Raw genomic sequence first — 144,179 nt, forward strand, 5'->3', positions numbered from 1 at the left:
GTGGGACCATTGCAAACATCACCAGACACAAAACTTTTGCACCTACATTACGAGTTTGAAATGAATAGGGTGCTAAAATATATAAAGATGGTATGGATCATTACTGTGTGAAAATAGAAGAGAGACCTAGTGAGCTTAAGCTATGGGCACTATGAGCTTAAGCTCATAGTGCCCATAGACTATAGTGGCGATTGATACTTTGATGAGGAAGGACGTATGAGCTTAAGCTTATAGTGCCTATAGACTATAGTGGCGATCAATACTTTGATGAGGAAGGAAACATGTATTTAGTTGTGCACAATCCCTTTATTGTGGACAAGTGGGGATTGACAGGCACAAAGGAAAAGATTGACGTCGAGCCTGAGGAAAAGCCGCCGAAGCTGGGATAATCCTAGTGCAAAGCTTGGACGAGTGAATGTGGCTACTATAGTCAACACTGACAACATGCATGTAAGTTTGTATAAGTACAATAATATGGGGCAAATGCTCTATTACAGGTGTGATGAACCCAATGCAAGAGAGTTGGCAGAGCAGAAATGCTTGTATGTGTTCACATACAAAGTGGAGAGAGATACTGAGGTGATCATGCTAGACAACTATGGTTGGATATACTCCGCAATAAACCGCAAAGAGCTTTAGCAATATACGTGCTTCAAAGAGGGTTGTCTACATAAGAATTAGAATATCTACATGTAACCTCTCTTTTAAAAAATGTAACCTTTTCATATAATATCAATGACTCCATTTCTACCATTTGGTGCAAATATAAATTTAGTTCTTTAAATTGTGTTTTATTTGTAATTATAAATCTCAAGTTGTTTAATTTAAGTGTCGACCATGATTACGTAGTTCGGATGGACGGGGGTGACCGTTAGGAAAATTTTTGCCAAAACAGGGTCAAGATGGGACTTGAAGAAGGGTGCGAATGGCCCACGGCGTGCCACCTCCACCCGACTGGGCTGAGGAACCAAAAAAATCATGTCTACCATGGTGTGCATGGGGCCTTTTTGATCTATTATTTTAGAAATTACATCATGGATTTTTTGTCTTCCTGCAAATTACATCGTTGGTATTGAATGAATGGCGGACCTCATGCCAAGATTTTTCATAAAATCTTCAGGGTTTGTCACCCCTTAACCTAAGCTTAAGGCATAGTGGGATAGGTCTGACCCAAGGTGCTTGCCTACAAAGGCATACAAGGCGGCCTCTTGATCCACTAGTATACACTTATTCGCATTAAGGGTAAGGGAATATTAAGTAAGGATGGCACTCAATGCCTTGCACTTGAGTAGCTCTGCACATCCATGCTTTGAGATTCTATGTGAGCAACTCAAAGAATGGATAATTGTAGGTTGCTCAGGTAGCACCACAAGGAGCTACCCCTACTAAGAGGCACATTGGGAGAACCTTCAATTTGCACTAAAACTTATCCACGTGGTATGTAGCCTGCAAAACATTTGAAAGGATATTACAGCTAATTGTAAGAAAACGTAGAATGTTTACCTCAATATCCTCGTCCATTTCTTCAAGAGACTTTCTTGTAAGATAGATGCTAGAGCGATTATTTCTAGCCATTGGAATCAGTGGTTTGTGTGGGTGGAAAGTGCTTTTTAGAACAACTTTATAAAAGGAAGCACATGATTTTATTTGCATTAGGGTGCGTGCAAACGGTGCCTGCCACCGTTTGCACCAAATTTTTCTCATTTTCATTGGGGACATAGGAGAGTCTTGTCAAGAGACTTTGGTCTTCAAAGTCAATTTGTTATATACTTCCTTTCCACTTGGATCCTTCATGCACATAAATATAGCAAGCACGAAAGCGACTCCTCTTCTTTGGGTCCAAGGGTCTTATCAATTCTGTTGAGGAACAAAAATTAATGACACTCCATCACCTCTGCATGCAAAGTGAGTAATTAGAGGTCGGGAACTTCCCATACTTCATCTTGCTCTATCATCCAATCTTCCTCCTCGGTCGAGCTGGGCTCTTGGAAGAGGATGAGCAACATGGATGCTTCCATCTGCTCATCCACCTCTTTGAAATCTTCATTTGACTTCTCCACAATGGTTACAGGGGGTTTCTTGCTAGCCTTTTTTGTTGATTTTCCCTTGTCCATATCCTCAAGCACAAGTAAAGCCAGAACCATGTCCCAAGCTATGAATTGGGTGCCTATACACCCCATACCCAAGTCTATGAGGTTATTCATCCTCTCTCTTGTAGTTTTGCTCGATGAGCCCTTTGACAAACCTCAAAAGCCAAAAGCAAAATTTCTCGTCGACTGGATAGAGGTGTTTGAGGAAATCCACTGGCAACCACACCATGTCGAATCCCTTAAACACAATGCATGTTTGGCCATATGCCGCTCCTTTCCATATAATTGAGAAAGCTTTGGAAGGCCTCTGCATATAAGTTGGCACTCACTTGGTCATGTGCTCGATTTGCAAGGCCAACATTTTCCAGCGCTGCGAGAAGTGCATCACACGACGTTGCCATGGATTCGTTCGTGAGGAAGATGCCAAGAGAGCTCAGACCTAGAGGTTTATGAAAGTGAGAAATGAACTTAAATTTTTTTTTAAAAGTGACTTATATACACAAAGTCTTTCTTATAACCTTTAAAAAAGCATTTAAACAAAACAAAAAAACTTAAGTGAAAAAAATTTCACCCGATAGAACAATACAAAACACTAGTCAAAGGGTTATCATTCTCAATCAATCAAGTTGAATATTTTTGACTTGAAACCTTGTTAGAAAATAAAATGCTCAATAAATACCTGGAAATTAACAAATATGCAGAGAGTTGAGATACAAAACACTGTTGTTATTTATTAAGAGCAAATTTGCATCAATTATAAGCCTTTATAGTAATACATCATGGGTATGCAATGTCCTCACAAAGAAAGGCTTTTTCTTTTCTAGACCGAATAACTTTGTCATTGACAACAAAGAGTTACAACTTGGGTGATGTATATCTCAAATTGAGATACTCGTAAAGATGGCGAGGTGCCAGTCATTATTCACAGAGATGTCGTGCACCGTATCATCATGGACACATATTTGAAAGTCAACGATATCTTGAGGATAAATATTAGAGTTGAGTGCCTCTTATAATTCCATAGTTTGTTTCCACCTTCTGCAAGGGAGAAGACCATCGACAAGGTTTGATTTGCAATATTGTATCTGAACACCGACTTCTCCCTAATTACACATCACTTAATGTTATCTCCCTCGCTCTTGACCACCTTAGTCCAACGGAAAGGAAGACATCCATCGCGCCATCCCCTTTGTAAATCCACATTGTTGGTGTTCTGTGGACACTCTACAATCGAAAGATACACAGAGAGACATGAAGAGCGTAGTCACAGATACTATAATTAACAGACTAAGATAGGTCTCAATTAATATAATGCCACACACACTAAAGAATCCTTCCCTTAAACATGAAAGACAGAAGACCATCCATATCTACAATACATCAAAAAACTCGCAATAGTAATCAGGAGTGGTACAAACATGAAGATGATTCTCCTCCTCTTGATCTTTGTCTTTGTCTTCTTCCTCTGTAAGCTTGACTTTGCCTTGTTTTTTTTTAAAACGTTGTTTCTGTTAATAAGACATTTTGTTGGTGGATAACCTTTGATGCTGCATTTGCTAAAGAATTTATTGTTGTAGGAATCTTTAAACAAATGCCCTAATGTTTCACACTAATAGCACTTTTTGTTATTCATCCTAGTTGATGAAGATGTGTTCTTAGATGATGATGTGATAAAAGCCCCTCCATTGGCTTAGGTTTTCCTTGTTTGCTTCTTTCCTCTTTAATTAATGCATTGATCACATGTTTGCAAAGTGGATGTACGGTCCTTCTATTCTAGCATTGTGACAATATTGTCAAATTTTTTGGGAACGGCACTTAAGAGCACAATAACCTTATCTTCCTTAAAAGTTTGACACTTGATGTAAGTTAATTGAGTAATATACTTAGTAACCCATTTACAAGGCTTGAAATATCCATCCCTTGATTCATTGCTAGTTTATAAAGGTTCCTTTTAAGGCTTATCTTGCTCATTTTTTGATGGGCACCAAAATTTTCCTCTAAACTGGTCCACACTTCGATGACCGTGGTGCAATTATCACCGAAGTTCACATAATTATCGTGCAGTGAAGTGATAATTATGCCAAGAGACTATTTTGTCTTTGGCTCTAGTGAGTGTGCTTTCACCTGCTTGTGGATGGTTGAGTTGTCCATGGTTTGTTGACTACATGCCATCATTGTTTGTGCATAACATAATTTTTTTTTTTTCTGACACACCATAGGGCCCACAGGGGGAGGTGCTTAACATAATCTTGCATAACATAATCATTGTTTGTGCATAACATAATCTTGCAGCTTGGATTGTGGAAACCCTTGCCATTATATTTTTCAAATTTCTTTTCTTCCATAATGTTGGTAGAGGGGTCTAAACACTTGACACTGTGCCAAGGTTAACGTCTGCCTCTTTACAAGAGATTGTGTGAATGTGGGTACACAAATACGGGTGGCAATTTAAATTTCACCCTGAACAATTTGACAATCAGTCACAATTTCAAGCTCTAAAGAGTTTTATCTTTTACAAGCCTCAAAATCTCATCTTGAAATTTACATACTTTTGAAAAGGGACAAATGGAAGTGAAATATCAAAAAGCACAAAAACGGCACAAGGAGAATATGACAGGCACACACACACACACACACACACACACACACAGAGAGAGAGAGAGAGAGAGAGAGAGAGAGAGAGAGAGAGAGAGAGAGAGAGAGAGAGAGAGAGAGAGAGAGAGAGAAGTTGTCGTTCACTAAGTCGAGTAGCTGATTTGCAGCTTCTTCACAATCTGGGAGTGCAAGACAAATCGCCCTGGCCATGCAATTGCATGTACGAAGTTCGATCGGCATGAGCTTGAAGCTGGGAAGAGATGCTCCTTGAAACAACAAAAGTCATTCAATTTGAGGGCGATTATGATCTTGAGCTACAACGTGCACAAAGCATGGGAGAGTGGCTGTCCTAGTGTGGAAAGAGAATCCATAAGGGCTGATTGAAGCAAGTCAAAGCAGAGCGTGCTATTTTTCTCAATTATGTGAGGCAATTAGTGCTCTTAATTAGCTTTGTGTAATAAAAAAAACTTGTGCCAAGAGGGGGTTATTTGTGATGCTTATAGGGTTGCTACGCTAGCAGTGCTATCAATTGGCTCTAATACCATATTTTTAGGAATTGTGTGAGTGTGTGCACGTGCGCCTGCACGTACAAGGAGACTTAAAGTTGTAGGCAACCATATCTTGTATAGTTAGAGAGAGAGAGAGAGAGAGAGAGAGAGAGAGAGAGAGAGAGAGAGAGAGAGAGAGAGAGAGAGAGAGTACACAACTTTGAATAAATTGGACTATCAAAATGCAAGAAATAATACATTATCATATGATATGTACAATCTAGGCTTTATTTATTATAAAACTGGAGTAGATATCCGACTGAAATCTCTCCACGTAGCCATACTAAGCAGCTTACAATTCATATGACAAATATCAAATACAAAACTATACATCTTTAGAGGTGTTTCCCATAAACACTGGATGAAGGACATGCCTATTCCAATAGAGGCATGAACCATGTTACTGTTGCTTTGTGTGACCCATAGGTGCACTCCATGGCTGCATGCATACCCACCTCCATTCTCCTTTGAGTTGCTAATATCAATGCGTTGTATGGTGCAATCCATTCCAAACTATCCAGGTTTAGAGAGTGAATGGGAGATAGATTACTATAGCCATTTTGCTCAAGTGTGAGATAAGTATGGTTGGAAAAAAGTTGTCCCCTGAGGCAAGCTCAAAGGATAAACAACGAGCATAGAGTGATTTTCCAAGATCTACATGGATGGCTTCAAAGGTCCTTGTGAAGGGTTCTACCGGCTACCACTCTACAAAATCAAATGAAAAACAAACTGAAAGAATAAACAAATAATATATATCATGCACACATCGGAAGCAACCTATGAGGTTAAAGCAAAAAATAGACAATCCTAAGTTTCCATAGGGAAGGGAACATAGAGTTTGCAGGAAACCTTGGTTGACTTAATGTTGTCCTTAGCTTCAAGTTGAGAAGCTATGTGACAAATGTTGCACCTTTGCCATCCGCTTACCATCTTGTGTTTGCTTGAACTCCATGATTCGTCCCTTCCAGTGGTGTACGTTAGAAGCTATGCATCTCTTTGCCACCTTGTGTGCGCCTCTTGAACTTGGTTGCATCGTCATCCACATTTATCGTTTGTAGTCAATGATAACCCAACGCCCTTCCAGTGGTGTACTTTAGAAGCTATGCATCTCCTTGCCACCTTGTGTGCACCTCTTGAACTTGGTTGCATCGTCATCCACATTTATCGTTTGTAGTCAATGATAACCCAACGACCACAATCATTTTATACATTGATACAAGAAATTTAGTCAATAACACTCCTAGGTTCTCGAGCACATGGGCATGCCATGGAAGCAAGTAGCACCATCTACACTAAAAGATATACGACTAGTCCATGTACACTCATGTTCTTAGTTGCATGTAGAGAAGGCTTAAAAGATATACTAAAACAATCATTGTCACCGATATGAACCTCCACCTGCAAGTTGGCTCATTAGTAATATGGTAAACATAGCTATGAACAAATAGGAAATAGGACGCTTATTACCACACCCAAGTAAGCTTCATTGTCTTACCAAACGTTCTCCGATGCATAAGAAGAGATTAAATGTTCAAAAAGAAATTGTGCTTCAAAGGAATACCGTTTGAGAGCTAAATTGGGAAGGAGGAGCATAGAAGTTGTTGAGAAAAGTAAATTCACACAAGAGAAGCCTTAGGAGTAGGATATGGTTTAGATCTACAGCTTTAGAGAGAGGTATGAAATGAAGTTCACAGAGCAATGGAGAGCTTTTGGGAGGGAAAAGTGACACTGAAGAAGGAGATGCAACTTGTAAGGTGCAGTGGAGAGAGGATAGAGATGGTACAATAGAGATAGAGGGAGGGAATGACCAACACATTTTTTTGAGGGACCCCCTTTTAGGAGAGAGAGAGAATGGGGGGGGGGGGGGGGATTGGCAACCACTAGATAGAGAAAAGATTGGTGTTTACCCCAAACATTTAGAAAAGAGTTTCTTTTTAATTTTATAAGATAATTTCTCATTATATTACAAAAAGATTTATTTCTCACTACCTTTAAGCCTACAAGTTTGACTGCTCACTTTTAGGTCTTGCCATACCCACCATTTCAGTCCACATAGCATCTACCCATTTGTCTATTTCATAATCCCATATTTAATCACATAAAAAGTAAAGATACCCTCTTATGCCCCATTCCCTTCCTAATGTGTAACTCATGCACTCGCTTGCTACATGTAAAGACGATGATGGGGGCACATTAAGAAAGAATGGGAGCATGCAATAAATGTAGCTCACCAAGTACTTTCACCTTTTCTCGTCTTAAAACATGATGATTGTAATGGACCCGTTACCTCTTAAATGTCCACTCTTCTTTCATGTATAATTTGATGGGATACCCCCTCACCTCTATTCAGCTATATGGCACTATAGTTGTATACATGATTTTAAAATTGGACTTTCCACCTTGCTATAAACTTAGGCCATATAATCTACCCTTTCACCCTGGTGGAGATCCAAAGAGCAAGGGTAGGGTGTCGTCTTGATTTGCACTACCAACATGCCTTGCTCCCTTCTTTTGCATGTGTCCCCCATCCACACAACAGAAGGGCCAAAAATCTCAAGTGAGCGAGTACTATGATTCACAAAGTGCGATATTGGACCTCACAATGCAAAACACAGATGATAGGCAAAGCATGACAAAGTAGCTTGCAACAACACCATCCTCCATGCCAACTTTTCTCTGCAATATGCATCTCAAGTTACATCTTAAGCCCATTCGTTGCATGTCATCTTTGCTATGTGCACCGACTAGACAACCCCTCTACTAGTCCCACCACATTGCCCAATTGTCGACCTATGTAGCCGCTAGACCTTTGTCAACGTCACCCCTCTAATACTCAACAAACCTGCAAATGCACCCCTCCTCAAGCTTCCTATTGTGATGGTGTCGTTCAAGAGCAACAAGTGATCCTAGATCACCAAATACATCATGGAGGAGAAACATAAGCTACATGCACGAAACTCTCTCTGTTTCTCTCTCACGCTTCTCAGACCCTATTACTATCACCATTGGTGTGAACACACTCTCCCTGATTCTCTTCACCATGCTCGGGGACTCTTCACTGCCTATCTTATATGCATGACATAATACACCCCTTTTTATACAGTGGAGCTAGTTAGTTGCTTGGATATCATAGTTGTACACCCTTGTGCATATAGCTTCTCACTCCATCCCCTCATCCCTCATACACATCGTCTCCCTACCGCATGATAGCCTATTTTATTTTCTAGCATGTTTATTTTTGTCCTCTTTTTTGGACGCCCAATGAAGATACAAAGAAACACCATTATGTCACATAGGCATCTCATAGGCCAAGTTCGACCTCTAGAAGAGATTGATAAGAGCTCTCTCTCTCTTACAAAGACTCAACAGAAAGCAGATGAGACTGAGAAATGGATTGAGGTTGCCAAGAAAGGAAAAATTAAGGAAACAACATCCACACCCACCATTATCAACCTGACACTAGAAGAGGAGCAAAGAAGACGTGTACGCTCTCTACATGTGAGAATTTGGGGCCTTAAAGGCAAAGAAGATGTAGATGAAGAGGTAAAAGAACTCATGGCGTTGATGGGGGTTCATGAGCCGATGCACTCAAGAGCCTAGAGAGTGGGCAACAAGAAGAGTGGGAGCAAGGGGGCAACCTCGAAAGAAAGGGCACTCATCCTTTTTTTCCTCTCCATGGAAGCGAAGAAGGACTTTTTGACGAAGATACCAACTCTTAAGAAGGCGGGCATCTTTCTTGAGGATGACCTTACCCTTTCACGGGTCACCCATATGCAGGAGGTAATGCCAGAGATTAGAGCGGCAATGGAAAAAGGTAAGATTGCTTTTTACCGAGATGGAAGAGTGGTGATATTGGAGCCACGCTCCACATGACGGTGTGAGGCATATGTGGGACCACACTTAAAGTTGCTACCTAGAATTGTAATGGATTTGCATCTTGATGTGGGTGCTTTTGAGGAGAGTTTTAACGGGAGAGACATCATCTTCTACTCTAAGACACATCAGGCCCCTGGGAAGTCTATGCCTCACATTAGTGGATATAGATGGGAGACAGCCTATAGATAGGAGACACAATCAGAGCACAGAGGGCGGGGCTCAGGAGGAGTGGCAGTGTTATTCAAGGAGGAGTTGCATCCATTGATACATATAGCTCGCAGGGATGAGCAAGCTAGGTACATGTGGGTGAGATTGAGAGCAGAGACTGGCAGATATCTTTACATTGCTATTTGCTACTTTCCCCCGAGTACGTCAATATATGCACCACCTAGAGGACAATTCCCCTTCTCTATTTTGGATGATGACATATGGAAATTCTCTAGAGATGGTGACATTATCATTCGAGGGGACTTCAATGCTAGGACTGCCCATTGTACAGACAGTGATGTTGAGAGAGTTGGATGTTGCAGAGACGGGACTATCCAGAATATCCCAGGATGGGGAACATGCTGAGTATGGACGACACTTGATAGACATGGGGACTGCACATGGATTGGCCATCTTGAATGGCCTACAGAGATTTCCTGCTGTGGGAGGTTTCGCATGCTTTCCACACAGACATGGAGCCAGCACAATGAATTATGGCATGGCACAACCGAGCCTCATCTCTAGTATCCAGGATCTCATTGTTGGGCCCAGACCTGTTGGGGTGGCAACGGATCATGCTATTGTGTTGTTGACCATCTCTTTTCAGTCTAGTGTAGCACACAGTCCATAGGTAACAACCCCTACTCGCTACACCTTCACGCAGGAGACATATTCTGTATACATAGACGGGATCTACATACGCCTATGCACTAAGGAGCCAGGGTGATCTCTGGAGAAGCTTACTACTATAGTTACACATACATTACATGATGCAATAGTAGAGGCATACCCGCACACCTAGCCTGGGCAGAGACACCGTTTTGGGAGCATGCCTCAGAACAACTGGTATGATGAGGAATGCCGCCAAAACTAGAGCTAGACATCAGAGGGAAAATCATTTGGGGGACATCACTCACAGATAGTCACAGATTGACTTCCGACGCCTAGTGCGACGAAAGAAGAGGGCATTTTTGGCTTGACTAGAGCAGGATCTTTACCAGCTATTCTTGAGTCAGGACTCGTGTGAGGCATGGCGGCTCTTTCATGAGCTATCTGCCCCCCCTGCCATTACCTCTATAGAGATTTGGGGTGAGTATGCATCATCTTTGTACACAGTTTCTGGACAGCCACCCCTACTAGCAAAGCTTCTAGCAGTCATGTTTAACCGTGCCATGTGTGAGGGCTTTCCTGATACTCGGAGCATATCTATGATTGTACCTATCTTCAAATCAGGAGACCCTATGGAGCATGGGAATTATCGCACTATCATGATTGGACACACATTGGCACGATTGTACGCATCCATTCTTGAGCAACAGAAGCTGAGTAGATGGACATAGAGAGAGAGAGAGAGAGAGAGAGAGAGAGAGAGAGAGAGAGAGAGAGAGAGAGAGAGAGAGAGAGAGAGAGAGAGAGAGAGAGAGAGAGAGAGGAATGCGTGCAGCTGGGTAGGCAGGGTTCTGGAGAGGTTTTTCTACTCAACCATATCTTGACACTCAGGGCCATCATCGAGGAGGGCGGATCCCGTGGGAGATGGATCTATTGTAGCTTTGTGGACTTCCGCAAAGCATTTGACATAGATAGAGCTAGATTGATGCGCAGTTTACAGGACATGGGAATACCCATAGAGCTCATTTAGGGGATCATGGCATTGTACAGATCCGTAGTAGGGCATGTACGCACCTCAAAGGGTCTATCTACATAGGTTCACTCCACTATTGGGGTGAAGCAGTGCTACTCGCTCTCCTACTCTATTTGGTATGTATGTGGATGAGGTTTCTGACTACATTGAGAGAGATGGTGATAGAGGTGCATCGCTAGCAGGGACATGGATTCCGCTATTGTTATATATGCTGATGATATTGTGTTGATCTCCGACTCTTCGGAGGGGATGCAACGTCACTTGGATGCTTTGCATAGGTTTGCCCATGAAAGTGGTTTGTATGTCAACCTTGGTAAAACCAAGGTCATGGTATTTAATACCACCCCACAGTTGATCAGGAGGTCAACGTCACATATGGCCAGGAGACAGTGGAGCATACAGATGCTTCCACTTACCTTGGAGTAGTTTTTAGTGGACCAACATTTTCATTGAGGAGAGCAGCAGAAACTAGATTGACTAGAGCCCACTCGGCATTGGGTAGATTGGAGAGGATGTGTTCATAGGTTTAGTTTCAGGAGCCTCGGACAAAGCTCTGGCTCTTTGACACTTTGGTGGCTTTTGCATTGCTCTATGGAGCTGACATACGGGGGCCTTCATTGGATCATCACGGGAGAACAAGTCACACTGATGGATGGAGGGACATGGAGAAGCCCCTGGTCTCTATGATCTCGCGGCTCATTAGAGCCAAGGCTTCAGTACCACGTGCCATTATCCAAGCAGAGTTAGCTGCCCCCCCACTAGTCGGTGAGGCGCTCACCCGATATGTCCCCTTCATACACCGCATGTGGGAACTTTCGTGCACTTGAGTCCTCTCGCAGTTAGCCATGTAGAGAGACACAACATGTTGATATGGGGAGATGACATCATGGTTCCAGGCGCATGGGTTCAATATAGACACATTGCCCCCCTTCCAGTACTCACTGGATGCACCCTTCCTGACTCTTGCACAGTCCGAGATCACCAGGCTCATCGACTAGGACCTGACTCAACTAGACACCAGGAGGACATGGATACATCCATCACAGGAGCTGGACACGAAGATGGCTTTCTACAGAGAGCATCTTCTTCGGCTTACGGCGAACAGTTTTGTGACGAGGCCTAGATACATGGACACCTACTTGTCTCATGGGATACGGTGTGCTATTGGCAGATATGCACATCTTCACACCAACTGCGGATTGAGACTGGGAGATGCAGTGGAGTACCAGTAGAGGCCAAGACATGCCCCCCTATGTGACACGGAGCCTGAGACAGAGTTACACTACACATGCCACTACCCCGTCTACTACGAGATATGAGGCCGCTCCCACTGCTTGTTCAGAGAGGGTTTTGGACCAGTCTCCAAAGTAATGAGGTACGAGGATCAAAGATGCCTGGGTTTGTTTCTGCTCGAGCTGCACAGACACAGAGAGAGCATGATGAGAGGAGAAGCCAACCAGTCTCAGAGGCACATCACAGACTTCTTTAGAGCAGACACTGGACACCCTAAGGAGCTACTATCACATCAGATCTTGTCGCATCACACCAGAGGCACACTAATCGATTGAGCGACCGAGTTGGGGAGATACAGACGCCCACGACTGTGAAGGACTATACAGCATCGACAAAGGCTACATTAGAGGATTCGGATCACTTTGACCCAACATGCTGACCCCCGATCAAACTGCTGACCATGGAGGAGATTGATGATATCTGCCAACGACCAATGTTGAATCTCTTGTGACATGATTTAGCTATCCCGACTAGCTGCTTAGTTCACACCTACCAATTTAGGATTTCATATTATTTATATTTTATCATTTTGTCATTTCATTTTGTTACTCTTACTTTGTATCAGATCCACCACATTGTAACGCTATGGTCTCATAGGTCATTTTGGCCTTTTGAAGACGTTAATATAACATTTCATCTCTCTCTCTCTCTCTCTCTCTCTCTCTCTCTCTCTCTCTCTCTCTAATGGCTTGTACAATATCCTCAAAAGTCCTAGACTTCACACTACACCTTTAGAAAGCATCGTCATATTGGTAAAATCGAGACCATATTATATCACAATATCACAGGAATGAGCGTTGATGTACAAGCATTACGATGTGGTTTCAATGCTACCTATAATCAACACTTAGTGAGCTTAAAATGTTGGTTAGTTTTTTAGTATACACGATAAATAATTCACCTATTTGACGTCGACACATACCAGGACTCCCAATATCCATGTTGTAGGTCAGCAAGCTAGAGAATTACTCTCCCCATATGCATAAGAATTATCTTTTAGGTTGGATGATGGATCAGTTTTCCACTTGCATGCCCACATCCCCACGAGGGTACTTACATCTCTGGAAATATTGAACACATCACGCCATCTTATTCAACAAAGCTAGAGGGGATTTCACTGATAATTTGCATATGTGAAAAACTGAGAGACGGGAGTAACCTTTCAAGTTATTTGATCTTTCCAGTTCAAGACCACGTCTTCAGGATTGGCATTCAAGCATCACAAAAGCCAAATGGGTTTGTCTTAGAAGTGCCCTATGATTCCTCCTCAAATTTAACCATACATGACAAATGACATTGACATAGCAAGACCAGCTTTTTCTAAGCTTTGAATATTTTTTTCGAGTGTCGGTTTTTGTGGGATTTCTTCTTCTGGCAGATTTTCCACATTGCGGCCCACTACTACATGGTGACTCCACCGGGGCCAACAGTTTTCAGTAAATACCCTATTGCCCATGTTGTAAGCTAATACTGACAGTTTAGCAGTGCCTTTACCATGCCTACTGTGACATGCAAACCACCAAGTTAGAGCTTTTGTTCAGTGCTCTAACATGACAATCCCACACATATCTCAACTTGAAAAACAAGAACAACCTCGCGTGCCTTGCTACCTTCTTAATTTTGAATGCTATCATGATTCCGATTGCATTGGAAAAGGAGTTAAAACTTCGTTCACCATCGCCTTTTTGATTTCTTGGATCAATTTTAGTCATTAAATTTGAACTATGACATCAAAGAAAAATTCCTACTGGGGGTTGTTTCAACAAAATGCCATGCACAACGTGGACTGCCAGTGCTGCATGCATTTTTAACAAGTGGAAGCACCTACTTTAAAATCTCCCAAGATTCCACCGAAATTTGCATTTGCCAAAATTGGTATCACCTACTAACTCAGGAAGCTGTTCAACAGCTCAAATGCTAAACACACTCCTGCACAACAGAATAGGAAGCATATGAAACCAAGCCATCATATCTTCATCACAATGACACCATGCAAAACTCGGTCATAAGGAGATTTCTACGCATCCAATTCTGGAAGGGTAATTTTGCGAATGGTGTTTAGTTTCAGAATGTCTATTTCAGATGACAAAAGAATAAGAAAAATGGTATTCAAGCTCATATCATACCTACATCAAGGCACTCTTCGCCAGAAATTGACAGCATCAACATTCATACATATCAAAGCAAGTAAAATTTGTGACTTTCTTCTTTTCTACGTAGGGCTTTGAATTGGTTTGTTACATGGAGAGGGCTGCTTTGCCCACATAATTGAATCAATAATAAATAGCGAATCAAGTGTAGACAAGTTCAATTGCCATTTACCAATAGGGCATAAATTTATACCATCCCTGCCTTTCAGATGGCACACTCTATTGAAATGCAGCCTACCTTGAAAATTTACTCAACAATCACCATACATACATGCAGGCTTATCTGCTCAATATTTGGGTGGCAAACTTCTCGGCTGCATCCATTGCCGCCTCAACTCCAGCTCCATTACTCCCCTGAAGAGAATTCTGGTCAATATTAGCTCATGATATAAATATTGGAGAGCCCTTCTCATCAAAATAAGATGCATATTACCTGCCCCTGGGCAAGACCACCCTTGCCACCACCACCTTTCCCATTAATAGGTTGCAAAGCCTTTGCTAACCATTCCTTAAGGACGAGTCCTCTACTTGCAATGGTTTCCGGTACTCCAGCATACACAAGGGCCTTATTGGTTACCTCATCCACACTGAAAATCATAACAGCTAATTCCTGGAAAAACCCCAGGAGATTCAGAACCTTTTGTGATCCGGAGTTCTACAGAACCTCTCTGAGAGAACATGCAGACAAAAAGACATTCACAAGATTGAGAACATTGTGTGCAGTAAGCAGCAGGCCTATGTTCAAGAAAACGCTAATTTGTTCAACTGCCATACTTATAGTGACCGTTACAAACGCAGCCATTGAGTGAAAATAGTACATAACTGGGTCAACAGAATGAGAAAAACAAGGCTTTTTTATTCTATGTTTAGGAAATAAAATGTTGGGTTGAGATAACCATACCAAGTGATCGACAACTCATTGAAGTTGATGCAAAAAATAGTTTTATGGCTTAAAAAATCCCTAGCATTCTTACTATGCGATTGATCCCAAGAAATAGTTGTTTTGAGTCAAATGCGACATCATCCGATCCACATCAAACCAGAGAATGTTCCAAATACTACTGCTTTTCGTACGACTTTTGATCTCTTAAGAGTTCTTAGGCATGCCTTGGATTCACCAATGCACCTACTACCTTCAACCTGAGGATGGAACCAACTTTTTGCAAATATTGAGACTTTCGTTGGTACCTTCTTTGATGATTTGACTCTTTCCTCTCCGAGGAGAGGAAGAGAATCGATGTCATTTAGCCTTGCTCTTCCAGGAATTTTGCACGCCCTTGTTATCAATGGCAAGAAGAGAGTTCTTTACAGGTTGCACACGTTATCTCCAAAAATGGCATTCGCATGTGCCATGGATCCAGCCAAAGTGAAAGCAAATCAAGAGTGGCCCCATTTGACACGATTGATGAAGTTCGTAGTTTTATTGGTCCAGCTTCCTATTTTTGGCAGTTCAGTGCACATTTTTCAGCTACTGCTTCATGTCTTTATGATTGACAAAGAAACAAGCAATTTCCATGGACTACCGAAGAGATCATACTTTCAAATCTTTTGCACACAAGTTATCATGTGCTTACTCTTCCCATTAGAAGTTTTTTGTGGTCAAGCCTGATGCTTATAGCACTAATTTGGGAGCAGTATTTGAGTGGGATGGACATGTGGTAGCAAATGAGAGTAGACGACTACAACCCCAGAAGCTGTCTGGTTAATTTTAGAGATTGATGTCCGCATCAGACTACTATCATTAGCTCGAAAAACCATAGTTATATGTAACAGACTTGGGCACCCCAAGTCCAGAATCCAGCACGACACATGAGAGAATCAGTTAAAAATACTTCACACTTTAATCACAGTTCAATTGAGTCGACATGGCCCGGCGTAGTTCCGTGCCCAGAGAGATTGGCCCCAAAGACTGGCGCCCCTTTCGGTATTTATGTTTATATTAATGCTTGAGCAAAGTTACAATGCCTGTGGTAGAGAGTGGCCCTGGGGTCATCTTTAAAGGCCCTGAGGACTCTCAAAAGCAATTGCATGAAAATCTTCATACTCAAAAGCTTCTAGTTCCACCCAGCGCAAAATGCGAAAGTTCGTACGATGTGCACGCCAGACTACGACCACAAGCATCACAATAAAATTCGAATGTCTTTTGCAAGTTTGGCAAGGCCAACACTGGTCCGGTAGTCAATTTCTCTTTTGAGAGTCTGAAAAGCGGTAATCTTTGTCGGTCCCCACGTGAAAGGGACTCCTTTCTAAGTCAATAAATGCAAAGGAGAGGCTATCTCTGCAAATTTTCGAATAAACCGCCAATAATAAGAGCACAAGCCCAGAAAACTTCAAACTTCATGAACATTTCAAGTCAAGCCAATCACGAATGGTGTCTACTTTGGCTGGGTCCATCATTACACCTTTCGTTGAGACAATGTGTTCCAAAAAGTGTATCTTTGGTAAGAAAAACTCGCTCTTTACATTGATAACCAATCTATGTGTCACGTGACACATCCAACCCTATGTGTCCGTGGACAAGCTACAGCATGACCAAGGTTTAGTTCAATCAAGTCAGTTTAGATTTAGAAGTGATATGGCACTTTTGTGAGTCTATTCGTAGACCGTGCATGCCCAGTCACTTAGTGTAGATGCATATCCTCTGGTTGCACACAGCATGATCGTCAGTATTCCCACCAAAATCCATCACATTCCATCAGGGGAATTTTCCAATGCATTTAGCCTATTTTACCTATTTTTTGCATTTTTCACTTATTAATTTAAGTGACTTTCCAACAAAAGTAGGTAGGGCAATTTGGGTAAGAAAATATATAAGCAAACCAAAGCTAGCACTAAATGGCAGAAGAGGCAATAGAAGCAGGCAACTTCTCAGCAAGACCAAGCCTTGGTGGATTCCCTCCAAGCAGCAGAACCCCCATGCTAGCGTTTTTCCATCAAGCACCTTGCCTTAGCGTTTTTGCATCAGCAGATCCTCGCCGCAAGCAAGTCCCAAGCATAGCGTTTTTGCGTCATCATCATCGCCATCAAAGCACAACTCCTAGTGTCTTTGACAAGACAGCAAGCTAGCCTTTTTGGAAACTTCAACCCTAGCGTTTTCTGAAGATCCAGTGTTTAGCAGATTCAGCCCGGAAAGACCATCAGTTTTCAGCCTAAAGACACCTCAGTTTTCAGCCCTAAACCTGCAGATTTTCAGCCACAAGGACCCACAGAAAACAGCCCCCTAATCAGCGTTTTTGGACTAGTCGCAGATTTGAGCCCATAGCGTTTTTGGACAGCAGTAGAAAGATTGCAGATTTCAGCCCTTAGGTCGGTCTCGTCATCACCATTGCCCTCGCCGACATAGCCTAGACTTGCATCAGTCTCATACATACCGTTTGTACCAGTTTGTGCAATCATAAGTAGACCACTCTCGCCGACGAGAGTGGGGCCTTCGAAGGAGGGTTTTACAACGTCTCTGGTGTCGTATCTCTCTTCTCTCTCTATCTCTCAGTCTCATACACTTGCACGCACACTGTCCATTCACTTTGTGATCATAGCATTCTCTCATTAAGAACGGAAGGCTCTCCCTTCCAAGAACAAAAGGAACCTTGAGCACACTTCGGAGCACTCATCTTGAGCAAAGCGCAAACATTCATTCCGTTGCACCTAACACTATGTGATCGTAGTGCTTGGAAAACCTGTATCAGATGTCGTCGATGTTCTACCTCATTCTTGGAGCAAACTATAATGTTGTCAAAGAAAGTGCCCACAAAAGATCGATACTCTCTGAAAATCCTTTCCATCATTCGGTTGAATGTTGCTAGAGCATTCGTAAGTCCAAAAGGCATAACCAAATATTCGTACAAACCAAAGGTTGTCCGGAAAGCTATCTTGTAGACATCCCCCAGAGCAATTCGGATCTGATGATATCCACTCTTCAGATCAATTCTCCTAAAACAAGAGGATCCATGTAGTCTGTCAAGTATACCATCGATCCTTGGAATAGGGAATCTATTCTTGATTCTGATTTTATTGAGAGCTCTATAGTCAATGCACATCCTCCAAGATTCGTCTTTCTTTAATACTAGCAATACCGGAGAACAAAAAGGTGAAGTGCTAGGTTGGATAAGACCCTTTTCCAGAAGTTCTTTTACCGGGTTCATTATTTCTTAATTTTGGGCTCGGCTAACTCGATAAGGTGGCTGGTTTGGTGGTGTACTTCCGGGAATCGAATCAATCGTATGATTCTCAGGACGAGAAGGAGATAACTCGCCTGGTAGACCTTCAGAGAAACAACCAACCTGTGTGTGTAGAAATTCTTGTCGTTCCTTTTCCAATTCAGACATATTTCATCGTTGTTCATCATTCAGTTCTTTCAAGAGGATCAAGTAAACAAAAAGACTGGATTTCATTAATTTGGAAATGGCTGAAGCCGATACAAGTGGGACGGACTCCCCCTTCGATTTTACATCAAGTTCAATTTCTCTGCCCTTCTCATTTTTCAAAGTCGCTTTCCTCGCCCTATAATTAACCACAGCACCGTTCTTGTGGAGCCAAGTGATTCCTAGGAGGACGTCACGCCCTTCCAAAGGCATGATGTAAAAGTCCTCGTGCCCTAGATACCCCTGACAATGCAAACGAAGTTTGCCAATGACAAGTGTAATGGCAACATCCCGTCCGGTGCCGCTAGTACAGCTTCTACGGGTGGTCCCATTCAGTATGGCGTGATTCCAAGTCAAGCTGCCAATTCAGGTGAAAAAAAGTTGGCCTTGGCTCCTCCGTCAAAGAAGATGAGGGCTTCTTGATCTCGTACTTTGCCCCATGCGCGGCAAAGTTCTCCTCGCCCATAGGCGTTTCATCATTTCCTGCTTGTGGTGGCTCCGATATCTCCAAGGAGTAGATTCTAGGGAGTGAGGGCTATTTTGTGGCTGTGTCCCCCCTCAACCCTCAAGTGAGGAATACGTCACTTTCCCTGCTTGTGATGTCATGTATTGCCCTATCCGTTAGGCTGGCAGTAGGGATGAATCCCTAGATGCTAGGTAGTTTTTGGGATCAATGCCCTAAATGAGAGTGTTTTGCATTCTATTGAGGTTTCCCCCTATTTATTATGTCATGGCTTCTATTTGTGTGAGTCAGCAGCCTAGAGGGGACCCGTATACATGGGACCCCACCACCCCCTCTTAGAATGCATTCCAGCAGATAACATTGCCAGCTTTTTTGGGTGCTGCCCTCATTCTCCTCATTCACACTCCGTATACTCTCCTGAAGCCATCTCTACCTTCACCTCTCCCCCATACTGTGGGGGTCTCTTGACTGCCCTGATCTCAACTTTCTTCATCTCCCTTGGGTCCTTGAAGGTGCCCCAGATGGAGATCTAGTCAGAGCGAGGGCTGTCAATCTGTTTGTGGATGATCTGAAGGAAGATCTGCGTCGAGTTGTTGGAGCTCAGGTGGCAGTCCACACTTGAAAAGAGATGTTATGACACTGGTGGCTGTTCGTCATCCAAAACATTGTTCGACTGCCACTTTGGCATGATCTGTGTGAGCAAAGATCCTGAGAAAATTAACTACAAGATTTTTGCTTTTCTCGTGCTTAGGAACCATCATTGAAGCAGCAAGTAGCAACATTAAAGGAGCTGCTTGCTGGGCTGAGAACCTCGCTAACACTGCTTCAACTCTTGTAGTGTATCCCTACAAGGTTTTGTTTCTATTGGGCTTAAGCACCACCTATGAGATACCAACACGCAGAAGCCCAACGTTGCTTTTGTTTACATCTCCAAGAAAGGAAATGATTGCTAGGCATGACAATCTTGCTAATACATGCAGGTTAAACTTTCTTAAGACTGCCTCAACTCTATTTGGATGCAACAGCCGAACTTGCCATGGTGATGTACAGGTATGTCTGACCAAGAGCACCACAACAAACACCATTGATGACTCAAATTTTATGTACAAAATTTTGCCCCTCGTCTCACAGCTTCATATATTAAAAAATTGGACACTGAAGCCCGAGATTAGGTATTGCTGCCAATTTATCGTAGGGCATCATCCAACCGTGTATTTGTTGAAACTTGGTATGGACAGGCACATCCAAATTTCAGCAGCAATCATGGCATTTCCAGCCTTCTCTACCAATCGTGTGATACTTTTTCAGGTCATGGGGATTTTCAGAGGGGTTCAGGGAGTCGGAGCATCGTGTGGTGATCAACACCATAGCTTCTTTGTACCAGCCTGATTCCGATTAATTCAGAAATGGAAGTGGATAATGATGGAGATTATTCGAATCCAAGTATTAATGTTGTTGCTTTCACTGATTAGATAACTTTAAGAAGCACTCCTTTGCCACAGCTCACATTTTCTGCATGCATATCAAAGTTATTGCCAGACTAATTGATGAAGGCACACTGTCAGTAAAGTGGTGGCAACGATGCCTTTCTGTATCTAAATTGAGAAATTCCAACTCTCAGAAATATGTTAAAACAAACAAAAAGTGAGACCACCCACAGTGGCATGCATGAAGAGGCACAAAGAACTACAAATATAGGAGACTAGTAGAAATACAATCGTGTCTGTGGCTGTTACCTTCTGTGAGTTCAACACTTTGGTTATAGCTTCACGTATTGCGTTTGTATCAAGGCCAACAGAGATCCGTAAAATGCAGAACTGCTGACAATTCAAAACACATTCCTCCGCCATTTCAGTGGCAACTTTGATGGCTTTCTGAAGATTTTTTTCTGCTTCAGCCTTCTGAGCTTTTCTTATTATTTCCTGCATTGAGGAAGAGCGTCTCGAAGATCAAAAAACAACGGCCATAATAGTTTCATATAGAATCATTGGGTTTGTTAATCTCTCAAGCCCTCATTATTATTACCTGCAAGGATGCAAGCTGCCCACGAAACTCTGCTTTTTTTACTGCAGGAATGATGGCTGCATCTACAAAACTTTTCAGTGACGATACTTCCTGTACAAAATGCAACTTCACCCAGGGTTAGCAACCATCTATTTCCAATAATTTAACCTCTCACTATGCTTTGAACTTATACCTTCTCCAGAGCAACACCTTCAAGGTTTGAGGCAGCTGCAATCCGATCAGCACAAGCATCTGCTTCTTTTATTGCTTCTGCTGCTTTGTCATAAGTAAATGCAGTAATACGGCGAATCCCCTTTGCAATTCCCTCTTCTGAAATCAATACAAAATCTCTGGCTTCTTTTGTGTTTGAAAGATGGGTTCCTGCCCGTAGCAAACGGTATAAAATTAAACTGTGTTCATCCCTTTTGAGTTCATAAACCATGCACAGGAAACGTAGATGTAAGACCCTACCACCACAAAACTCAGTTGAAAGCGAAGCCCACATCGGGTTTTCTGGGTCCTTAAGTAAATCCTCCACTGGGTGTCCCACAGCAATCACTCTCACAGGATCAGGGTAAACCTGTGTCATTTACGAGCATGCAATAAACCCTGTCAACATTAGTAGCTTTCAACTTCATTCAGCTCTTGAAATAGTTATAAGGACTCTGCTAAATGTAATTGCCCCATTCCTCATTGAAACCCTTCACTAAAAGCATCAACATACAAGCCATCTCAAATAACTTCATTCAGCTCTTGAAATAGTTATCAAGACTCTGCTAAATTTAATTGGCCCATTCCTCATCAAAACCCTTCACTAAAACCATCAACATACAAGCCATCTCAAATAGCAAATCAACCAAAGGTTCATCCTTCAGTAATAGCATAGAAAGTGTAAGCAGGCCAAGAGTGGCACCGGACCTCCTAGAAACATCATCCCACTTCACAATTCCAGAACATGATGGACTGACGGGGAAAAAAGATTCATCAGATACTTGCCTCACCAAAGACCGCACGCAGCCCCAGAATCCGCTTGGCTTCCACTAAACTTGCCTCTTTCGCATAAACAGGTAGCTCATCCTTAATTCGCTGGACAACTATAGACTCAATTTTTTGTAGGTCCCTGGAATCAACTGGTTTCCCTGATACATGGAAAAAAACATGTTGCATTCGTCTGTCTTTACACATGGATTTGCCAAGGTTCACAAATCCAGTCCCAAAAGAACATTCTTCAATAACAAATGGCAGTGCACAAACATGTATCACTTTATACAACGCACCATGAGAAAAGTCAAATCGCAGTTTGTCATCCGCAACCAAAGAGCCTTTTTGATCAATGTGATCACCCAGTACCGTCTACAGCAGCCATAAAATAAGCCACAATGTCAATGATGTTTAATATTTGCAACATACAACCATCTTAACTTTAAAAGAGTTAAAAAAGCAAACCTTCAAGGCATAATTTAGCAAGTGTGTGCAGGTGTGATTAGGTGCAATTTGAGAACGACGCTCGTAATCAACCTTTAGAACAACCTCATCTCCAAGAGAAATTTCGCAGCCATGTTTCTTCAAGGAACCAACATGAAGCACATACCCACCATACACTTGAACATTCCTCACTTCCAAACTTCCCCTGCTGCTCTCTATTAATCCTGTATCATAGATCTGCAAGGAGAACAATCAGCATAAAACTGGTCCATCAAGAGAGAGCTCCATATAGTGAATGAATACCTGTCCGCCCTGCTCTGCATAAAAGCTTGTACTCTCAAGAACCAGCCCAACAGCTTCTGTTGTACAAACACGATCGACAAAACCTGACTCTGTAAGTATTGCCTTAACCTTGGTTGTATGATCCTGTTCATTGGCAAAAATTGTCCGGTGTTATTAACCCCCTATTCTCAGCTGGAAATCACTATCTTAACAGTCATCTGCAATTGCAGATGTCCATCACAAGAGCCCATACTAATATTGTAGACATGTCTTCAAGAACGGTATGCACGCATCTGCACAAACGCAGCAACACACATGTACAGAGAAATTACACTGCAGTTTGGAGTGACATTGTCTGGTAAACATGCAAAAGCTCATTTTGAGGCTTAAGAGGGCATGCACCGACACGAATGTATGAACACTTGCTAAAAACTATACATGCAAATTCAGAACGACTAACAATACACTGGTTAAAATTTGCTACAATGATCATGAATGAACCTTGTGCCATATGTATTTGAATTTGTCATCAGTAGGTAGAATGTCCTTTTTCTGCAACTCTGCTGTTGCCTCTGCTTCCATTACCAATGATCTGTCTCCCACCTGTATATTGTAAAAAGGAAGAGAAAAATTACTTGATGCATCGTGAGAGCTTTTGCTACAAACCAGGAGAAGTTTCAGCTTTGAAGCTAAGCCTGTATCTCTCAAGAAAGGCTTAAATCATGACTCGCAAAAGAACCGATTCTGTGCCAAGTCAGGCACAGCATGACAAGATTGCAAACATGCAATTAAAGCATGCAGCACTTGAGACAATAGAGGTCCTAAACTTTTAGATTTTCACTATTCTCTACCCGTTTTTTATGCCGTCTTGTGATAAAGAAAGAATCTAAACATGTATTCAAACAGCTTCATCATCAAAAAAGTATGCTCAGACTGTACAGTCCTGGCAAGATGAGGAAAAGGTCAAGTTTTTCCTTGAGAGCTAAAAAGAACTTTACTCGGGTGACATAGCAAATATCAAACAGAAACAAAAACACATTGTATAGGGACCAAAATTGCCTACCTTTCCCCTGGCACTGCGTGCTCTCTCCCGTGCCTCTTCCATGGCCTCATTAAACCCTGTCACATCCACAACTAAACCTTGTTCCTCAGCCATCAACTGCAGAAAACAATAGTTCAGAACAGCTTCTTCATAAAAGCCACCCAAAACCATGCAAAATGTTGTAGAAAATGGACCTGAGTCAAATCCATTGGAAAGCCATAAGTATCCCAGAGGATAAATGCATCCTGTAAACATCAGTCACATATCGTCAGAAATAACAATAGCAGAACATCTTGAAGAAAATTTATGATTGCAAACCACAAACCGTTTAAAAATGGTGATTCTCAATAAAGTTGACACTTTTTGTGGTGTTCAGGGTCGACCAGTACTTTCTTGAACATTTTGATGTTGTATTTAATAACGGTCATTATATAAAAAACTCCAAGCTTTCTAGAGTTGCAAGATTCTTAAATAAAATGCTTTACAATGATAGAATGCCCTTATAGCCGAACCTTTTGTTCCCAAGACTTGGTCATGGTTCAACAGTGCTTTTGCAAAACCTACCTCAACCCTGTGTTCGAGTAAAAAAATCTCATTGCTTGGCACCAATTGATAGTATAGAAATCCTTATGACTGCAATCAAAAGTTTTGGGATGCCTATCTTCCTCCTATCTTTAACGATTGCAATTTTGCAAATTAGTGCAAGAAATATTGTTTTGGCCTCTGTTATCCATTACAGGAGTACCCTCTTAACATCAAGGTTTCTACCATGCAAGAGCTTAGGGATCATGCGGCAATTCTCTACAAAATAACTATTGAAAAGCTTAATTTCACAGCTCATCAACCTACTTATGGCAATGCACCCCTTGTAACAAACTTGGACACTCCAAGTCAAGATTCTACGACACAACAAAGATTCACTTCAAAACAATTCACAGTTCACAATTGATTTGACACCACCCAGTGGAGTTCCGTGCCTAAAGATATTGGCCCCAAAGACTGGCGCCCCTTTCGGTATTTCTTTTTGTATTAATCTGTGTTCAAAGTACAAGAGAGTGGGAGGGTTCTCACTCTCAGACTCTGCGTCTAGATGCTCTGAGAAGTGAGCACCCTACCCACATATTTAAAGGTTACAAGGGATGCCCAAAAGCAGAGCCCCAAAAGCATTCTCTTTTAAAAACTCTTTTAAAATAAAGCAACTGAACCAAAAGCTTCAAAAGCTGCCAAATTCAGCCCACGCAAATTCAGGCTGCTTTTCCGTACGCACTGCCACGCCAGCAGCTCAGCGCAAAAAGCGGAATTTCCGTACAACACTGCCTCGTCAGCACTTTCAACGTGAATCCCGAAAATCTTCCACCTCGGCCTGCTGCCGCGTTTTTCGGGCCTACACCCTGCTGGGAATGTATGCGGGCATGCCACGTCACCAGTTTGTGACATACCCGCCTCTTGAAAGCATTGTAATCGCCCTCGATTATGCCTGCAAAACAGGCATAGGCCATAAGCTGTCTTAGTAGACACTGATTGTTAGTACCGACGCACTAGGAACAACACATCTAGCACATGTACCAATCGACAGTCACATCACAGGACATCACGTGACAAATCACATTAAAAAATCATTCCAATCTCAGACCATGATTAATCAGCAACGTATTTAGCAATCGCATCTAGATCCAATCGAGACCTCTCAGATGCCCAATTAACTAATCCTTATTGCAATCATGTCTATAGAGATTTATCAGACCGAAATGCTGCAGTCATTTCGTCTATCAGTTCCTGCACTGAAACAAGTCGAGTACAAAGCAACATCATATTATCAAGAATTCCAAATCTTAAAGTCATTACAGCAGAATTCTGTCATCTCACAGTATCCCTAAAACCCAATAGGGACATCAGTGACTCTATTATCAATATCGGGGCAATCTGTTGACAAAGGAGCGGAGTGACTCTGCCCTTGTGCAAGCCCGCTGCACCAAATTCTGCCCATGCTGAAATCGTGTTCTATCGAAGTAGATTATGCTAAACTGAAAGCTTCAAGGTAAAGGTTCACAATCTGAGGAGTATCTGCCACGTCCTCCTCCTCCATCCACTTCACATCCAATGCGGAATAGTTCTTGAATTTAACTAAGAACCGCCTTATCGCTTTACCTTTTATCTTTCTATCTTTATGTGCCAATATCTCTTCTGGAACGAGTATCTCCTCGTTTTCCTCCACTTCGGGAGGCTCATCTGGCTCCCCATCATCGGGCACATTGCCTTTAAAAGGCTTCAAGAGACTCACATGAAAAGCATTGTGAATTCTCCAAGTATCGGGCAGCTTCAATCTAAAGGAGACATCATTTATCTTTTCTTTTATCTGGAAAGGTCCATTGTATCTCATGCTAAGCTTTGGAAAAAGCCCCTCCTTTCCCTTTTTCGTTCTCGGGCGTGCCTTCTCAAAACGTAAATTGTTCTCCTTTAATTTCAAATTGCGACCATGCCGATCTACTGCCTTCTTATGTCTTTCTTGAGATTTCTTCTAAAGCCTCCTAGACCAAGTCCAAGTCCCTCGTGAACTGGTCAGCTTCAAAAATCTTATCTTTCATTCTAAGGAAGGGTGGAACCTTCGTAGCACCTTCTCAAATGGCGCCTTGCCCATCAAAGAGTGGATCGTGTTATTGTAGGCAAATTCCACCAAGGGCAAAATACTTTTCTCATGTAGTTTCTGATCTAGAGAAGAAGACTTCAACAAATCCAGTACAGCTGAATTTGCAATCTCAGATGACCCATCTGTCGGCGGGTGGAAAGATGACGAGAACTGGAACCGTGTGCCAATGTTCTCCCAAATAGCCTTCCAAAACAAACTCGTGAATCAGGGATCTCTGTCAGAGACTACTGTCTTAGGCATGCCATGTCATCTGAATATCTCGACATTGAACAGCCTTGCTAAATGATCCGGCTTGACTGTTTTCTTCACTGGAATGAAATGAGCTTGCTTGCTAAATCTGTCAATAACAGTCCAGATACCATCGTGCCCACTCTGTGTCTTCGGGAAATCAAAAATGAAATCCATTGCAATAGTTTCCCAGGGGCGGGTGGGGATGGGTAAAGGTTGTAACAATCCTTGTGCATTATGCTTGTCAAACTTGACCTTCTGGCATACGAAGCAACTACATACAAAATCGTCCACGTCCTTCTTGAGTCTCGGCCAAAAGAAGTATCTCTCCACACCTTTCAAGGTGGTATCAATGCCGCGGTGACCCGTAAATGGTGGACAATGGCATTCAGTTAGAACCTATTCCCTCAACGACTGTGTAGCGCACAACATCGTTTTCTTCATCAAGTAGCCATCCCGAATGGAATATCGCACTACTGCCTCCCCATTCTGTATTCGATTGAATACGGAAGCAAAGTCTGGATCTGTGGCGTACTGGTCGACCATGTCCTCGAAGCTTCTACGGTGTATCGCGGAAATAGCCAAAACCAACTGCTTCCGAGACAAAGCATCTGCCACCAAGTTCTTATGTCCCTACACATGGACAATCTGGAAGTGAAACTGTGACAAGATGTTTGCCCACCATATCTGCTTTTCCGGTAGCTGCTTCTGTGACAAGAAAGTAGCGTAAACTCTGGTGATCTGTGAAGACCGTAAAATCGGCTCTGAGTAGGTAATGTCGCCACTGAGTAATAGCATGGATAACTGCCAAAAGCTCTTTCTCATATCTGTGCTGTCAATTCAGCCTTGAAAACTCTAGCGACTAAATGATAACACTGCTCACTGCTGCTGCACGCTCCCCCCCCCCTTGCGCCATCGCTGCCCCTTACCCCCCCTCTCTCTCTCGCCCTTGCATTGCCCCCAGCCCCCCCCCCACCCTGCTCCCCCTCGCCCTCGCGCTGCCTCCCCCTGCCCCCTCTCGCCCTCGCGCTGTTTCCCTCACCCAGCCCAGCCCGCCACCACTGCCCCCTGCTGCCCGCCGCCCACACCCCTAGCCCCCCACCCCCCCCCCCCGCAGCCTTTGTACCCTCGCTCGCCTCTTTATCCTTCCCTCCATTCCCCCCCCCCCCCCCGTTCCTCATTGTCCCCGAAGGTTTTCTGCACCTGGCTCTACAACATTTTTTTCTTCGAACAAGTGTTCGGCGTACTCGATTGCAGTTTTTCTTCACCGTCCGCTTCTTCAACTCAGCAGTAGACACAAATGGAGGCTCCAGCTCCGCCACAGAGGGACTCGCCTTAAGCCCCCTCGCCCAACCCCGCCGAGCCCACCATTCGACTTGCTCTTTTGCCGACAGAGCAAGCGAGCCTTGCCGCAGAGGTAGAGCGCTTGCAGGCGACTTCTGTCGTCTGTAAGGTTCTCGGCACCCGTCCTAGCAGAGGAGAGCTGCGAGGCCTTCTCCAGGCCCGCCTTCTCGCAGAGGTGGGCAAGATTTTGGATGTCCACATCCTCCGACGGGGGTACTACCAGATCGAGTTCGAGACTTCCGAGATGGCCTCGAAGGTCATAGCTATGAGTCCACTGGCCATCCGAGCATCACGCGCCCACTTTCGACAGTGGCGACATGGTTTCGACCCGACTTCGGATGTGCTAGTAGAGGAGGCAGACATCCCCATCTCAGTCTGCTTTCCGGGTTTACGGAGGGAGTACCTTCCACTTCTCTCCAGGATTGGCTCCGCCATCGGGACTGTCCTGGAGACACCTCGTACGGCAGCATCAGTAGCTGCCAAGGCGGCTGGCATCCCTTCAGTTCGAGTTTTGGTCAGAGATACCCACACACTCCCGAAGGTCATCCTTCTGCCTCGGGTGAGTGGGGGTTGGTTTAGAGAGAGTGTGGAGTACTCGGGTCTCCCGAACAAGTGTTTCATTTGCAGACAGATGGGCCACCTAGCAAAGGCCTGTCCACGGAGGAGGCCTCGACCTGCACCTCAGCCTCAGCCTCAGCCCCAGCCTGCCAAGGCAGGGCCGTAGCCACAGCCAGCGGCACAGCGCACAGATTCTAAGCCACCCTCCGAGCCTGGGGCTCTAGCGGAGGAGGGGTGGCAGCAGGCCCATGGCCGTCAACGCCAGGGGCCACAGCGACAGCCTGGCACTCAGAGTGGCCCTCAGGTGCCTACTCAGCAGCAGTGGGTTCCCACGGGGAACCGCTTTGGTCCTCTTGAGCAAGAGGAGCCCCCTACGCCAGCCTCCACTTCCGCTTCACCCTCGCCAGCCACCCCACCTCCAAATTTCCCCTCTTCCTCCTCATCCCCTCCCCCGCCCTCTGCTCCCGCCCACTCCCCACCTCGCCCCCCTGTCTCTGTCTCCCCACCCCGCTTCTCTTCTCCTCCGCCCCCCCCATGCTCCTTCTCCCCCTCCTCCTGCTTCAGTACCACCGTCGACTCAGGAGACTGGTCCCTCGCCGGCGGCTAGGAGATCTCTTGGCAGCGCCTTTGCCACGAGTCGCCTAGCGAGAGAGGGTCAACCATTCTTGCAGCCCCCTCTACAGATTCAGACATCTTCCCTTGCAGCTATCCCTCGTGGTCTGACGAGCATTGACCTCCAACGCCGCTGGGATTTCTTCGATTACGGATTCACTTGCTTTCTCGGCGATTCCGCAGCAGACCACAAGGCAGCCTGCTTCAAGGTCCACGCTCTGTTCCTCGCCGCTAGGGGGACGGAGACCTTGGACTCAGCAGTTGGTTTCTCCTTTCCCCTCTGTGGTAGGACCGAGACAAAGTGGTCCCTCGACTCAATGGTGGGATGGTTGCATACACAGGTTCTCGAGTTCTCTCACCACATGGGAGAACTTGGAGTTACAGATTTGCCGCAGACTTTGTGGCCACTGGCCAAGTTTGCGGTGACACCCCCAGACTCAGCAGGATGTAGGCACATTGTGGTGTACTTTTTTGCTGATACGCAGTGTTTGCCTTGCTATGTATACATTCATGAGGACTCCTGGTCAGAGGAGGTTGCTTTACGCACGGCTCGCTCTGCTTGGGCTTGGGCCAGGCACTCACTACAAGCTCGCCTATCTAGAGGACACTCGGATGCAGATTACTCCCCATCCAAGCCTGCCTCGAAGATAGCCCGTCTTGCTGCTGCGGCAGCATCTGTTCTCTCTCGCTCGTCTCGTGGAACATGCAGGGATTAGGTGGGCCCCAGTTTCAGCGACAGCGGGGCCGATTGCGTCAGGAGCTTCAACGTTGCCTTGTGGGAGGAGAGATTGATATCCTTATGCTTCAGGAGCACCATTTGTCTGAGAGCCGCATTCGGCGATGTGGTCAGATTTTGCGTGGACGTTATGATACCTTTTGGTCAGCTGCTTTTGGGCCTGGAGGCATCCAGGGTGGGGTATGTATGACTATTGCGGACTCATTGCAGCAGGCCATTGTGGGCAGAGGGATTATTGTGCCAGGCAGGGCTCAATGGATTACTTTGCAGGTTCAGGGTGGCCTTGTGGGCTTCCTGAACATCTATGCGCCCAATGTGGCGAGTGCTCGTGCAGAGTTTTGGTCACAGATTGTTGAGTCTTTGCCACAGGTTGACCATTGGTGTGTAGGAGGGGACTTCAACATGTTGGAGGACCCTTCTGACAGGATCGGAGGCAGCCATGCTACTCTGCATGGAGTCGAGTTAGCAGCTTGGGAGAGGTTGTGTATGACTCTGAGGGTCTCGGATACATGGCAGCATTCTGGCTTTGTGATGCCTCCAGAGAGTCTTGCCTTCTCTAGATCGGACCGTAGAGTGGGAGGAGTGAATCTATCGCGGATAGATCGCTTCTACACTAGTGACCACTTCAGTGACTTGGGGGGATCAATAGGCATCCTGGCAGGGACATCCTTCTCGGACCATGCACCAGTGATCCTCACAGTGGCAAACAGGCAGAGGAGTGCGAGCACGATGCTTCGCATCCCAGAGCGGGTCTTGTTGGACTCAGCACTCAGAGAGAGGGTAGAGGCTCTCTGGACAAAGGGCATGGACAGCCAGGCTCTACCTGCAGACAGAGTGGCCTTGGGCCTAGCTCAGCTTAGCCACTTTTTTCTTCAGGAGTCTCTGGCTCGATGGGCTGCAGCGAGAGAGGAGGAGCAGCGTCTCAGACGAGGCATTGCCTCACTACAGAGGATGCAGGAGCAGCATCCAGACAGTCCCTGGTTCGAGGAGCAGTTACAGCAGGCTCGACAGGAGCTTGCTTGCACAGAGGAGAGGCGCCATGAGTTTGCCTTTCACCGACAGGCATCTCAGTGGACTCAGGTGGGTGACAGAGTGACAGGTGCCTTTTTTGAGGCAGTGGGACCTCGGCACTCGCATGCCAAGGTCAATCAACTGAGGAGACCTGATGGGTCAGTTGTTTGTGAGCCTGAGGATATGCGTGCAGTTGCTACTGACTTTTACCGTGAGCTACTGTCGGCTGAGCCCCAGTCAGAGAGACAGGATGCATGCAGGGAGCAGGTTTGGGCGAAGATGCCTTGTCTTGTGACTGAGGAGATGCGCCAGAGGCTAGAGATACCTCTTCAGCTTGAGGAGCTGCACACGGCTCTTAGGGCCCTCCTGCATGGTAGCTGTTGAGGTGAGGATGGGCTAACTCCCAGCTTTTTCTTGGAGTACTGGGACCTGCTTGGCCCAGATCTGTGTAGTGCCTTTCAGTACATTCTACACACAGGAGTGATGCCGGATAGCATGAGTGAGGGCCTAATTTACCTCATCCCAAAGGAGGGTGGCTCCTTGGATGAGATTCAACAGTGGCGCCCCATCACCATCCTCAACTCAGCCTACAAAATTCTTGCCAAGGCTCTGAGTTTGAGGATTCAGCCACTTTTGGAGAGCCTTATACATGGGACTCAGACAGGTTTTGTCAAGGAACGCAATATCCTTTACAACATCTTCACTTCCTGGGAGGCTTCTGCCCTGGCACGCCTCCGTGGGGAGGACCTTGTGATTCTTCTTCTCGATTTTGAGAAGGCATACGACAGAGTTGCCTCGGACTTTCTAGAGGGCACGCTTCGCAGGATGGGCTTCTCAGATGCTTGGATCAGAGGGGTGTCAGCTTTGTACAGACAGGCTCACAGTCAGGTGCTTTTGGCAGGAGGTAGAGGTGAGCGCTTCATGCTCACACGATCGGTCAGACAGGGTTGTCCTCTTGCCCCCTTTCTCTTTCTGTTCTATGCGGAGGCGATGAGCAGATTTTTGGTGTCACAGCAGGTTGGTTTGAGGGGCTTAGCACTCCCTATACGGGAAGAGGAGCTTCTGGACGCTGAGTTTTCCGACGACTCAGCCTTGTACTTAGAGGGCCAGGAGGCCAATTTACACACATGTGGGCAGGCTTTGGAGACCTTCTGTTGTGCATCGGGCGCACTGATCAACTGGAGAAAGACATTGGCTTTCTCGGTTGGCAGTGCTCCTGTGCCAGATTGGATGCCAGGAGAGGGTTTCAGGTGGATTCCTCTAGGGACTGCAGTTCGGTACTTGGGTTGTCAGGTTGGTTTGGATTTGTCCCCCGAGCAGTAGATTGCTCCTCTTCTCCTGTCCATCAGGAGAAAGCTGTTACATTGGAGCTCAGCACGACTTTCGCTGGCTAGTAGAGTAGTAGTTGCCAACCAGGTAATGTTGGCAACTATGTGGTACATCACTTCTTGCTGGATCTTCTCGAGTTCTTGTATCAGCCAGGTAGAGAGGCTGATCAAGAACTTCCTTTGGTCAAGTCGCGACACTCAGATTGCCCGAGCCAAGGTGGCATGGTCGGTCATCACACTTCCTTGTTCTCAGGGAGGGCTTGGGATCATTGATCCAGCACAGCAGAGCAGAGCCCTTCTTGGGAAGTTCGTCATCAGAGGACTTCTTCCAGGCGAGGAGCTCTGGAAGGAGTTCTTGCTGCAGAGGCTTCGTGCCAGGGTGCCTCAGTCAGGAGGCCCTTGGCAACCTTTGACCAGATGGATCTTTACAGAGCTGCGCCGAGTTGGTTTGAGCAGGAGACTGGAGGACCGATTCGCTGTGAGTTTGCTTCGTTCTTGGGAGCTCTTACGGCGTGGCCTAGAGCAGAGACAGCCGACGTGCACGGAGGAGCGCCTACGGCAGCCCCTCGTCTGGAACCCCATGGTTAGCACTCAGAGAGGCCACTTGGTTGGGAGTAGGCCTCATGTTTCTTGGGGTCCCATGGCAGCAGGTCCAGCGCGCTCTCTAGGTGACTAGCTAGAGTTCACAGGTTTGTCAGAGGAGGTGCAGGCTGTCCAGCTACAGGGCATGAGAGGGGTTCAGAGCATGTGTCAGGACATCTCAGAGTCAGTTCCAGCTGAGTGGCTCACGCCTCTCAAGCCAGTAGCACCCCGGTGGATGGGAGCCTTCACACGACTGGAGGTTCTCATTTCAGTCAAGGCTTGCTCAGAGACTCTCCCAGCCCTGTTCTTCGAGCCTCAGGGTGGGGGACGATTACAGCGAGTTGCAGTAGAGGCCCCGCAGGTAGCAGAGTGCTGTTTCCAGAGGATCCGAGTTGTGGGCATCTGTGGGAGGACTTGCGTCATAGACCCTGACCCAGCAGCTCTTGAGACAGGACACTGGAGGCTATGGGCTTGGAAGTGTTGTCCATTGGCATGAGTATAGTGGGATCCTGGTGAGTGGCTATGGAGGGACCCCTTCTCTTCTGCAGACCGCCCAGGAGTCCCTTTCTTTCAGTACACTGTTCGGCTTGGACGTCATATACTTGCAACACAGAGAGAGGCCCGCCCCGCTGCAGCACGTCATTGGCAGGAGGAGGGCCTCACAGTCGAGTTCTTGGCAGCTTTTTGGCAGAGGCTGTGGGACTCCAGACAGCCGAGGTGCGTCACTTTGTTCCAGTGGTTGGTTGCACACAGAGCCACAGCAGTAGGGAGCTGGCTTGTGCATAGTGGTCTCTCGGCCGCATGTACAGCCTGTGACCAGTTGGTGGAGAGTCAGCGTCACTGTCTTTGGGACTGTCCCTCGGCCCAGCAGGTGTGGCTACGAGTTCTTCGGCTGATGCCTGCCCTCTCCACGGCTCGACAGTACACTTGGGGAGCAACGGCTTGGTCCACCCTCACGGGCCCGGCACTTCAGTTTGAGCTATCTTCCACCAGCAGGATGATAGTGATACAGGGGGGGGCGACCTACACTCCAGCCGGCTACAGATCTTACTCCACAGGAGTGGTGCAGTGAGAGAGAGGAGTGTTGGGAGCTCATCAGCGGCCTAGCTCTCTGGTTCATCTCGCGGGCCCGCTGTTTCCGCATCTTTGAGGCTCGCCCTGTGCCACCAGCAGAGACTGTTTGTGACTTTTGGCTAGAGTTGATCCATACTCTCAAAGGACAGCTTGAGGGACTACAGGGCAGCTCCGACCGCATGCGGGAGCACCGCGAGGCTTTCCTTCGACTCTGGCGCCCTCGGCCTTTCTACACCATGGTCCAGGGGGTGCTCAGATGGCACTACTGTCCACCTGTGTGGCTCTTCCCACCTCCCATCTCTTGATTTAGCCCCATTGTATAATGCTTGTTGTAGCCCTCTCCTACAGAGGTGGATGTAGCCCTATGGGCAGTTTTCATTAACTAATAGAAGGATCTTTTTAAAAATTCAGCCTTGAAAACAATCGACTCTCATAGGCAATGACATGGCCTTCTTGCATTAAGACCGCACCCAGACTACGACCACAAGCATCACAATATACTTCGAATGACTTCTGCAAATCCGGCAAAGTCAAAACTGGTCCTGTAGTCAATTTCTCTTTCAAAGTCTGAAAGGCGGTCACCCCTGTGGGTCCCCACAAGAAAGGGACTCCTTTCTGTGTCAAGATATGCAAAGGGGAAGCAACCTCTGCAAACTTTCTAATGAACCGCCGGTAGTAAAAACATAATCCCAAGAAGCTTCTAACTTCATAGACATTCTTCAAATCGGGCCAATCACGTATAGTGTCAATCTTGCCCGGGTCCATCTGCACTCATGCTGCCGAGATGATGTGTCTGAAAAAATGTATCTCTAGTAGGAAAAATTCACTCTTCTTTGCATTAATCACCAACTTGTGATCTTGCAATGCCTGAAAGACCTCTGTTCCACCTCATCCTTGGAAAAGACAATAATGTCATCCCCACAAAAGATCTGTACTCTCTGAAAATCATGTACATCATTCGGTTAAAGGTCGCTAGAGCATTGGTAAGGCCAAAAGGCATCACCAAAAATTCAAATAAACCGAAGGTCGTCCCGAAAGCTGTCTTATAGACATCTCCCGAGGCGATTCGGACCAAAAATTTCGAAGCGGCAAAAGCCGATACAATAGGGACAGACTTGCGTTTCACATCAAGTACAATGGTTCGGCCCTTTTCAGTAGTCAATGTCGCTTTCTTTGTGTCACGTGACACATCCCAACCCTATGTGTCCGTGGACAAGCTACACCACAGACGGGTTCAGTCAGTTCAATCAAGTCTAGATTAGCACTGATCTGGCACTTTTGTGAGTCTATTCGTAGACCGTGCATGCCCAGTCACTTAGCATAGATGGATATCCTCCGGTTGCACACAACATGATCATCGGAATTCCCATCAGAATCCATTAGCATCAATTAGGGGAATTTTCCAGTGCATTTAGCCTATTTTCCTATTTATTGATTATTTTCACTTATTATTTTTAAGTGACTTTCCAACAAAAGTAGGTAGGGCAATTTTGCTAAGTTAATATATAAGCAAACCCAAGTTAGCACTTTCTTGCAGAAAAGGCAGCAGGAGCTTCCCGCTCAACAGGCAACTTCTCAACAGTACCCCCTCAAACCATCCCTGGCGTTTTTGCATCTTCTCCCCTTGGCGTTTTTGCATCAACTCAGCAGCCCTGGCGTTTTCTTCTCTTGCAGTCATCGCCATCAACCACAGTGCCCTAGCGTTAGCAGATGCTTGCAGATCAGCCCCATCCTCTGTGTTTCCTACGACAGAATCGCTTCAGCCCTTAGCGTTTTTGCAGCCAATTACTAACGCGAGGATCTTAGCCACAAAGCCCAGCGTTTTTGGTTTTCTCACCCCAAACTGCCTGGCGTTTTTGGCAAGAACAGGACAGCATCAGCGTTTTTAATTCTCAGCCCAAAACAACAGCAGATCCTCGCAGTTTTCAGTCTATGGCTCAGTAGCAGAACCATCCCAAGTTGGTTGCAGATGTTCCCCCATTTTCAGCCATAAAAACGCAGCCAAAACAGTCATTTTCAGCCACCGAAACAGTCCCCGAATTCAGCAATTAGAAGACCTCAGATTTCAACCATCAGGTCGTCATCGTCATCGGCATAGTCCAACTTGCATCAGTCCATTGCATACGCATTGTACACCTTTGTGCAATCAAAGTAGACCACTCTCGCCGACGAGAGTGGGGCCTTCGGAGGAGGGTTTTACAACCTCTCGGTGTCGTATCTCGTCTCTCTCCTTCTCTCAATCTCATTCACTTGCACGCACAATATCCACTCATTTTGTTCATGACCACGGCACTCTACAAGACGGAAAGCTCTCTCTTTCCCTAAGGACTAAAAGGAACCTTGAGCAATAAAGATCACTAATCTTGAGAAATACAACGTTCATTCCGCTGCACCTAACATTGGTATCAGAGCTTTGGAAGTGTTCTGCATTACTCAAGGAAAGAACAACAAGAATTTTTTTGCTTGTTGCAATCGCACGAACCCGAGTTTACTTGGGCATGGCGATTCCTAATCGTGTTTTGTTGAAGAGTGACAGGAATCCCAAGAAAGAAGGGCTTGTCCAGCCTCCCCTTGTGTCTCTTTTCACTCATTGAGAGCGGACAGTGCACTTAGCGGCCGGCCAATCGACGTGAGGTGGGAAAAATCAACCTTGGTGTGAGCGCAAGGCCGCCAAGGGGTGCGCCCGCAGAAAAGGGTAGAACTCGGGTGAAGAGAAGATCCTTCTCCAACGCGATTTGCAAGCAAAAGAACCCCTCAAGAACCCAAGAACTCAAGAACCCAAGAACCAAGAACCCAAGTTCCTCGCGAACTTAAGAACCCAAGACCCCCACAAACCCACAAGAACCCACAACTTCAGAATGATCATCACTCGAAGCAGAATGGATACTTCGCTTGGAGGTGATGAGCATTAGAGAGGCGAAGAAGAATTTTCCCCACCAGGAGGTTTTTCCGACACTTCCCCGTCTACGACAAAGATTGCACTAACTCCTATGGAGGAGTTAGAGCAGATGTTTAAGGAAAGAATGGCAGAAAAGAAACGCAGACACGCAGAAGAAAAAGGAGAAAGAGAAGCCGAAAGAAAGGCAAGCCAAGAACGGCACGACCGACACATGCAAGAGTTCTTGCGACTCTTGTATCCCGTGCCGACACAGATGCAAGACATTCAGGAGACGGAGACTCTCTAAGTCTCTTCTTATCCACACCATGACACACAGGATTTGCATGATTGTGTGAAGCATGTTGATGATTTGATTAACAATGACTTGCATGATGATTTGAAGCACAATGATAAGCATGATGATTTGGATGCCAATGATTTGGATAACAATGACAAGCATGATGATTTGCATGATCAAGATGTGATTTCTCACAAGCATGATGAGTTGCATGAAGAAGATGTGATTGTTCACCAAGATAATGTGTTAGTGGATGCTTTTTCTAGTGAAGCTAACCTCGTTGTAGATTTGATCAATCACCAAGAATCGATCTTGGCTTTCGAGTCCAGGTCCACAGATCCCTCACAAGACGATTCAATAGATCCCGAAGAACCGGTCTTGGCTCTCGAGCCTTGGTCCAAAGAACCATCACAGGAAGTATTATGTGTTCGCATGATTGATACGCACGCATTGTTCGAGTGTTTCATTCGTGACGGTTTCCTGTATTTTAGTCAGCATCGTTATGTGACCCCTTTTCCTAGGCATGACATATTGCATGTTGAGCACGTTTCTCTCATGGATGAGCACGAATATATACGGATTGTTCATGAAAAGCTGAAAAGTTTGTATGTCAGGAAGTCACATTCCATGTCTCTTCCTTGGCATGACACAGTTTCTGAACGAGCACATGATAGTATGAGCACCCAGCATGGGCATTTTCATTGTGATTTGCCACAGTTGATTGTTTTCGATCAAACAGAAAAGATTCGAGCGCATTGTTTGCATGTGTTTGATGAACGGGTTGTCACTCCGTCTCTATGTTCATCTACATTGCATACATAGTCTTTAGCAAAGACAACATTTTTTTCCTTCACTTTACATGGAATGGGTATGTTCATGGTTTTGTGTTGGAGATGGTTTCAGGAATTTTCAGCCATGGAGATTCTTGTAGACGAAAGAAGCAGGACTCTAGACGAAGTTGAATCATCGAAGGAGCCACAGAAGACTTTGAGTCGCTTTCAGCGCGGCCCAAAGAAGCAAGCGTTGCAGACCTTTATGAAGTTCAAGTACCGCACGACCCACACATCAGAGTGGGCCAACGAAGAGTCCCTTCCAGGATTCCGGATGCTGTTGGCGATCTCCCTCAACGCCATACAATTCGGTACCAGTACCTCACTTTGAAAAGGAGGGGATGTCACGTGACACATCCCAACCCTATGTGTCCGTGGACAAGCTACACCACAGCAGGGTTCAGTCAGTTCAATCAAGTCTAGATTAGCAGTGATCTGGCACTTTTGTGAGTCTATTCGTAGACCGTGCATGCCCAGTCACTTAGCATAGATGGATATCCTCCGGTTGCACACAGCATGATCATCGGAATTCCCATCAGAATCCATTAGCATCAGTTAGGGGAATTTTCTAGTGCATTTAGCCTATTTTCCTATTTATTGGTTATTTTCACTTATTATTTTTAAGTGACTTTCCAACAAAAGCAGGTAGGGCAATTTTGCTAAGTTAATATATAAGCAAACCCAAGTTAGCACTTTCTTGCAGAAAAGGCAGCAGGAGCTTCCCGCTCAACAGGCAACTTCTCAGCAGTACCCCCTCAAACCATCCCCGACGTTTTTGCATCTTCTCCCCTTGGCGTTTTTGCATCAACTCAGCAGCCCTGGCGTTTTCTTCTCTTGCAGTCATCGCCATCAACCACAGTGCCCTAGCGTTAGCAGATGCTTGCAGATCAGCCCCATCCTCTGTGTTTCCCGCGATAGAATCACTTCAGCCCTTAGCGTTTTTGCAGCCAATTACTAACGCCAGGATCTCAGCCACAAAGCCCAACGTTTTTGGTTTTCTCACCCCAAACTGCCTGGCGTTTTTGGCAAGAACAGGACAGCATCAGCGTTTTTAATTCTCAGCCCAAAACAACAGCAGATCCTCGCAGTTTTCAGTCTATGACTCAGTAGCAGAACCATCCCAAGTTGGTTGCAGATGTTCCCCCATTTTCAGCCATAAAAACGCAGCCAAAACAGTGATTTTCAGCCACCGAAACAGTCCCCGAATTCAGCGATTAGAAAATCTCAGATTTCAGCCATCAGGTCATCATCGTCATCGGCATAGTCCAACTTGCATCAGTCCATTGCATACGCATTGTACACCTTTGTGCAATCAAAGTAGACCACTCTCACCGACGAGAGTGGGGCCTTCGGAGGAGGGTTTTACAACCTCTCGGTGTCGTATCTCGTCTCTCTCCTTCTCTCAGTCTCATTCACTTGCACGCACAATATCCACTCATTTTGTTCATGACCACAACACTCTACAAGACGGAAAGCTCTCTCTTTCCCTAAGGACTAAAAGGAACCTTGAGCAATAAAGATCACTAATCTTGAGAAAATACAACATTCATTCCGTTGCACCTAAAAATTCGCCCGATAATCGACCACGGCATTGTTCTTATGGTACCAAGGGACTCCCAAGAGAACATCACAACCTTCCAAGGGCATTATGTAGAAGTCCTCGTGCCCCAAATGCCCCTAACAATGCAACCGAAGTTTGCCAATGACAGGTGTAATGGCCACGTCCCTGACGGGTGTCGCTAGAACTGCCTCTGCTTGTGGTCCCATCCGATCGAGTGTAATCTCGAGCCGCGCCGCCAATTCAGGTGAAATGAAGTTGGCCTTGGCTCCTCCATCAAAGAAAATCAGGGCTTGTTGGTTTTTCACTTTGCCCCAAGCTCGGCAAAGTTCTGTACTTTCATCAATCGTGCTTGGGTCTATACCCATGCAATCTGGAACCAGTCCTGCTTTCATTTTGCCTTTTCATCCACGTTCCTAAGCTGCTTTCGAACTCTCTGGCCTTTCTTCATCTTGTTCTTTCTGTGCCCTTTTAGGGCGCTTCTCGGAAATGTGACCATGTTCCCTGCATCCAAAACACTTCCCCTCTTTAAAGTAGTTGGCTCTGTCCCGAAGAGTGAGCCTAGGTCATGCATCCTTATCTTTCTTTTCTTGGAGGCTCTTCTTCTTTCTACTTTCATTATTAGACGTCTGTTCGGTTTTCTGAGTCATGATCTCATTTGTGGAGTAAGTCAGACTGCGTGAATGTATGGCAAAACCCCGTTTCGCATGAACCATCAGTTTTTGAATAGAATCTGACTTTTGTTCTAAGCAGTGATCTCGGATCTCCGTAGGAAGTCCGCAGCAAAACCGCTCAATCTGTTCTTTAAATGATATCTTCTTAAATGAAGAGGCTTTAGAAAAGAGCTCCAAAATCACTCGCAATAGTCGTCCAAAGAATCACTCTTGGTCATCCGAAGATGATTCCAAGCAGTTCGTATATCTCGATCGTACTCGCGAGTTAGCCAAGAAGAAATAAAAAGCCTTTTAAATTTCAGCCATTTAACTGGCGTTTTCTTGTTCAATAGAAGGGTGGACCACCATGTTCGAGCATTTCCCTTGAAGAAAGAGGTAGCCCTACGAATCTTGGAGTGCTCTGAGCAATGCCCTCCAGAGAAAGCTATATCAAACTGCAGTATGAAGGCCAAAGCCCTTGAAGCATCTCGGAATCCAGAAAAAGTGTCAAACTTCATTGATTGTCCTTCTTTAAATTCTCGAACTTTCTTGCTTTTATCAAGTCATACTGGTTGGCTTTATAGAAATGCTTCTTCTTTGCATAAAATCTGTGATCGTCGGAGTCCGAACTATCTGAAGACGAGTCCTCTATAGTAGAATTGTCAGAAACTGGGCGAAACTTAGGCTTCTTTGCCTTTTTCTTGCCCTTTTTGAAGCTTTGCTTTTTGCTTCACTTTTTCCCTTTCCTGTCTTCTTCACTCGAGTCAGAAGAGCTAGAAGAACTATCAGAAGAAGAAGAAGAAGAAGAATTGGATACTCCTTCAAATCGCACATGCTTCTTCTGCTTTCTTGCCGAGGCAAAAGTAGATTGACAACCCAAATGACCCGGGAAGTCGGTTCCTTTCTTCTGCTTTTTGTCGTGCTTTTTGGCTTTGTTGTTCGCGTCAAAAAGCTGAGTAATCCGTGTATCAACCACCTCTTCCAATTCTTGCTCTGTAAACATCCTCGGAGTAGGAGGTTTCTTGAGTGCCGGTTTGAGGGGTGGTTCTCTGGCCTTCTGCCACTGGGTGTGTAGTTTGTCGAAGGATGTCTTGAGTCAAAAATTTTGCAAATTTCGGATCCTTCACAAGGTTGATCATCATCTTTGTCGCATCGTCAACCAATTTTTGACGTTCCATCTCTTCAATCTCCACCTAAGTAGGCCGAGGCGGGCTCTTCTTCGTGATCTCTTCCCGCATCCCCAGATGCAGAGGAAGTCGGATGTTCGTTGTTGGAATCCATAAGTGCCGCAAGAAAAGGATCGGATTTCCCGGTAGACGAGAAATCGATCATGCTCTGATATCACTGTAACAAACTTTGGACACTCCAAGTCAAGATTCTACCGCGACACAACAAAGATTCACTTCAAAACAGTTCACAGTTCACAATTGATTCGACACGGCACGGCGGAGTTCCGTGCCTAGATGCTCTGAGAAGTGAGGGCCTTGCCCACGTATTTAAAGGTTACAAGGGATGCCCAAAAGTAGAGCCCCAAAAGCATTCTCTTTTAAAAATTCTTCTAAAATAAAGCAACTGAACCAAAAGCTTCAAAAGCAGCCAAATTCAGCCAGCTTTTCCGTACGCACTCCCACGTCAGCAGCTCAGTGCAAAAAGCGGAATTTCCGTACAACACTGCCACATCAGCACTTTCAGCGTGAACCCCGGAAATCTGCCATTCAGCCTGCTGCCGCGTTTTCCGGGCATGCACCCTACTGGAAATGTATGCCCGTCACCAGTTTGTGACACCCCTACTTCCTACTCCTACATCATCTCTCTAACCGCACAAATCGATAAGCTCTTCATACTCTAAACTTGAATGTTATGCAAAGTGAAGCTCTAAAAAAAGAACAATCAATGCTACCAATGTATCCAAACAAGGTACACTTTTCATACTTGCCCTGCTTTATGGCAACCTAGCTTGTCTTCTAACCCTCAATCTAGCAAACGTTCTGAGCGCTCTGCTTGCTTCCTTGTCGACATGAAGAGTACCTTGTATGATGATTAGTACCGTTCTAAAGAAATCCTCATCTGTTCGCATCAATGCATAGGTCTCGTCAGGAGGATCAACTAAAAAGCATGCTTTTTGTACTTTTAGACCAAGACGTTCTTCATCTCCTCTTATAATTGTCATAATTTCTTCTTTCAACTCTATTGCTTCCAATTATATACTGCTATAGGACCAATTTGCTTGTCTGAAAACCAAACAACTAACGCTCTAATACCATTGTAACCGGAAGCACCACATACCGACAAAAAATAACAACTGAAACCAACTTTAGCACTCCGCACAATTGAATTGAAGAGAACTTTAAATTTGAGACGAGACATGAAGTAGCCAAGTTCCACTCCCAAATGCACTTGCCCCTAATTAGGCATCCCTTACGGTATTTCTTTATTGTTGCTCTTCACTCATCCAAACTCTACAACTGCACAAGTCTGAGAATCACTCCCCAAGGCCATTTATTATAAGCTCTCGGCCTCTTGCATTTATTTACAAGCGCTCAAAAGAACAAAAGTCAATTGCTTTTAAAACTTATGGCCCAAAAGCTTAAAAAGTCAATGCTTTCCCATTGGCGCCCAAAAGCTTTGCCCGTACCGACGACGGGCCGGGGCCATGCAGCCCACGCTTTGCAACGCAAAATCCAAGTAGCTGCGCCCTTCTTTGGGTCCTTCGACCTTGTGTCTGATTGACTTGGCACTATATCCTCCTTCAATCGAGTATGGTCGTGACACGTCACCACATCATGACATTAACTTTATGATTCTCTTCAATGTGAGCTAGCTATCAGTGCATGACGCCAGTATCTCCCCTAATTAGCTCTCTTTATGTTCAAGTCCAACAGTACTCTCACACGATCGGCTTCCACATCACAAAGCTAGGGAATGCCTTGGTCTACAAGACATTTGTAGTGTTCGACCCCTGGAAGACAGTCATCACTCTACCACCACGAGGACGGACTACATCCCTATAGACTTTTCAGTCTATGTAAGGCAAAATAGAGAATGTGTGTGGGGGCCAAATTTCACAGCTCTCAACACCAGGCTTACCTTAGGACTTTGAACCATGGTCGCCAAGTGAAACATTTTGAGCCTTGAAACGTTTCCTTGAACGAGTAAACAGATGCCATTTTGTTAACAAGTTTTCAAAATCCCTATATGCACGTTTCGGTCCCAAGTTTCACTGTCCTCTGTCATTAGACTGAAACGTTTCGTGGTGAAACACCACCTTTCGAGGGTGAGACGTTTCAACCTTGAAACGTTTCACGGTGACCCTAGGACTTTCCCACTCGCAACTGGTAACTTATCCTTCAGTACCTATCAAATATGGCCATGTGCATGCCCTTAACTCTTGTAAATATCCTTTAACTCACACACCATAATGCTCATTTCAAACAAAGGGAAGACAAAAGACATAAGATCCTACAGACGTCAGTGCAATTGTAAAGACAAATGATTACCTGTCCACTCAATGTACCATTGCTCACATCACTGGCAGCTTTTTTGAATTTCTCTAGACCCTAATTACAATGATACACCAAAATTAGACAAACAGCTGCCCATTAAAAAAAATGAACTTGAGTGCTGAGATACAATAGCTGCACATTGAAATAAATGGAAAGCATCAGCCGTACAATGTACCTTAAGCAAAGTCCGTCCAAAGCTTGCTTCCTCTTCAGCAATTATGTCTATTATCTTTGCTTCACTCTTTTTGAGCTCAGGAAATGTATCACCCATTGTTTGCACCACAACAGGTGCAAGCCTGATGATAAGCTCAGATAATTATCACAGAAAACAGGTAAGACAAGAGTACAACACTTGATGAGCTAGAGAGCACATACTAAAAATATGGATAAAGCTTACCCACTAAAAAATCCTTCTGGTGCCTTTAGGACTTCCCTACCATATCGTACAGCTCGCCTCAGAATGCGTCGGAGTACATACTCACGACCCTCATTACCTGCGTCATTGTTTTGACAGTTAGATAAAAGCAGAAAGAAACACTCTGCAGACTTTGGTATCCAAAACCAGCACCTGGTCGTGAGCCATCTGCAATAGCGAAACTCAGAGTTCGGATATGATCTGCAATTACTCTATAAGCCATGTCAACCTTGTCCTCATCCTCAGAGCCAAGCTTCCCTTGGTAGTGTCTTGCACCTGTTAACTACACAACCAGGTCGTAAAATAAGGCACACCTTCCATACGAGCCCAACAATGCAAATTTCTTTTGTGAACAATGTCTAAAGAAAAGAAAGAATTATGCAAAAAAGAATTACCTTGTGTATTCCATCAAAGATTGGCGAAAACACATCCGTGTCATAATTGCTCATTTTTTGCTGTAAAATAGATGTTAAACGCTCAAAACCCAACCCTGTATCGACATGCTTTGCAGGCAGAGGCCTCAGTGACCCATCTGATTCCCTATTGAACTGTCAATCACAAAGAAGGGGGTTTTAAGTTTCAACTCCACAGGCCAATGACTTGATGAAGGAGGATGCATTATTTTTAAATTTCTACCAAACCAGGTGTTATGTCCTACCCCCACAATTTATTACAAAATAAGAAGGGAAAATTTGGCAAAAAGCAGCCCTTCCCTCTAATCTGTCCTTTGTTACTCCGGCTTCAGTTATCCACCTATTTCACCCTTAACCCATTTCACAGTAATCAATAGCAACACACGAACAAAATCTGCAAATAACTGAACTTGAAGAGAGAGAGAGAGAGAGAGAGAGAGAGAGAGAGAGAGAGAGAGAGAGAAATGAAATGAAATGATATATTAACGTCTACAAGAGGCCAAAATGACCTATGAGACCAACTGATTACAATGATGAGTCTAGTACCAAGTCTGGGTACAAACAAGAAAACTACAAACAAAGAACTGATAGGAGAGAGAGAGAGAGAGAGAGAGAGAGAGAGAGAGAGAGAGAGAGAGCACGGAACGGCGGAGTTCCGTCCCCAGACGTACTGGCCCCAAAGACTGGCACCCCTTTCGGTATTTCTTTATTATTGCTTCACAATGGTACAACTCCCCAAGGGTCCAGCTCTCTCTGAGACACTGCGTCCACATGCTCCCAGAAGACTGTCCCCAAGGGCTCTTATAGACGTACAAGGGATGCCCAAAAGCAAAGCCCCAAAAGCACTTGCTCTGATTTCCAAAAGCATCTGCTCCCAAAAGCTGCCAGAACCAGCCAGCACAAATCGCAGAAATCCGTACAACAGTGCCACGTGGCATGCCAGCATGAATTACGAAATTTCAGCCCCACATCTTACGCTACATTTTAGGGTTTAGGCCCCTCGGCCGGTGCTCTTCAAGTTGGCAGGGGTTAGTTTTTTAAACCCTAACTCCCTAGGCCCCCACGGCCAAGTCTTCACAGTTCTTTCTGGGTTCTCTAACCCCTTGTTCTCTCAGCGATTTCCTCAGTTGGGCAAACTTGTGACACATAGAAGGCTTGAAAAATTAGTCACATGGCAATTTTTTCAAAAACCTATGGTTTTGACAATTCCTCCAAACATCTACGTTCCTTTTGACAACAATTTTTCCTTCCTGAGCTCTTTGATGTACCTCTAATATAGTGTTTTGTCCACTAGGGAAAGAAGTGGTGACGAGCTCTCCATCGTCCAAAAAGAGGGGTTACGAAGATAGCATACAATAAGGATGTTATCTCATGCCCGACTTGCTATTGGCCTCCTTATCCCCGACTACCTCACTGCCCACTCTACACTTCCCACCTCCTACCGACCATCAACTAAATCCTATTGGGGTAAATGCCGGCTACAATAGCTACTAGTGGGGCTATGCATGACAATCTCTAATAGAAAATCAACACATGGAACCGGAGACACTAATCCATGCACACAACTCTTCCGAACTTGACATAATGTGACCATAGTTTCTTTTGGATGGGTATGTCCCACATATGATAAGAGAGTTGGGCAACTAGTGCTCAAATTTTCATATGCTTCACACGGGTTCTTGAACTTTGCACTCTCGAATTATGTTTTGACTGCTACTTAAGAACCATTACTTACTACCTAATCGTTTGCAATCTCGACTCTTAAGTCTATAGTCGAGCTTGGCTCACGCATTGATGACCGAGTGTTGACATCAAATGATTGATTATTGCATCTCCACATGCTACAGGGGGTCATGGAATCTAGTCCATGTTTTGGCTTGCTTCTTCTTGTGCGACTATGAACTTCAGTTTGGTTTGTGCCTATAGGTTATACAACCTATAACATCAGGATGTCATCGAGTTCTGGCATATGCTTGATCATTCATCGAACATTCATGATTAGTTATAGCTTCAATGGCACGTGGCATGATTTTCCTTGAGTTTAGAGTGTCATATTGACATGGAATATCTTGGGGGTGTGAACTGTTGTTATGTCCCCAAACACAGAAGAGGAGACCTAGTCTATGACACCGTCAGATGGGTGCCCAGTGTCCAAGCGGACAATGTGAACCTTGCAAGTGTGGCGGGTCACTTATAAAAGGAGGCCTCAGCCTTATTTGTAGACATCTACCTCCACTGGCAAAGTGACCGTGGTTAGCCAGTCGGGCTAGAGCGCGCGAGGTCACCTCAAGGGGGTGAGGCCAGGTGGTATGGGATGTTACCATATACATGTGGTAGTGATGTGTGTGAACACACTTAGGACCGCCGGAGCATTTTTCCCTCACTAGGAGGTTTTTTCCCCGTGCATTGAATATATGCCCATCACTCTAGGGCTATCTTATCTTTCCATTGCACAATAAGTAATACACTCTGTTGTGTGCCTTGAGCTTCCTTCGTCTTCTCCAAATTGTGTGTCTCTTCTTGCAACCCTAATTCCAACAATTGGTATCAGAGCAGGTTGCGTCCTCCCGGGCTTAGTCGCCAGCAGCTCCAGCACACGCCTGCTCACTTTCTTCGATTTCTGTGAGCTTTGGCGAGCGTTCGCAGGTCGACAAAGATTCTGCTCATATTTTTTATTTAGGCTCCTCCTTTCCACTACAGGCAATATTGCGCAAGCAATTTCGTCATTTTGTGCAAAATTTTTGTCAATGTCGTTTTCTGCATAATAGGTCCCTTACAATCTTCTACGGTTTGTGCTATATAGCATGTTTTCGCCTCGTTTCTCCTCTTTTTGGACAGTTTTCATATCAAGTGCAGCATTCGCCATGGCTGACAACAACATAGATGTAAGATGTTTGCTGTTGAGGACAGATTGAATGGGGACAATTACCCTATGTGGGCTTACATGATGCAACATGTCCTTGTGTCAAAGGGCGTTTGGAATATTGTGCAGGGCATTGATGTGCGTCCTGGTTCTGAGGATGTAGGCAATGTTGAGGATGTTACAGGTTTTGGTGGCAGGATTGTTGCTGCCAGAGTTGTTATGCCTACGACTGAGCAAGCTCGTTGGGATGTAAAGGATGTGCAGGTTCATGCATTGATTGCGTTGTCTGTGAAGCGCACTATTACTCCCCACATTCGTTCAGCAAAATCTGCAAAACATGCTTGGGATATTCTGGTTGGTCTTTATGCAAGTCGCAATGAGGCAAAAATTGCATTGCTGCGTAAAGAGCTGGAGTCGAAGATTATGCATGAGGAAGATGATATGGACACTTTCCTTGCTGGTGTCAAGGATATCAATGAGCAACTTATATCTGCAGGTGAAGTCATTTCAGACAGTTCTCTTATGCAGACTATTCTTGATACCTTGCTAGATTCTTACTAGGCTTTTGCTAGTACTTGGAGACTTATGACCCAAGGAAATCCTGAAGTTGTCAACTTTGATGCATTATGCACATTCCTGTTGCAAAAGTCTCTTCCCATAAAAAACAGGACTAGACAACGTACAGTTGAACAGGCCTTTATTGCTCCTCAAAGAAAAGGTGGTAACAGCAATGTAGCCACTTCTCATGGTTCTTCTGTGAGTGGATCAACTATTTCTAATGCTTCTGCTGGCAACAATTCGTCTGGGAATTCTAGTGACAAGGAAAAAAAGAAGATGCGTTGCCATTATTGTAAAGCTAATGATTACTTGATCGAGCAGTGTCCTAGGCCAAAGAGGCTAAGAAGAAAGAGGCTAGTTCTGCTACTAATGCTGATTCCACTACAAATCAACTATTGTTGAGTCTTCTGTGAAAGGAGACTGTGATGCTGATGTTGATGCAGAATGGACTTTTAGTGCAGAGTGCACTTATGATCCTTCTGTCCATGATGCATGTTTGTCAGTTGCTGCAGATGCTCAAGTGTGGTACTTTGACAGTGGTGCTACAAAGCACATTACCTCTCATCGTGACTTGTTTACATCTCTCGAGGATGTCCCTCATGGGAATTTAGTACTGTGCTAACAACGCCTCTTATCCGGTCAAGGGAGTTAGTAAGATTGTGCTTACTACTGCAAATGGCAGTTCTTTCACACTTGTTGATGCATTGTATGTACCTGGTATCAAAAAGAACCTTTTGTCTGAATTTGCACTTGCTAGACTTTGTCTTGTTGTCAAATTTGTGGATGATAGATGTATAGTTCATGATCTCAGTTTCGGTTGATGAAATTGTTGCATCTGGCATTTTATGTCGTGGACTGTATAAGCTCACTTTGTATGACAAGTGTGGGTGGAATTTTACAAATGCTGTTGTGGATTAAAAGGCTATTTCAAATGCAAAACTTTGACATGCTCGTTTTGGGTATCTGAATTTTGCTACGTTCGCAGAAATCTGATATGGTTGCTTCTCTACCACCTCTTGAAGCACCTGTCAAACATGTTTGTGAAGGATGTATTTTTTCCAAAGGATCGTTCAATTAGGGCCACATGGAGGTTACAATGTGCATACTGATGTTTGTGGGCCCATGCAAACTCCATCCTTGAGCAATTACCTTTACTTCGTGACTCTCATTGATGATTACTCCAAGCATGCATGGGTGTATCCGCTTAAGGCGAACTTCGAAGTATTTTTGTGCTTCAAACAATTTTTAGCTATGGCTGAAAATGTCTCAAAATGTACTATGGACACCCTCTGTTCTGATCAAGGGGGGGAGTATATATCTCATGAATTTAATGCATTTCTGGCTAGTCGTGGGATAAAACACCAATGTACAGTGCCTTATACGGCTCAACAAAATGGTGTTGCTAAGAGGAAAAACAGGTCACTTACCGAAATGGCACGATGTATGTTCAAAAGTCAAGCTTTGCCGCATTCGTTTTGGCTTGAGGCCATCATGTGTGCCACTTATGTGCTTAACAGGTGTCCTACAAAAGCTTTGCAGTCTATGACTCCTTATGAAGCATCGCATGATAGAAAGCCTTCTATTGAGCACGTGTGTTTTTGGCTGTTTGGCATAAGGTTTGGTGCCACATACGCAACGCAAGAAATTGGATGATAAGGCTGTCAAATGTATTTTTATTGGTTATAGTGTTGAAACCAAAGGTTACAGCAGGTTGTATCATCTGTAAACAAAGCGTATGCACCTCAACTGCCAGTTTTTCATGCTCACACAAAACACATCGAGGTGCATTCCACTATGTCAGGGAGAGGCTCTCAACAGGAGAGATCAGCTTGGCTTATGTGCCAACACAGGACAACCTTGACGAAGCTTTGGGCTTACTCCTCTTTGTGGACTGATCATGTCCTTGGGGCATGGCTACTCTTGTGTGCCAACTCTCGTTCATTGCATCACTCCCAGGGGGGAATTGTTACCATATACATGTGGTAGTGATGTGTGTGAACACACTTAGGACCGCCGAGGCATTTTTTCCCTCTTTTACCCCGTGCATTGTATATACACCCATCACTCTAGGGCTATCTTATCTTTCCATTGCACACAAAGTAATGCACTCTTTGTTCTCTGCCTTGACCTTCCTTCATCTTCTCCAAGCTGTGTGTGTTTTCTTGCAACCCTAATTCCAACATGGGATGCTCTGTCCTATGGGTGCACGCCTATGTCCTTAGGCAATGGCCCTAGCTAGGGGGTAGATGGCGGCTATGGTCGGGTGGCTCGTCCAACATGTGTTCCATAGGTGGTTTAGGTAGCAGGAAGATCCTCTCATGAGTTTGTTTCATGGTATCACAGCCGGCTTGGCTACTAGAAGGATTGTGTGCACACCTATGGATGGCTAGTCATTGGATTATTAAAATTTTCATGTGCTAACTGCTGAAAATGCTTCTTTAAATTATGCCTTTTACTTCTTTTCAGCATGTGTGCAAGTGAGATGATTTTAGAATTTGCTGATTTTTTACTAATTCTTGACAAAAATCAGAGCAGCAAACAAACAGAGATTTAAGATAGATTTTACTAATTATGCAGTGAAAACAGCAAATTACACAATTTTATTGCTAATTTTCGACAAAAATCAGAGACACGGTTCTAATTTTGCTGATTTTACTGTGATTTCGCACTCCAAATCAGATATTCTGAACTTACGTTTGATGATTTTCAATAAAAATTTCCTCGATTCTTCGATTAAGGCCAGTCATTGTTTTTAAAGTTGGGCCACATTTCAATGTATGTGAAAATCTCCAACTCTATAGAACTCATTACAGAGAGTTAAACGCTCCCCAAAAGACAGACTCTTAGAGTACTCTTACCTCTTGCAAGCATCCTCTCTCCCATTTGCTCGCGCTCATGCGCTCCCGCCATCACCTGTACTGCTCCGAAAGCACTTGCTGACACGGAGAGCTTTTCAAAAACTCTTAAAGGGACCCTTTATGTGCAGAAATTCAAGTTCTCCGTGGATTTCGCCATGGATCCTTCGAACTCAGATACACAATGTGGAGAGATCCTAGGTATCACTCAAATTCCAGTTCAAGCACGCTCTTTATACATGGATTATAAGAACTTCTCAAAGCCTAGATCAACGTATATTCCTCTTGACAAGTATACTACGACTTTCAAGGAAGCACTCACCTTTTGTAAGGTGGATTCTATGCACGCTGTACATATGTATCTCTTGGGTTTGCATGAGGATAATCAATGGGCCTTAATAAAAGATAAGGCGCCAACTGACGTTGAGGAAGCAACAGCCCGTACATTCCATTTGATAAACGGATCTAATTATGAGAAGAAAAAGATCTTTGATCACCAATCCGGTGAGGGCACTTCAAAAAAGCGGCCTCGACTCTAGCAAAAGGCCAAGTTGCTGTCGAGACCTTCTCTCAACACCACTCCTCGTGGTGCCTAAGAGAAGAAGAAAGCCAGGAATGTTGTCATTGTTGAAGCACTAAAGAAGGGAGCTTGTTTTGGCTGCCGAACGTCGAGAAGCTGTAGCAAGATGCAAAAGCCCATACGTTCCATTTGATAAATGGATCCAATTATGAGAAGATGTCACAAGTTTGTGGCATGGCATGCTCAACTTAAAAGGTTAGCCGAGAGGACCGGGGGGGGGGGGGTAATATAACCGGCCTGTACAACGTAGAGGGCGGTACTATTTCAATTACCTCTTAACTTTACACAGAGCACTGAGAAGGAAAGAGAACAAGATGCATCCAACGACTAATGTCACTGCGCACACGAGACCGACACCCTGTAGGCCCCAAAGAAAAAGCTGTTCAAACCTGGCGAGGGCTGAAAACGCAGGTTCCACGGAAAACAAGTAAAAATAAAAATAAATAAAAATATTTAGTACTTATTTACAGAAGGCAGCAGGAAAAATACACCTCCTGGTGACACACCCACCCTTGAAATACTGCAAGCGACCTCGCTTGCATGCCAATAATACATGCGGTATCTCCTGATATCACATATATTCTATGATGGGAATCCAAGATATACATGCTTCTGGAAATGTAGTGTCACAAAACAGGAGCGTACACGAGCACTTAGAAATCTGAAAAATAATATACTTTGCAAAAGGGAGAGAAGGGAGAAGATCGACACAGTATTGGGGACCAGAAGATGGGCTGGTCCCCCCCCCGTTAAGAGTATTCTTTTATTCAGGGAGAATTCTTATACAAGCATGAGAACCCGAGGAAACCACTCCGTTCTGTAATCTTAGACCCGAGAGTCGTGCTTTCCCGTAAAGGGCTTGGGCACAAGGCCGTCCTTCCTGTAAGGGACTTAGGCGAGAAGCCGTACTTTCCCGTGAGGGACTTAGACGTGAAGCCATACTTTCCCGTGAAGGGCCTTCCGTAAGACGGGAGATTCCTGCAAAACAAACCACATGAAGCAACAATTCTCAATGCGTATCAACACCTTATACCTGTCGCTCCTTGCTCGGAGGATCGACCTTCGTACTCAATCGTCACGCGAACACTTGCAAGTTCCGTCGCCAGCCTCTACTCCAGAATCTCAACGCTAGCTTCCTCTGCTGCTCCCGGCTTCTCTAAACTGAAACGCTGGCTACCCTTTTTATAGGGTCTAACACCCGGCAGGAATAGGGGTCCAAAAGCAGAGCTTGGCGCTCCTAGAGAGAGGAGAGAGAAAATCGCATTTTTTAGAGAGAGGAGAGAGGGAGATCGCAATTCAGCCCCCCTGCGTAGGTTTTAGCACTAGCTTTTTTTTTTAAGGGCCTTGCTTGCTTTTAAGTGACCAGGCTTTTATTAATAAAATAAAAGTGACCAGGCCACTTTAATAAAATAAAGTGTGAACCTGTTCAAACTTTAAAAACTCACTTAGTTAGTGAAAACAATGCCATACGAACACATTCTAGGCGTCCCCGGGTGCAGGACACGACACAGATGCAATGCAGACACAGACTCCTCGCGGGAAAACATCTGTCCTCCCGCAACTGTTCCTGCTTTTCGTAAAAAGCTTCATTGAACCCATCTTTATTCTTATGCTTGCGTTCTTACGCGTATTTTCTTACTCAGTTCGGATTTCCTCCTTAGCCTACGGGATGCCCCCTTACTGGTGCACCCGTCACCCATCATGTGACGCATCAGAGGCACTCGTAACCCGGCCCTTTCCACCGAACTTACGGAAACTCCTTCGCGATGTTTACCGTCACCCATCAAATGACACATCAGAGTTGTCCGTTCCTGATGGCAGTTCCTGTAGCTACAATCTTTTTAACAGTTCTTAGTGCACATAATAAAATATCCTAAAAAAGAGATTTAATCATTAAAAATAAGAAAATAGTCCAATTAGCAACATCCCTCTAGCTTCTAAACAGTTGACCTCAACTGTAGTGCTTGGACATATACCTCCAGTATCTCGGGATAAGCTGCTAATTCCTCCTGTGTCATCCACTGAGCATCTAGATTCGAATAGTTCTTAAACTTAACCAAATACTTCCGTGTTATCTTTCCGGATTTGAGAGACGGCTCCAGATGACTTACTATCTGCTCCGGTTGGAGTATTTCTTTTGTTTCCTCAACCTCAGGAGGTTCCTCAGCGCTAGGCTGGCTCGGAGGCAGTCCCACATACGGCCGGAGTAAACTAACATGGAAAGCATTATGGATCTTCCAATTAGGCGGTAGCTCTAATCGGAAAGCGACATCATTCACTCGCTCAGTAATCTTAAACGGCCCATAATAATGGGTAGAAAGTCTTACCACTTTCCCCTTATGAGACGCTTGTTTCTTAAGTCTTGCCTTCTCAAACTTGAGTAAGACTAACTGTCCGACTGTTAAGTCTAGATTCCTTCTGTGCTTGTCTGCAGCTTTCTTATGCTTTTCTTGAGAGCGTAGAATAGCTCTCCTAACTTGTCCGTAGGCGGTGTCCAAATCCCGGACAAATTCATCTGCTGCAAAGATCTTATCCTTAGTTAAAAGGATGGGTGGAAGCAAAGGCTTACCATAGAGAATCTCAAAAGGTGCTTTCCCTGTCGATGAGTGTATGGTATTGTTATACGCATACTCGACAAGAGGCAAATATTTCTCCCAATCAGATTGCCGGTCTGACACATAAGCTTTTAACATATCCAATACTATGGAATTGGCTATCTCACTTTGCCCGTCCGTTTGAGGATGGTAGGCAGATGAAAAATTCAGCTTTGTACCAAGATTATCCATCAAGGCACGCCAAAAATTTCCTGTCATGCGAGGATCTCGATCACTCACAATTGACTTAGGCATTCCATGATGCTTAAAGATCTGTGTCAGGAAGACCCTAGCCATATGATCTGCTTTGATCGTTTTCTTGACGGGTATAAAGTGTGCTTGCTTGCTAAACCTGTCCACAATGGTCCAAATCGCGTCATTTCCAGTCTGAGTTCTAGGGAGGTCCATGATGAAGTCCATGGCAATACTTTCCCAAGGTTCATTAGGCACAGGCAAAGGTTGTAGCAACCCAGGCGTCTTATGCCGATCATACTTCACTTTTTGGCAAATCAAACATTCCCTGACATACTTATCAATGTCTGCTTTAAGGCTAGGCCAAAAGAAATATCTTTCCATTGCTAAGGTCGTAGGGAGAATACCCTGATGACCCACATAAGGCGAAGCGTGTGCTTCATCCATGATCTTCTTTCTTAATGGTTCCGCCACACATATAGCCTAATGGTGGTAGAGATAACCGTCCCGAATGGAATAGGGAATGTAACAGACTTGGACACTCCAAGTCAAGAATCAACAGCGACATCACCAAATAACCACTTCAAAACAATTCACAGATCACAATAGATTTGCACTGGCCCGGCGGAGTTCCGTGCCTAGAGATATTGGCCCCAAAGACTGGCGCCCCTTTCGGTATTTCTTTTTATATTAATCAGTTCAAAGTACAAGAGAGTGGGTCGGGATTCACTCTCAGACTCTGCGTCCAGATGCTCTGAGAAGTGAAGCCCTCTCCACATATTTAAAGGTACAAGGGATGCCCAAAAGCAGAGCCCCAAAAGCTTTTAAAATCAAAAGCAATAGTCCTCTCTCTCTCTTTAGAGAGTCTTTTCTTTTTTTATATAAAAAAAGCAAAATTCGCGTCGCTCATCATTTCAAAAAAAAAAAAAAAGCCTCCGCGATTTTCGGAAATTAGGGTTTTTGGCAAAAATTAGGGTTTGCAGGAATTTTAGGGTTTTTGTTGTCCGCCATGTCATCACTTTGTGACATACCCCCCTCTTGAAAGCATTGTAATCGACCGCGATTACGCCTGCAAAACCGACAAAAGCCATAAACCGTCTTAGCAGACACTGACTGTTAGTACCTACGTACTAGGAACACACATCTAGCACATGTACAAAATCGACAGTCACATCACACGACATCACAGGACATCACAGGACATTCAACATTCATTCGGATCTTAGACCATGATTTATCGGCAATGTAGCTAGCAATCACATCTAGGTCCAATCGGGACCTCATCGATGTCCGATTGACTAACCCCTATTGCAACCATGTCTATTCGAGATCAATCAAACCAAAATGCTGCAGTCATTTCGTCTATCAGTTCCTGCACTCACAAGAAGTCAAGAACAAATCAGTATCATAATCAGGAATTCCATTTCATAAAGTCATCCAGCAGAATATTGTCAGCTCTCAGTATCCCTGAAGCTCAAAGAGACATCAGTGACTTTAGTATCAAAATCGAGGCATCTGTTGACAAGGGAGCGCAGTGACTCCCCTCTTGTGCATCCCACTGCACCAGATCCGGCCAAGCTGAATTTCTGGGTTCTGTTTGGAGTAGACTATGCTAAACCAAAACATCGAGGTAAAGTTTCACAATCCGAGGAGTATCTGCTAGGTCCTCCTCCATCCACTTCGCATCTGAGGTACACACAACTACAACTGCTACTAACATCGCCAACTACTCCTGCACATGAGACCATTGGCACGGAATCAAGATAGGCAATACCGAACTGCATCTCCTACCAACAACAAGATGGATCTGGAGACAGAGGAAACAAGACTCAAGGCTGTCGTTGTATGGCTACCTTTATATTACTTCAACAAGGTACAACTCAGTGGCTCTGCTCTGCATCTCTCTCGTGTAGACTCCCAGAGAGAGAGCCCATAGCACATATGTAAAGGCCCTTGACCTGTACAAAAGCAGTTACATGAAAAGCAACAATTCTAAAGGCATCTCGTCCAAAAGCAAGCACACACAGGGTTGTCCGTACGTTGATGTTGTTACCGGCTTGGACACTTCAAGCGAGAAATCAATGGCGACAGACGAACAGAAGTTTCAAAATCACTGTACTTTACGCGAGAGAGAGAGAGAGAGTCAACACGGCATGACGGAGTTCCGCGCCCACAACCACTCGCCCCTTTTGGTATTTCTTTATTATTGCTCACGACAAAAGACAACTTCCGAGGGTCCTCTGCTCTCATACTCTGCGTCCAGGTGCTCTGCAGAGTGAGAGTCCCAAGGGCTCGTTTAAACTTACATGGGATGCCTAAAAGCAGAGCCCTGGAAAGCTTCAATTCTAAAAGCGCATTGACCATTTGCTCTCGACCAACATAATTTGCAGAAATCCGTACAGCCTGCCATGTGGCACCAATAGCGCAAAACACGAAAATCCGTACGGCCTGCCACGTGAACATGTCAGCACGATTTACAAAAATCTCTCCGAGAGTCCAAGATTCTCTCGTTTATGGTTTTGGGCCCCTTGCCGGTGCTCCATAAGCTCTTTAAGTTGGTCCGTTCAGTTTCTCTCGTCTCCTCAGCAATTTCTCTTCCAGTTGGTCATGGCACGTCATCACTTTGTGGCATTCCCCCCTCTTGAAAGAATTGTAGTCGCCCTCGATTACACCTAGAAGACCAGCCAAAGGACAAAAACTTTCTTCAGTAGACACTGACTCTATGTACTCATGCACCAAACTCCACCCATCCAGCAATTCTACAAAGACATCAGTCATTGATCAATCACACTTCTGTCGAGGGTCTCAAATATAAATCCTTATCATTGTAACCATTTAGCAATCACATCCAGACCACGCTAATCTTTTTCCGGATGTTTAAATCTACTAAATCTTGTTACTTTCAGATTCATATCTTTTCATTTCACATTTCAAGCAAGCAAACCATGCCCATGACCATCCCCACAAGACGGCACATCCACATAGCATGCAATCCACAAAATCAGACACGTAATTCACACCAAACACTGTGTTTTCAATCATTCAATCTAGCCATCTCATTCCATCCAGAACTCTTAATGCACTTAGATCACTGTGCAGCCATCTCATCCTTCAAAACTCTTGATGCATTCACAACAGTATCCAGTCATCTCATCCAGATAGATATCAAGAATCTCTTTCACTTAAACATCACATCTTGATCTCACTGATCTCTCACAAATGTCTATATGCACTAAGTTCAAATCACATTCATTCTTCATTCACTTAGCCATCACATCCAGATCTTAATTATCACTAACGGATGTCTAGATGCACTAAGTTCCTATAACTCATCAGACAAAATATTGCAGACATTTCATCTTTCTCTACATGTCTCTAACAATACACACATGAAAGAGCACATGTTTTCATTTCAATCAAGGAAATTTCCAATTCAGTGCACACAGTTCATAAAGTCGTTCCGCAAAATACTACCAGCTCATCAATACCCTAAAATCTCAAAGAGAAATCAGTGACTTTATTCAATCTAGGCAATCTATGACAGGGAGTGGAGTGGCTCCCCTCTTGTGCAGTCCGCATTGCACCAGATTCAACCTGCTCATTCATCGGTAACTTTTGGAATAGACACTACTAAGAGCCCAAAAGCTTCAAGGTACACCTCTCTCTGAAGAGAATTTGCGAGGTTCTCCTCCTCCATCCACTTTGCATCGAGGGCCAAAAGTACCCTTGACCAAATTATTTGATGGACCTAGCTTACCTTTCTGTTCTTTTCTTGTCCTGTTGGCCTCCCTATCCTCAGCACCTCAATTTGGATCTATGGAATTCTCTAATCTACCAGTTGATTCCCTTTTACTTTCTTTCCTTGTGCCTTGGGACCTGTGGGTAGCCTTGCTAGCCGCCCCTGTCCGTTGGCACGTTAGTCTCAATCGTCGGGATCCTGAGACGCGCTATCATATGATCCCTTTCACTTTCCTTTCCTTGTGAGCCAAGACATGTTTTGGAATGAGAATTTCCTCTTATCTCTTCCACTCTGGGCTGCTCCTCTGGCTCCCTGTCCACTGGCACCTCATCTTTGAAAGGTCTTGATAGACTCACATGAAATGCATTGTGAATCTTCTAAGTATCTGGTAACTTCACTCTGAAGGATACATCATTTATCTTGTCCTGAATCTGGTAGTATCGCATACTCAACTTTAAAAAAAGGGCCATAGTATCACATACTCAACTTTAAAGTCAGTCCCTCCTTACCCTTTCGTTTCCATGGGCGTGCCTTCTCAAACCATAGAAGCACCCAGTCATCTTCCTTCAACTGCAAGTCACGTCGATGCTTGTTCGTTGCCTTCTTATGCCATGCTTGGGACTTTTCAAGAGCCTTGTGCACCTTTGCAAAAGCAATGTCCACATCCTAAATATATGCTTCAAAAATCTTATCCTTGGTGCTTAAAATAGGTGAAACCTTCTTAGCACCCTCGATGATCTCAAATGGCATGGAGCCTTCCCCGTAGGCATACGTACTGTATTGTTGTAGGCAAACACCACCAAGGGCAAATACTTCTCCCATTGAGCCTTCTGATCAGAGATGTAAGACTTCAATAAGTCCAATGTTAGGTGCAGCGGAATGAATGTTGTATTTTCTCAAGATTAATGATCTTTATTGCTCAAGGTTCCTTTTAGTTCTTAGGGAAGGAGAGCCTTCCGTCTGATGGAGAGTGCTATGATCACGAACAAAGTGAGTGGATATTGTGCGTGCAAGTGAATGAGACTGAGAGAAGGAGAGAGAAGAGATACGACACCCGAGAGTTTGTAAAACCCTCCTCCGAAGGCCCCACTCTCGTCGGTGAGAGCGGTCTACTTTGATTGCACAAAGGTGTACAATGCATATGCAATGGACTGATGCAACTTGGACTATGCCGATGACGACGACGGTGATGACGACGACGATTTAGTCTGAAATCTGTGATCTTCTATTGGCTGAATTTCGTGGACTGTTTCGGGGCTGAAATTGACTGTTTTTGTCCATGGTTCTTGGCTGAATAAAAACGCTGATGTCAAGGGGATCAGGCTGCGTTTTTATATGGCTGTTGCAGGCTGAAAACGCTGCAGATCTGCAAGTCAAGGGCTGCGTTTTGACGGGCTGATTACCTGCTGCAAAAACGCTACCAAAGGCTGATGTCTGCTGAGGTTGAAAAACGCTGGTGGGTCCTGCTGCTAGCCAAAAACGCTAGGCTGATCTGATGTTGCAAAGCCAAAACGCTGAAGTGCCTGATGCATGCGAGGATGATCTGATGAAATCGCTGGGAATCTGCAATGGGTGGCTAGCGTTAGTAGAAACCTGATGCTGCTGCCGGTAAGGGCTGAAAACGCCAAGCAGTGGAGGTTTATGGCAATGGCTACTGGAGATGGAAACGCCAAGGAATGGGACTTGATGCTAGGAATCTGCTGTGGTAGAAAACGACAAGGATGAGGGAAGAATGGCGATAATATCTGCTTGAAAAACGCTAGGGGGTCATGAGGGGGGGTACTGCTGAGAAGTTGCCTGTTGAGCGGGAAGCCCTGCTGCCTCTTCTGCCAATTACTGCTAACTTGGGTTTGCTTATATATTAACTTAGCAAAATTGCCCTACCTACTTTTGTTGGAAAGTCACTTAAAATTAATAAGTGAAAAATGTCAAAAATAGAGAAAATAGGCTAAATGCACTGGAAAATTCCCGGACTGAACCTGATGGATTCTGAAGGGAAAACTGATGATCATGTTGTGTGCAACCGGAGGATATGCATGTATGCTAAGTGACTGGGCATGCACGCTCTACGAATAGACTCACAAAAGTGCCAGATCATTGCTAAATCTAGACTGACTGGACTGACTGAACCCTGCTGTGGTGTAGCTCGTCCACGGACACAGGGTTGGGATGTGTCACATGACATCCAAAACCACTGAAATTGCTATCTCCAATTGTCCATCCCTCTATGGATGGAAAGAAAGACAAGAATTGTAACCGAGTACTAATATTATCGCAGGTTGCCCTCCAAAACAAACTAATAAAACACGAATCTCTATTTGAAACTATAGACTTAGGCATGCCATGTAGTCGAAATATCTGTGAGAAACAATTTAGCCAAATGATCTGGCTTAACTATCTTCTTTACCAAAACAAAATGAGCCTGCTTGCTAAATTTATCGATGACTATCCAAATGCCATCGTGCCCACTCTGAGTCTTGGGAAGGTCAAAAATGAAATCCATTGCTATACTTTCCCAAGGTCGGCTAGGTATAGGTAAAGGTTGCAAAAGACCTCGTGTCTTATGCCTGTCAAACTTGACCTTTTGGCATACTGAACAACTGCAAACAAACCCATCCACATCCTTTTTGAGCCTCAGCCAATAGAAAAACGGTTGCACACCTTTCAAGGTAATTTCTATCCCGTGATGGTCCGAAAAAGGTGGACAGTGGCATTCTGTCAAAACCTTATTCCGCAACACTTATGTAACACACAAGAAGTTTTTCCACATCAAATAGCCTTCCTTGAGAGAATAGCCCACAACCACTTCCCCACTCTGTAATCGATCAAAGATATTTGCAAAATCCACATCTGTGGCGTAATGATCTACCATATCCTCGAAGCTATGGTGATGAACCGCCGCAATAGCCAAAACCAAAGGCTTACGAGACTGTATCTGCCACCACATTCTTCTATCCCTCAACATGCACAATCTGGAAGTGAAATTGTGACAAAATGTTTGCCCACCGCCTCTGCTTGACAGCCTGCGACGTCAACATGTCAACGCAATTTACGGAAATCTCTCCCAGAGTCCAAGCTTCTATCTTTTAGGGTGTTGGCCCCTCGCTTCAATGCTTCATAAGTTCTTTAAGTTGGTCGGTTCAGTTTCTGTCACGATTGTGACTATGTTAACAGCAATACATCTACTCCTAGTTGCAGATACGCGAAGTGCCATGCCAAGGAGAACCCCTGCGCTTGGATGGTCACACCCCTTCGCCCAAAAAACGTCTCTTCGCCAAAAGCCACACTCCTTCGACGACTGGTCACACCCTTTCGCTCTATGGGTGCGACTCTTCGCCCAATGGTTGCAGCTCTTTGCCGAAAGGATGTGTCTTTACGTCTAAAGTCATGTCTCTTCACCAAGAGACGTGTCTTTTCATTTATGTCTCTTCGTCTCCTATATAAGGAGCCCTTGTATCACACAATCAATCAATCAAACATAGAGTCTTCTAAGTCTTGTTTCTAAGTTCAGTTCACTTTCTTAAGTCTTAATCATGAGTTTAAGTACTTAATTAAGGATTAGTACCTAGAATCCTCATAGTGGTATCAGAGCAAATTTTTTTACCGGGCCTTTGGACTTGGCGTCTACTTAGCCTCGCCGTTGCCAACCCTACCCGCGACACTCACCTAGTGTGTTGTATGGAAGCAGAGGAAAAATGGCATAATAGCTACCAGCTTAATGTGAGGTATTCCTAAACTCTACCATTTACATACTTACTACAGATTCATGTACGGAGGGATGGCATACCCAATGTGCGTGCGAAAATTTCTTAATGGAAGCCTTGCGATACACCTCTTCATCGGCACCCTTCATCAAGCTGTGCCTTTTGGTAGCCATCCGTACCTCCTCAAAGTGCCTCTTCGCCGATTGCTTATTACGTGCCCCTTCAATTTGTAGAGTTCGCACCCCTTCCCAAGGATCACACCCCTTCACGCGAACAGTCATCAAATCCGCCCGGCAGCACCCCTTCACCTGGGCGGTATCCCTTGGCGCCAAAAGACTCCCAGAGGGCTGTGCCTTCCTTCGCTGGCTGAAAGTGCCTTTACCAAGCGCTACCATGCTGAATCGCTGGGCTGAAATTATTCACACGCTGCTGGGCTGCCCCTTCGCTGGCTGCTTTGCTTTTGCATTGAAATTCCCAAAACACTGAATGCTGAAATTCTTTACGCTGGGCTGAATTACCAAATCGTTGGGCAATGATGAAATGTTGCGCTACTGAACTCTTTACGTAAATCAGCCAATAGCGTAAACTCATTAGCCAACAGCCAACGTAAATTTTAAAGCCCAAAATTTCAATGCCAAAGTGGCCGGCCAACATTGACTGACATGCCCTAAATTTTTAAAGCCCATGTGAACACACTTAATCACTTAAAAGGCCCCAAAATTATTAGGTGCTCTAGGTGCTCCTCTTCGTGCTCAGTTGCATGGATGCCGACGCCAACGAGTTCTGCGTGTCAGTGCCATACTTGAGCTACATTGACGTACTCCCAAAAGAGTCTCTTCCCAAAACCTAATCCCAAAACTTGCTCCCTCACCTGTTAGTTCCTTTTAAGGCGTAACCATGCCGAATTCTCAGGACGGAGGTGGTCAATCTGACGATGCCCTTACTCTTATCAAGGAGCAGATGGCCACACTTTCCATAAGCCTCGCATCACTTCACACTCGCTTGGATGAGATGCACACGGAAAACACTTCTCGAAGTCGACCTACTGTTTCTCGAACTACTAATGCAGCATCTTCAACACCTTCTTCCGAAGCTTCAATGGACGAACCAAATGAACTAGACCCAACTGAAGAGGTAGACAATCGCGAACTTCAATTACTTTATAAAAATTTTAATGCTGCACAGAAGAAGAAGCTTGATGTTAAACTGCCGGAACCATACACTGGTCGCCACGACAAGCGCATGCTGGACCAATGGCTGTTCAAAGTGGAGATTTACTTATCGAACACAGACTTGGTCGAGAGTAAAAGAGTTGCACTTGCTAGTTCTGTGCTCAAAGACACAGCATTTCTTTGGTGGCAACGACGGGTGGCTGATGGTAAACACACACCTTCTTGGGATAAATTCCGGCGTGCTATTCGCAAGGCGTTCAAACCTGCCAATGCAGATTTTCATGCCCGCTCCTCTCTTCGCTGCCTGAGCCAGACAGGTTCCTTGGCCGCGTATATCACAAAGTTCCAAAGGCTAACTCTGGAGATAGAGACCCTTAGTCCCTCTGATAAACTTCACAGCTTTATCGACGAACTCGAACCCAACCTGAAGGACGATGTGCACAAATACAACCCTACCACTTTGGATACTGCAAATTGCCTATGTGGAGCGTCTTGGCGATAATCGACGCCCTACACGGAATTTTCTCCCTAGTAACAGATCTTCAAATAGCGCTCGCTTTTCACAGCGCGATCGCAGAGACAACTATAGCCAAAGTCAGCAACATCAGTCTCAGTTCAGACAGCAAGCAACGCAACCTTATTCAACTCCAAGGTTCTATTCTCAAGATCGACAATCTGAAAGCAGATCTTCTTCACATGTTCCTCCACTTGATCGAGGTAAAGGACGTGATTTTTCTCAAGATCGGCATTCCAATACTCAACAAGGCTCTTCGTCAAATGGATCTTCGACTTCAAAGAAGGAAGGATTATGTACAATTTGCGGTGGTGACCATAGATGGTACCAATGTCCAAAGAGACCAAATCCGTCTAATTTAAAAAGAAATTCCAACGCGGAAACATCATCGAATCTTGAACAACCAGATTCTACTAAGGATAAAGGAAAATCAGTGGTCAATACGATTCGTGTCTCCACGGATACGACTATTCTTATGAAGCATGCTCAGTGCAATTCTTCAGTTTTGGAGCCTCTCTCAAAGCAAGTTTTGAGCCTTCTTGGAAGGCTCAATGGTCGCTCCATCAATATTTTGGTGGACAACGGATGCTCGAATAATTTCGTCAGCACTCAGATAGTTCAACAGCTTGGCTTACCAACTCAGAAGACATCTCACTTATATGATGTGGAATTAGCAGATGGATCAATTTTGACTTGTGATCAGACAGTCGACAGTTGCAGTTTGAGATTCAAACTTATGCAAATCAATTGGATTTCGAAGTCATGCTTTTATCTTGTTACGACATGATTCTTGGTCAACATTGGTTATTTCAATATGATCTAGCAATTAGCTTTTGAGAACATACTATCAATTTGTTCAAAGATGGACGTGAATTGACTTTACACGGGCTTTCTCATGCGGAAAGAGTGATTCAAGTCTCACGTGTACAAGTCAAACAACATGGTACAGTGGATTATGAAACGAATATAATTTCCGATACAGATGCAGATATTATTATTGATGAATTTTTGAATTCATTAACTTCTCCTCAACTCCTCAATCAATTGATGAAGACAAAGATAAAGATATAGTTGCAGATTTCGAGTCTGAAGACGACTATGCTTTCTTTGATTCTTTATTGGATGATGATATGCCAATTACAAGTCATGAAGTTACAGTTCCAGAAGATGATTCTGAAGAATTTTGGGATACATTATTGGAAGATAATTACAGTTTCAAGCCAAAATCCTCTCCAGAGATTACTAAAGTTGAAGTTATCCCATCTGAAGAATATCTTGAGAAGATTTCCTCTTTGCCAAATATTTCACAGTTATTGGAAGATTTTGAACCAGAAGGCTTACATCACACAAGGAATTTTGAAGATCAACCTCTTGTTGCAGTCAACCTGATTAAGCCACATTCCTCTAAAAAGTCTTTGAACAATGCAATGATATGGGACTTAGCAGTCAAAGCAAAAAGGTTTCGCAAGAAGCAACGGTTCAAGACAAAGGTTTCAGATAACTCAAAGATTAAAGATTTTCGAAGATTCAATGCTTTTCCAGAGTTCTATCAACATCAGAAGTCATTTCTTTGACACGGGCTCTCATTTTAAATGGGAGGGAATGTCACGATTGTGACTATGTTAACAGCAATACATCTACTCCTAGTTGCAGATACACGAAGTGCCATGCCAAGGAGGACCCCTGCGCTTGGATGGTCACACCCCTTTGCCCAAAAGACATCTCTTCGCCAAAAGCCACACTCCTTCAACGACCGGTCACACCCCTTCGCTCTACGGGTGCGACTCTTCGCCCAATGGTTGCAGCTCTTTGCCGAAAGGATGTGTCTTTACGTCTAAAGTCATGTCTCTTCACCAAGAGACGTGTCTTTTCATTTATGTCTCTTCGTCTCCTATATAAGGAGCCCTTGTATCACACAATCAATCAATCAAACACACAGTCTTCTAAGTCTTGTTTCTAAGTTCAGTTCACTTTCTTAAGTCTTAATCATGAGTTTAAGTACTTAATTAAGGATTAGTACCTAGAATCCTTACAGTTTCTCTTGTCCCCTCGGCCATTTCTCTTCCCGTCATCCCTTTGTGACAACTGCCACGTCATCTGTCAGTTCTGCAATTCATGCGTGTCCAACTTTATTTTAAGTTGGGCCTCTCGGCCACAATTTTGTAAGTTAGTCAGGGATTAGGATTTTTTATCCTAAACCTTTTTAATAATAAGGACACTTGGCAAGAATCTGTAAGTTGGTGAGGACTTCTTCTGCTGCTCCTAATAGAGTTTAGGTCCCTCAGCCTACAAGTGTTGTGTGTCCCATCTAGAAACATTCAAAGCATCGGCCTTCTTGTAGTAGGGTGTCTTGTTAGCGTTGAGTCAAAGGAGGTATTGCCAATTGCGTCGAGTTGTCACGAGAATCTTGAGAATTTGTTCGTTGTGGTCAAGGATTCTAAGTGTTGGTCGGTTGTTCTTTTGTAGCAAATTCCAATTTTCCTTTTATAAGTTTGTAACCAACCTGGTCTATCAGTTGTTGCATAGTAGATACTTGTTTAGATAGACAATATTCTTGTAGGAATGATGGCAGCAAATTGTATAGCGCTCACATTGGTCCTCCAATGTAATCAGCTTGTAGAAAGACACCGGAAGGTAAACATCGAGGAGCCTTTGGTTGTAGTCTTCCACTATTTCTGTGGCAAGCATTTTCAAGTCACCCCATTTTGGCAGAAGTTGTACTTCAAATAGGGATGTCATGTGAGTCCAAGCAAAAATATTCTTGAAAGTCTAACAAATCCTTGGAGCAAGCGCCTGGGTAGCATTGCATACCATTATCTTTGAGAAATCCCGCGGCTCAAGAGATCGTTGACTCTTCTCTGTAGTTCCCCAAGGCATAGATGTTGTCAAATTGATGGAGGAACTGCGAGGCTTTCTTCGGACCTTTCATGCCAAAAAAGGTGAAAAATTTAACTATAGATCCGCCATCCTTAAAGTCCTTTGGTTGATTCGGTGCAACTCCAGGATGTGGATAATAATAAGGAGAACCATAAGGGCTCCAACCATTGTACCTGGGAGGAGGAGGCAATGGTGGTGGAGGACTCGCAGGTGATTGAACCATGTCCCTAAAACTCCCCCGATCAAAATCGAAGATTGAGAAGGTTTAACTATAGATCCGCCATCCTTAAAGTCCTTTGGTTGATTCGGTGCAACTCCAAGATGTGGATAATAATAAGGAGAACCATAAGGGCTCCAACCATTGTACCTGGGAGGAGGCGGCAATGGCGGTGGAGGACTCGCAGGTGATTGAACCATGTCCCTAAAACTCCCCCGATCAAAATCGAAGATTGAGAAGGTTGCCGATTAGAAGCCCTTGTGCTTTTTGGTGTCGAAGGAGGAGGAAAAGCCTGAAGGCAATAGAGAAGGCAACATGTAATTCAAATACTGTTAAAAGCTTTCCAGAACTGCAAGATTCTGCTGAGGATGCTTCAAGAGAATATCGCGAAGCTCATCAAGGAAAAATTGCGGATATTCTGTGACATATAGAAATGCCACCTTGCCTTGTTTGTTGTTGGGAGGACTAGTATGCTTTCAGAAAAGCACACGATTGAAGCTTTGATACCACTGTAACGAGACGGCACCACATGCCAACAACTGAGACAAACGTTTAGCACTTCAAACAACTGAACGAAAAGAAACATAGAATCCACACGACACAGAGTGGCGGAGTTCCACTCCCAGACTGCGAAGGCCCCAAACGATGGACCCCCTTTCAATATTTCTTTATATTGCTTCACAATGTACAATTATGTGGCTCTGCTTTGCATCTCTCTTGGGTAGACTCCAAGAGAGAGTCCACAACACGTATTTAAAGGCCCTTGGCTTGTACCAAAGCAATTACATGAAAAGCAACAATTCTAAAAGCATCTGGTCCAAAAGCAATCGCCCAGAGGGCTATCCATACGTTGCTGCCACATCATCTGTCACTTGCGCAATTCGCAGAGGTTCGTACAGCACGCCACGTCATTTCCTTTTACGTGTGTGTGTGTGTGTGTCCTGCTTTATTTTAACTTCGGCCCCTTGGCCAGAGTTCTGTAAGTTGGTCGGGGTTTATAAATCCTAACCCATTTTGATAATGGGGCCACTCCGCAAGAATCTATAAGTTGGTGAGGACTTCTTCTACTCCTATTAGAGTTTGGGCCCCTCGGTCGGGATCTGTAGATTGGCTAGAGTTAAACTCAGGGAGTCCCAACCCTCTTGGTCTTCCATGGCTTGATACGTCGGCAGTTTGTGGCAAACACTAGCCCATTTTGAAGAACGTGCACCAAGTCCTTCTTAATTATTTTGCAAATTCATCAAGGACAACTCTAAAGTTATTGCTCTACTGACACCTTTTTTAAAAAGGGATAAAAGAACCGAAGAGTTCCTCATCATAAAGGTAACCCTCCTATTGTCTCGAATGGGCGTCTTGATGAGAGCTTTAAGACATTGAAGCACTTAGTGACTACTGCACCAAGGCTATAAGACATTGAAGCACTTAGTGGCTACTGCACCAAGACTACATATTGTGGATCCTAACAAGCCATTCGTTGTTGAGACAGATGCTAGTGATTACGCACTTAGTGTAGTGCTATATCAAGATGGACGTCCTATTGCGTTTAAAAGCAAGAATCTTTCTGACGCCGAAATGCGTTATCCAATGTATGAAAAAGAGCTTTGTGCTGTAGTGCACGCTTTGAGGAAGTGGCAGCATTATTTGTACAGCTCTACCTTTGTTGCATGGACATACAACCACTCTTTGCACAATGTCTATGATTAGCATGATCTCACAGGCTGGAAGTCCAAAAGGGTTAACCTTATGTTTTGATTTTGAGATCCGTTACAAGAAAGTATCTAGCAATGTTGTTGATAGATTCAATCGAATTCTTGAGGTTAATGCTTTGTCTATGACTGAAATCTTGACAAGTTTCTCTCTCTTCGAGGTCTATGTCATTCCAATAGACAATTTGGCAAGATATGGAATGAGGTCAAAGTGGGATGTGACTCGAATACAGGCTTGGGTGATTCACAGACCCAAGTAAGTCGCGTTGAAGAGACGAGACAAAGACGATATTTCGTTAAAGGTGGACTCTTGTTTAGAAATGGAAAATTCTATGTGCCAGAAATCAATGAGGTTTGACAAAGGATTTTGCTCGGATGCCACGATGTTCCTAGCGCTAGGCACCCAAGCATCCAAAAAACTTTAGCATTGCTCAAACAATATTTCTATTGGCCAAGGATGCGCTCTTGTACGGAGAGCTATGTGAAGAGGTGCACTCAATGCCAGGTCAATAAGGCAGAGCTCCTTAAGAAAGTTGGCCTGCTACATCTACTATAGCTCACGTGCGACATTGTGGCTGTGCAAAAATTGTGTTCCTAAATAAACAAGTGCTCATCCTCAACCCAGCTCTTTTGTTTAGTCAAGAACTTGATTCTGAACCAACCCAATTAGAAATCTAAGCCTAAGCAAACTTTTAACCTCCTGAGTAAGTTGTGGTAAATCTGAAACATCAACTATTGAGTTACCATTTAGGTCTGAATAGTGCAATAGTAGAGAAAAATTGCCAACTTTAGACCAGCCTTGCACAAAAACATAAGTGTGCACAAGCAAAAAATACTACACTATGCCATAATTAGGCTTTTCCCTATCCTTTTTCTTCATTTACAAGGTGAACGGAAATCTTACTTGCATGAACACGAGGTTCCAAATTTCAATGCATGTAGGATCATCATTATTTACGAGAGATGAAGCATCTCGATTTCCAATTCGGTCAAAGTGTATCTCAGTGCATGGACCACAAGGACCAGTATCACCCATTTCCCAGAAATTGTCCTGCAAAACAAAATCCGTTAAAAAAATAGAACCTTGAAGTGATTTGCTCTAGACAACATACACATGCACACAAGAGACATTAGAGTACAGGCCTCGTTGGCTCTGACTCGTTATCAAATATGAGCTGTACTCCTTGATAGCCTTTGTAAATCTAGACAGCAAATGTGCAGCTATGAACAAGAGATGGCAACTTGCAAATGAGGACTGTTTAAGCACACAGAAAGATTCAAATCTGCTTAGAAATGACTCAAAAGTAAAACTGCCACTATAAATTCAGATAAATCACTCTCATACACATCCCTACACTAGTGAAAAGTTGACAAATCAAGCCCCATATCCTCATATCAAAGTTAAAAGCCCTAGTAATAATTAGTTAAACTTGCACTCTTAGTAGAGACACATAATTTGGCAATCTTAAGTAATGAGATAAACTTTGTTTGGCCTGTCACAACTTACACTCCAAGCGATTGCCATCATTATTAACTTACTTGTCAATAGCCACCTACTTTTGCACATCCAACAACTACGAATTTGCTATATTTGCATAATTTTGAAACTATAAGAAGACTTCCATGAACTAGATTTGAGCTCAGAAAAAGATTTCCTGAGACATTCACAGCTGCCTAGCCTAAAAGGATCCCTATGGCAATGTGACAGTGTAAAAACCTTTCATGATGAGAGCAAACCTTACAACCAAAGGGCATAACATGCCCTGCAGGTAACCATCTGAGCCATAAATCTCGAGCTTCATTGTCTGCAGGAAGCCCAAGCTTTTCATCACCCCCAAAATAGGTGGCGTATAATCGATCAGCAGGCAGCTTGTACACCTGTTCAAAGTAAGCCAAGAAGTCGGTCAAAAAGCCCCATCCAGCATTCTCCCCAATGATAGCTTTACAACTCACTTAGAAGTCACAGGGTTGCCCTTTGGGACCTCGTGCAAGAACTATAAGTGCCATCTACTGTGCTACAAGATCAGGTAACTTTCTAACACTGGTAAATCAGATGGTTGCTAAGCACATCTTTGCATATCACTTTCAAAGTTTAGTCAAAAGGTTAGCAAGCTTGAAGGGTACTCTAGGGCTGTGCAAGTAGAACCAATGTAGCTTCCATAAAGCAACCACAGATACTTGTACACGAGTGATCAATAACAGCAACTTCAAGCTATAGAAAAATTGAGTTTGCACCAAAAAGAATGAAGCTTCAAGGTTGCTTTAGGGTGACACATTCCACATTTTGAATATGTGCAAGTAAACACTCTATATCTGCAATAGAGCAATCACACATGATCTGAGAGTATGATTCTTAATAGTAGCTTCCAGCTACCAAGCATTGAATTTGCACCAAAACATGCTAACCCCTGATCCAACAAGGACTATATGACGCATACCTCTACTAGCAGCTCCCAAGCCCAATCAATAGCTTCATGCTTGAAATAGTCGCCAAATGACCAATTGCCCAACATCTCAAAGAAAGTGTGATGATATGTATCCTTCCCAACATCGTCAAGGTCATTGTGCTTTCCACCTGCACGGATGCACTTTTGTGTGTCGCAAGCCCGCTTCATTTGACCCAGCTTTGTCCTTGGGTCCACCGTCCCCAGAAAGATAGGTTTGAACTGGTTCATGCCTGCAAAAAACAGCACAACAGCTTCTTTCTTTGCCCGCCATGAGACCTGATATGAAGACTGTGAGTTGGGTCTCCGCAACAAGGAAAAAGATGCAACGGAGATACAATTGCAGGTCGTGCTACGGGCTGAGTAATCCTATCGTGCTTACGTGAACTACCATTCAAGCGGAGAGGGGGTAGCCATACCCGAGTTGGCGAAGAGAAGAGTAGGATCATCGAGGGGAACAACCGGACTCGACTCTACCACCGTATGCCCCTTTGAGACAAAGAAGGAGGTGAAAGCGTCCCTGACGCGAGGAGCAGACCACTGCAGCTCAGCATTTTCCTCCTCCTGCGGCATCCCTGGCATGCTGGTCTAAAACGAGAGAGAGAGAGACTTATAGAATATATGCGGTGAAAATAAGCCAACTTTGGGTCTGCACATATGAACATAACGGAGATTTGCCAAAAGACTTATACTGCTACACTTTCTTCACCTAAATTAGTCGCACACTTGGTTCTTACACTTGTTTTAGAAAAATTATCACTGTTGGATCAAGAAATATGGCATTTACATGTGAAAATCATGAGCTATTCCATCTCGTGTGTTCAAAAGACCTATAAATTCCTCATGCTAACATGCCAAATCACTAGAGTACAATTGGTTTTTATCAAAAGTTCTAAAATGTAATGTATTGAGAGATGTTTTTAAAAATTTTGAAGTGAAATTTGGCTAAATGAAAGGAGCATATTGCTAAGATTTATACAAATTTGAGAGAATTTTATAAGTTACAAGGGTATGGGATTTTTGTAGATTTAAGGAGTTTTTGGTAATACTCCCTTCAACATAAATACATAAACACAGGGAGGAACATGCATAATGCAAGGTGAAATTTGGTAAGGTAGTGAAAATAAGCCAACTATGTTGGCATGGAAGACCTTTGTCTTCGATTTCCCATCTCAAAAACTACATGAACATGGCAATTTATGCATTGCATTGCTATTTTAGGCTCTTCTCACACGCGACACGAGTGTCATAAAATCTAATATCTACCTATCTCAAATGATTTTCTCATATTGAACTGATCATTTAATGTGGAAAATGAATGGGAACAAGAGTTAGAATATAGATATGTAGTTTACATTTATCTGAGTACGGGACCAAAAGGAGAGAAGGCTACATCTCATTGAGGGTCCAAAAAAGAGATGGTCTACCAAAGAGCAATGAGAAGATAATGGAGCTTAAAAGACCTTAGAATTAGCGTCATTAAAGATCTCCAAAGGTTAGTGTTAAAAGTCATTAGACCTAGGACCTTTAGGTACTTTAGACTTTAGACAAGATAGGCATGTGATTGAGGTGCTTATCGTGCTTAAGCTCACTAAGGTGCTTGTCGTGCTTAATAACTAAGGTGCTTCATGACTAAGGTGCTTGAGGTGCTTGTCATGTTTGATGACCAAGGTGCTTGTGGTGTTCAAGTCAAAGATGATCCCTACAAAGGAGGGAATGAGCCCTAAAGGTAGGGACATGCGAGAGAAAACACACACACACACACACACACACACTCAAGGCAAGCCCTCTCCACAAGAGGCATAAAGAACACATGTCAAGCCCCTAGCTAGGTTGTCCTCTTAATGTGACTAAAGCCTGTTGGATGGCCCTTAGGGAGGTCCAATGAGAATTTAGATGTATGTAATTAATTAATTAAGCTCTATCTCTTCAAAGGGGGAAAGAAGGACGCTTGTCCAAATGCTACCCCTATTGCTTGATTTGACCATAGCTTGTGATTGGCCAGCCTTGGCATGAGCTAATGGGATGCAAGCTAGTGCTAGGAGAGAGAGGGGTCGATCTAGGCATGCTAGGGCTCTCCTTTTTGCTCATTCTCACACGCACACTCACACAATCTCTCATTCTGTTGAGCAAGAACTTCATCTCCTTCTCCAAGCTTGAGAAGTAGAGAGCCTACACCAACACCTCTTGGCTATGGAATGCAAATCCAACCAAGAGTTAAGCATCAATGGCATGATCATCTTCTCTACCACCTATATTACTATGCTAAGCTAAGCTCCAACAATAATCTATGGTGAGGAAAGTACCCGGGGGATTCACTCTATATAAAAAATAGAACGCCACCTGCGCGAGCGGACAACTGTGATAAAACCCCTATATATGACTCATATTAGGGAATGTGACTCCCTTTTCTACGCTTATATGACAATCGATAAAGAAAACTATCATACACTTATCTTACATATAAAATTTAGGTCTCACATGATGTAAGTGAGTAAAACTAGTAAAAGAGTGTGTAGCATAGTGACTGGCAACGTACTAAGGAACCACTTCTGTTGATAATTAGATGTACCATCAATGTATCTTAGTTTGACTTTCAAACTATGTTCCCGCAATCTGCACTCTGGCTACTCGTCCAACTCTGACCCATCCAAAGCTGGCGTAAAGCAACCCTTGACTTGCTCCAAATCAGCCCTTATCTATGACCGCAAAATTTGATGTGTGACTTGATAAAAAACTTCACCAAAATTCATTCAAGTTCTAGTGCACATTGGTGACCAATCGTTATAAGTAATCAACCGGGGTCACCCCCCCCCCCCCCCCCCCCCCCCCCCCCCCCCCCCCCCATAAATATGATATCCCCCTGCCTTATTTTTAAGCTTGGGAGATAAGTTATTAGAGGCCTGCCCCTAACTTATACACGTATGTAACTTTTTAAAAAAACCCCTCCCCTGAACTTACATGGTGCGATAAGTTTTCTATGGTGAATCCCCCGGGGGGAAGTACTTATTTCTCATATGCTACTTCTTCTTCCTCTTCCCTTCCCTCACTCCCTACTAGCTCTCTCCACCTTTGAAGGTGTTTGAGGTCTTGGGATTGAGGCCGGGGACAAGTTAATGCTTTTGCAAGTTAGTTACGGGCATAATATTGGTGCATGAAGCTTACCATCTTCATAGCATCAACAAGGTCTCAAGGAACACAAAATATGTATTGTATCAAGTATCTCTTCAAGGGATAATCTATAATACAAAAGTATTTTGGAGGGGGGATTGGCTCCAAGTAAATCCAATCCTCATCTGTTGTCAATTTCTCTAATTCTCTCTCTCTTTTGCAAGTATTATTCATGCCAAGCTAACTAAGTATAATATTCATTTTTTCTACCTTTAATCAAGTACTCTCCTTATGCTCTTTAAGAATTCTCTTAAGAAAATGCTCACTATGGTTACCTTAATTTCGCTACAATCAATGTTATTATCCATATTCCGTTACATCGGTATCAGAGCTATTGGTTTCTCTTTTCTTGCTTAAGAAGAGAGGTCCTTAAGTTGTCCATAAAAGGTTGGACCTATTCATTGCAAGAGGGTAAGTGGGACAGAGATTTATTATCCCGGTTGGAATGAACTAAGTTCGAGGTACACCGTTGGGAACTATAGATTTAATAATGGAGTCTTTCGAGGCTTGTCTTTGGCTTGACCATTATTGAGCTACTAGCAAGCTCAACAGGAACCATAATCAATCGAGCACTATTAGACCCTCTCCACTTCTCTTTGCAATCAATAGTCTCTAAACCATGGGTGTGGCTGCTCGAGAGCTAATTTTCAAAAGTTAAGAAGAGTAGCAACTAAAGTTTTGAAGTTGCCAAAGCACAAAATAGTATAGATATAAATTTAGTTAGCATGGCTAACAATAATAAAATGAGTAGAATGAATATCGACAACTTTGATTTTGCACATGAAGGTGCTACTAATGATGCCCCATGTTAGTGAACTATCTTGTTACTAGGTTGCAACAAGCTATGGGCAACCCTGCCTTGCAAGCCGAAGTTAACCAATAACTTTTCACTCATGGGATTCTTCAAACTCCCCAAGAAGAGAAAGATCTTAGGAGGCCTCTTCTTGAAACTCTCAAAAGAAGACTTTCTCAGGTGAGAGAAGAGGACGAATCTTATGAGAGAGAAAGAAGTGAATCTCCAAGTCTTTTGGAAGATGTGGCTCCGTGAAGGCAGCGGTCTCGACTATCCCCAACTCCTCCTAAGAGAAAAACATCGTCATATAGTCCTTCTCCCCGTCATTCTGAAAAGGAAGAGAGGAATCAAAAGAAGAAAAAGGCGAGAAAGAGGTCACCCTCTTCTCCATCTTCATCATCTTCCTCCTCTTCCGATGAAAGCAACGGTTTTTCTCCTAGAGAGTGCAAGAGGAGAGGACATCGCAAATCCTATGTTGCTTGGAAAAGGTCCTACAAGCTTAAGAAGTTCAAGGAGGGAGGAAAGAGTATCTCTTTTCTCACCTATGATGGCACCTTTGGTGCTACGGACAAAGTTTTGGCCTTCATCCAACAATTTGATGCGGCCTTTGGAGATGAGGGCTTCACGGAGTCCTCCAAGCTACGTCATGTTTTATTTTCAAAAATCTGTCTGACAATGGTGGGCTAGTCTACGAGGCATTGGAGAAGCTCCAAAGACATGGAAAACTCTATGAGTTTCCATAATGAAGCAGTTTCTTGCAAGCGGTGCCAAAGACAAAGTGCTTATCAAATGGCGAAGTTTGAAGCTATCTCCCAATGAGTTTATCAACAAGCATGTGGACAAGTTTTGGGATTTACATCTCAAAGCTACAGTCTACCAAAAAATAGACTTCGTCGAACAAAAACAAAAATTTTGTGTCAAACTACATGAAGGTATGTCCAAGTATGTCAACTCTCAAAGGCCTAGGACCATCACTGAAGTGATTCACCATAATATGGTCGCTTTCACAAATCAATTTCCAATAAGAGGCTAAAAGGAATTTTAAGCCCATGGAAACTAGAGACCAAAACGAACCTAGAGGGAAGAACAATGCTGAAAACTCTTCCCAAGGCAGTTCTAGCAACAACAACAACAACAACAACAAAAGCAAGACCAAGGAGAAAGGAGTCTACAAAGGTACAAATAGACTCTCTCTTGAAGAGTTAGAGGCTTTTCGCAAATACCATAAATGTTTCAAGTGTGAGGAGCAAGGACATAGCTATCGTTCTTGCCCCAAAAGAAATTCACGCAATGAGAGCTTCCATGATCAAAGCTCCAAAAGAGGATATTCACTGCAAAGAATCATCCATTTCCTATGCTTGGGGAAAGGTGAGGGAACATGATGCCTTTATCCTTTTTGACCCTGGCTCTACTCACAACTTCATATCAACAGAGTTGGCCACTAAGCTGGGCATACAAGCTTTCAAGATGGGAGATATCGTGGTTGTTAATGGGGCTTTCAAGGGACAACATACCTCCGTTACTCCCTTGATTGGGAAATTGAGGCTTCATGTCCAAAGGTACCTTGACAAAGAGAATTGATTTATCTCCTTTCTCCAACACGAGGATGTTATCCTAGGGGCACCATGGTTCAAGTGCATGGCTGTCAATATGAAATTCCCTGAAAGGAGAATTTATTTCACCTATAGGAAACAGAACATATATATAGATGCTAATGAGTCGGGTCGTACTATACCTCTTGTAAATTTACCTGCTTTTGATAAGTCAATGAAAAGCTTAGTTTTCGCGTATATGATTTTTGTTAAGAAGTCCATAAAGGATCCTAATGTCTTATCCAATAGAAATGGTAGGAATCAAAAGGAATTAGAGTTGTTTAATTCCCTACATAGATTCCAAGATGTTTATTGATGACATCCCTAGAGAGTCACCTCCAAAACGAGGGGATGATGACCATAAAATAGAGCTTCTACCAAGGAGCTCACCGCCTTATAAGCCTCCTTATAGAGTTTCTCAAGCTCGACAAGAGGAGATAATGAGGCAAGTACATGAACTGGTAGATAAGGGGATGGTGAGGCCTAGTTCCTCTCCCTTTTGTTCACCAGTCCTTTTAGTACCAAAGAAAGACGGCACATACGGTATGCGTGTTGATTATAGGACATTAAACATGATTATCATCAAGAACAGAATTCACGTACCGCGGTAGAAGATCTGTTTGATAAGCTACAAGGCTCTACCTACTACAGTAAGATTGACCTTAAAAGTGGTTACCACCAAGTAAGGATAGTCAATGAAAATATTGTAAAGACCGCATTTCGTCAACATTTGGTCTTTATGAATATCTTGTCATGCCATTTGGCTTGACAAATGCTCCAGCCACATTTAACCGCTTAATAGAAAAAAAAAAAGGTCCTACAACAAGTTCACTAGAGTATTCTTTGATGATATCATCATCTACTCCAATTTTCTCGAGGAGCATAAGCAACATCTTTAGGAAATCTTTCAAGCTTTGAGGGAAAATAAACTTTTCATTAATCAAAAGAAGAGTAAATTTTTTCTTCAAGAGATTCAATACTTAGGTCACATTATCTCTCAAGATGGTATCCGTATGGATCCAAAAAAGTTAGAGGTGATAAAAGGATGGCCTAATCCAAGGAATCTACATGAGATACGAAGCTTTATTGGTATGTGTGCATACTATAGATGCTTCATAGAAAAAAATTCACAAATAGCAAGACCATTACATGACTTAACAAAAAAGAACGTTAAGTATACATGGACTGCAAAAGAGAAAAATGCTTCTGAGAAGCTCAAAGAAAAGCTTACCTCTCAACCTGTGCTTACCCTATCGGATCTCTCAAAATCATTTGAGGTCCAATGTGATGCTTGTGGAGATTGCCTTGGAGCAGTCTTGCTTCAAGAAGGGCATGCCATAGCATACGAGAGTCGAAGACTCAACTCCAATGAGCGAGTATTGGGCATATAGGAAAAGAAACTACTAGCTGTTCTACATGCTCTTGACCCATGGGAGCATTATCTTTTGGGGACTCTATTCATCCTACGAACGGATCACGAAAGTCCTACGTACTTTACCACGCAAACCAAGATTTCTGACAAACAAATGAGGTGGGAAAATTTTATTTCGCAATTTAATTTTCATATTGCTCATATTGCTGGCAAGCACAATCAAGTGGCCGATGCACTATCACAACGACCAAGAGTAAATGCAATGTATATAGCAACTCATAATGATCTATCTTTTATGATAGATGAGTATGCTATTGATCCTGATTTCAAGGATATAATTTCAGCCCTTGCCTTATGGAAGAAAGAAGAACCGTTCACCTTGTAGGATGGTTATCTTCTCCATGGAAATAGGCTATGTGTTACTAACTCCCTTCATGAGAAAGTAATGTTTGAATCCCATGCTCCTCCCTATGCGGGGCATAGAGGGATTCAACCTACTCTTCGAGCCATGGGAGAGCATATCCATGGATTTTATTTTTGGATTACCCAAGTCTATTCATGGGTATACGGGAATATGAACAATAGTCAACATGTTTAGTAATTTATACCTATCAAAAAGACTATTAAGGCACATCAAATGGCAACTCAGATTTTCAAGTACCATGGCTTGCCAACATCAATAGTGTCCAATAGTGTCAAATAGAGATCCTCGAATAACCAGTGGAGGGACTCTTTGAGAATCTAGGTACAAGGCTAAATTTCTCCTCGGCCTATCATCCACAAACAGATGGCCAAAGTGAAATAGCTAACCTTTTGATTCTAGATCTACTCAAGACCTATGTTACGAAATTAGATCAACGCTCACAATGAGAGAAGTATCTACCCCTCGTAGAGTATGCGTACAATAACAATGCCCATACTACTACAGGGAAGACACCTTTCAAGATCATTGAGGGAAGACCTAAAAGTCCCTTGCTACTTAAGGTACATGGGAAGATCTTCGCTGCTAATGAGTATAGCCAAGACATACAAGAATATTTTCAAAAGATTAAGGAGGCTATATCCATCTCACAACAAAGACAAAAATTTGTTGCTAACAAGGACAAAAGGGCCTGCACTTTCAAGGAAAATGATTGGGTCCTACTCAAGTCTCCCAAGGCTCGATTGAGGTAAACGACGGGCAAAAATCCTATGGGCAAAAATTTGTTGCTAACAAGGATAAAAGGGCCTGCACTTTCAAGGAAAATGATTGGGTCCTACTCAAGTCTCCCAAGGCTCGATTGAGATAAACAACGCGCAAAAATCCTACGGGCCACCAAAGTTTTTGCTAAACTAGCAAAAAGATACTATGCTCCTTTTCAAATCTTAAAACCAATCAACGAGATGGACTATCAAGTAAAGTTGCCCAATCATTGGCTCATACACAATGTTTTTCATGTGAGCCTACTTAAGTCTTCCAATGGAGAGCCACCAAGAGAACCAATAATTGAGGACCTGCCCGAGATCAAAGATCAAGAAGAGGTGCTCCAACCCGAATCCATCCTTCAACATGAAGATAAGGTACTACAACATGGTAAGATTATATGATGGTATCTTATTAAGTTCAAAAATTATCCTTTTGAAGATGTTATATGGATGCAAGGAATACAGATTAAGGATAGTATGAATCTTGTCAATGCTTAAAATGATTCACTAGAGTAAGCAAATGTAAATGTTTTTTTTTTAAATGAACATTGTTTTTATCTTATAAGACTAGTTCTCTTTTTATTGTGCACAAATTTAAGTAGTAGGCATGCTTAGAATCGAATTTGTGATGACGACGTCTCCCAAACACCAAGTAGAATTTGTCACTCTACTTTGGGAGTATGATATGGACTAAGGAGAAGAGCTTCATGCCACAGCTAAGTCTCCCAAGCACCAAATGGATTAGTCATCCATTCTTGAATGATGTCGTAGGGTAAAAAGGGATCCTCTACCTGCTAAGAAACATAGACTAATGACTAAGGCTTTATCTTCTCTATCTCATAGTTGAGGACAACTATGGTTTCAAGAGAGAAGTAATGTCATAAAATCTAATATCTACCTACCCCAAATGATTTTCTGATATTGAAATAATCATTTAATGTGGGAAAATGAATGGGAACAAGATTTAGAATATAGATATGTGCTTTTAGACTTATCTCAGCACGGGACCAAAGGGGGAGAAGGCTACATCTCATTGAGGGTCCAAAAAGAAGATGGTCTACCAAAGAGCATTGAGAAGATAATGGAGCTTAAAAGACCGTAGGATTAGCTTCATTAAAGACCTTCAAAGGTTAGTGTTAAAAATCCTTAGACCTAGGACCTTTAGGCACTTTAGACCTTAGGCGACCTTAGGCAAGCTAGGGAGATGTTTGAGATGTTTGTCGTGCTTGAGCTGACTAAGGTGCTTGAGGTGCTTCTCATGCTTGAGCTGATTAAGGTGCTTGTCGTGCTTAATGACTAAGGTGCTTGAGGTGCTTGTCATGCTTAATGACTAAGGTGCTTGAGGTGCTTGTCATGCTTGATGACCAAGGTGCTTGTGGTGTTCAAGTCAAAGATGATCCCTACAAAGGAGGGGGCGAGTTCTAAAGGTAGGGGCATGAGAGAACACACTCTCTCTCTCTCTCTCTCTCTCTCTCTCTCTCTCTCTCTCTCGGCAAGGCCTCACCACAAGAGGCATAAAGGACACATGTCAAGCCCCTAGCTATGTTGCCCTCTTAATGTGTCTAAAGCCTATTGGATGCCCCTTAGGGAGGTCCAATGAGAATTTAGATGCATGTAAATAACTATTAAGCTCTATCTCTCAAAGGGGGAAAAGAAGGACACTTGTCCAAATGCTACCCCTATTGCTTGATTTGACCATAGCTTGTGATTGGCCAGCCTTGGCATGAGACAATGGGGTGCAAGCTAGTGCTAGGAGAGAGAGGGATCAACCAAGGCATGCTAGGGCTCTCCTTTTTTCTCATTCTCACACATTCTCTCATTGTGTCGAACAAGAACTCCATCTCCTTCTCCAAGCTTGAGAAGTAGAGAGCCTACACTACTCCCTTCTGATTAGAACTTAATCTAATCAATAAATATATAATTTCCTTAAAAAAATTGGGGTAACTACTAACCTTAATACGACCTATAATAAAGATCTCACTAGGATCAGAAGGGGTGATGGCCTTCTGATCACTACTTAAAAGGAATATAAAAAAACACACTTTGCACTTAATCAGGAGGGGTAATGGCCTTCTAATCTTAAAAACAGTGACCACTTTAGAATATTTGTTCTAAGAGTGAATACTTGTTGATATTTAACACTACATGGATGGCAGGTATAAGTTAAAAAGGTTATAAATAGGACATGGATAACAATTGATAGGTTCCTTGACACCTGTAATACGTATTCAAGGCTGATGAATCTGTTATCTTGTTTATATGGATGCATGTGAGGACTATATTGTTACTTAGGATCATTTTAGCTTTGTTGTTGTTCGTCATTGTCGAACTTGGCCTCTATCACTTCAGAATCAGTTGTTCTTGACTATCTTATGTACAAAACAATAGAATGATACCTCATTCTCACTATGATGTACAAAAATGAATCAAAGATTGAGTCGTTTTTGTGCTAACCCTTGTCCTTTTTCTAATGCCATCTGTCTTTTGAATTGTTATGTTCTTTTGTTCATAAGTATAGGCCTAAAAATAGCAACACACACCATCAACCATGCCACACACACACACACACACATAAAAACAAACTAGCTGTAAGGAATTTGTAAGCGGTGTAAGAGATGGAGATGTGGAGATGGTGATAAGATTTTCGCATAGAGAATAGTTTAGAGAAGAAGAGAAGAAAATCACAAGATTATTGGCATCAATCTAACCCCCCAAAGTGCACAACACACTTTACACTTGGGTATTTGATATATTATTTGAAAAAGTAAGTGCCAAAAATTGAGGCCCCTCTTTTCTATAGAAACCTGCATGAACCAAGGTGGTTTCGGCCTTATTCTCTACTTGACCGTGCAAAATGAAGCATGTTGGCTTTATTGAACAAAATGTAAAAACTAATGGATGCTAATAACAACAACTTCCTCAAGTCCCATAAGTCCAATCTACACATTCGTCAATCTCTATTAGCCACTAATAAAATAAAACATCAGAAAATTAGTTAACCATTACAAGCATATGTATCCATACATGCTTCGATGCTCCCCACATACAACATGTAAATCTAGAGAGCAGGCAATCTCATAATAGCAACCCAAATAAACAAAAAAACACAAATGGGAAAGTGGGCAAAAGAGGCCTTTGTTTGATCAAGTGTCAGGAATATGTAGATGTAAGTGTAATCCTTTTCAAGTGGCAGTAATCATCACTCCATGAAACAATGCAAAAACATGCGTGTAGGCGAAAGAGGAGTCCTAGAAGAAGAGCAGACACAAGCAAGTGGGAGAGAGGGAGACACTTGCACACACACACACACACACACACACACACACACACACACACACACACAGAGAGAGAGAGAGAGAGAGAGAGAGAGAAAGCTCCATCTTGAAGTAGTCAAGACGACATGCACGACAACGAAGCTCTCTTTCTAAAGCAACCATAAATCAAGGCTAAGCGAGGAATTCAAAAACCCTCACCACTTTAAATGGGAGCCTCATCTTGATGGAATCTAGTTGGGCAACAGAGCACTCCTTGGAAAATGGTCCAAATCCATGAAGCCAGCTGCCTTCCAGGCCTCAAAAGAGCAGAGTTGTACAAAACTTCAAAGGGTAGCATATACCAAGTTCAGCCTATAGAATTGACATAAAGTCCAAGTGTGCAAGCATCGCCCATCCCTTCCTATGCATGTATGAGTCTATGGCACTGGCGGGGGGGGGGGGGGGGGGGGGGGGAGAGGGGAGAGAGAGAGAGATAGAGAGAGAGAGAGAGAGAGAGAGAGAGAGAGAGAGAGGGACGAAGCAGACATTGAGCTTCATGACTACTCTAGGGAGGAAAACCCATATTCAAGAGCATGTACTCCATAATGCCAGGGTCATTAACCCTTTGAGGTGAGTATAAGGGGAGTGTCCACATTATAGCAGAAGGTTATTTTTCCATTGTGTCTAAGGGTGAGTTCCTCCATTATTTCTTTTGTCTACAGAGTTACACCAATGCCGAGATGAAGTATACCTCGTACCAAACAGTCAAGGACCCAGTCATTGGGGAAACAAATATGGAATTTAATAATTACCCCTGCTGTCACATAATTCAGACAAGGATGAGGGTCCCATAGGGTTCAAACCCATAAAATGTGGAAATGGCAATTGCCCATATGACAAAAACCCATCTTTATTATGCTAAGTATATGCTAGATCACATAGAGGGTACAAGTGTTAGGTGTATTGTAAGGGGCTAATTAGGTGCATTGCTAGGGTTGAATCCCATGGATGGTAACCATGTTAGGTGCATTGCAAGGTTTAAATCACATCACCAGCTCAATAAAGTCAAATCATCCTGCTAAGATCAAGGTAGATGAAAATGTTTGGGTAGTCATGATAGGATATACCCATTGGTTCAACCAAGTCAAAAAAGGCAATATCAACAATTGCCAAAATAAGGTAGAGGCAGCTATCACATCCCAAGAATTAAGAGCACTCGACTAAAAAAGGTTTATTTTTTCCAAAAATAGAGTAGGCTAGAGCAATAGACAAACCAACTCAAACATGAGTACAAAGCAATATGGTGATATGGCATGGGTGCAGTGTGGATAACCACAAATAATATGGTGATATATTCATCGCGATTTTGCCGAGGAGGTGGGCTCACCTAACGTAGGTGAGAGAAGTACAATAATGCTAATGAAAAAAAACATGCATAGTAGGGGATGTGAGGCACTAGGTAGCTGATGCTGGCCACTGCTAGGAGAAAAAGGGGACACAACAAGGCTCCTACATAAGCCAATACAAGGGAAAAAAACCCCACCAACATGAATCGCAACAAAACCACAGACCACCAAGCCAAACACCAAGCTAGAAGAGAGACAAGCACGTAACACACAGAACCAATCGCCTAACCCTCATCAGAGTACTAGAATGTCATTCCACCATCTTGCCTTGATTAAGAATGTGGTGAGTGCATCTTGAGGAGCTCATGCAAACAATGGGTGACCTACTGCCTGTTCCATAGCTATGTTTTGCCCCTCACCAACAAGCTGCTTATTAAATCCTAAGTGGATTGTGCAACTTGTAGTTAATATTCTATTTGCTGGAATGCAATAATAAATGACTGAAGCATGAAAATCAACACATCCTGACATTTGGCCACAATGAGTACATGAGAGTGTTCTATACTCTCATGTATAGAACACTAACTAATAAATACTCACCACTAACTAATTCCTTTGTTGAACAACAAGGCAGACTTCCCTTCTACTAAATTTCATTATAAATTTTTGATAAGAAGGATTTGAAATTAAAATTTGCACATTGTCCATGGCCAAAGCATTTGCTAAATGGCTCTATTCCTTTGAAAGTGTCACTACTACAAGTAGCATACTCCGTCCACACATGATTGTCATACATTTGCCGCTCCATTTTAATGAATTGAGATTTTTGATATGCAGGTGACAACTCAAAGTGGGTAAGATAACATCATATTGTTTCAGAAGCTTGCCCACTTGCATAATATCTTTTACCTCTTCAAATGCAACCAACAATTTACTTTGAAGGAGAACGACCCTTATCTTTTAAATTATACTCTCAATTGCAGAGCCATGTGTGCCCGGAAAAATTTGAACCTTTTTTTTTTTGGCATGCGTCTCCAAAGAGTTCAATAAGACTTTGTAGACCTAATGAGATTCACAATCGTGCAAGTTTACTTCATCTCCCAAACTTCTTTAAATACGTTCAAGCTTGGTTTGTGGGCTTGAAAGAGTAAGTGGATTCATTGTAAAAGCCTTGTCATTTAGTCAAAGTATTGCTCCAATGTTTCAATTTTAATCTCATGCACATGATTATCAAATAGCAACACCTGTTTGAGGCCAAGATGTGGACCATAAATGGTGTTTTAATGGAGGGAGCAAGTGAGACTTTATTATTTTTGAACTTTGTGTTGATATATTTGCTCATAATCTTCAAAAAGCTCCCAATATTTAAAACAAAGTAACTTTTCGGTCCATCCAAAATAAAACATGGATTTTAGTAAAGATTCTAACCCTTATCTTGATAGTATGAATGATTAAAGTTAGCGATTGAAATTTGATAATATTAAAAACCAAAATGTTTCCTTTCCCAAGAAAAGTAGAATTCAATTTGAATTTTTTTCCAATTAGTAATGACTATGAAATGACTCTGCTCTGACAAACTATTTTTGTGTTTAAAATTTAAGTTTATTTTTAGAAGTTTATGATATATTTCTCAAAATCTAAACAGGGTTTCTTAGTACTCTCTTATAGCGATTGAGAGAAAATTCAGCTATATTTTCACCTATATTTACATTACTTTCTTGCAAAATTCAATTGGAAATTTTTGTGCATTTTCCCTTTTCACTCTATTCTAAACTAGTTATCTTGAATTGTTAGCCCATGCTCTGCGAACGTCTCATGAGTACGTCATCTGGCTATACAGAGTTACACGAGCACCAAGCTATGCGACCAAGTTGCACAAGCACCAAGTTGTGCCTTGAAAAGGTCCCCCCAACGAGGTAGGTGACCTTGAATTTCCTTCTCTCTATGTTCATGTCTTTTTTTAAAAAACCATTGATTGCAATGAAGGTAATAGGGAGAAACTTTACACATGTCATATATTTACACCTGCAAATTGTTGTACAATACACCCTTGAGGGGTGATCGTAGGAACACCCAGTAGAACGCAACCCGTGAGCTAAGCCTTGAACCCTTAACCTTGGGTGTACATCACAAAGGTCTCACCAACTGAGCTACGCTTCTTGGGTACTATGTCAATGTCTTGGCATGAACAAGTCTGAAACCTCCCTAAATCAAACTACGGTGCTGCAAATAGATTTGAAAGGGTTGTAAAGACAATTGAGGTCCATATGTTGTAGGGTTTTTAAAGACATTTGGAAGGGTTTTTGTTTTAAGTCATGTGATGAAAGTCCATTTGTTGCAGGTTTCAGTGAGTTATGAAAGGGTATGACCTCCCTCAAATCAATCTGTAGCAACATAGATGGATTTGCGAGGACTTCATATATAATTTTGTTTTGAAAAAGTTTCATAGTTGGAGGGTTATGCTTATTCCATATGCTTGCACCATCTGCCAAAGATGATGTTAATAACATGGTAGATAGATACTCCTGGGAATTATTGGTAGGAGGGCGACTCCTTCTGTTGGTTATCTTTTAGATATCTTCAACTATTTGGTAGCGGCAAAAACATCGGGAATGCAATGATTTGAGACTTTGATTTGTAGCGTACAAGTGCTGAGAACGATGGTAATGAAGTGTTGTCATAAAGTCTTTATATACCTTGCAAACTTTGAGGGTGCATTAAGTGGATGTATTTTGTCGTGCATAAATGGGTGTGAGACCCTCCCTTAATCAATTTGTGGCACCATGGATGGATTTGGGGGAACTCGAGAGGTGAATTTGTTGCGAGAGAGTTGCATGTAACAAGTTGTGGATGGATTCGGAGGTGCTAGTTTGGATTTGGAGGGATTAGAGAGCATGAAGTCCAAGTGTTGTAGGGTTTTTAAATGTATATGAGGGTTTTGTCAAGATATTGTAAGAGTATGAGACCCCCCTCAAATTAATACGTGGTGGCACCATGGATGGATTTGGGGGGACTTTAGTTATGATTTTTGCTAAATGGAACTTCAATGTCGCAAGGTTATGCAGGTTATAAATGCTTTTGTTTAGATGGAATTGAAATGTCACAGGATTATGCAGGTTATATTGATTGTGCCATTTGTCAAGCTTCATTTTTGGCAATATATGGCTACATCGAAGCAAGAGAGATTGGGCTCACAAAAGTGCAAAACTGCTCCCATCAGTCTTGTAGACACTACAAACCTTGTAGGGATTGGCATCCTTGAAGGGAATCTATAATTTGAGGAGGTTAGAATATCTTTACTCGATGTCTTAAAAAGAGTGGAGTGTGCCCTAGTATACACCAAGTGAAGTTCATACATTTTGGAGGATTTTAGATCTCTACTATAAAGCCTTGTTTTTATACCTAAAAGCGGTTTTGTCTTCATTCCGCGACATTTGTATTGTGATGAATGAAGTTTGAAGCTTCATTGAATGGGTGTTTGAGGTAGGGAATGTAGAATTACCAACCTATGCATCAAATCATTAGTTTGCTTTGTTTGGTGCACGACCCATCGACACTCATCCTCCTCACTACTACTCCTTCAAGGAAATATCTTGTAGCTTCCTCTTCACATGGAATACCTCTAGGCATTTGATAGAAAGCATAGATCTCTCTCTCTCTCTCTCTCTCTCTCTCTCTCTCTCTCTCTCTCTCTCTCTCTCATTTTCAACCACCATGACCTAGACATACACATTTTCCTCTCCCAGCTACAGTGTGGGCTCTCCATTGCAACTCTCACAACCACAATCATGGAGCATCAAGAATCACTTATCAGCCCCGTGCATAGTACATCACATGCATCTTTGGTCCAATAGGTCAGATTTGACCTCCGAGGACGATATTAATAATAATATATATATATATTATACATCTCTCTCTCTCTCTCTCTCTCTCTCTCTCTCTCTCTCACTCATAGGACTAAAGGGCTCCTTTTTCTTTTTTCCTCTATTGAGATGAAAATTGTATTGATGACTACTTCTTGTGTTTGTAGTGTGAAGCTTGGAGGACAAACATGGTAACAAAATCCTATCATGGGCTCCAATTTCTAGCTTTGGGAATGATTTCACCCTACTGAGAAGACTCAGCCTTCAGAGAGGATTTATTTAAGGACAAAGATTGAGAGTTCAAGTATGCTCATTTTGGGGAGAGAAAGAGAGAGAGAGAGAGAGAGAGAAGAAGAAGAAGACAATTTTAACATCGTAGGAATTTATCCCAAGAGACCTCAAAGATCTATCTGGGAACGAGAGTTGAACTCAAGATATGTTGAGAGAGAGAGAGAGAGAGAGAGAGAGAGAGAGAGAGAGAGAGAGAGAGAGAGAGAGAGAGAGAGAGAGAGAGAGAGAGAGAGAGAGAGAGAGAGAGAGAGAGCGGAGATGAGGTAGCATATATACGGCTCAAGGAGTACAAGGACTTCATGGTTACCCTATTATACATCTAGTAGGATGTGTGGGTGGCAAAGCACCCCTCAGTTGATCCTTCCTCACATCCAAGGCAATACCCCTTTTCACAATGGAAATATCGTCTCCCACAAGCCAAGCCAACAACAACATTTCCATCAAGTCTCTCCTACATCATGGAGATGGTGGCCAACCAAATTGAGCAACACACTTAGGTATCTCTTTAGTCACTTTGAATTGTTAGCATCACAGTTGGGTAGACTTGGGAGTGGGCCTTTGAATTAGACCATTCATGCTTTAAAAAAGATTGGTACTTTGAGTGCAAGCATAGTGATAGTTATGCCATCTATCACCCCATGAGAGAGAGAGAGAGAGAGAGAGAGAGAGAGAGAGAGAGAGAGAGAGAGAGAGAGAGAGAGAGAGAGAGAGAGAGAGAGAGAGGAATAGCGAGCAGAGATGAGGTAGCATAGACACAACTCAAATAGTACAAGGACTTCATTGTTGCCCTATTATACATTTGGTAGGATGTGTGGGTGGTAGAGCACCCCTCAATTGATCCTTCCTCGCATTTAGGGCCATACCCCTTTTCACACAGGAATCTGGTCCCCCACAAGCCAAGCTAGGGACGACATTTCCATCAAGTCTCTCCCACATCATCAAGATGGTGACCAACCAAATTCAGCAACACTCCTAGGTATTTCTTTAGTCACTTTGAACTATTAGCATCACTGGGAGTGGGACTTTGAATCAGATCATTCTTACTTTGATAAAGATTGTTACTTTGAGTGCAAGCATAGTGATAGTTACGCCATCTGTTACCCCCAGAGAGAGAGAGAGAGAGAGAGAGAGAGAGAGAGAGAGAGAGAGAGAGAGAGAGAGAGAGAGAGAGAGAGAGAGAGAGAGAGAGAGAGAGAGAGAGAGATTATCCTTCCATTGTTGGCACACTCGAGGTGAAATGTGCACTATGCAAGTTACAACTTCAAGGACCAAAGGAAGAACATTTGAGAAATTCAAATGGCTACAGGCTGCATGTGAAGTTGGCTCGGGCCTAGGGTCACATAGTTCGCCCCCACAACCTGAAATGATAGTGAGAGGGACCCAAAAGCATGGATAGTGGTGTGTTAGTCACAAGCTTTAAAGTATAGACAAGTGCAATAGTAGTTGAGTGCTTTGCGTTCATTTGTCAAGATATGTTGCATAAGTTGTAAAACTAGTACGTTACCCGCACGTTGTTGCGATCAAAGAAAACATTCCCTTAATCCTTATAATGAAACTAACTTCTTTTCACAGCACAAAAAGATCAACAAATTTGTAAGCACTTGCGATTGTTCTTCCAATGTCACTTTGTCTTTGTGTGTGTGCATGCGCGCGCGCACACACACACACACACACACACACACACACACACACACACTCAAATCATCAAAGACTTGTAGCATAGATCCTGAGACCTCGTGATATTTTTCCTTTCACCTCTCTCTCTCTCTCTCTCACACACACACACACACACACGTGCGCGCGCACACACACACACACACACGTACACACACACACACACACACACTTATCTAGCTGGCAAGTTTTTGGCTAACCCTTGGCTGACAACTCCCCTTTGTGGTGTGCTAATCTAGAACTGCTACTCTCTACAAAAGTTTCACCGAGTCTCTAGAAAAGACCACATGTAATGGCTCATGGTACCAAATCTCTACCAAATGTATACCACACCCACACACACTCTTGCTTAGTAAATATAGATACTATTCTCTATTTCGGCCCTTCTCCAATCACGACCTTTGTCTAACTCTACGAGCTGACAGCGTCGATTCTTACATCTACACTGTGACGACATTCTGGAAGTCCTTGTGGGATCTCTTGGCTTGGTGATACATTCTCGGTTGCCCGCCCGTCTCAATAGTATGCAGTACACACACAAAGTCAGTAAATTTTCGAGCACCCACTCACTCGAGGAAAGGTGGTAGCCTTTAAGTTATTTTCTTTACCATAAACTGAGGGTCGTGATCATACTTGGCTGGCTTGAGTAGTTGGGTTCCAACTTAAATATGGTGTAATGTGTTTTTGTTTAAGGCTACCCATTATCTTATCTGCACCTACCTCACCTACCTTCCTTTTGATCCTAGTAGTCAAAGGCTTTTTGGCAAAAAAAAACAAGGGCTCGTCAGCATTTTATAGTGCATATAATCAAACACACATGTCCCACACATGGCTTGCAGTAAGAAGCAAGGGATTGAACTTGCACACATGGCGACCTTTCATTTGAATAAGCTTATCCGATGAATACTTCATAGGCCTTAAAAAAGTGCCATATCGTGTGAACTGCCGAGCCTAGCAAAAATGAAGCGCTGTGCTCGTTTCTTGCACCTCCGAACACCGGATCCCTCCGTGTGCTCCTTGCGACAGTCGGTATACATGTTCCTCCCCCCCCCCCCCATCCCCCCCCCCCCCCCCCCCCCCCCCCACACACACACACACACATGCACACAGGTGCTTGAATATGTGCAACTGAGGATTGCTTCCTTGGTGACTATCTAAAGAGTTTATGCGCTCTTTCTCTCTCTCACTCTCTCTCTCTCTCTCTCTCTCTCTCTCACACACACACACACACACACACACACACACACACACACACACACACACAAGAGATGGAACGATGGCATGCTGTGTTTAGCCTTCCTCCTGAGAAACACTGTCCATAGAGCTATTTGGTGTTACAAACCCCTTCATGATTTTCGTTTTCGGGTTCACCCTCTTTTTGCATACTGGCGAGATGCAGCAGACCACATGAGTTTACATTCTACCTCCTCCATTGGTCTCCCATCCTTAAGCCTCCTCCAATACTCGAAGCACCTTCTGCAATTGGATATCGAGCAGGGAAACAGTGGCTGGAAACAACCTTCAACTTCTTCTGTGTCTCAAGTACATACATCAAATTGGCAAGCAAGATGGTCTCCCTTGCAATAGCTAATGTGGAATATCTTCGAGCTACTATTGCATAGGCTCTGACACACAACACTTGCTTCAAAGAGGAAAGCAACATCATCCAGGTAGGTGCACTGCACCTACTCAATCCGATAGAAAGTATATATTTTGTTTTGTACATTCATTATGACTTCTATTATGTCTTTTGATAATGGTCTTCTGATTTATGTTGGGAATTGTCACAAGCAATGGCAAAATACTGGCAAAATCTTAACACTAACTTGTGCTTATGTCGAGAATCGGCATTTAGGACATGATATTCATTCTTGCTTTATGATAAAGCATATAAATTTCCCAATTGACAGTAAAAAAGTACTTTAATCCATGAACGACACTTATTCAGTACTTTGTTTGATATGTAGGTTGCTTAGTTTTTGACTGGTTCTGGTTGTTTTGGCGTACTATAGCTTTACACATAGACATATACATGATGGCTTTCATAGTTTTTTCAGTATCAAATATACAATTTAGACATTTGGTTTGCATGTTTTTTTTGGCAAGAAAAAGTACAATATGTACTCAGATGAGTGGTAAACTGGTGATGGAAGCAAATGCAGGGTTATTGATTTCGGAAGAATAGAACTACAAGGACATTATAGATTTTGAGCTTGTTTTCCTTTTTGTGACGGCCGTTAACCTCCTATGAGGGTCTTCGTAGAGATGGCTTTGACTGGAAATTTGAAAATCTATCCGCTGTACAAAGGAGATGCTGTCCAAATTTTTCCTTTAGAGATGGGTAATCTAGATGATGGAATGGTACATACTGGTTTTTTAAATACGATTATTTCTTATGTCCTTTTTGTTAATATAGTCATATGGAGCTGCTTTTTATACAAGGTTTGTACTTAGAGGTGAGTATCATCTCTTGGTGGTTATGACACACGATTTACTGGGAAAACTCATATCCGGTTATGGTTATTGCATTTGGATTTTACAAGGTTTTGTACTGACTTCAAGCTGAATAAAAACCTGACTAGCATCATACTGTTACTTTGGTATACGCCGATAGAGACCCTGAACCTTAAAGAAAACTAGGAAATTTGGGTTGATTGTCTACCATACATAATATACATTAGACTCTCTGATGGGGTAGATTTATACAGGGTTGTTGCATATTGCTGGATTGCGGGTTGAAACTTTTTTCAAAGTATCATATTTAGATGAATATTGGAACTAGCATGGGTGGTGGCCTATGGTATCTTTTGGTTGACTGTCGGAATACAAATAAATGGCTGCTTAATTGTTTTCGAATCTTTGAGAGACATACAGTAGAGGATGTTTGTCATTACTTGTCTTGTCAGTACTAGCTTTGGACATTGACTGGATTTTTTAGCAACTGATTACTAGATGGTAATCTTGGACACAGATATGTATGTTCACTACCTCGACTGTCGTGCCTTAGGATTGGGGTTCCCTCTCACTTACATAACGCCACTGGGATGCAATTTTCTGAGTTGAGTCGTAGTACTATGCGGTGATGCTTGACACGTTATAACCCTCTTACATGTTCAACTCAGAATACCATCATCTGGGTACCTGTATGCTCCTCGCACACAGGCGTACATAAAGCTTCACAAGCCCTGTACGTACATGTACATACGGTCCTTCTTGAGTTACAAATGAAATGTATCAAGAATAGGCCACTGCAAAAAGATGCATAAGGACACATAAACACATGATTCATAGCACACATAGACATGCTTACTATTAATACTTTGGTTGTATGCTCATAAGCTGCTAGGTATTTCTCATATGGAGTATTTGATAACCAGGCTGTAATGACAAAGTTTGCGTATTTGTACTTTTTGATGCACTTTCTGGGTCCTATAATGCTAATACTTACAGGATAACTGAACAGAATTTAAACATCCATCTCACAATATGTATATAAATAACATACGGTTCAACTTAAACATTTGCCTAGTTGCAGGAAACCACTTCTGATGAAGGTAAGTATATAGTGGTGAATTCACAATTATAAAAATACTTTTTGATGCTATCGAATAAATGCATAGTATTTAACACAAAGGTTTACTTGAAATTAGTCCAAAGAATGGTAAAAGAGCCTTAATCCCCAAGTGGGGGTCTTGGATGAGATGGCAGTAGACTGAAATTTTTGAGAATTGATCCATTTTACAAAGGAGATGCTGTCCATTTTTTTTTGGAATTAAATGATGTAAACATTAGCATAAATAAATGGCTCAAACTTAATATTAGATCTTTGTTATGATGTTAGTTTTGTTGTAATTTTTGACACCAATAACAAGGGGAGGGAGTCGTTGACACCTGTCTTCCCAAGTAAAGCCAGTTCTGACAGGCTTGTGTTTCTTGGATGGTGACAGGTAAGAGATTCTTTCCTTGGGATTACAACGGAAACTGTAGAAGTAACGGAAGATCGTCCAATGTACCAACAAATATACCAGTTGGATCCTTCTACATGCAGATGTAGTGGAAGCTCATCCCAAAGGATGGGCACATAAGATACAACACTAAGATATTATAGTGTAATGAGCAAAGATCAGATTTTTGATCTAAATGATTCTATTATCCATTAGATACGGAATGTTGTATTGGTGTATATGAAATGATTTATGACATCTTGTTTTAAAATATTGTTATTTAAATATATTATCTAATGCAATTGTCTAAGTATGGTTCAAGTATGAGGGGATTTTTCATACTTAAACACACACACACACACACAAAGTTGATGGTCCACACCTCCCTCCCTCCCTCCCTCCCTCTCTCAACGACAAAGTCGGGCAGGATGGGAAGCTAGCAAGTGGCACACGGTAGGCCCGAGGGTGCATTGTGCTAGGATGCAGGTCGTGAGAATATTTGAACATTGAGCAAACACACCAAATTTTCCTCGGGTAGTCTACATGATCACGGGCAACATCCATTTTTGCAGCGTCCTCTAATAGATGATGCAGGGAGGGATCTGTTGGTCTTGAATTTTTTAGTCTCTTTAATAAACATACCTTCGTACCAAACTTTTGAGCTCTCTCTCTCTCTCTCTCTCTCTCTCTCTCTCTCTCTCTCTCTCTAGAGTGGTGAGAGCAATGCTTGAAAAAATTTTCCCCCAAAAACTTGGCAAATCCACATATGAGAAATTATGAGGTAAATTGACTAAACTGGAGGTAAATCGACTAAATTTGTAGGCTTCCACAAAACTTTCTCTAAATTTTGTAGGCTTTCTCACCTTCAAATTGAAAGTTGGAGGTAAATCTGAAAATTTCCAGATTACACTAAACCTAGGTTTTATTCGAGCACAGGGTGAGAGGCCTCTCTCTCTCTCTCTCTCTCTCTCTCTCTCTCTCACACACACACACACACACACACACACAGCAACGATGTCAAGAGGCTTTGTGTCTGTGGCTACCCTCTTGGCGTCTCTGACATTGGGTGGACTCTCTCTCTCTCTCTCTCTCTCTCACACACACACACACACACACACACACACACACAACAAAAGTTGATGTCCACACCTCTCTCTCTCTCTCTCTCTCTCTCTCTCTCAATGACAAAGTCGGGCTGGATAAGACCAGCACGTGGAACACGACAGGTCCGAGGGTGCATTGTGCTAGGATACAAATTGTGTGAATATTTGAACATTGAGCAAATGCACCAAATTTTCCTCGGGTAGGCTACATGATCACAGACAACATCCATTTTTGCAGCCTCCTCTAATGGATAATGCATGGAGGGATCTGTTGGCCTTGAAATTTTTAGTCTCTTTAATAAACATACCTTCGTACCAAACTTTTGAGCTCTGTGTGTGTGTGTGTGTGTGTGTGTGTGTGTGTGTGTGTCTCTCGTGGTGAGAGCAATGCTTGAATTTCCCCCCCCCCCCCCCCCCCCCCCCCCCCCCCAAAAAAAAAACTTGGCAAATCCACATATGAGAAATTATGAGGTAAATTGACTAAATTGGAGGTAAATAGACTAAATTTGTAGGCTTCCACAAACATTCTCTAAATTTTGTTGGCTTTCTCACCTTCAAATTTAAAGTTGGAGGTAAATCTGAAAATTTGTAGATTACACTAAACTTAGGTTTTATATGAGCACATGGTGAGAGGCCTCTCTCTCTCTCTCTCTCTCTCTCTCACACACACACACACACACACACACACACACACACACACACACACACACACTCACACAACAACAACAACAACAACAACAACGATGTCAAGAGGCTCTGTGTCTGTGGCTACCCTCTTGGCGTCTCTGACATTGGGTGGACTCTCTCTCTGCCCCACACACACACACACACACACACACAAAATGGTAGTGGCAAGAGACCTCTCTCTCTCTCTCTCTCTCTCTCTCTCACACACACACACACACACACACACACACACACACACTTATGTGTGTGTGACTATGGACGATTGGGGATCTTTGGAAAAATGTTGAGCAAAAGCATGCACGAGGAAGAGGCTGCAAGCTACACTCACGCTGGAGAGTTGGCTCTCAATTTGGCGACACCATACACACATTAGTGCTCGTTGCTTGAGAATATTTTAAGTTCCATGAGAAGAAGTGTAGAAGCTGAAGGCATTTGTGTAGAAAGAAAAAGAGCCATTGCCCTTCAAAACGCAAAGTTGAGCCACCCTTTAATTGGCTTCCAAAGGAAAAGCAAACTCTGTCTCCAACAGGAAATGTACAGTCAACCTATTTTTTTAACTTCAAAGGTTGACAATTGAAGATTGAAAAGATTTATAGGCTCCAAGATTCATAGAAAAGAGACACTCTGGAGGGCTTGTTTGGCCTTAAGATTTTAAGCTGCATTATATATAGTATAGAAGTATAGATGGGCAAAATGTTACATATGTCCATACAACCATTGAATAGGTAATTTTCTTTAGCTGAAGCAAACCAAGGCATTGGATAGGTGATTTTTGCCCACAAAAGTAAATGCATGATATTTTCTACCACTTTTTATCCATTGCTAGCAATACGAACAATAAATTAGATGCCAAAAGCTTAAATTAGTAAAAAATAAGGGTGAAAATAAATGTTCTTTTTGAATCAAGATATTTTGAGGTACAAATTTTATAAAAAAGAAGTCAAGGAGCCAAATTTACAAAATACATGGACCAATGGTATCATGCAAACAAAGACTACATAGAAAACATGAGATCTTTGAGCTTTGCGACAATGGAAACCACAAGGCACAACAATGTATACGCATGTCCTGTTGATCGTTATGCCACCTGTCACCCCCAGAGAGAGAGAGAGAGAGAGAGAGAGAGAGAGAGAGAGAGAGAGAGAGAGAGAGAGAGAGAGAGATTGATTATCCTTTCGTTGTTGGCACACTCGAGGTGAAATGTGCACTGTGCAAGTTACAACTTCCGGACCAAAAGAAGAACACTTAAGTGGAATTCAAATGGCTACACACTGCATGTGAAGTTGGCTTGCGCCTAGGGTCACATAGTTCGCCCCACAACTTAATGATAGTGAGAGGGACCCAAAAGAAGGGATAGTGGTTGTATTAGTCACAAGCTTTAAAGTATGGACAAGTGCAATAGTGATTGAATGCTCTGCATTCATTTGTCAAGATATTGTGCATAAGTTGTAATGGGCACAATGGTACATCTCTCCATACAACCATTTGAATATGTAATTTTCTCTAGTTGAAGCAAACCAAGGCGTTAGATAGGTGATTTTTGCCCACAAAAGTAAATGCATGATATTTTCTACCACTTTTTATGGATTGCTAGCAATACTAAGAATAATTTAGATGCCAAAAGCTTAAATTAATAAAAAATAAGGGTGAAAATAAATGTTCTTTTTGAATCAAGATATTTTGAGGTACAAATTTTATAAAAAAGAAGTCAAGGAGCCAAATTTACAAAATACATGGATCAATGGTATCATGCAAACAAAGACTACATAGAAAAGATGAGCTCTTTGAGCCTTGTGACAATGGAAACCACAAGGCACGACAATGTATAGGCATAACTACCCCACACTCTTGCAAAATAAGGAAAGAAAAGATAGATAGTGGGAGCTAGTTGGAAGGCAATGTGACAATCTACATGCTAGGTTGATTTGCAAATGGATCTTGGGCCAACACCTATGTTTCATTGCAATACTCTATGTTCCACAATTCACATAGTCTTGACTCAACGATGTAGAAGAAAGATCTTTATTGTTAGATTTTCTAGCGATGCTTATTAGCATTGAGAGATTTGTTCTACAATATTTTGACCTTTTATAGAGTTTTTTGTACTTCCTTCCACCCTCTCTCTTTCTAAGTTTTTGACTAAAAATGGTAGGGTTTTTACTTTATACAAAACGGTTGGCATGGCTATTATAAAGTCTTGACAGGCTCGTCAAGAAAATAGAAAAGTTCGACGGGCTTACAAGTTACGAACAGGGTTACATTAATATTTAACGTGATTGCATGTTTTTAATGTGTAATCACTCAATGTTATTAACGTGTCCACATGTTCACTATTAACACCATATTAGAGAGTTTAAGACTTTACAACCAATTTGGGAATCACTAATGTTTTAAAGAGTTTTCCATATGGACAAATCTCAAACTATTTTTTAAGGCCAACTACTTCCATAAGATAGTACTTGAAAAGCTCTTTAGAGCCATGCTCTCAAAACTTTGGCTAAGATTTGGTCATGTGGTCAAATCTTGAGCTCACTTTGAAAGTGAGAATCAAGAAATTCTGAAATTCACTAATACGGTGTTTGTTCGTGATCATAATAATGAAATCCCTGGTGGCAACAATCACTGTCAGAGAATTGTAAGTAAAGTACATCAAAAATTATAGATTAACTAGAGTAATGAGCATATTAGAGCATGGTAATTACAGAGCATGCATTAACTTAGATTCAATCCCACATCACACACATGTACCGAAATTGCAAGAAAGAGAGAGAGAAGAATTTGACATCAGTTGAGGCTCGGAATTTTTGGAGCCGACCCCCCTCTGAAAGGACTTTGTATTCATAAATTCTTCTTCTCTACAAGAGCTTTTGATCAATACAATTGGCTATTCGCACTTTTAACTGCACAAATTGAAGAGATGAAAGCTCTAAAATTTGGTAGAGTTTGCGATTAGGCCTTTCACTTAGCAAACCTCATTGAAATCAATCCCAAGGCTCTAAACACCTCGCAGGTGATAGGATCTATAAGAATTTAGCAAGAATCAGGTTGGAAAGAAGTTATGTAAGAATTCAGAAGTAGTAACCTGCATAGTTAACTATGTATAAACTTGAGCAGCCATAGCTATCTAGACTTGTGTGGGAGAGAGAGAGAGAGAGAGAGAGAGAGAGAGAGAGAGAGAGAGAGAGAGAGAGAGAGAGAACATGATGAGCCTTGAGAAGAGCATGGAAAGCTTCTTTTTGGCTGAGGATTGGATGGAGATTCATGAGATAGGAAGACAAATCTTTCCTTGCTCTCTCCGATGCAGCCGTGTAAAAAAACGAAGAAAACTCCCACTTGCGGTCCTCAAATGAAAAAACTATGAACTACAAAGTTGTTTATATCGCCGTTTTTAATAAGTTCTACGATCCTTTCTTTACAGAAATATCTTCTTTTTGAGTTATTCCAAAAATACTCACCCTAGGTCCTGAAAAAGAATTTTTTTATTTTTAGAGCTACTCCTTTCACCTTCTCTTTTGCATGGGAGGCTTGTGACCCACATCCCTTATCTCCACGTTGTCTAGTGTGGATAATCACACCTTGACTCCCATTCCCACCGTTTGGTTATTCTTCTCACTTTCGAAGGCTTTCAGAATCCGTTTTGGACTCTTTTGGACTCGCTAATATCCCGTCTTCACCCCATAAGATCTCGATTGAATTCTTGTCAAATTTCTTTGGCAAAACTCTTTAGTTCACAAACACATTCCTCTACCCATTGTACATAATTGGCCCTTCTACTATTTTTATTTTCTCTCACTAGAATGGCCATTCTAGTGAGAGAAAACTCATTTAGTCAGACCAAAAATGAAATTTGGCGACATTAGCTTAACCTTGAAGTCATAGTTATTCTCGACTATGCTTTTATTCAAGAGAGGTATCTTTGGTACAATGGCTTTTTTCTCAGGATTCACTTGTAGCGCATTTGACATCATTCCAAAGTAGATGACCAATCTACTTGGCAGTTGGGAGAAAATCTGTCGTAAGCGTGTCTACTCTATTAGCACTAGCACCTTCCGACAGTAGATTGCAAGTCTATTCAATACTCAGGAGAAACTTTGCCATGAGTGTGCAACATTTGGTATGTATACATATTACATCTAAACATTAATGAGAAAACAGTTGTGAATATCTTCTGGTAAAATTTGTATTGAGATGATAGCCACTTTTAAGGTCTATTCTACTAAAGTAGGTAGATCCTTGTAGCTTATCAAACAAATCCTCAATCCTTGGGAATGGAAATTTGTTCTTCACTGTCATCTTGTTTAATGCACAATCAACACACATTCTGTATGTACCATCCTTTTTTTTGCACTATCGAGACATGATAACAATATGGTGAAGAGCTAGGTCTTATCATTCCTTTTTTTCACAAGTTCATTAACTTGTTACATAATCTCCTCTTATTGAGACATTGAGACTCATTAAGGAGGCTTGTTAGGAGGAGAGCTTCCTGGTACAAGCTCAATCCTATGGTTGTTATCCCCCATTCTAAGGATAACTCTCCTAAGATGTCATCGATAAAAAGTTTAGCATGTTCATTTAGAAATGAATGAAAATCACTTTCTACTTTTAATGAACCATTAGAAGAGTCAACATTATTTTTAGGAACATCCTTGACAAAAATCATGTAAGCAAAATAGAACTCTTTATTGATTTGTCAAAGGAGTCATGCAATACAATGGGAATGGTGTATCCCTTCTCATTGACTCACAGAGGGATGTCTCTACCCTTGTGCTGAAATGCTACCAACCTCTCTGGAAATTTGATGGAAGCGGCCATACAATTGAACCATGGTGCTCCAACCAACACATCCTCATTCTTGAGTTGTGAGATGAGAAAATCCTCTTTGTCCACATACCCTTGAACATGAAGCCTTAAATTTTCAGTCAAAGGTGTGACTGAAGTCACTTGGACTTCAAAGGGTTCTTCAACAGCATGTGTTTGTCCCATCTCATGAGCATGTATCTCTAACTTTAATGCTAACCCCACATATATATAATTGTGTGTGGAACTAGAATCAAAGAGTATGCAAGCATATTTTCTTTCAGTTTTCTCCATGCATAACATAAGGGGCTTCCTAGTGGAAGACCACCCTGTTCATGAACATATACCATTGTAGTTCTAGGGGGTTCCTTCTTTGCATACATTTGAGGGCATGTGCAGCAAGAATGACCTTGTTCACTGCATTTAAAACACTTATTATCCTTACAATAATGCTCTGTATCTTTAGGAGATAAATCAATTTTCACATTGGTAGCTAGATTTGTCTTTAGGCTTCCCAATTTTGGTAGGAACATTTTGATTTGACTTTTTTCCTTTCTCTTGTGGCTTGTCTCTCCCATTCTTTGTCTTTGAACACTTGTCCGAATCGTGGAATTTGATGTTGGATGGTACCATTGGTGGTGGATAACCTCCAAAATGATCCGATGTCTTTGTTATTGATATAGTTTTTTCAATCTTCAGGAAGCCCAACACAGAATTGCTGCTTTTGCTATGAGAAGTTGATGGACTTGTATATCGTAGCTTTGAGATGTAGATCTCAAAACTTCTCCACATATTTTTCATGTTCTCTCCATCTTCAGGCTTTAAGATTTGCCACGCCATAAACACTTGGTCGGAAGCTCCACTGTGGATAAGAATTGCTTGATGATAGGAACTCGGGTTTTCCAAGTCTTTGAAGCTTCTCCATTGGAGCATAGGCTTTCCCACCATTGACGGGCCGATTTTTAGAGATGCATAGCAACATGTCGGAGTATGGATGACTCCAAAAAATTTTCATCCCCAAAGGCCACATGAAATCGCTAGATAAAGCTTAAAATTTTGTCCACCTTACCAAAAGTCCCATCAAAGGAGAGGAAGTTTATGCTTTTAACTCCTTCCTTGAATTTTCTTAGGGAAGATGCTCTTTTCCAGGCAGCATGAGAGCATGGATGGCCTCTCTTCTTGTCTGCTTTGGAAGAATTTCTATCTGAGTAAAAGGAACTTTTAGATCTAGATGAGCTTAATGATGACAGAGAGCTAGATGGTTTCTTCTTTCTCCGTTTCTGTTTGGGCTTCTTCTCACTCTCCCCAAAATGATGAGAAGAATGAGAGCTTGAAGATCTTCTGCCCCCAAAGGGAGGCAATGGTGAGGGAATTATTTGACATCTCCTAGGATGTACATTTGCATCAGATAACACAGGGCTATCTTATTCATTCATAGGAGATTTCTCTCTTGTGTCTTTGTATTTCTTCTTTCCCTTTTCCTCACGTCAAAGACTTCTTCCTCTTCTTGTAGCAGATGAGTGCTTCTTTTGCTTGATAGAATTTCCTCTTTTGAAGTCTCTTTATGAGACTTCATAGGAGAATCCTCTTTGGGAGGAGGGACAATAAGATTCCTTGTTTGCAGTTGTGTTTGGACTACAACATGCAAAGCAATATTTTTCATAGCTTCTTTAACGCGCTTTGGATCTTACACACCTTTGGTTTAAGATCTTTTAATTAATCAAGGTAGAGAGCAAGGTTATAACATTGCTCGTCTTGAAACTAATGAAATCCTTTCGAGCTTTCTATACGCTCAATAGTGATAAAACCAAAGGTAACCCCCCTAAGGGTCCATTATCAATATAACAACTCCTAGGGTGTTTAAGTTGCAAAATAGGGTTAATAGATCCCAATACTCACTTACAATGATTAATTAAAAGTTTCCTTCATGCTCAATCCTAGAACCGCCCTTTCTTCAAAAATGAAGAGATAACGTAGATATGCTTTGATACTAAAGTCAAAGAAGTGTAATAGAAGTGCAGTAAGTTATAGATTAAATTAATCAATCAATTGTGTAACATTAAGCATATGAAAATTGTAGAGCATGCATTAACTTAGATTCAATTAATCAATCAATTGTGTAACATTGAGCATATGAAAATTGTAGAGCATGCATTAACTTAGATTCAATTACACATCACACACATGTACCAAAATTGCAAGAAAGAGAGAGAGAACAATTTGACACGAGCTGAGGGCTGGACTTTTTGGAGCCGATCCCCCCTCCAAAAGGACTTTGTATTAATAAATTCTTCTTCGTCACAAGAGCTTCTGATCAATAGAATCGATAAAGTGCACTTTTAAGTGCACAAATTGAAGAGATGAAAGCTCTAAAATTTGGTAGAGTTTGCGATTAGACTTTTCACTTAAAAATCCTCATTGAACTCAATCCCAAGGCACTAAACACCTCATGGTGAAAGGATCTGTGGGAATTAAGCAAGAATTAGGTTGGAAAGAAGATATGTAAGCATTAAGAAGTAGTTAGTTATGTATAAACTTGAGCAGCCATAGCTATATAGACTTGTGTGGGGGAGAGAGAGAAGATGACGAGCCTTGAAAAGAGCATGGAGAGCTTATTTTTGGCTGAGAATTGCATGGAGCTTCATGAGATAGGAATATAGAACTTTCTTTTCTCTCTTCAACACAGCCCTGCAGAAAAACGAAGAAAACTCCCTCTTGTGGTCCTCAAATGAAAAAACCCTAAACTACAAAGTTGTTCATATCGCTATTTTTGATATGTTTGGTGGGCCTTTGTTTATTGAACCGTCTTATTTTTTGAGTTTTTCCCAAAAATACTCACCCTAGGTCTTGAAAAAGAAGTTTTCTATTTTTAGAGCTACTCCTCTCACCTTCTCTTTTGCATGGGAGGCTTGTGGACCACATCCCTTATCTTCACATAGCCTTAAGTTGGGAGGTGTTGATAATAACACCATGGATCCCATTCCCACCTTTTGGTTATCCTTCTCAAATTTAGAGGCTTTCGGGATCCATCTTGGACTCTTTTGGACTCGCTAATATCTTGTATTCACCCCATAAGATCTTGATTGAATCCTTATTGAATTCTGTTGGCAGAATGCATTCTCTCTAGTTCACAAACACATTCCTTTTACTATTGTACATAATTGGACCTCCAAATATTTTTATTATTTCTCACTAGAATGGCCAATTTTAGCAAGAGAAAATTAATTAAGTAGACCAAAAATGAAATTTGGTGATAATTGCTTCCCTCCTGTCTTATACTATATCTGTGAACCTAGTTATTTCCAGGACGTTCTCGAAGACCCGAAAGTTTTTGGCCTTCCATATGTGTTTGAAATAGCAGAAACTCACTATTTGCATACAAATAAGTAGTGTTTGGCTTTTCAGCACCTTCCCTCCCAGGAAGAGATCATTCTTGAACAACCCTATGTTCCAAGTCTTTTGAATCCATTTGTAGATCTTCCTTGCTAGACCACAGATTGCCAGACACTCCTTGAACAAGTGAGGGAGGTCCTCACTAGACGTTCTATATTGCGAGCATCTATCCGGACCGATACCTTTGGCTAGAACCTTCACACTAGTTGGCAAGGCTCTCCATAGTACCTTCCATAGAAAAACCTTCATCCCATGCGGCCATTGAGGGCCTTGGTTGACCCCCTTTCCTAGACTTCCCTTGAAGTTCATTGGGCCATGTAGCCCTCTAGCCAATGAGAGCTTGGCTCTCTTTGGGGCAAGGTGTGTAGCCTCTTGACAAGTGTCCTTCTTTCCCTCTTGTGAGGCTAAGCTAGCACCCCCCTTGTTTAAGCACAACCCCTGCTTGCTTGAGCAGTGTGCCTCTACACATGACATGTGGCCCCTTTCCTCTCATGAGAGTATGGGCCCTCGATGAGGTGCACACACACTACCTACCTCCCTCCTTTGTAGGGCTCGCCCCCTCTTTTGTAGATAGTTCTTTGAACTTGGTAAGTAGGTAGGCCCCCTACTTAAGCACAGCCCCTGCTTAAGCAAGCTGACCCCTTGCATGCTTGGACATTAATTGACTAAAGTTAAAAATTAAAGATCATGTCTTAAGGCTTTTAACACTTACCTTTGGAAGCTTTAATTAAGCCAACCCTAAGGTCTTTTAGAGCTTCATTTAGTGCACCTTGCTCTTTGTCAAGCTGCCTCCATTATGGACCCTTAGTGAGATGCATTCATCTCTCCTCTTGGTCTCATGGTGAGGTGAGCTTAAAGCACTTATGGCACCTAGCTCTTTGGTAGACTATCTCCCTTTTTTGGCCTCTAGTTAGACATAACATTATCTCTCATTTAGACCCATGGTTGAGATATGTCTGCAAGCACATATCTATATTCTAACCCTTGTTTCCCTTTTATCTCCCCATATTAAATGATCAATTTAACATGAGAAAATCATTTGGTAAAGTTAGATATTAGATTTTATGACATGATAACTTAGTTGTTAGAGTCAATCTCAAGGGGGAGGGGGGGAACGGATTCAAACCTCAGATTTGAAAATGTGGGAATCTTTGGCATTCTCTAGGCAATCCAATGGTCATGATCGACTGACGATTCTGAGCCGTTGATCTTGCCTCCAAAAAGGAGGTGCAAATTAGTGACATGGCAGTGCTCCCTCAAAGTGCCTTTATGCACATCTCTCTCTCTCTCTCTCTCTCTCTCTCTCTCTCTCTCTCTCTCTCTCTCTCTCTCTCTCTCATCCCTGTTGCATATTTTGCGAAGGCAGCACACCTTACCCAAACAAGAAGCTCGTAGAGCAGTGTGAATGATTTCTTGAATCACCACACTATCGGCCAAGGTGCCATCAAAGAGTCTGAAGACGTCTACCAATGTGGCACTACCATATAATTTGACGAAGACTCCTTTAACTTTGAATGATGTAACCTTGAAGTTTTCCAGTGCTTTTTCTAAAACCTTAGAAAACATCCACGTTAAAATTTTTAGAGCTGCATGTGAAGGTTTTCACAACTAACTTTTTCCAACTAAAAAATTGAGCACACTTAAGAAAATTCCAAGATTTTCTCTCTAAGGGCTTGCCAAAAATGGTTTTTCTATCTTAAATAAGGGCACACTAAAAAATTCTTTTCAATTTTTAGGTCAAAATTTGGGAAATTTTCCGGTTGTTACACTAAAACTTGTAGGATCTTACTAGTTTTCTTTAAGAAATTCTCTAAATCTAGTCAAGACTTTGCAATGTTAGTCAGTTATTAAGAAAAGAGTACATGCTAGTTTTTCTCAAACAATGGTAGCATTGACAACCAAAGCTATTTTTTTTTCTTGGGCTGATTTTAAGGTCAAGTGGCTATGTGGTCTCATGACTGGTTTGTAACATAGGTAATGACTCGATATACAGGAAAGAACCTTGAGATAAAAAAGGCCCAATTATAATTAAAAGGGTCCAAAATCATCTCACATGTACATGTCTTTTAAATTTTAATTGCCTTAAAAAAAACCAAATTTAATGCCATCTTGCTAAAATTCTAAAGTCAATATCCACTTAATTTTGGAAACATTATCAAAATAAACAAGATTTGTGGAAATTTCCAACTTACCCTCAAAGTTTCATTTTTTCATAATATGTATATTTTTATATGGTCATAAATATTCTATAAATTACATGTATGGTTCGAAAACCGATTTTATAAATTACAAGTATGGTTCAAAAAATGATTTTATAAATTACATGTATGGTTTGAAAAATGATTTTTCCCAATGTGAGATTGTGAATCTTTGAAAGTAGGCTACATCACCTGCGAGCCCATTTCTCAAGATTGATGCTGACAATCCCACTTTCCAAGCTGATGCTCTCACTATAAGGACGACCCACCGTGGCAATGATGTCCAATATGGCAGCGTTCTCCCTCTGCCAGAGTGGAGGAAGCACTTGAAATTTATCACCAGCCGAGCTGAGGCAGCAAGGATGGGCCCATTTAGAGAGATATTCTTGGAGAGGATGGTAGAGCATGGCATCTGGGTAGCGTGGCCCCAGGCGTCTAGCCCCAGCCCATCCCTCTCATCCTCGGGAATCACCTCCTCGTCCTCGGGCTCCCAGAGTTTCCCAACCACCACAAGTCAACGTCACAAACAAAGGAGGAATTCAAGTAATTTAAAAGGTTCCCACAAGGACCGAGCATTTGCAAAGGATTGGGGTTTAGGGCATGTTAAGCATCTAAATTGCAAAATGCCAGCTACATTTTGACCCGAAATTGGCAAAGTAGAAAAATGGTGTTGATAGTTGTATTGTGCCTGGATTGCTCTACACGTGTCGAAAAGAGGGAAATGGAAAAACACCTAGCACCTAGTATGATTGCCTCTCTATAGCCCAATGATTTCACATCACCCCTATCCCCTATGTAACATGCACACAGAGACCCAATCTGCTAACAACTTTTGTCAGTGCCCATACCCAACCAACCCATACTATACACACTAACCCACTTGGCATGCCATCGAGGTTCTCGCCTATAACCCTTTTGAGCACCCTCACACCAACAATAGTGTTTCAAAATCAACTAGCATTCACACGCTATGGTAGAATCTCTAACATGCATCCACTCTGTCCTAAGCTTGCACCCAATTTATGCGCTTAACACCAACAAACACTTTGATATCACTGGCCTACACTGCATTCAAATAGAGGGTACCAACACAAAAAACCATTCGAGTACATGAAAACCCCATAAGCATGAGAGTGAGGGATAAAGATGATGTATATCCACTAAAACAACGAGCATATGGAGATTCAAGATGATTTGATTAGCAAAACATGTACAATGATGGATCTTCTCTACAAAACTCCGGTGATGCAACTTCCAGTGAATTTACAAGGCATAAGGAGTGGGACAACACGTCACAGTTGGCAGCTTATAGTGCTACCCCTCATTATACTTAAACAGGCTCTCTTGGCTGTCCCTCTTCTCTGTAGCTCTCGACACCCCTCAGCTAGCCAAGGCCAGCCCCCTTGTGGCCTCCTCTGTCCTGGTCAACCCCTTCTCCCTCTGGTTTCGGCAACCCATCTCCTTTTGCAACTTTCCCTTCTCCTTGTGATTTGGCTCATGGCATCACAGCCCCAATCTAAATTTTGGACTCTCAGCGGACATGGAAAAACTGGCAACCAGGTGCGCCCGGTAAAAGCGCCCCCCTCCCCCGCCGAAATTATTTGAATAACTATGATATTTCATGGATGCTATTCAGCGCTGCATGTTATACCCTGCTAGAATGAACTGCGCTTGGCGTGCCCACCCGGGTTCAAACCTCAAGCTGTGCAAACCAGCCCCGTGCTCATTCATAAAGTGTGTTTAAACACATTTGGTGAATGAACATCACCACGAATGAACCAACTCTTGACCGGTTCACCTACTAAGTAGGTTGTCCTCGTGGCCACATGGAAGGCTCTCAAGGATGCCACATCCTTGAGAGTCCGATATTTAGAATGAGCCAAGCATGGAGAGGGAGGAGGGCCGCTCGGTTGCAATAGGAAGGGTAGGCTAGAACCTGTAGGGCCTCAGGATTGCAAAGAAGAACGGTGTTGAAGCAGAACTTGTGGCCATGGACAAGAGAGGGGGGAGGGTCGTGAGGTGGAAATAGGGTGATGCGTTGGCCTGGGAGCACTGAGAGCAGTGAGCCGGCTGGTGCCAAGGGGAAGAGAAAGTTGGAAGACTGGGAATAGAAATGGGCAAGGTGATCAAAACCTCAGGCTATGCATACCAGCACCGTGCTCATTCACAAACTGTGTTTAAACACTTTTGGTGAATGAACCTCACCGCGAATGAACCAACTCTTGACCAGTTCACCTACTAAGCAGGTTGTTCCTGCAACCACATGGCAGGCTCTCAAGGATGCCACATCCTTGAGAGTCCGATATTTAGAATGAGCCTCCATGCTTTTTGACCGTCCTTACTTCCCCGTCCCCCATTGGCGAGTCTCTTCATGCCCTCATATGCCACCCCAATCTGCAAATCCTATGCAAGTGACCGCTTTCGGGCTCGCTTCCATGCAGGAACTGCGCTCGTCATGTAGTTTTTCCAACTCCCCATCAACAAATCTTGTTTTATTTGTAAGATTCCAAGCAACTTCTATCTTTACCTTATAAAAAAAATCCTTGTGTGGCCTACTTTTCCACGCCCACAACTGTAAACAACCAGTACATAGGAAAAAACCTCCTATTTTAACCTCCTCTGTTGCCTTCTCCTTCCCTCATCAACCGCGCGAGGGCCCCCTTGCCCCTTGTGAGCATAGGCCACCTCGTAACCTTGCTTTGCATAGTGCTTCATAAAAAGACTTCCTTGTGCCAATGAACTTATTGCCATGAATGTATATGGATCATCCTACTCTTGAGTGTGGAGAGGTGTTGACCGCATCTAGACTTTGAAACCACAACTGCTTGCCGTGGTATCCAATCGAGGATTTTCCATATACATACCTTTCCATATACATACCTTTAAGCACAAAACTTCTTTTAGCTTGCGGATCTTGAGCACTCCCTTAGCTTTCATATTTTGCATCAAGGAGTTTTCCAAGCACCTTGCCATATGCTTACAAATCTCCATGCACCTGCTTGTGGCATGTCCTCGGGTCGACTAGATTTGGCTGCACCATTATTGCCCATCCCCTAGTTGAGCATTTATGCTCAACCAAAGCAATATTTAGGTACAACAAAACTGTATAAGTGAAAATGATAAATAGAAGCTACACAATTATACTATATAAAAACGAGATGATACATAGCGGCTATATAAATATTATAGAGATAAAGAGGAAATCATCTACTGCATCACTGCATCACCCTCCAGGGTCAAGTGGAAAGCTTAAAGCTTCCTCAAGCATGGTGTAATCTCCACCTGCATCGAAAATAAAGCATTGGCTATGTCCATCCACCTATTCAACATGCATATTCAAGCCTTTACGACCACCTTTAGATCCAATCACAAGCCGCTTCTGTAGCTCTTCATAGTGTAGGGATTCGTCACCCTATATCCACAAGTCCTCGTGCAGATTACAAGAATATTTATCACCATTTGCATCCCCTGCATCACACTCAACAATCCAGCTATCTGCTATACAAAGGACCAGATACAAAGATACCTATAAAGCAACCTTCAACACCACATGTAAACATAACATAACATAAAGGAGCAATACCCTGCCATTGCCTCTATCTGTTGTATACCCAAGAAAACTTGTTTGCCTTGCATACCTGCAAGGTTGGTGGCCCCTTCCTCTACCCAAGGTTTAGCCACGAGAGTATCCGACCAAGAAGCGAATGTAGCTACTTAACATGACAAGTTGTCACCCAGTCACTTACATTAAGGGTTTTGAAAACTTTATGGAAATGTAATCATTCATAGACAAATCCGTAGAAAAACACAACCAAAACAAAAGCATGGGCATCAAAAGAGCAACATGTTAGCTCTACATACACATCAATATAATTGTAATTTTTTTCCTATCGCTAGTTTCCTACCTAGAGCAAACACACTGAAATATTTTTTTATTCTTGTCAGGTCTGATTAATGAGATCATCAACAAGTTAAATATAGAAATTGGTGTGCGCAAGGATTTCATCATTGTTGAGGACACTAATCATTTACTTCAGACAAAGACACCAATAAAGCCATATGTTCTCAATATGCTTCAATATGCGTACGATGTTGCCCTTGAGGACCTATTAGATACAACAAATAGTGATGCAAGTGAGATCCTAGCAAACTTCAAGAAACAGTGCAATGATCAGACACATCCATCTCTCACATGCCACCACGACAAGGATGTTTATAGAACATGATTCAAAAGTTTTGATCCATACGCCTTGATCAACATCGGCAACTAGCCTACAAGTTAGATCGACCTTACACAATTTTTATCATTTCTTTCAAATTTATACTCCACAATTCTTGAATTTCATCATTCTATCTGACACTATCCTTGTTCTTATTATGTAGAACAGGACAGCAAGAGCTAGATGTTGCTGCTCAAACAAGACAATCCAACTAACAAAAGACAATAGATATTGGATACACTATCTACTCCATCACATGCCGCCAAAATGGATGCAAGTACATAGGTGTTACAAATTACTACGAAAGAATAATGGTGGAAAATACTTGGCATCCACCTTCAAAGATGTGTGGTGATGTTCTATGCTACCAGCCATTCAATGAAAACCTTTCTTTTGAATTACTCTCCGTATGTTGGAGTTTACATGTAGCACATATATTAGAAGAAAAATTCATTAGTAGACATAATAGACCTCGGTCTATATAATGTTGTGCAAGCTCAACCCCCTCATTGCAAGAAATACACATTCTAGAAACAAACAAGAAAGATCTAAATTTCTTTTGCCATTCCTGCACATGCCTCATTAAAAGTTGTCATTCTCCGAACACAACATTCTCTTATTTCTTCAATCACACTCCTTTATGTGGTGTTGTTCAAGAAAATGACTCCCATACATTATTGCTATCATGATCCATTTTTAAATTTCACATCTAGTAGATTGCTTTGCTTATGTGTTCACTAATTTCATACTTCATTGTTAAAATACTTGCCACTTTAAATCAACACCATCTTCGGTTGCTATATTTATTCCTATTTTCCTTCAAACTCTACTGACTCTTTCAAAAATCATCACTATAATCTTTATCACTTGATGCACTTAAATTTGTGTCCTCCCATAAACAATATAACAGTTTCAAAATGTATGCGCTTCTTACTTGGTGAGCCTTCTCGAATTTTGTGCTTTCTTACATGTAAAATTGGGCACTTGGCATCTTATAGACCATCCAATGTGTGCAATTAATCATTATAATAAATAATCATTCATTGTTACAACATTGCTTAACAAGGCCCACCAAGCAAGACTAGTTTTTAATGTGGGCGCCTGCACTCTTAACGAGGAGCTCCACACTAGAGTCCGGGTTGGCTTAAGGTAGAAGATATTTTGTCAAAGGTAGGGTCAATTTTCAAGAGATTGACCTCATCTGTTTGCGTGTTGGTGTTAGAAACTGATTACATTTATCACAAGCTTCAAGACGAAATGGGAGTAAATTCCACCTAATGGGATGGAAGAAAATCAAACGAGTACTAATCAGTATGTATAAGGGTAGTAAGGAGGGTTGATTTTGCAAATCATTTTTAAAAGGGAATCAAGCACATATGAATTTTTTTATTTTGTAAAGGAAAAGGTTGTGTGACGATTGGCAAGCAAACTAGGGAGGGAGGACTAGTAGAGCTATGAGCCAAGATAGCTGACAACAGGAGGAGGCACAAGGCACCGAGCCAATGGATACGACTGCTCTGTGCATCAATAATAAGCATGATGTAAAGCAGGCATCATAGGGCCTACATGGCAGTGAAGGCGTTGCCATGTACCTTGATCTACAGAAAGAGGAGTAGCAAGAGTAGGCGTACATCTTTTTCAATGTTGGGGCAGCTTATGCCATCACGGATGTAGTATAGCCTAAGTGGTTGAGGTGGGTAACAAATGGTTAATTTTTGTAGGGAATGGGTTTGAATCCCACATTTTGTAGATGGAAAACACTTCTTCTCAATGAGGCTTAGTGCCAAGGTTGGTTTTTAGAGCACGAGGGATTTAGAAGCTGAATGAATTAAAATAGAGATGAGCAAAGTAGACATAGAGTGATATGACAATGTAGGGAAAGGTCACTGAAAGGTCATTCAGTGACCTTTTTTAGTAATCGTAACAATCCAACTGAAAGCACATTATATGTAAAGTGTGAGGGTGATGTACTTCTCATTGTCGTTCTCTATGTGGATGATTTGCTGATTAGTGGACCACATGAGAGACATATTGCTGAATTTAAGGCTGATTTGCATGTTACTTTCAAGATGAAATATTTGGGGTTGTTGCATCATTACTTGGGTATACAGTTTAAGTAGTGTGATGGTGGTATTGCATTGTGTAATACAAGTTACATAGAGACATTGCTATGTAAGTTTGGACTTGAGGATTGCAAACCTATTGCCACTCCCATGGAAACAAGATTGAAATTGAGTCTTCATGATGTTGGTGATCGTGTGGATGTCACTCGTTACCAAACTGCTATTGACTGCCTCATTTATATATGCAGCATGAGGCCAGATATTCAGTTTGCAGTCTCACAAGTCAACAAATTCATGCATAGCCTAGGGTCTAAGCATTGGCAGGCTATCAAGAGGATTTTTTGTTACTTGAGTGGCACTTTACATATTGGCTTATTAGGATTTTTTGCTACTTGAGTGGCACTTTACATCTTGGCTTATTTTATCCCAAGGGAGGATCATTGTCGCCATATTTACATGCTTTTTTAGACTCCAATTGGGCAGGTTGTTTTGACACACGAGTGTCCACAATTGGTTTTTGTTTCATGCTTGGCAGCTCATGCATATCATGATTGAGCAATAAACAACCTACTATGGCCACTTCCAGTTGTGAGGCTGAGTACAGGGTAGTCTTCACAGCTACGGTTGAGTGTGTATGGCTCAGACGCCTTGTGGTTGATTTGGGAGTTGGACATGACACTACCAACACTCTCTACACAGATAGTCAGATTGCATTGGGAGTTGCAAGGAACCTAGTTTTTCATGCTCGCACAAAGCACATTGAGGTGCATTACCACTATATCATGGAGAGGCTCTCAACAGGAGAGATCAACTTGGCTTATGTGCCAACACAGGAAAACCTTATAGATCTTTTCACAAAGGCGTTGTCTCGTGAGAAGCTCAAAGCTTTTTGCAAAGCTTTGGGTTTATTCCCCTTTGTGGACTGATCATGTCCTCAGGGAATGCCACTTCCCTATATGCTATGTGCGAGCTAACATTCGCCGTATCACTCCCAGGGGGGTTTTGTTACCATATACATGTGGTAGTGATGTCTATGAACACACTTAGGACCGTCGGGGTATTTTTTCCCTCACTAGGAGGTATTTTCCCTCATGCATTGTATATACGCTCATCACTCTAGGAGTAACTTATCTTTCCATTGCACACTAAGTAATACACTCTCTATTGTGTGCCTTGAGCTTCCTTCATCTTCTCCAAGCTGTGTATGTTTTCCTGCAACCCTAATTCCAACAGCCTTATGAAAAGGTTCTAGGGTATACTTGGATTAGTGTATCCCTTGTCAAGTATTTCTAGCTTGATTCTCTACATTATGCTAAATATTTTTTGATTTTATCTAGCTACTTGAGACTAGCAAAGCCATATCCAATTTGAGACAATCATGCTTGTTGCTAAGTTTTTTGTATGCTGTCATTGGGGTACTCAATGCTTTTCCCCCTTGCATACTAAAACATTGCAAGACCTTGTGAATATAATCTTCTTGCAAAAGTTCAAGTATACCACATTTGTGATCTCTCTTGATACGCATACCAAGAAAGTGTGTGCATCACCTAAATCTTTCATAGCAAACTGCTTGCTTAAGGCATCTTTGAGAAGTGCAATCTCATCTTTTGCCTTCTCGGCTATGAGCATATCATCCACGTACAAAATGAGAATGATGAGGGAACCATCGTTCAATTTCTTTGTGTACAAGCAGTGATCCTCTTAGCTCCTTATGTAACCCTGGGACTGAATGTACTTATCAAACTTCATGTACCATGGCCTTGAGACTTGCTTTAATCCATACAAAGCTTTCTTGAGTCTACACACCAGCTCTACCGTGGTTGGCTTCTTAGGCTTTATCTCGCAAAACCCTCTGGCTGTTTCATGTAAACATCTTCTTCAAGATCTCCATGAAGAAACACCGTCTTCACATCCATTTGGACCAATTCCAAGTCCTCCATGGCTACTAGACCAAGCACAAGATGCAATGTAGTCATCTTGACCCACTCGAGAAAATATTTCATCAAAATCCATGCCTTTCATTTGTTTGAACCCTTTAGCAACCAATCTGGTCTTATACTTAGGCTCGGTATGATCTGGAATATACTTTTTCTTGTACACCCATTTGCATGGAAATGCGTGTTTACCCGTAGGTAACTCTGTCAATTCCCAAGTTTCATTGGCTAAAATCGAGTTATACTCAAATTGCATAGCCTCTTCCCACTTCATGCTTTCATCCATTTGAATGGCCTCTTTGTAGCAAGTGGGTTCACCGCAATCAGTGACTAGCAAGTAGTTCAATCCTGGCTCAAAATGCTCAGGTGCATGAGATGTACGAGCAGATATTGAAAGTGCTTGACTGTTGGATTCCGCTCTCTCTGGAGAAACATGTGTGTGTGTACTAGTGGAAGGTACATCACTAGCACGTCCAACAATCTGTGTAACTCGCGGTGAGGAGACATCCTCAAATCGTACTCTGTGATACTCAATGTTTTTCACTTGCTTTTTATTGCATCTTAGACTCATTGAATATCACCTATGATCTACGTATGACCTTCTTTAATTCCGGGTGCCAGAGACGATATCCCATCTCTCCGTCTACACCATATCCAGTGAAGATGCACTTGGGTGATTTGGGGTCCATATTTTGTCTAAGCGCTTTTGGCACATGTGAGAATGGCTCACACCCAAATACACGTAATCTGTCATAACTGGGCTCTTTGCCCGTACACATCTCCTGCAAAACCTTGTACTTTAGTGGTGTACTAGGTGACCAATTGATCAAGTAAGCAGCCATCGTAACAGCTTCTCCCCAAAATTCTTGAGGTAAGTTGGCTGTAGACAACATAGAAGTGACTCGTTCCTAAATGGTTCTATTCATTCTCTCAACCACACAATTTTGGGCAGGTGTGTAAGGAGTGGTAAACTGTCTTCTTATGCCTCTTTTGTTGCGAAAGTCCTTGAACTCGGAGGAAATGTACTCGCCTCCATTGTCACTGCACAAAGCTTTAAGCTTTCTACCCGATTGGTTCTCGACCTGCTAAGAACTTCTGAAAGATACTAAAGACATTGCTCGTATTCTTTACGAGGTAAACCCACACCTTTCTAGTGTCTATGAATGTTAGGAAGTATAATGCTCCCCCTAGAGCCTTGACTGGCATAGGTCCGCACAAGTCGCTATGTGTGAGATCTAGAGGTCTCCCTAACTCTTTGTCCAAAGGCACTGACGTTTTGTTTGCCATAGATACAATGCTCACATAAAGAAAAGTTAGAGTAATCTAACATAGAGATATAACCAAAATGTTGCAAGACTTTCATTCCCATTTGACTCATATGTCCTAGCCGGCTATGCCACCTGTAGATGGCAGCTTGGCTACACAAATAGAATTCTCTTTCACAGAAGAGACATAATGTGAGTACAATGATCCAGACTTGTAGCCTTTAAGCACGAACAGATTTCCCTTCTTGATAATCCAAGAACCATGAGCAAATATGGTAGTGTAACCCAAATCATCCAGCTGTCCAACTGACATCAAACTCTTTGTCAATTTGGGTACATGTCTGACATTATGTAGCATAAACTCAGTGCCTTTACACATAAAAAACTTGATGGTGCCCACACCACATATATCAAGCTCATAAGAATTGCCTAGCTTCACCGTGCCATGCATGGCAGTGTACATAGAAAACCACTCCTTGTGAGGAGTCACATGAAAGCTAGCACCTGAGTCCACAATCCAATTCTGCGCATAACACTCATCATGAGCTAACAATGCATCAGGACTCAAATTTGACGTGAAAATCAACACATCATTTGACACTTTAGAAACTTTTTCAATGGCTGGAAACTCAACCACATTAGGCTCTTCAATCTTTATGCTACTTTTAGGTTTGTCAGACTTTGCTTTCTCTTTGCCCTTATTACGCTGCATTCTGCGGAAATCTTTCTTCAAGTGTCCCTTTTTATGGCAATAGTAACACTACATTTTGCATGTCTTTACCACGACTCTTGCTACAGCCTTGTCTGCGATCCTGTGAATGACCACGGCTACGACCACGTGCCTTTGAAATTATCTTTTGTCACAATTTCCAGTAGCCACATATGCATCACCATGCCCACTTGCATCAAGAGATTGATGTCGAATCTCTCAGTGAGCAACGCACCAACAACACTACTGAAATCTAGCTTGCCATTGGGTGCAGAATTACTTATGGCTGTGTTGAAAGTATCCCATGATGATGATAGCGAACATAGTAAGAAACTGGCTTTCATTTCATCACATCAAAATTGAGACCTTTTGTAGTAACCTGTGAAAACACGTTGTTGAACTTATGCAAATGAGAACTAACATTACTTCCTTCTTTCATGTTCAAGCACATCAATTTCTTCATCAAGAAAACCTTGTTCGAGGCATTGTTGCCATCCATCATGGTAAAGTAAATGGATTCACCAAGGTGCAGACGAATAGCACCATAGCACATTCATTCAAGTCATCCCACTCATCATTAGTGTAGACATTTTCTCTTCTTGCACGCAAGGGTGCGATCAAGACTTTGTTGATCAAAACATCTTGCATATATGCTGCCACCAAATGACAAAGTTTGAGCCATCAAACTTTTGATGTAGTACTCTTCTCTTTTGGAAGCACTACTCACAGACATGATTAAGAGAATGTTAGCCAAAAACTTATGGCGAATTGCTTGGGACAATTTCAGCATAGTTTTCCCTAGAATAGGAGCAAAAACTCAAACCAAAATGTAGTACAATCACTGTGTAAGAACAACTAGAATTACCAAGAATGCATAAGACGGACTTGCAAAAATCCGGCAGAGTCTCCTTTGTATGAGAAGTTAGAACTCAAATCATAAACTGCTCAAAATAACGATCACTGGTGGGCATATACTGCACAAAATCACTGCTTTGTGACCGCCAACTCGGCGTCAAAAGCACAAAAAACTATCCAAATACATGTCTTACAGTGAGGATACCGTAAAGGGGAACTCCAGCTACCTGTATCACCGAAGGTATCTCAACATTTGAGAATACCCCAACTCAAAGAAAACCTCATGCTATCAACTCTACAAACGCTAATGCAGACACAAATGGACTAGCCACAGTCTCAGAAAGGACTCTTCTGATCCGAGTCTCAGAAAAGACCGAGAAAAACCTACCAAAATAATAGAAAATGGCTCCACACGTAGTACAATAGGCAGTGTCCACAACTCAATGTACATGAGTGAACCGCGCTCAAACAGGCACCAAAAACTACTGCATGCAGTAAAAGTGATCCCTGCGGGGATATCTGCTCTCAAAAGAGCTCAGTAGCACTTGGTGTGCTCACACAAAAATGCATCTGTCAATGCATTTGTCTGCAAAGAAACTGCTATCAAAATGACTACCGAATCGCCTGTGAAAACACTGTGCCTGGAAACCTGGAGAATCTGTGTGCTAAAAAGCCCTCGGTAACCTCCCTGTAACCTGCATGTGGGTGTCACCATGTACCGATTTCCGTAGTCAAGCGAAAATGTGCTAGTCGAATAGCCGCGCCAAAACTGTGTCGTAGAGCACGATCGGTGCACACTGTACCAATGTCGGGTGTCACTCCTCTATGGTAGAGGCACCTCACCCGTGTGTGTGGCGAGCACGACCGTCCGCAGGAAAGTACTCATTCGTGAGAAACGCTCGGCATCGAGGCCGGATGTCAAAAATCCATCGCAATAAGAAGTGAAGTTGATTTGATGTTGAATTGCAAGAATCGATGCCAAAAACCGAAGCCGATGTCGAGACTGAGAGAAAACTCGATGTCAAGGCCGAAGTTGAGGACGATGCACACACTGTGTGTGTGTGTGTGTGTTTGTGTGTCAAAGAGCGGATGTTGTATATCCGGAGTTGGAGAGAAGAGATGCTGATGTCGAAGTAGCCGGATGTCGAAGAAGTTGAAGACGAGATGCTGATCTCCAAGAAGCTGGAATACCTCTTCTCTCTCTCTCTCTAGGCACACACGTGGAGAAGCTTTCTCTCTCTCTCTCTCTCTCTTCACACGCAAAGAAGGCTGAAATTCTCTCTCTCTATTGTGTTGCTACCCTGTAGCGTTTTTTGCTGAAGAAGTTAATGCCATGCTGAATTTTTTTTTAGCACTATTCTCCCTCTCTCTCTTTGCCAATCTCTCTCTGGGTAGCGCTTCTGATAAGCCTATGATGCTACCTTGTGTTGTCTCCCCAAAACCTGCCAAATGATTTGCTGCTTTAGAACCTTAGTGTTAAAAGGATTAACACAATCATGTAACGTTGCCAGGCTTTAGAGAAAATTGAAGCTAATGCTTCAATCCCCTTTCTAGAGATTTTCCTGCTTAGTCAAGCTCCTCCAGATCTATGTAAATCTACAAAACTGCTATAAGGCATTGAGCCTTAACTCTAAGTGAAACTCGTGCATGCACCTGTCGGACCCAGGAGAGCCGCCATGCTCTGATACCACTTGAAGGAGCGAAGGCTGTGAGTGCGAGGGAAGGAATGAGAATGGGGGAGAGAAGAATAGTACGCAGGGTTATTTGGTGGATCTTGTGAGAGTAATCCTCTCACCTCCTTATTGTTCATTATACACAAGGCAATAAGTGGGCGGTCGCTTGCCCGACCATAATGGGCCACGAGCCTGAAACCCAACATAATGGACTATACATGCTTGACCTTTTCCAACACCCCCTATCCAATACCTACCCACCAATGAGCTCATTAGGCCACTAGATTCCCTAGCCCCTAGAAAACTTTAGTCAGCAATTGTGAGTCAAAAAACTATTTTTGTTTTTGTTTTTGTGCGTATATATGGGCAATGGCCGCTAAACATTGTTCATATAGTCATTCTAAGTCTTCAAGTCGTTCTGATATCTTGTGCCCGTTCCATTCCAACTCACTTGCGACTTTGAGTGTGGACAGAAAGAATTCCATTGGCAATATTGCATCCAAGCCATATACCAAATTAAAAGAAGTTGTGTTCAAGGTTGGTTTGAATGAAACTCATTGATAAGACCACAAGGCAGAATGAAGATGCATATCCTAGTCCGTTCTGCCTGAACTAAAATTTTTGGTTAGACTGTACAGAGCTCATAATTTTGTTTGTATGTTTTGCTTGACCATTTGCTTGAGGATGATAGATTTGTTATCGATTACCATAAACTCATCTAGTAGGTGTTCTATCACCTCATTGAGAAACTGTGATCCGCGGTCACTTACAATCTCTATAGGAAGTTTGTATCAAATAAATATGCATTCGTTCAAGAATGCAACAATAGTTCTAGCATTGTTCTTCATGGTGGCTTGTGCCTTGGCCCATTTGGTCAGGTAATCTGTGGCCACAATAATATATTGTGCCTGAGTTTTGTATGGCAGTGGTTGTATTGGATCCACAAAGTCTATACCCCATTTCACAAACGTGCATGCTCTCATCATAGGTCGCAATGGCATACTATCAATTCTTGATGGCTTTTTTGCTTGTTGACATGCATCGCATCATCCAAAAAATCCTTTCGCGTCTGCAAACAAAGTTAGCCACCAAAGCCTGCCATCAATATAGCTTTGGCTGTGGTTTTATGAGAGAAGTGACCCCCTGCTAGAATTGCGTGTGCTTGTTCCAAGATAGGGAGATACTCCTCTTCATTGACACAGTCTAAGTTTTTGATCTTTCCCTCGTCGATAGAGCTGATTTGCAATCATTGTATAGTTGGCTGCCTTAGTCTGTATTGCCCTTCTTTGTCTTTTATTTATATATTTTGTTAGTCAATTATTCTACCAGGTATCTACTTCACTGTGGTGTCACTGAAATTTGAGATAACGTGGCATGGGGTATGGCGACTCTATCTTTACATTGAGAGAAATCATTCACATAATGATGAGCATCTCTCTTCGTGGTAGGCTAGTAAACTCCCGACCAAGTTAATTGTCTCGTAAGGTTTGATCATAGACCTATTGTGGTATGAGCTAAGTAGGCTTCTTGTTACTCAGGATTAATGCACAAAATTAGGATTCCATCCTGTTTTTTGCGATACAACTTTCCAGCCAACAATTGATATAGGGCTGATTGCTCATCGTGGTGTAATAGGGATTGGTATTTGGGAATCTACCTGCGCTATGGTCATTAAGGACACAAGTTCTTCCAACAATCTTGGAGCCATTTTCATAGAGAACAAATATGCATTTGATAAGTCATTGTCTACCCCTTTAGGTGCTTCCCCGATGGATTGGTGAGTCTTAATAGATGATCTGTTCTTTGGTGTGTAGTGCCTTTTTTGACTACAAAAGTGAACTTAAATTCAAGTAAGATGATGAACCATCTTACTATCCTTCCTGTATTGCACAATTTTTTCACCAAATAGAGTAAGGCTTGATGATCGAGAAAAATTACAAACTTGTTAGCTAGCAAGTGTGTGGAAACTTTTTGACTGATGAATACACCATACCAAGACCTTCCCTTTCAGATGTTGTATAGTTCTTTTCTGCCAAGTTTAATTGTCGACTAGAATATGAGACAGGGAAATAAATGGTTACCTCTCTTGGCTGAGCTAAGATGCAGCCAATAGCAAAATGCAAAGCATCGACATGCACATGGAACACTTTGTTCCAGTCCGGAGCATTCAATATTGGTGTTGTGGTCAAAGCTTGCTTAAGCTTTTGGGACGATTCTTCACATTGTCAGCCCATTCAAAGTGAGTGATAAGGCTATAAATAGGCTTAGCAATTACTGCATACATGTAGATAAATGTACGATAGTAACCACAATGTCCCATAAATGCTTGCACTTCTTTGACTGATGTTGGCCTAGCCATTTCAGCAATCACTACCACCTTTTCCACGCTTGTGGCTATACCATTTTTGACACAATATATCCAAAATTTTGCCTTGTCTAACCACAAAAACACATTTTTTAGAATTTAAGAAAATCCTACATAGACAACATTTCTAAAAGACATACCGTAACTGCTCAAAGTGACTTTCTCGTTTTGTGGAGTGTACACAAAGATCGTCCATGTATACTTCCAAGAAATTCCGTAGATATTTCTTAAAAGCATGGATCGTCAGCCTTTGGAATGTTGCTGGTGCATTGGTCAAACCAAACGGCATGACTCAATAAGCAAAAATCTCCCATTCTGTGGCAAAACCCGTTTTATGTTGATCTTTGGGATCTATAGTCAATTGGCTGTATCTAGAGAAGCCATCCAAAAAGCTATAAGCTTCTTTACTAGCTACTCGTTCTAGCACATGATCTGTGAGACAGGAAGAGGATAGTTATCTCGTATAGTGGCGGCATTCACCTTCTTGAAATTTAGACCCTCTATGTTTGCCATTCTTTTTAGGCACCACAACAATTGGTGATACCCAATAAGTGTGTTCTATTTCATAGATGAACTCGGCCTCTTTGAGTTTCTCAATCTCTTCCTTGATTTTTTGGGCAAATGTCTCATTGTAGGTGTATGGTCTTTGTGTGCTCGGTTTTTAGCGTAATCTCTCATAGGGATAGTGTGCTTGTAGATGGCAAGATCCACCCCTTTGAGATCTTTGTAAGACCATGCAAAGACATCCCTATATTTTTTTAACGTTCTAATGAGAATCTCCTCTTCCTCTTGCGACACATACGTAGCTATGTATGCGGATTTTGACTCTTCTCCAGGCTCTGCAAAGTCAATTTGCTTGGAATTCTTAGGCCCCTCATAAGATTTCCCCATTGTAAACTACCTGATTTAGAAGCCCTGCACATCCAAATTGGAGTTTCTGTTACCATATACATGTGGTAGTGATGTGTGTGAACACACTAGGACCGCCGTGGCATTTTTTCCCTCTTTAGGAGGTTTTTCCCCCCGAGCATTGTATATACGCCCATCACTCTAGGGCTATCTATCTTTCCATAGCACACTAAGTAACACACTCTCTATTGTGTGCCTTGAGCTTCCTTCGTCTTTTCCAAGCTGTATGCGTTTCTCTGCAACCCTAATTCCAACAATTGGTATTAGAGCAGGTTGCGTCCTCCCGGGCTAAGTCAAAAGCTGCTCCAGCACACGCCTGCTCAATTTCTCTGATTTCACTGAGCTTTGGCAAGCGTTCACAGGTCGACAAATATTTCAGGATTGCTCAAAGAGCTCAGTCTGCTCAGATTTTTGATTCGGGGTCATTTCGGCCTCCGTTTCCACTATAGGCAGTGTTGCACATGCTATTTCATCATTTTGTGTAGAGTTTCTGACAATGCCATTTTCTGCATAAGAGGTGCCTTACAGTCTTCTACGGTTTTTGCTATATAGCACGTGTTGTTCCCGCTCCGTTTCTCCTATTTTCGGGCACTTTTCACATTAGGTGCAACATTTAGCATGGCTGACAACAACACAAAAGATGTACAGGTTGGATGGGGACAATTACCCTATGTGGGCTTACATGATGCAACATGTTCTTGTGTCAAAGGGCATCTGGAATATTGTGTAGGGCATTGATGTACGTCCTGGTTCTGAGGATGCAAACGATGTTGAGGATGTTGCAAGGTTTGCTGCTTTTAGAGTTGTTTTGCCTACAGCAGAACAAGCTCATTGGGATGTAAAGGATGCGCAAGCTCATTCATTGGTTGTGTTGTCTGTGAAGCGCACCATTGTTCCTCACATCCGTTCAGCAAAATCTGCAAAATAGGCTTGGGATATATTGGCTGGTCTTTATGCAAGTCGCAATGAGGCTAAAATTGCTTTGCTACATAAAAAGTTGGAGTCAAAGATTATGCATGAGGAAGATGATATGGACACTTTCCTTGCTAGTGTCAAGGATATCAATGAGCAGCTTATTTCTGCAGGTGAAGTCATTTCAGACAGTTCCCTTGTGCAGACTGTTCTTGATGCCTTACCAGATTCCTACCAGACTTTTGCTAGTACTTAGAGACTTATGACCCAAGGAAATCTTGAAGTTGTCAAGTTTGATGCATTATGCACATTGCTGTTGCAAGAGTCACTTTCCAGAAAAAACAGGACTAGGCAGCGTGCAGTTGAACAAGCTTTTATTGCTTCTCAAAGAAAGGGTGGTAACAGTAATGCAGCCACTTCTTATGGTTCTACTGCGAGTGGCAAAAATTATGTTCTTAATGCTTCTGCTGGTAGCACTTCGTCTGGCAATTTTGGTGATAAGGGCAAAAAGAAGATGCGTTGCCATTATTGTAAAGCTAATGATCACTTGATCAAGTCGTGTCCTAAGTTGATGGCCAAAGAGGCTAAGAAGAAAGAGGCTGGTTCCACTACAAATGTTGGTTCCACTACAAATGCAGCCATTGTTGAGTCTTCTGTGAAAGAAGAAGGTGTTGCTGATGTTGATGCAGAATGGGCGTTTAGCGCAGAGTGCACTTACAATCCTGTTGTCCATGATGCATGCTTGTTAGTTGCTGCAGATTCACATGTGTGGTATTTTGACAGTGGTGCTACAAAGCACATTACCTCACATCGTGAATTGTTTACCTCTCTCGAGTCTGTCCCTCATGGGAATTCAGTCACTTGTGCCAACAATGCCTCTTATCCAGTTCAGGGAGTTGGAAAGATTGTGCTTACTGCTGCTAATGGCAGTTCTTTCACACTTGTTGATGCACTTTATGTACCTGGGATCAAGAAGAATCTCTTGTCTGTATCCGCACTTGCTAGACTTGGACATGTAGTCAAATTTGTGGATGATAGATGTACAGTTCATGATCTTAGATTTGGTGATGGAATTGTTGCATCTGGCCTTTTGTGCCGTGGGCTCTATAAGCTCACTTTGTATGACAAGTGTGGATAAAATTTTTCAAATGCTGTTGTAGATTCAAGGGCTATTTCTGATGCAAAACTTTGGCATGCACGTTTTGGTCATCTGAATTTTTCCAGTTTGCTACGTTTGTAGAAATCTGATATGGTTGCTTCTTTGCCGCCTGTTGAAGCACCTATCAAACATGTTTGTGAAGGCTGTATTCTGGGTAAAATGCAGCGTTCTAAGTTTCCAAAGGATGGTTCAGTTAGGGCCACATGCAGGTTGCAGCTTGTGCATAGTGATGTTTGTGGGCCCATGCAAACTGCGTCGTTGGGCAGTTACCTGTATTTCATGACTTTCATTGATGATTACTCCAGGCATGCATGGGTATTTCCGCTTAAAGTGAAGTCCGTAGTTTTTATGTGCTTCAAACAATTTCTGGCTATGGCTAAAAATGTCTCGAAATGTACTATGGGCACCCTCCGTTCCGATCGAGGGGGAGAGTATATGTCTCATAAATTTAATGCATTTCTGGCTAGTCGTGGAATAAAATAGCAATGTACAGTGCCTTATACACCTCAACAAAATGGTGTTGCTGAGAGGAAAAACAGGTCACTGACGGAAATGGCACAATGTATGGTCAAAAGTCAAGCTTTGCCGCATTCTTTTTAGCTTGAGGCCATCATGTGTGCCACTTATGTACTTAACAGGTGTCCTACGAAAGCTTTGCAGTCTATTACTCCATATGAAGCATGGCATGATAGAAAGCCTTCTATTAAGCACATGCGTGTTTTTGGCTTTTTACCATATGCTTTGGTGCCACAAACACAACGCAAAAAATTGGACGATAAGGCTGTGAAATGTATTTTTGTTGGTTATAGTGCTGAAAGCAAAGGTTACAGGTTGTATCATCTACAAACAAAACAAATTCTAGTCTCACAGGATGTAGTGTTTGTGGAAGATTCTGTTCAGCCCTTGCTGTCATGTACTAGAGACAGTAATGTAAGCTCACATGACATTTATGACACTTTGTTGACTCTTTTCAGTGGTGGAAATACGAATGTAAGTTCCAATGAGGCAAATGTACAGCCTATGAGGGTTTCTGAAAATGTTACACATCAACCTATTACTGATGCAGATGTACATGATGTACTTGATGAGGAAAGGGCTGAAAATGAGCAGGCTAGAGGTATGACAAAATGGCTGGTGCACCCTTTGCATGACAGTAAATTGGATGCACCTTTTTCTAGTCGTACTCGTTCAGGCTCTCGCCATGCATCTTATGCATCAAATTGTTATGCTTTGGCTGTGTCTAGCTTACGTGATGTTGAGGAGCCTCTGTCTTTTGATGAAGCACAGAATTCAAAAAATTGGATGGCTGCCATGCAATCAGAATATGATGAACTTATAGAAAATGACACATGGACTTTATGTGATTTGCATCCTGGCAAAAAGGCCATTGGTACAAAGTGGGTTTATAAGTTGAAACGAAAGCCAAATGGTGAGATCGATCGCCATAAGGCTCGACTTGTTGCAAAGGGTTATGCACAGCAAAAAGGCATAGATTATGAAGAGACTTTTGCTCCCACTTGTCGTATGATGACTGTGCGTTTTCTATGTGCATTGGCAGCTCATTTTGGTTGGCATGTACATCAATCAGACATTGTTACTGCTTTCTTGAATGGTGACATATTTGAGGAAGTTTATGTAACGCAGCCTCGCGGTTTTGTCATAAAAGGACAAGAGGACAAAGTGTGCAGACGTAAGAAGGCTTTGTATGTGTTGAAGCAATCTCCTCATGCTTGGTATGAGAAAGCTGACACTCATTTGGTTAAACGAGGCTTTCGTAACAGTCCAACAGAAAGCACATTGTATGTAAAGCGTGAGGGTGATGTACTTCTCATTGTGGTTCTTTATGTCGATGATTTGCTGATCATTGGACCAAATGAGAGACATATTTCTGAATTTAAGGATGATTTGAATGCTACTTTCAAGATGAAAGATTTGGGGCTGTTGCATCATTACTTGGGTATAAAGTTTAAGCAGTGTGATGGTGGTATTGCCTTGTGTCAAAAAAGTTACATAGAGACATTGCTATGTGAGTTTGGACTTGAGGATTGCAAACCTATTGCCACTCCCATGGAAACATGTTTGAAGTTGAGTCTACATGATGCTGGCGATCATGCTGATGTCACTCTTTACCAAACTGCTGTTGGTTGCCTCATTTATGTATGCAACTCGAGGCCACATATTCATTTTGCAGTCTCACAGGTCAGCAGATTTATGCATAGCCCAGGGTCTAAGCATTTTCAAGTTGTCAAGAGGATTTTCCACTACCTTAGTGGCACTTTACATCGGCTTGTTTTATCCCAAGGGGGGATCATTGCCGCCAGACTTACATGCTTTTGCGGACTCAGATTGGGCTGGTTGTTTTGACATGCGAGTATCCACAAGTGGTTTTTGTTTCATGCTTGGCAGTTCATGTATATCATGGTTGAGCAAGAAGCAACCTACTGTGGCCACTTGGAGTTGTGAGGCTGAGTATAGGGCAGTCTTCACAGCTACGATTGAGTGTGTATGGCTCAGACTCCTTATGGCTGATTTGAGTGTTGGACATGACACTGCGAACACTATCTACACCGATAATCAGAGCACATTGGCAGTTGCGAGGAACCTACTTTTTCATGCTCGCACAAAGCACATTGAGATGCATTACCACTATGTCAGGGAGAGGCTCTTAGCAGGAGAGATCAGCTTGGCTTATGTGCCAACACAGGACAACCTTGCAGATATTTTCACAAAGGCATTGTCTCGTGAGAAGCTTGAAGCTTTCTGCAAAGCTTTGGGCTTACTCCCCTTTGTGGACTGATCATGTCCTCAGGGCATGGAACTTCCCTTTACTCATGTGCTAGCTCTCATTCACCGCATCACTCTAGGGGGGATTTGTTACCATATACATGTGGTAGTGATGTGTGTGAACACACTAGGACTGCCAGGACATTTTTCCCCTCTTTAGGAGGTTTTTTCCCCCGAGCATTGTATATACGCCCATCACTCTAGGGCTATCTATGTTTCCATAGGACACTAAGTAACACACTCTCTATTGTGTGCCTTGAGCTTCCTTCGTCTTCTCCAAGCTGTGTGCATTTCTTTGCAACCCTAATTCCAACAATGTCTTTATGTATCAATGACGGAAGTTTAGTCTCCACAGAGGTCTCAGAGTCCAATTCTTGTATAGGTGTCCTCAGGACATGTTTGTGAGAATTGTCTTTCAAGTTCAATCGAGTAATTGCCCCTACTTGTTTCAGGTAGAGAAATTCATTTCCCCAATTTTGGATTAATTGCATCTGTCTCATGAACGGTATTCCCAAGATGATTTCATAGTTAAGTTTCTTTCCAAAGTTTACAATAGCAAAAGTGTATTGGTAGTCAAACCCATAGGAGTTGACTATCACATTCTCTAGTAATCCCATTGGTTTCTCTATATGTCAATCTGCCAATTGTAGTTTCATTCTTGTTTGTATGATTGCTGGCTTTCCCCAAGCTTCCCAGACGGCTTTGGTCGCTATGACAATGCTTGCTCCACAATCTAAAATAGCCATGGTAGTTACATTATTATATTGTAATGGAAGGGTAGTGTTTCCCTCGTTCCCTTCACAATAGTCCCCTACCTTGTTCATAGGTACATAATTGACAGTTTAGTTTTTGCCTCTTTGTTTTGCAAATTTTCCAAGTTCATTTGAGATGCTCCCTTTAATTCCATCTTTTCCATGGTGGTTTGCAAATCTCCCCATAGGTGTGGTCGTAACTTCAATAGCTCACCCAAAGTGATTGTGTACTGAATTGGTGTTGATAGAATGGATTGAAAATTAGCCACATCCAAGGTTTGTTTTGGCCTGTTTGTTTTGTTTAGGTGTGGTCGTAACTTGAGCAGCTCACCCAAAGTGATTGTGTACTGAATTGGTGTTGATAGAATGGATTGAAAATTAGCCACATCCAAGGTTTGTTTTGGCTTGTTTAGTTTTTTCATTTTGCAAACCATCGATTTCTCTTCATTCTCACCTAGGTAAGAAGGTAATGTTCACAGCGTTCTAGCTTTTGTAGAGCCGGAATGCTATGATCCCCAATCTCCATACAAGGACTGCTCAACTAGTTATATGGGTGGTCTATCAAGCTGAACTTCTTCAATTGGTGTTGATTTTAAGGTCAAACTCTCGTCTTTTGCTTCTCTAACTCTTTCCATAGGGGGATGATAAAAATGTGAGCTTTTCATTTAGAGATTTTTGTTAGAATAGAGCTTGTTTTATTGAGAGCTTTATTTTAGCTTTTCCACCTATGTAAGGTGTTTATCTCCCATAAAAATACATTGTAATTTCAATCTTCAGTTCAAATTTTCACCCATGGAAGGTTTTCATCTCCCATAACATTACCTCCTGTGGCTATGTTGTTTACAAATCTGTGATAGAGAGACATATAGATTTTCTCCAAAAGAGTGACGTACGACAGATGGTGGCATTAATTTTAGCTAATGTGTTTTGGCCTCCATGCATCTCTAAGAGACACTTATATTATCTTTAATCATTTGTTCCTTTAGATCAATTTAATTTCATGACTTTGGTAATAATGATACTTAAGGTCTTTAAAGATCGCTAGTTGTCAAGCAGTCTTGGTGTTAAAACCAACAAATTAGTGGAGGACTTAAGGAAAAGATTGAGTGGCATTTGAAGGTTTCACTATTCAAACATCAATTAGAATTGTATAAGTCTCATGACCTTTTTATCTACAGGTTTTGTATTCACTATGCAACAATAAAAATATTCATTTTTAAGGGTACACAACTCAAAATGAGGAGAGTTTATTGCCCATTTTTATTGATGATGGCAAGCCATTATGTAAACAACGTGACATTATTTAGGTCAAGTTCGAGAATATGAATGTGGAGCTCCTGGAAATTTTATTGGAAGTCACTATAGGCTGAAATATCATCAATTGTTTGAGAGATTTTCACATTGGATACATATGGGTATTCAATGGTTAGTTAAATCTAGGAAAGATAAAGAGAGTTAGGGACCAACTTAAAAACCAATACAAGACTAAAGGTCATTTTTCTTCTTTAGAGCTTTTCGGGGTTAAATAGGGGTGGCCGGCTTTCAATGTTAATCTTAGAGAAACCTACAAATGCCTATGAGAGTAAGGGCAAAAGAATGGCAACTTGTTAGAGATTGTTAGTAAATGGTTTAACTTTAGTCCCAAAACAATTGGGGTACAATTAAACATTCTTGGGAGGCTAAGATTCTTGCTTTTGCAAAGTGTAGAGTTGAATTAGAATTAATTTTAAAGTTTTAGAGTCTAGGTGTCCTAGTAAGCCTCACTTTAGAGGTTTAAGGATGGTTAGATCAAACGAGCAAATGGCTAACCCCAATATGGTTGCTCTCTTCCATATTCCATTCAGTTATGGAGAGGAGGGTTACAAGATGCTAAAATATAGAGAAAGGAAGAAGGCATAACCAACTAGCTCTGGTACTCGAATATGAATGTTCTTTGAGAATTTTTTTGTAGTGAAGATTGCAATCTCTCTCTCTCTCTCTCTCTCTCTCTTTGTGTTTTTTTTCCGGAGAAATTCTCTTCTCTCTCTCTCTCTCTCTCTCTCTCTCTCTCTCTCTCTCTCTCTCTCTCTGGGGGAACATCTTATATTACAGTGTTAATATTTACGTCTTGCTCAAAATGAGCCTGCATATATCTCTGAATTGAGGGTTAGATAGCGTGAGAACATCTTCCTGCACCTTGGAAAGAATCAACGAATTCGAAGAGGGGATGGAAGTAGCAAAAAATGTAGCTCCATCATATCTCAAATATACCATAAGAACCACACTTTTAAAGAATGCAAAAAAAAAAGTTGTGCATCATCCAATGACCAAAAGTAGCCAAAAATATAGTAAATTTGATCCTCCAGGACTCATTCCATCAATATCTGAACCATTGCTTACAATTTCAAAACAGATGACACATAGTCTCTGAGAACTTTCCATAAAAACATTTTCATCTCTCTCTCACTCTCTTGTTTTATTGTTTGCCTGCTAGTCATGCCATCTCTCTCTCACACACATGCTTTTGAAAAGACTTGAAAGTGTTCAACCTTATAAGGACAAATACTTGCATTACAAAATTGAACAAAAATGAAACCTTATCTTGAATCAAGCAATATATACCTACATCGACATGCCATGTTTAGACTTTGATTCAAATGGTGACTTAACTCCAAAGATTTGTTGTAAAGCTTCACATTTATACCATATTCTCATTCCAATCAACCCTAGCCTGGAGAAACATATCTTGATGAGAAGGTGACTTCAACTCTCCAATGAATTGAAGAAGAGAGACACTTATCAAGTGCACGTTGCAGAGATGCTGCAAGGCCACCTTTCAAGGTGGTGCCATGATCTTCCTCGCAAATTGCAACCATTCTCATTTCAATGCCATAGCTTAACTGCCCAACCTTCCCATGACATGTAAGGAGCCGGAAGTTCAAAACAAGGGACTCGAGGGGTGGAGCTCCCACAACTGTACGATAGTGCCAAGATGCATGAAGTGGGAGAACTTCGATGCCATTACCATGTCATAATGTGCAGCTTTTGATGATACACTCTTCTCTCTCTCTCTCTCTCACTAGTGCTAGTCATAGCAATATTATTCTGAGTGTAGTTTTAGAAGTCCTTGAAATTATTTAATGCACACACACATGTGTGTGTGTTGAAGAGAGAGAGGGGGGGAGGGGGAGGACAGTGGGCATGCATGGCAATGGTGGCAGCGTCAGTCAAATTTCCATGAAGAAGGCAAGTCTATGGGGGCCTTTGCTAGAGACTTACGACAAGATAGGGCCAGCAGTAGAGAGATAAAGGTTGACAAAAATCACCTTCCTTAGGCAACATTTACTCCCTCTATCAACAACCAACTTGGTTGACATAATTATGTGGTCAGCAACAATTATTGGCCTCATCTGATCAGGAACCTCTTAGTACTACGGGTAACTGTGCCATCCACTTTGAGTGCACGCATTGATTATACCTTTTCATCAATGCGGGCGCACTGTAGTAGATGACGATGATGTTGCAGGTCTATCATATCAGCAAAGAAAATTGCTTTGGACAACAAAAATTGTTATACCGTACGAAAGCAATCTTAACAATTCCCACAACAATGCCAATTATTTTCTAGCTGTTGGAAGAGCACAATGACGGCCACATTTGCATCACACAAAATGGAGAGTGCGCGTGCCTTCTTCACCGGCCCCATGTGCAGATTGCAGAAGGTCACTTGCCGACGTGTTCTCATCTCAACCCTTGGACTGTGATTTGGGAGCTCACGGACCATCTCCGTGCGCGGGGACGACCAGTGTGCTCCTATCTGCTTTTTATTTCTCAACAAAAAGATGGAGTTTTCTCAAATTCTAAGCCAGGAAATGAGCACCTTATAAAATTTTTCACACACATGAATTTAAAAATCGATGTCAAGAGCTCACAGACCGTCTGCGTGCGCACGGACGATTAGCCAACTGAGAACTCCTATTCCCTTTTTTGTTTTTGAACAAAAAGGCCCAGTTCTCTAGCTAGTTTTTTCAAATTCTAAGCCAAGATATGAGTAGCTTATGAAATTTGTCACACATATGAATTTAAAAATTGAGGTCAAGAGCTCAAATACCGTCTGCGTGCACGCGGATGATTAGCGAGCTCCTAATCCTTTTGTTTGAATTGAAAATTCAAGAGTTTGTTTTGATTGTCCATGCGGTGGGAATGCTTAGGGAGCTCCTAATCCCTTTGTTTGTATTGAAAATTCAAGTGCTCACCGACCATCTACGTGCCTACAGATGGTTAGCGAGCTCTTAATCCCTTTGTTTGAGCTAAAAATTCAAGAGTTTGCTTGCTTCTCTTAGTGCTTGTAGGTGTCCTCATAAAGGGAAGTTTATTAAGGTCTGAGAGCAATAAATTTTTAGAAAGTGGAAATCTTTAAACACCAAGCCAACAAGCCTGAAATGAGTTATGAAACATGTTCCTCCAAATGAAGTACAATCAAAGAAAGTCATGCTTATTGAGTTATAATGAGTGTGGAAGTACAATTAGATAGAAATTGTAATAGAGAACTTCTATCCCTACAAATGCTTCCAAACCATCATAAAATTTCTTTTGCACCATGACTGAGAAAACTGGCCTAGTATACTCTAAGAAGGGAAAAAAATACTTGTGATAGACACTATGGCATTATAAGTTTCCTTAGGACGTCTTCCTCAACACTATAAGATGTCACCATGCTTGACCACACAAAAATGAAGAGACAAAGACGTGGAATGCCCTTATCAACCTACTTTATATCAATGTGGAAAGCTTGTTATTGAGGCAAACTCTAAGAACACTTTGGACAGTAGCTTTAATTATTTTGAAAGCATCCCTCCAAATCCTCCTTATTATTATATTAGCTATTCCCATACAAAGATGCACTGAGATCCTTCTAAGTATTGGTTATTTTTTAAACAACACAATCACTTTAGCATGTAATCCAATCCACACGATAGTATACCTTAACCGCATGTTTAAGCTAAGCTCTTGGAAATCATACATGGAGACAGTTATGCCTACAAGAGCCACAAACTCTGGACTAGTAAACATAATATAAATCATAGCATTAGAAGTGATCCATGAGAGCTTCTCAGCTATAACTATTATAGGCTTGTGCCTTTATTATAGGCTTGGTTGGATAGTGTAATCAAGGTGGACACTAGAGGTGATAGGCTTAAATATCTAGTTGCTAACAACAACCATTAGCAGACTAGTGCCTTGGTCTAGTCATAAGAACAAGTGGTTCGGAGCTTGGTTGTTGCCCTAATCCTTGATATTTGGATTACCTTTCACACATCAATCCCTAATATCCCAATCTATGATTGAGGTGTTTAGAAAAGTTGCATATAGAGTATCTCCAATGATCTATAGAGACATAGATGTGGGTGTTAACCTCTACCATCGATGTGATCTAGTAGAACTCTAGTACATTGATTTCCGTAGCTTTCAAAAGAACATGCTCTTCTTTGAAGCATGGATCCTTGAGCTCAACATCCAAAAATGCATTTAATCTTTGTGTTACCATTTCAATCACCCTATAAGAATCAGTACTCGTTGGGCTTGCCTAAAACGGGGGGGGGGGGGGGGGGAACAGGAGAGCTCACTCAAAATTACAACATAGCAGCAAAATCTCTGGAGTGGGGAGAACTGGCAAGGTACTTTCACAAATCTATAACTCATTGGTCCCTGTCTTGGAAATCCATATTGGAGGGAAGCTGCGAGAAAGATCAATAACAAAGGCCTCCGACCTTTGGGCCGACTGTGGGACTATGTCAGTAACCGCTAAAGTACATATCAAATGGCTCTCCAGTTCAACCTCGATGGGATTGAAAGATTACTGGTTAGTAGAGTTCTTGAAAAGATTAACAGCTGGGGTCTGTTTGGGTTTGAGTCCGGATTTGAGTGGAAAGCATAGCGTTGGCCCAAGGACACACAATTTTTTAAGCCTCGAACAAAAGAAGTATACCACACACTTATGGCAATGTCGAATTGGTTCTCTCAGTTGAACAAGCAATGGGGCATGAATTGGCCAGAATCAAGATGGGAGGCATGTTACCATATACATGTGGTAGTGATGTGTGTGAACACGCTAGGACCGCCGGGGCATTTTTTCCCTCTTTAGGAGGTTTTTTCCCCCGTGCATTGTATATACGCCCATCACTCTAGGGCTATCTATCTTTCCATTGCACACTAAGTAATACACTCTCTATTGTGTGCCTTGAGCTTCCTTCGTCTTCTCCAAGCTGTGTGTGTTTCTCTGCAACCCTAATTCCAACAATTGGTATCAGAGCAGGTCACGCCCTCCCGGGCTTAGTTGCCAGCTGCGCCAGCACACGCCTGCTCACTTTCTCCGATTTCAGTGAGCTTTGGCGAGCGTTCGCAGGTCGACAAAAATTTTGGGGCAGCCCGAAGAGCTTGGTTTGCTTAGAATTCTGATTTGGGCTAATTTCGGCCTCCGTTTCCACTACAGGCACTACTGCACAGGCTATTTCGTCATTTTGTGCAGAATTTTTGTCAGTGCTGTTTTTTGCATAACACGTGCCTTATAGTCTTCTACGGTTTGTGCTATATAGCACAGGTTGTTCCCGCTCCGTTCCACCTATTTTCGGGCAGTTTTCACATCAGGTGCAGCATTTACCATGGCTGACAACAACAACACATATGTGTTCAAGATGTTTCATGCTGAGGACAGTTGGATGGGGACAACTACCCTATGTGGGCTTATATGATGCAACATGTTCTTGTGTCAAAGGGTGTCTGGAACATTGTGCAGGGCATTGATGTACGTCCTGGTTCTGAGTATGTAGGCGATGTTGAGGATGTTGCAGGTCTTGCTGCAAGGATTGCAGTTGTTAGAGTTGTTTTGCCTACGGTAGAACAAGCTCGTTGGGATGTTAAGGATGCGCATGCTCATGCATTGATTGCATTGTCTGTGAAGCGCACCATTGTTCCTCACATCCGTTCAGCAAAATCTGCAAAACAGGCTTGGGATATTTTAGCAGGTCTTTATGCAAGCCGCTATGAGGCTAAAATTGCTTTGCTGCGTAAAGAGCTGGAGTCAAAGATTATGCATGAAGAAGATGATATGGACACTTTCCTTGCTAGTGTCAAGGATATCAATGAGTAGCTTATTTCTGCAGGTGAAGTCATTTCAGACAGTTCCCTTGTGCAGACTGTTCTTGATGCCTTACCAGATTCCTACCAGACTTTTGCTAGTACTTAGAGACTTATGACCCAAGGAAATCTTGAAGTTGTCAAGTTTGATGCATTATGCACATTGCTGTTGCAAGAGTCACTTTCCAGAAAAAACAGGACTAGGCAGCGTGCAGTTGAACAAGCTTTTATTGCTTCTCAAAGAAAGGGTGGTAACAGTAATGCAGCCACTTCTTATGGTTCTACTACGAGTGGCAAAAATTATGTTCTTAATGCTTCTGCTGGTAGCACTTCGTCTGGCAATTTTGGTGATAAGGGCAAAAAGAAGATGCGTTGCCATTATTGTAAAGCTAATGATCACTTGATCAAGTCGTGTCCTAAGTTGATGGCCAAAGAGGCTAAGAAGAAAGAGGCTGGTTCCACTACAAATGTTGGTTCCACTACAAATGCAGCCATTGTTGAGTCTTCTGTGAAAGAAGAAGGTGTTGCTGATGTTGATGCAGAATGGGCGTTTAGCGCAGAGTGCACTTACAATCCTGTTGTCCATGATGCATGCTTGTTAGTTGCTGCAGATTCAAATGTGTGGTATTTCGACAGTGGTGCTACAAAGCACATTACCTCACATCGTGAATTGTTTACCTCTCTTGAGTCTGTCCCTCATGGGAATTCAGTCACTTGTGCCAACAATGCCTCTTATCCAGTTCAGGGAGTTGGAAAGATTGTGCTTACTGCTGCTAATGGCAGTTCTTTCACACTTGTTGATGCACTTTATGTACCTGGGATCAAGAAGAATCTCTTGTCTGTATCCGCACTTGCTAGATTTGGACTTGTAGTCAAATTTGTGGATGACAGATGTACAGTTCATGATCTTAGATTTGGTGATGAAATTGTTGCATCTGGCCTTTTGTGCCGTGGGCTCTATAAGCTCACTTTGTATGACAAGTGTGGATAAAATTTTGCAAATGCTGTTGCAGATTCAAGGGCTATTTCAGATGCAAAACTTTGGCATGCATGTTTTGGTCATCTGAATTTTGCCAGTTTGCTGCGTTTGCAGAAATCTGATATGGTTGCTTCTTTGCCGTCTCTTGAAGCACCTGTCAAACATGTTTGTGAAAGCTGTATTTTGGGTAAGATGCAGCGTTCTAAATTTCCAAAGGATGGTTCAGTTTAGGCCACATGCAGGTTGCATCCTGTGCATAGTGATGTTTGTGGGCCCATGCAAACTCCGTCCTTGGGCAATTTCCTGTACTTCGTGACTTTCATTGATGATTACTCCTGGCATGCATGGGTATTTCCGCTTAAAGCGAAGTCTGAAGTCCACTGAAAATGTCTCGAAATGTACTATGGGCACCCTCCGTTCTGATCGAGGGGGGGAGTATATGTCTCATGAATTTAATCAATTTCTGGCTAGGCGTGGGATAAAACACCAATGTACAGTGCCTTATACACCTCATCAAAATGGTGTTGGTGAGAGGAAAAATAGGTCACTGACGGAAATGGCACGATGTATGGTAAAAAGTCAAGCTTTGCCGCATTCTTTTTGGCTTGAGGCCATTATGTGTGCCACTTATGTACTTAACAAGTGTCCTACGAAAGCTTTGCAGTCTATTACTCCATATGAAGCATGGCATGATAGAAAGCCTTCTATTGAGCACATGCGTGTTTTTGGCTGTTAGGCATATGCTTTGGTGCCACAAGTGCAGCGTAGAAAATTGGATGATAAAGCTGTCAAATGTATTTTTGTTGGTTATAGTGCTGAAAGCAAACGTTACAGGTTGTATCATCCGCAAACAAAACGTATTCTGGTTTCTCGAGATGTAGTGTTTGTGGAAGATTCTATTCAGCCCTTGCTGTCATGTACTAGAGACAGTAATGTAAGCTCACAGGACATTTATGACACTTTGTTGCCTCTTTTCAGTGGTAGAAATACGAATGTAAGTTCCAATGAGGCAAATGTACAGCCTATGGGGGTTTCTGAAAATGTTCTAGATCAGGCTATTACTAATGTAGATGTACATGATGTACTTGATGAGGAAAGGGCTGAAAATGAGCAGGCTAGAGGTATGCCAAAATGGCTGGTGCACACCTTGCGTGACAATAAATTGAATGCACCTTTGTCTAGTCGTACTCGTTCAGGCTCTCGCCATGCATCTTATGCATCAGATTGTTATGCTTTGGCTGTGTTTAGCTTACATGATGTTGAGGAGCCTCTGTCTTTTGATGAAGCACAGAATTCAGAAAATTGGATGGCTGCCATGCAATCAGAATATGATGCACTTATAGAAAATGACACATGGACTTTGTGCGATTTTCCTCCTGGCAAAAAGGCCATTGGTACAAAGTGGGTTTACAAGTTGAAACGCAAGCCGGATGGTGAGATCGATCGCCATAAGGCTCGACTTGTTGCAAAGGGTTATGCACAGCAAAAAGGCATAGATTATGAAGAGACTTTTGCTCCCACTTGTCATATGACCACTGTGCATTTTCTATGTGCATTGGCAGCTCATTTTGATTGGGATGTACATCAATCAGACATTGTTACTGCTTTCTTGAATGGTGACATATTTGAGGAAGTTTATGTAACGCAGCCTCGCGGTTTTGTCATAAAAGGACAAGAGGACAAAGTGTGCAGATGTAAGAAGGCTTTGTATGTGTTGAAGCAATCTCCTCATGCTTGGTATGAGAAAGCTGACACTCATTTGGTCAAACAAGGCTTTCGTAACAGTCCAACAGAAAGCACATTGTATGTAAAGCGTGAGGGTGATGTACTTCTCATTGTGGTTCTTTATGTCGATGATTTGCTAATCATTGGACCAAATGAGAGACATATTTCTGAATTTAAGGATGATTTGAATGCTACTTTCAAGATGAAAGATTTGGGGCTGTTGCATCATTACTTGGGTATAAAGTTTAAGCAGTGTGATGGTGGTATTGCCTTGTGTCAAAAAAGTTACATAGAGACATTGCTATGTAAGTTTGGACTTGAGGATTGCAAACCTATTTCCAATCCCATGGAAACAGGTTTGAAGTTGAGTCTACATGATGCTGGCGATCATGCTGATGTCACTCTTTACCAAACTACTGTTGGTTGCCTCATTTATGTATGCAACTCGAGGCCACATATTCATTTTGCAGTCTCACAGGTCAGCAGATTTATGCATAGCCCAGGGTCTAAGCATTGGCAGGCTGTCAAGAGGATTTTCCGCTACCTTAGTGGCACTTTACATCTTGGCTTGTTATATCCCAAGGGGGATCATTGCCGCCAGACTTACATGCTTTTTCGGACTCAGATTGGGCTGGTTGTTTTGACACGCGAGTGTCCACAAGTGGTTTTGTTTCATGCTTGGAAGTTCATGTATATCATGGTTGAGCAAGAAGCAACCTACTGTGGCCACTTCGAGTTGTGAGGCTGAGTACACGGCAGTCTTCACAGCTACGGTTGAGTGTGTATGGCTCAGACGCCTTATGGCTGATTTGGGTGTTGGACAGGACACTGCCAACACTATCTACACTGATAGTCAGAGCGCATTGGCAGTTGCGAGGAACCCACTTTTTCATGCTCGCACAAAGCACATTGAGGTGCATTACCACTATATATGTAAGGGAGAGGCTCTCAACAAGAGAGATCAGCTTGGCTTATGTGCCAACACAGGACAACCTTGCATATCTTTTCATAAAGGCATTGTCTCTTGAGAAGCTTGAAGCTTTCCGCAAAGCTTTGGGCTTACTCCCCTTTGTGGGCTGATCCTGTCCTCAGGGCATGGAACTTCCCTTTACTCATGTGCCAGCTCTCATTCACCGCATCACTCTAGGGGGGATTTGTTACCATATACATGTGGTAGTGATGTGTGTGAACACACTAGTACCCCCGGGGCATTTTTTCCCTCTTTAGGAGGTTTTTCCCCCCGTGCATTGTATATACGCCCATCACTCTAGGGCTATCTATCTTTCCATTTCACACTAAGTAATACACTCTCTATTGTGTGCCTTGAGCTTCCTTCGTCTTCTCCAAGCTGTGTGTGTTTCTCTGCAACCCTAATTCCAACAAGGCGCTCACTAAGAACATCTAATGCCTGCACTGGCCGCAATATATGAAGATCTTCTTTTGGAAGGTTCTTTGGGGAGCATTACCGATTGGGGTGAAGATTCTGGCCAAAGGGATTGGCCCTGATAGATGATCTCAATGCAGAATGGCTAGCAAAGACCTTTCCCATATCTTCAAGGAATGCCTGGTGAACAGTGGCCTAGCAAGAAAGATTTGCAAATGGGTCCAAAGGACTTGGAAGATAGGTTTTTTATAGAAGGTACTTTTTTTTTGGGGGGGGGGGGGGGGGGGGGGGGGGGGGAAAGGTGCACAAGAACTAGGAGCTGCTTATCGCAACACAAATTGTCAGCTTCTGCTACTTCAAACAGGTTTGGAAGGCTAGGAACAACTGGGTTTTTGATAACACCTTTTGGAAACTGCTAGGTTCACAGAGATAATTCAAGAGAGCATGAGGAAAATCTTGGCCATTGGGAAATGGAAGATCTCTAAGGAATGGAATAGGATAATTGGCCTCATTTATCAAGGATAAGGGGGCGGGCCGCTAGGAGTGGCTCCCCAGATAGCCATTGTAATTATGGTCTCTCGATGATGTGCATGATTGGTGACAAGCATGGCAAGATTTTGTAATGTTTTGGATGATCAATATAATTCACTCACAATTGTGAGTTTTTCCAAAACAAAGAATCAGTACTCGTAGGTCTTTATATTGTGCTTCAGTTCACCATTTCAATCCTCCATTATCCCAACAAATTGACTACCTTTAATCTTGATTCTATTGCCCAAATACTTGATCCTCGGGGGGGGGGGGGTCTCTTAATAATTATGTGACTATCATGTCAGTGCAACATAAGGGGTTATTTATTTTTGTTTTTTCTCACATTTTTACATACAGAAGAGTACCATATAATGAAATTGGGAAAAAAATATATAGATTGAATAGGAAAAGGGTGTATTTTATAATTTTGTCAAAAAATCACAAATAAGGGGTTTTAACACTAGAATGGTAATAGGACACTTTTATGTCCTTGGACACTTTTGTGTCCTGTTAAGTGACCATTTTGCTTGAATTATTTGAAGAGTATGAAAATGAATTTCTAGGTGCTATATATCCACAAAGTTGCCTTATGAGCTGAAAAAAACTTAGCCTTTTTTTTTGAGTATTGATCTCACCATTAACATTACTCTTGCACAACATTTTTGAACCTAAACTGTGTGAAAAAACGGGTCTTGTTTTTGGCTTTTTTTCAATTTTTGGCAACTATACCACTCTAAACTTCATGTTTGTGAGGTTTAGATGGCCAGAGGTTAGGCCTTCATAGTTCTCAACATGTTTTGATGCTTGTAGGGAGAGCTAAGTGTTAGAATTGAAAGTTATGACTTTTACAAGAATTGCATAATCCTGTTTTTTGGCCAAAATTAGCACTTTTATGATTTTTTTGCCGGCTTTCTTGATATCCAAATTCAATTTTGATTGTGTAAGTATAATGTATAACATAAAGCTAATCTTCCTTGAGTTTTGGGAGACCTAATATGCTATATAGCATAGTATATGATGATGGTTGAGTTTTTTGATTTTGCTGAAGAATACGATACATTTTAGAGTAGCAAGTATAACTTTCTCAATATTGCTAGTTTCTTAGGCCAATTGTATGTATTTTGTAGGTAGTAACCATATCTAATCATAGACTACAAACTTGGCTAGATATTGAGTAGTTTCTATGGGTTTCTAGAGATCATAATGCTAAACCCAGTTTTTTCATGTTTACTGTATTTAGCATTTTTATCATTGCCCCCAAGGTTCCAATTGTAAGAGATCCATTATCCTTTTGACATGCTCCATGGCTCCTTTTGAATCCAAATGCCCAAAGGGAACTAAGAAAACATGTATATAGTATCTGTATTGAGCGTGACTATAGAAACTTTGATGATAGGTCTGCAGAATGGCAAAAATGCAACTTTTTTGTACCTATTTTTTTTGCCCAAAAAAAATTTAGTGAGGTAAAAGCAACCATATGTTTTGGTCACCAACCCATTGAAGTTAATGGGGCATTTTATCTCATGTCCTACAAAAATCCCCACTTTTATTTATATGCAATCAACCGTAAGAAATTGCTGTTTTGGGCAAAATGCACTGGTCCATCAACTTTGGAGGCTTGAAGTGACCAAGGGATGAGAAAAATTACAAGTTTCTCATTTTTTCCATATGTAGTAGTTATTGAACTATAAGCTCATGAAAGGATTTTTCAAAATGAGTGGATCTACTATGGTTTTGGAAAATTTTCCCAAAACTCTGAAAGGACACTTTTATGTCCTGTTAGGTTACCATTCTAGTGTTAAAAATAGTCCTTTGAATGCAGGTGATATACACAATTTATACATAGTACCCCCGAGACTTGATCTCACTTTGCCATCCACCATAAACATTGGTCCCTTCAAACAATTCTCCCTATCTTTATCTACAACTCTTTTTCTTAATTAAAGGTTATCTCCTCTAAAATAGATGTCCCTAGCTAAACTCTACACTCACTACCCATCTAAAGAGCCATCTTCTCGAGGGGTAACTATGTAATCATGTTAATGTACTCTATGAGTTGAGTAGAAGGATTTTTTTAATGCAAATATTTTAAGCAAATTAATAGAGATACATTACCAAAAACCAATTTTTATACTCCGTTTATGAAAATTTATTAAAATAAGCAATCATTATTACCCCACAAATGCTCGTTATATAAAGGGTTTTGGAAAGTGCAACCCTCCTGGTCATCTTGCCACTTGTTTTGAGCTTGTGTGTGTTTTGACCTTAGAAGGTAAGCTGTAAGCTAGCTTAAATCTACAACTATATCATTCTTCCATGGTACATCGACAACCCTTTATAATATTTTCCATATGTTCAAATGAAGACCTAAGTATACCATTTAAGGAGTTTATGATTGAAAACTTCTTTACAAAGACCAATAATTCTGAAAAGTGGATTTGAATGTGAGGCACATAATTAACATGTAGACTTGATTCTAAAGTGAAGAAGGCCTTGCTCTAAATGACATCAAATTCTATCTTAGATAAATTACGGCAAATTTGAAACCCATATCTACACAAGATAAAGATCTTTATCTTAAAATAAAGTATAAGTATCTCCCCACTATCTAATGTGGGATAAAATACACCTCTTACATGTAGTATACTATTTTACATCCTTCCCGTCCCCCTTTGGTCTTTTGGAAAACTTTTTATACTTGGATAGCTATATTTCTTTCCGTATTCTCACTGAATTTTCTTAAAACCATAACCATGATAAGGCTTGAGGTCATGTAGACACTGACATTATTGCTAAAATTATAAAAATATAATAGATTATAACAAATTCCTTTATTGAGATTTAGTATATTGGCATCTGGATCTAAGAGATTCCCAAAATCACAAAATATGAGTGTTAAAATTTATTGACAATTATTTGCACAATAATTCACGTTTTCATCTTGCTATGTCATGCATAAGATATAAACAAAGCCCACAGATGAAGCTCAAAACCAAGAAAGACCTAAACTCTTGCACAAAAAGCTCCAAATGAAAAGCTCACAAAAAAAGCACCCTTCCCTTAGGTGGTTTGGCCAATCTTCTTCGACTATAGGCACTCCGTCACATCCTTCTTCACTATCAAGAACTATTAGTGTAGATGATTGTGTGTCATTGTTCTCCAAGGTTTCCAATTCACCCTTTTCTTGAGTTTTTTCTCTAATGGCTTTGGTTTCACATTTTGCTAATTTTTCTATGATTTCTAAATGAGGTTTCTGTATTCTGAGCATGGTTTGCGTGATTTGCACCGTGTTTTTATAAGCTTCTAATTTGGCTGGTTCCATATCAGGTGCTCGATAGTTTTTCCATTTGATTTCCAATGTTTGATCGACTTTTAATCCAACTTGGAAAGCTTAAGGCTGTGTTGATTGGTTTGTAAATTTTACCAACGAGTATCAATCCAGTTGATTTTGGTGTAGGTTCCATAAAATTTGATGAAATATTCTGCATCTTTTTCTCAACATTCCTTTTGTATCTTTCCTTCAACTTCCTTCCATAGTTTTTGTCTCTTGAGTTCGTATCGTTTGCATCTTTCTTTCCTAGAGTGTTTGGAGGAATTGTTGGATTTATCAGATCCGCTTGCATTTTTCTGTTTGTTTCCCTTGGCTTGTGCTCTAGCCATCACTTGAACATGAATTGTCAATTCCCCTTTTGATGAACTACTTGGAACTACTTGAACTACATTTATAGCGGTTTTTCCTTTGTTTGCTGGATTCCTAGGGTAGTCTTTAGGAAAGTGTCCACCTTTGTGTCCACAAGATCCACAATATGCCTCTATTGGTTTTACATTCTTATCTGGTTCAGGACAGTCGTTTTTCCAATGGTCATCCGCTCCACAATTATGGAAATTTCTAGTTTTTGGTTTGGGCATTGGCTTGATTATAGGTGGTCTAACTCCTTGATTTGCAATGAAGTAAACATGTGTTGTATCCATACGTGCTAGTATTGAATAATTATACCACTCCTTTTCTACCCCCATTGCTCCCCCATTGTTACTGGACTCGTTTCAGGGTATGGAGTAACATGTACTAGAGACTATTCATCCACCTGCCCCTCAGGCAACATATACTTGAATGGTATAGCAATATTCCTTGGGAGTGGTGGTTGTTGACCTAATGCTGGCTATGGTCTCTCCATATCCATTGGTGATCTTTGCATTGGTGCCACATTTGGCGGGTATCTATTCATGGGTTGTCCTTGTGGCCTCATTGGCACTTACTGGACATTTCCATCATATTTGGGCTTGTAGTAGCACTTGTTTGTCTTGTTATTTGTCCATTTTCCTTCAATGAAACACCATTTAAGTTGTCTTTCTTGTCCCATGGGTTGTCCTTGATTTGGTCCCTGTCCTGGGCTTCTCATTGACATCCTTTGCATGTTGGTCATATATCGTTCATGCATTTAAGCATGTCCTTTATAGCGTTGGCAGGAGCTGCAATAGCTGGTCGTACTTGTGCTGGTACTATGGATGTAGTTAACTCGCTCTATGTATCTTTAGATTTTCTTTCCTCATTGAAGATCTCGTAGTCACTCAAGTCAATCGCATCTAGACTGCACGCTTCCCAAATCATGTGTTTCTTGCTATATAAAATAGCATATAAATCTTTGTTTAATAGCCACTTTAAAAACAGTGAGACAAGTCTTTCCTTGGTTGGAATCTCCAACTCTGGACATCTGTCTATGTATTGTCTCATCCAAATATCTCTGACATTTTCTCCTTGTTTTTGTTTAAAAATATAGATTTGTGCCACCGTACTATGCTTCATTCCCATTTTAGAACAAGCGGTAACAAATCGCATTGCCAAAGTTGGTAAATCGGTTATCAACCCAGGAGATATGATCTAAAACCAGGTTAAAGCTTTTACCTCTATATCATCCCAAATCCCTCAAATTGTGTATGAAAGTCGATTATGTGCTCAACTCTCAAAACCTGGTTGAAGCTCGCTGAATGGTCGTATGGATCCACTGATTCGCTGTATTTTTTGACCCATTCTTGAAAGTCTACTAGTCTGACTCTACGATTATGCTCAACACTTTCTCTCCCTCTTCTAGCCGGTGTTTCTCCCATTAGACCTTCAAACCAGCTATTCGGTAAATTTGACTCATGTGGACCTCCCCTTGTCCTATTGTGACCCATTCTTTCCTTGCTGTAGGTGGTTTGTGCATTTCTATCCGTAGTCCCATCATTGAGGTGGCTACCCGTGGGGCTGTGATTCCTCTTAGATTGAACATGCTATCATAGGCTCTATCATTTGGGCCTACATTCTGTTCAATTTCATGTACTGTTCTCGTAATTGCCTATCGGATCGAGTGTCCCTGGTACTTAGTCTGCTCAATCTCCTTCAGAGTCATCATAACAAAATTATTGTTATAACAATCCCTAAAGAGATGGACCAGTGACTCTGCTAAACCCTTTTCCTTAATCTTGAAAATATACACTATCTTCAATGGTGTCAATTGTCTTGGTTTGGCATGGGTT

The 144,179-nt window shown here is 42.3% G+C and overlaps 1 protein-coding gene across 1 annotated transcript; it reads right to left on the bottom strand.

Moving 5' to 3' along the window:
• Positions 1 to 14,378: 14,378 nt before the first annotated feature.
• Positions 14,379 to 71,287, bottom strand: ALATS (Alanyl-tRNA synthetase). The gene is made up of 22 exons (XM_086523583.1): positions 71,081 to 71,287; positions 70,656 to 70,894; positions 69,955 to 70,095; positions 69,122 to 69,268; positions 44,629 to 44,781; positions 44,387 to 44,516; positions 44,216 to 44,312; positions 43,994 to 44,114; positions 43,813 to 43,872; positions 24,173 to 24,223; positions 24,000 to 24,095; positions 23,438 to 23,539; positions 22,958 to 23,080; positions 22,676 to 22,891; positions 22,507 to 22,582; positions 22,226 to 22,368; positions 21,701 to 21,809; positions 21,423 to 21,610; positions 21,251 to 21,340; positions 20,962 to 21,147; positions 14,835 to 15,011; positions 14,379 to 14,755 (listed from the first exon to the last, which is right to left on the bottom strand). The coding sequence occupies exons 1-22, from the start codon at positions 71,241 to 71,243 to the stop codon at positions 14,681 to 14,683; spliced, it is 2,883 nt and encodes a 960-aa protein (XP_086379709.1). The 5' UTR covers positions 71,244 to 71,287; the 3' UTR covers positions 14,379 to 14,680.
• Between the last annotated feature and the right edge of the window lie 72,892 nt (positions 71,288 to 144,179).

The sequence above is a fragment of the Adiantum capillus-veneris genome, chromosome 11, assembly GCF_014529385.1.
Source record: "Adiantum capillus-veneris isolate H3 chromosome 11, ASM1452938v2, whole genome shotgun sequence".
Taxonomy (NCBI): Eukaryota; Viridiplantae; Streptophyta; class Polypodiopsida; order Polypodiales; family Pteridaceae; genus Adiantum; species Adiantum capillus-veneris.

What these genes read in the sequence shown, in the direction of transcription:
- ALATS (XM_086523583.1), bottom strand. Translation starts at nt 71,243, where the DNA reads ATGCCAGGGATGCCGCAGGAGGAGGAAAATGCTGAGCTGCAGTGGTCT. An exon ending in ATGGTACATTGAGTGGACAG is followed by an intron (nt 24,224 to 43,812) that starts GTAATCATTTGT and finishes TGATGTTTACAG; the next exon opens with GATGCATTTATCCTCTGGGA. An exon ending in TTCCAATGGATTTGACTCAG is followed by an intron (nt 24,096 to 24,172) that starts GTCCATTTTCTA and finishes TGTTTTCTGCAG; the next exon opens with TTGATGGCTGAGGAACAAGG.